Source organism: Hemiscyllium ocellatum, chromosome 2, assembly GCF_020745735.1.
Source record: "Hemiscyllium ocellatum isolate sHemOce1 chromosome 2, sHemOce1.pat.X.cur, whole genome shotgun sequence".
Lineage (NCBI taxonomy): Eukaryota > Metazoa > Chordata > Chondrichthyes > Orectolobiformes > Hemiscylliidae > Hemiscyllium > Hemiscyllium ocellatum.
In genome coordinates, this window is record NC_083402.1 from 78083739 (window position 1) to 78197031 (window position 113293).

The 113293-nt window shown below is 41.6% G+C and overlaps 1 protein-coding gene across 1 annotated transcript; it reads left to right on the forward strand.

The window, feature by feature from the left end:
• Positions 1–40404: 40404 nt before the first annotated feature.
• Positions 40405–100712, forward strand: lmnb1 (lamin B1). Its single transcript, XM_060837815.1, has 11 exons — positions 40405–40993; positions 79784–79940; positions 81926–82051; positions 86141–86311; positions 90278–90403; positions 90496–90716; positions 92316–92541; positions 92650–92754; positions 94065–94184; positions 97966–98064; positions 100040–100712. The coding sequence occupies exons 1-11, from the start codon at positions 40635–40637 to the stop codon at positions 100079–100081; spliced, it is 1752 nt and encodes a 583-aa protein (XP_060693798.1). The 5' UTR covers positions 40405–40634; the 3' UTR covers positions 100082–100712.
• Positions 100713–113293: the final 12581 nt, after the last annotated feature.

Consider the following 113293-nt stretch of genomic DNA (forward strand, 5'->3'; position numbering starts at 1 on the left):
TTGACCGATTAAGGAAAAAAGATATTTTCAAGCCTTATAAAAGAGAGGGTCGATATAGCCTTGCTGCAAAAAACACATCTAACCAATAAGGAGCACTTGAAGTTATAGTAGGGAGGGTTCAGACAGGTGCTCTTCTCATCCTTTAATTTGAAAAGTAGAGGAGTTGCTATACTTATCCAGAAGAATCTCCCATTTCAACTGTTAGACCAAATTAAGGATGAACATGGGCAGTTTATGATTCTTAAAGCTTTAATATATGGAGAGGAGTATGGAATTTTAAATATATATTGCTTCCCGGCACAATGCTTCAAATTTTTAATGGATGCACTTTCCAGTTCGGGCCTTGGGGCGCATCATAGGGGGAGACTTTAATCGTCTTATTGACCCGAAGTGGACAGGATGCCTTGGGGTCTTGTGGCATGTCCCTGCAATCCAGGCAGCTGGTGGACCTGAATGGAGCTGGGGCTGGTGGATATGTGGAGATGTCTTCAACCTGAAGGTAGGGAGTTCACCTTTTTCCCTGACCCACATAAGTACGATACTAGGATTGACAAGTTTTTTTTGTCCCATCAACCTTTTTGAATTCAGTGCTGTCTTGTAGAATCCGGAATAGTCATTTCCGATCATGCGGCAGTGTACGTGGAGGCCAAAGCCAGAGGTATTGGGACAGGCTAGTGGCACTGGCACATCCATCCTTTCCTCCTAAAGGATAGTAAATTTATAGAGGATATTTCGAAGGAATTTAAAATCTTTTGGGACATTAATTTGGGTACGGACAAGAATCTGGGAGACTGCCAAGACCTGTACACAGGGTTTGCTTCTTTCTGACTCAGTGACCTGGAAGTGGCAGGGGGGAGAGCAGCAGCATTTGTCCGAGGCTCATCTGAAGGCAGCTGAGTTAGCATACTTTGACAGACTGTCTGTCTGTAACCAAATTGCAGTGGATTACAACCCTCGGGCCTACTTTGAATACAGCGCTCACCCAGACAGCAAAGAGGGAAATCTCTTTTGTGGAACAGGTTATTTGAGTGTGGTGATAAACTGGGTCGGTATCTATCGTACCTGGCCAGAATGACGCAGGTCCCCCCAATCTATCACATCCATTAGAGAGACTGCTGGTACTCTTACTTGTGATGCGAAAAAGATTAATGCAGCATTTAGGAAGTTCTACTCTGAGCTGTACTGGTTGGAGGGCTGTGAAGACAGATTGGAGAAGATGGAGTCCTTTTTAAAGACCCTGGACTTTCCAGGTTTAACTTCAGGGCAGGTGTCTTTTCTGACTGCCCCTCTGACAATCCAGGAAATACAGGAAGCAGTGAGGCAGCTCCAGAGTGGTAAAGCATCTGGCCCAGACTGATATCAAAGTGAGTTTTAGAAGGGGTTTATAGACATGCTGGCCAGGTCACTGTTGGATATCTACAATTACTTGTACAGTCAGGACTGCCTTCCATCCTCTCCGAGAGAAGCAAATATTTCTCTTACCTTCAAGAAAGGGAAAGCCCCAGAGGATTGCACTTCATACGGTCCCATATCATTATTGAATGTGGATTTTAAAATTCTGTCGAAAATGCTGGTATTGAGGTTGGAGAGAAGTTACTCAAGAAGAGAAGACAGGACCTTCGGTGCAGGGAGGATCTTCCAATAGTTTGGTTGTGTAGAATAGCGCTGGTCAAAATGCATGTTATTCTTCATTTATTATATCCCATGTGAATGCTCCTTTTGATGCTGCCTAGGCAAGCACTATGGAGGCTTGGATCTTTCATCTGGCATCAAAAGAGGCCTCATATTAAGCTGGATAAATTGCATATTCCACAGGAGGTGGGAGGTTTGGATTTTCTGGATTTTAAGAAATATCAATTGAGTTCCTTACTATTGTATGTGGCTGACTGGGCTTGCCAGGACCCGTAGTCAATTTGGTTGGACATAGAGGCTTCCCTGGCAAAATGGCCCCTCATCAATTTGTTGTTAATTGTCAAGATGAAGACTGTTATGGACCACTGCAGAAATCTAATTGTCCTTAACACGGTTAAAGCATGGAGAATGATGTGGCAAGGTGGGGGCAACTTACAAAAAATTTGCCTTTTCACTCCCGTAGTTGGTATGTCAGGATTCTGTCCGGGGTTGATGGACCCTGGCTTTAAGCTCTTGGAGTCTGGAGGAGTCCCTGTTTGGGAGATTTAATTGACGGGGAGATCGTGATGTCTTTCAAGCAGCTGAGTCAGAAATATGAGCTATCCAGGAGGGGCCTTTTTCATTACTTTCAGATGAGGGAGTTTACAGAAAAAGACTACATTGATGGTTAGTCCCTATAAGTCTGATAATGGAGAGGAGAGTGGTTTGGTCTATGGGTGCTCTCTTGGTCAGCACCCTCTATTACCTGCTTGGACGTAATGTTTTGAAGGACACTGAGCGACTATGCAGAATCTGGACTCAGGAATTGGGGGTGGAAATCTCATCAAAGGCATGGGAGGATATTTGGGAGAACGTAAGGAAGATTTTGATTTCCAACAGGATGCATACTATGAAACTGAAGATACTCCACAAGGCTCATTTAGCAATGGAACGGCTTGCAAAATTTAAGACAGGAACATTCCCAATGTGCCCCATATGTAAAACTGATGGCACTCTTACTCATTGCTTGTGGTCATGCCACAAGCTTCGTAGGTATTGGGGTGCCGTAGTGAGTGTTTTGGAAGGGGTCTTGGAAACTGAGGTTAAGGTGGATTTGGTGTCCCTTCTTTTGGGCTGGCCAAATCTCCCTCCTTTGAATGTGTATGGGAAGAAAGTATTTAATATTCTTTCATTCTGTGCATGGAAGAACATTCCAATGAGTTGGGTGTCGGAGAATACCCCAAGAATCCTGGGGCGGCGTAGATTAGTTATGGAGCACATCTCCCTAGCCTTCCTTAAGAGTATGGTGCACCAGAAAATGGAACTGTTTTATCGAGCATGGCAGCCCTTTCTGAATTATGTAGCTGCAGCCTTGTTGACTATATTGGTCATAGGCCTTTGTGTAGTCATGAGCGCTATGTCTGGGGGACCCCTGGGAGAAGGAATCCCAAACAAATATGTGTTTGCCAACTGATGCTCTTGCTGTAGGGAGCTTTGGTGGGATTTCGCTGAGTCTGGTAACTTAACTGAATGTAATTTAATTTACCTTGGTTTAATTTCGGTTTTTTTTTTAGTTACTTATTGAATTGTAATTTTTGTAGGTTTGTTCTTTTCCCTCCCCTCAGTTGTTTGTGAAGCAGAGTAATGGTTTGTTTACTGTTATTGTCGTTATATTATAAGGTTGTTATACTGTTTTGTAGTGATTTTGTAATTTTGTGAAAATTTTATCATTTTTTTCTCAATAAAATATTTACAAAAAAATTAAAGTCAGTGTCAGCACTGTTCTGTTATGACTCAGGCGACTGACTGTGTGGAGTTTGCACTTTCTCCCCGTGTCTGCGTGGGTTTCCTCCGGGTGCTCCGGTTTCCTCCCACAGTCACAAAGATGTGCGGGTCAGGTGAATTGGCCATGCTAAATTGCCCGTAGTGTTAGGTAAGGGGTAAATGTAAGGGTATGGGTGGGTTGCGCTTCGGCGGGTCGGTGTGGACTTGTTGGGCCGAAGGGCCTGTTTCCACACTGTAAGTCTAAGTCTAAGTCTAAGTCTAAGTCTAAGACCTGCAGGCAGTGTGATAGGAATACACAAAAGGTGACATGTCAGGTCAGACACTGAATTGTAGGTATGAGGCTTTGTTCAGAATCTGCCTGAGTTTTAATCTGGAATCAGGGTTGTTTTATTCTGAAAGCTGAATTTATAAGATGCCACATTGATTGTGACTACAAGTGGTGTTTTTTTGAATAAAATAGAATGTATCTGCAGATAAACACAATTCTATTGCAATTGAAACTGCTGTAAATGTGATACTTGAGTTAAAATTTTGGGCTGCTGAAGGGTTATAATTATACCAAAATAGGTAGCACATGCCTTGATAGTAAATTAAACCTTGCATTACATATAAAAGACGATGATACAATAGAGGTAAAAACAATGACTGCAGATGCTGGAAACCAGATTCTGGACTATCACTTTCATCCCCTCCCCCACTCACCTACTGTACTCTATGCTACTTTCTCCCACCCCCACCCTCTTCTAGCTTATCTCTCCACGCTTCAGGCTCTCTGCCTTTATTTCTGATGAAGGGCTTTTGCCCGAAACGTCATATCGATTTCGCTGCTCCTTAGATGCTGCATTGGGCCACAGGGCGGTGTGGTTGATTGGTGCGGGTGTCCTGGAGATGTTCCATAAAGCACTCTGCTAGGAGGTGCCCAGTCTCCCCAATGTAGAGGAGACCGCATTGGGAGCCCTGGTGCTCACCTTTCACCCTACCAACCTTCGCATAAACCAAATCATCTGACGACATTTCCGCCACCTCCAAAAAGACCCCACCACCAGGGATATATTTCCCTCCCCACCCCTTTCTGCCTTCCGCAAAGACCGTTCCCTCCATGACTACCTGGTCAGGTCCACAACCCCTACAACCAACCCTCCCATCCTGGCACCTTTCCCTGCCACCGCAGGAACTGTAAAACCTGTGCCCACACCTCCTCCCTCACCTCTATCCAAGGTCCTAAAGGAGCCTTCCACATCCATCAAAGTTTTACCTGCACATCCACTAATATCATTTCTTGTATCCGTTGCTCCTGATGTAGTCTTTTCTACATTGGGGAGACTGGGCGCCTCCTAGAAGAGCACTTTAGGGAACATCTCCGGGACACCCGCACCAATCAACCACACCACCCCGTGACCCAACATTTCAACTCCCCCTCCCACTCTGCCAAGGACATGGAGGTCCTGGGCCTCTTTCACCACCGCTCCCTCACCACCAGACGCCTGGAAGAAGAACGCCTCATCCTCCACCTCGAAACACTACAACCCCAGGGCATCAATGTGGACTTCAACAGTTTCCTCATTTCCCCTTCCCTCACCTCACCCTAGTTCCAAACTTCCAGCTCAGCACTGTCCCCATGACTTGTCCGGACTTGTCCTACCTGCCTATCTCCTTTTCCACTTATCCACTCCACCCTCTCCTCCCTGACCTATCACCTTCATCCCCTCCCCCACTCACCTATTGTACTCTATGTTACTTTCTCCCTACCCCCACTCTCCACACTTCAGGCTCTCTGCCTTTATTCCTGATGAAGGGCTTTTGCCCAAAACGTCACGTTGATTTCGCTGCTCCTTGGATGCTGCCTGCTCTTCCAGCACCACTAATCCAGAATATGATACAATAGATACAGATTAACTGGTACAGAATAAGAAGCTTTGTAATTCATAGTCATAGAGGTCTGCAGTACACAGAGGCCCTTCAGCGCATTGTCTGCACCAGTCAAAAATGACCACTTTTCACCACGTAGCCCATAGGCTTGTATGCCTTAACATTGGAGGCATCCATATACTACTGAAATGTTGAGAGTTTTTGCTTGTATCATCCTGGCAAGCAATGAGTTCCAGATTGCCCATTCTTGAGTAAAATAAGTTTAAAAAAAATCTCACAACACCAGGTTATAGTCCAACAGGTTTATTTTGAGCTTTTGGAGTGCTGTTCCTGCATCAGGTGGTTGTGGAGAATAAGATTGTAAGACACAGAATTTACCGCAAAAGTTTACAGTGTGATGTGACTGAAATTACATATTGAAAAGGACCAGGCTTGTTTGTTAAGTCTCTCATCTTTTAGAATATTAAAAATCACACAACACCAGGTTATAGTCCAACCGGTTTATTTAGAAGCACTAGCTTTCAGAGTGTTGCTCCTTCATCAGGTAGTTGTGGAGGGGAGCAGTGCTCTGAAAACTAGTGCTTCCAAATAAATCTGTTGGACTATAACCTGGTGTTGTGTGATTTTTAACTTTGTACACCCCAGTCCAACACCAGTGTCTCCAAATCTTTTAGAATGACTATTTTGGTTTCAGTTCTTTCATACATAAATCGCAAAACTTTTTTAAAAACTTACATTCTCAAGTGAACTTTAACAATTGGTGTCATGTCAGCCCAGATAATGTATTGAAGGTGTAAGCCTCCCTGTGAGGCTGTCTGTGCCACAATGTCTGAATCAGTCTGAATTACCCAAATCATGGGTAAAAGAAAAAAATCTTTCCTCACATCACTTTCAAATCTCCTGCCCCTTACCTTAAATCTACACCTACTTAATGATCCCCAACCACCAAGGGGAAATGTTTCTTCTTGTCTACCCTATGCTCATAATTTTATACATCTCAATTATGATCCTCTCCACCACTGCTCCAAAGAAAACATGAGATTATCCAATTCTCTCTGATAATATAGAATCTTCAATATTATCAACATCAGAAATACCTACTTGGAACTTTGTTTGGCCAAAATGATTATAAAAATGAAAATTAGTGACCATGGTTTTGTTTTACCATTTCTATCAGTGATAGTGCTGTTGAGGTACAGCTAAGTTTTTTTTTATGCCTAACAGCTGGCCAATACTTGTATAGTTGGGATAGAAGAGTTATCATTCCACTGATGCTTCTTGATTGGTCAAATTGTTCAGCACAACCTGTTTTCGTTATATTCAATTAGATTCCCGTGGCATATTGTGTGTCACAGTCAGATAAACTCAGCAGAAGTACAGGCTCAGTTGTACATAGTTTGATATAACTATGGGCAGTTCAACAGTGATACTAAACCCCACCTCATGACAAACATGGGCACAAATTTCTGTGAGATTACCACTCGCTGACCTCTCAGTTAATGATTCATTATTCCTCCATTCTCCATACCCATGGAGCAAGCACTGATTGTCATGTGGAACATTTTTTTTTAAAGATATTTTTATTAGAAATTTAATATTTTGACAGATTCACAAAAATAAACAGAACTTTCCTCACATCACTTTCAAATCTCCTGCCCCTTACCTTAAATCTACACCTACTTAATGATCCCCAACCACCAAGCACAAACATTAATATAAAAATAGATCTTAAATATATAATCATCAAAATTCAAAGGAATGATACTAAAGAAGAAAGAAAAACAATGAAACTCAGTTAACTACTAATCTAATCCACAATTATCCAGAGTGTATAGTTGAGTCACTTACATCCTTCAAACAAGAGAAAATGTTCTCTAATACACTCATAACAGTATAATAAAAAGGAAACTATTTCCAAACAATAAGAACAAAAAAAAATAAAACATGTTTGAATGGAGATCCTCCCCCTTGTTCTCAGGGGGCCTTACTTCCTTTCTAAAGGTCCACCATATCCTCTCCCAAACAGTGTCCCACCCTTGACCCGGGCGCTCCTTAATAGGATTTAGATATAATACTGAGCTAGAGTTAACAGTGAGCGCCCCACCCCCACCCCTCCCCACCCCTCCCCACCCATACCTGAGTATATCTGATAGCATCAATGCCATGTACAAACACACATAACTATAAAATTACAACTCCAACAAATTACAGTTAAGTATAATAACATAAAATAGCAAGGGAAAACAACCCTGCTCCCAGAAGCAAAAGTAAAGTAGAGTAAAGTATCCACTTCTCCCCACGGAGTGTGGAAGAGGCAAGCCAACATAAATTGTCTCTTACGATTTATTTAAACGAGTGTAAAAGTTCCTTAGCCTCTTCTGGTGATTTAAAATTATACTCGGATCCTTTGTGGGTAAAGCATAACGTCGCTGGGTAGCGTAAGGTGTATTGAATATTTAAGTCCCTTAGATATTTCTTCACCTCATCAAACGCCTTTCTTCTTCGTGCCAAAGCCAGGGAGAAGTCCTGAAATAACATAATCTTGGATCCTTCATGGATCATGGCTTTAGGATCCTTTCCAAGATTTCTGGAGGCATCCAGGAGTATCTGCCTCTCCCTATAACTCTGCAGCCGGAACAGGACCGGGTGTGGGCGCTGGTTTGGGCCAGGCCCGCGTGCTGCGACCCGGTAGGCCCACTCCACCCTTACCCGATCAGTTTCAGCCCCCAGGTTTAAAACCTGGGGCAGCCATCGCTCCAGAAATACTGCTAACTGTCCCTTCTCTTCTTGTTCAGGGAGGCCCAAAAGACGGATATTCTTTCTCCGATTTCTATTATCCAGGTCATCCATGTAGATTTCAAAGGCCCGGACTCTCTGCTCCAGAGCTCCCACCTGTTCTGCAGCTGTTTGTGCTGCAGCCTCGGAGGTCGTGGCCTTTAGCTCCGCCCCCTTCACTCGGCCCTGCAGTTCCTCAATAGCCTGGCTGTGCTTTTGTAACTTTTCTTCGAATGCATTCCATCTCTGTCTGGATTCTGCGATGAAATTGACGAGTGTCGTTTCCAGCCTGGCAATCATCTCTTCAAGGCCTGTTTTTACATCAGCTGCAGCCGGAGGAGGAGAGGAGGGTGGGGGAGGGGTCTTTGTTTTCTGAGAGCTGCGGGATCCCTTTGGTTTACTCATTATCCACTTAATATTAAACTGCTTAAATATAATAGTAAGCAGCTAATTAAGGTTAGAAAATTTTTTTGGGTGGTTTGGTAAGTGTGGTGGGGGTGAGTAACTCACTTTACCCAGGTTTTGGGAAGAGCACTGTAAACTCAGACTTGCTGAGTCGCCGCCATCTTGGATCTCGTCGTGTGGAACATAATGTAAAAGCATCATCACTATGTGTGAGGACCAACACTGATTGAATAGACAAAGGATATGTGACCTTGTTAACTCCATTAACAAACATATAAATTGGGACTCCATTTACCAACCTCTCAAAAACGGAACCAGAAATGATATCACCCACCAAAACAAACCAAGACACATAAATAGTGAGCAGAACAGAACACCAATGCTTCACGAGAAGCTCACTGATGATGTTACCTAGCATAGTGATGAAACCAGTTCAGCGAGCAAACCAGCAACCTAATCCACAACTTGAACTACAAATCTCCAAGATCTCAAGTGTGATCTAAATTTAGGAAACCAGAAGCAGTTTGGTTAGAAATGAGGAATGATAAAGACTAGAAGTCACTTGTAGGAGTTATTTATAGACCCCAAAAGTAGCTACATGATAGGACTGGGTATTATTGGATGAATTAATGGCAGCTTGTCAAAAGAATATAGTAACTGCAGGGAAATAGCAGGTTATGGCACCGACAAGAGAGTAGATTATATAATACTGGATTTGACCAATGAGATAGGATTGATCACTGATCAAAATACTGAGCCAAAAGTATGAAAGGATGGGAAAACTTTCCAAAGAATCCCGACAGTGTGGAAACAGGCGATTCAGCCCAATAAGTCCACACTGACCCTCCAAAGAATAATCCACCCAGACCCACTCCCGCCACCCCATTACTCTACATTTACCCCTGACTAATACACTTAACCTACACATCCCTGAGCACTATGGGCAATGTAGCTCAGCCATTTCACCATATCTGCACGTCTTTGGATTGTGGGAGATATTTTCCAAAGAAAAGGGAATAACGAGTATTAGATTAGATTCCCTACAGTGTGGAAACAGGCCCTTCGGCCCAAGTCCACACCGACCCTCCAAAGAGTAACCTACCCAAATCCATTTCTCTCTGACTAATGCACATAACACAATGGGCAATTTAAAATGGCCAATTCCACTGACCTGCACATCTTTGGACTGTGAGAGGAAACCGGAGCACCCAGAGGAAACCTACGCAGACACGGGGAGAGCGTGCAAACTCCACACAGATAGTTGCCTGAGGCCGGAATCGAACTTGGGTCTTTGGTGCTGTGAGGCAGCAGTGCTAGCCACTGAGCCACTGCACATTCTCCCCATGTCTGTGTCGCTTTCCTCCCACAGTCCAAAGATGTGCAGGTCAGGTGAACTGGCCATGCTAAATTGCCCATAGGGAAATTCATCTAGGTGGGTTACTCTTTGGAGGGTCGGTGTGGACTGGTTGGGCCGAAGGGCCTTTTTCCACACTGTAGGGAATCTAATCAAGTATTAATGCTTCAGAAAATGGATTTGAAGAATTAGTAATGAAGGATAAAGAAATGGCAGATGAATTGAAAGACATTTTGTGTGGAAGCAGGCCATTCGGCTCATCAGGTCCACGCCAACCCTCTAAAGAGTCCCTAACCTATCCCTATAACCATGATTCCCATGACTAATCCACCCAACCTGCACATCTCTGGACACTATAAATAATTTACTATGGCTAATCCATCTAACCTGCACATCTGTGGACTGTGGGAGGAAACCAGAGCACCTGGTGGAAATCCACACAGGCAGAGGGAGAATGTGCAAGCTCCACACAGTTATCCAAGGGTGGAATCAAACCTGGGTCCCTTGCACTGTGAGGGAGCAGTGCTAACCACTGAGCCACTGTGCTACCCATGCCCTGTTGCTCTTCAAGTAGCATCCCAGAAATAGAAGGAATTGAAACGGAGGGAGGAATGTAAGGAAATTACAATTATCAGTGAAGTAGTACTGAGTAAATTGTTGGAACTGCAAGATGACAAGTCCCCAGGTCCAGATGGATTTCATCCTATGGTCATCAAAAAAGTAGCCAGTGAAATAGGTGATGCATTGATTTTAATTTTCTAACATTTATTAGAGGGAATTATCAGGAAAGGTTTCTTTTGATTGGAGAATAGCTAATGTAACTCCTTTATTCAGAAAAGCAGAGAGGCAGAAAATAAGAAACTATAGGCCAGTTATCTTAACATTTGTCACAGGGAAAATGTTAGAAGCTTTTATTAAAGTCGTTATAACAAGGCACTTGGATAAGTTCAAGATAGTCAGGCAGAACCAACACTGTGTTGTCAAAGAGAAATCCATATTTAACTAATTTATTGGAGCTCTCTGAACTTGTGCTGTAAATAAAGGGGAGCCAGCAGATGTATTGTATTTAGATTTACGGAAGGCCTTTTGATAAGATGCTACGTGAAAGAGAATGGTGGGAAATATAAACATGTGGTATAGACAGAAGATTGGCTGGTTAACAGGAAGCACAGAGTAGAAATAAATGGGTCTTTTTTAGGTCATGAGTAATGTGCCACAGGGGCTGGTGCTAGGGCCTCAACTCTTTCAATTTATATAAATGATTTGCAAAAAGGGGTTGAAGGTATGGCACATAAATTTGCTGATGACATAAAAATAGGAAAGTGAGTTGTAAAGAGGGGATAAGAGCCTAAGAAGGGACATAGCTTGGTTAAGTGAGTTGTACAATGTGGTAAAGTGTGTAATTGTCCATTTTGGCAGAAAGAGTAAAAAAAAGAAGCATATTCTCCAAATGGTGAGAGGTTGCAAAGCTCTGAAATGCAAATGGTCTAGGTGTTTTCATGCATGAATCACAGAAGGTTAGTGTGCAGACGCATTAAGTAGCCAGGAAAGCTAATAGAATGTTGTGGTTTATTGTGAGGTGAATTTCATGCAAGAGTTGGCTGCTTGTGTTTCAGTTATACAGGGGATTGGTGAGACTGCATCTGGAATACTGTGTACAGCTCTGGCCTCTATATTTATGGAAGGATGTTAATGAGTTGAAGGCATTTCAGATTAAGTTTACTAGATTAATACCCGAATGAGTGGATTGCTTTATGAGGAAAGGCTAGACAGACTTTGTATCCTCTGAAGATTAGAAGAGTCAGAGGTGACTTAATAGATTCTGCAGGAACTTGATGATGTGGATGTTAAAGGATTTTTCCGGTTGTGGGAGAATCTAGAATTAGGGATGATAGTTTAAAAATAAAGGATGCCAATTTAAAACAGAGATATGGAAACTTTATTCTCTCAGAAGGCTGAGAGTCTTTATCATTCCTTTTTTCAAAAGGCAGTAAATGCAAAATATTTAAATATTTTTAAAGCAGAAGTTGATAATTCTTGATTATCAAGGGGATGAAAGATTACTATGCAGGAATGTAAAGTTGAGGTTAAAATCAGATTAGATCCAAATTTTGTTGGTCTGAATGTAGTCCGGAGTCCGTGCGGGATCAGTCGGTTCCGTAGGCAGGTGCTGAGGAAGGAGATGTGGCTGTGGTAGCGAATCAGGTTAGCCATGATTTTATTGAATGGTGGGGCAGGCTCGAAAAGCTGACTTGTCTACTTCTGTTCCTTTATGTTTAATGACTTTGCAGAAGTATATTTGGAGATAAATTAATCCTTACCTGTCTAAAAACCATGATCAGTGATCATTTGACTTTCTGGTAACCATTTTGGGGGAGAGTATGTTCATGATTGTTCCTTTTCTTTTTAAAAACACAGTAACTAGATTGAACTAACAAACTGCAAAGGACGAGAACTACACAATAGTATTGTTCATCCCCTCAGTAATCCGCAAATCACTTTCATTCTTAAATGTTCAATCAAACATGAAGCTCTCACAGATTTTCACTCTTGCCTTTTGTGATATTGGTCAAAGGTCAAATCTCAAACCACTCAATCAAGATGACAAATAAACTGAATCTTTGATAAAGTTTTTAAGTTTGTTTTTCAAATTCCCACACTATCTTTACATAATCAACAAACTGAATAAAACAGAGGTTTCATTTAAGATCATTTTAAAATGTACATATATTCTCAAATATTAAATGCATGACAGACAGAATCAATAGTTCAACAACATCCTGTGAGAACATACTAACTTAAAATATCTTCCAAACTGAGAGACCCAACAATGAATCTGTTTTTATGAAGAATTAGTATTGTCCTTAACATTGACACAATTTCTCTCCATAGATGCTGAATATTTTCAGCCTTTTCTGGTTTTATTCCAAAAATAATTGAAATGAATTTGAATTAATTTAGGGACTATGGGTAAACCAAATTGTGAGTTTCATCTTTTAAAGGATTTCCAATAATGTAATTATGTAGCTCAGGGTAACAAATACACAAAGGCCATTTGTCATAAGGCTTAAGTCAGTACTAAAATACCTTTACAATTTATATAGCCATAAAAATTAAGACACAATAAAATTAAATAGAATGCATAACATCTCAAATTAAATATAATTTGTCTCATGTGAGAGGAACGACTTCTGGCTTTACCTTGTTACTTCTAATTAAATATTGGGAACACTGAACCCTTTGTCATAAATCCCACCGACTCCATGACCCTTACGGCCAGAGAAACAGCTTGCAAACTTGCTGTCTGGACCTTTGATCTTACACTGCATTCAAGGCATCATATCCACTCTGTCACAGACACCCAATCTCCAAAACATTATGCATCTTCACACTACCTCAATCACTTTGCTGTTGAAACCCTGATACATATCCATATCACCTTCAGAGTTTACTCCAGTTTTCTTGCTTATTTTCCAATTTGCTCAATAAACATCAGCTCATCCTCTTGCTTACACCTATCCTGCACTGGGTTGTACATAGTCATAGCTCCTATTCTCATTCTGCATTTGTTCTGGACCTTCAAAAGTGCAAATTTAAATTTATGTCCTTGTCTTTACTGTGTGTTGTTCCCTTATCAGAGTAACTTTCTCCTGCCTTTCTAACTCTGTTGCTCTGACTCTGGCCTTCATGCAAAGATTTCCTTTGTATTTGCTGCTGATGGCCATGCTTTCATCTGCCTAGATCTCACACTCTAGCATTTTCCTTCAGTAATCCCAATAACGGAATAGATTGCATGTTTAATAGTTGACTCTATATATCTGGCAACATTGTTTATTAGGTGTTTAAAACAATTCAGGCTGTATCTACCAATATTATAGCTTAGGTGGCTCAGTGGGCTAATAAGTGATTCAAAATAATGGCAACAGTGAAGATTTGTGGCATGGTGGCTCAGTGATTAGCAATGTTGCCTCATAGCAGCAGGGACTGGGTTCAATTCCAGCCTTGGATGAAAGTAGGTGTAGAATTTGCTCATTCTCCCAGTGTCTGCATGGTTTTCCTCCCACAATCCAAAGATGTGCAGCTTAGGTGAATTGGCCATGCTAAATTGCTCATAGTGTCCTTCATAGCCATGGGAAATACAAGGTTACAGGCACAAGATGGACTGGATGGGATGCTCTTTGGAGGGTCTGTGTGGACTTACTGGCCGAATGGCTTGTTTGCACACTGTAGGGATTCTAGGATTTGATTCCCACTCCAGCTGAAGTAGATGCAGATCCTCCCTCCATGCTCTGCCACTGAAAGTGGAAAGCAATAGCAATCCACCACTTTTTTTAATCTGCTGAAAAGAAAGCCAAGGATCTGCCATTATGCTGAGCACACATCAAGGAAAGAATGAATAACTAAAGTCTGACATGGATATAGGTTATTCACAAGACATTTTTTTAAAGATTGGATTCCCTACAGCATAGAAACAGGCCCTTTGGCCCAACAAGTCCACATTGATCCTCCGAAGAGTAACCCACCCAGACCCATTCCCCTACCCTATATTTATCCCTGATTAATGCACCTAACACTATGGGCAATTTAGCATGGCCAATTCACCTGGCTTGCATATCTTTGGATTGTGGGATGAAACTGGAGCACCCAGAGGAAACCTACTCAGACACAGGGAGAATGTGCAAACTCCACACAGTCACCCGAGGCAGGAATTGAACCAGAGTCCCTGGTACTGTGAGGCAGCAGTGCTAACCACTGATACACCCAATATTTGACAATATATTTAGCTAAAATCACAGAAAAAGTAATTTACCAGAATTTATTTAAATACTCATGTTCGTCACAGCAACACAGTTCTTACTATTCATAGAATTGTTTGTTAGCTTCACAAGGAAACTACTGCTGTTAAGGTGTCAAGGTCAGGTTTTTATTCAAAGAGCAAAACATTCTCCAGCCTTTTTTTTCTCTAATCTCCACAGTCCTATCTACTTAGGACACTTGGATGACCTCCACTGGGTGCTTGAAATTATTGCAGAAGCAGCACCAGTGATATCTTCACAATATCCTTCAAATATGATGGCTAAAGAAGTGATCCAACAGCAGTGTCCTCTCCCATTTCAACATGCCTAACATTGAGGTGTTAATATCTTAAATTCAGCTCTGATGGGCAGCATACACCAGGATCCCAAAAGAACTACCGTACTTGAATGTCAGTTGTGGCAGGTCTCTTCCAGGAGGATGGCATAACTACTTTAGGAACATTCTCCAATCATCCCTGCTGACCCATGGAGTACCTGTGTTACCAACCAAAATAAGAAAGGCTCATTCAGGAAGTCAGCAAATACATCAAAAGAGTTGGTCAAGAATATTCATAGGTGAAGTCAAAACATTGAAGGAAGGGCATAAACCTCCAATACACCAAGTACCATTATCCCACATAGTATTATAGGATCGCTATAGTGAAGAAGGAGGTCATTCAGCCAATGGAGTCTGCTCTAACTGTCTGAAGAGCATCCTTGCAGATCCAACACCCACCACCCACCCCCTCCAAAATCCTTGTAATCCCACATTTAGCATGGCTAATCCACCCAACCTGCCCATCTTTGGACTGTGGGAGGAAACTGGAGCACTGGGTAGAAATCCACACATACACAGGGAGAACATGCAAACACCATATAAAGAATAAACCAACCCTGGCAACTCAGTGTGAATCACTGAACCACCATGCCACTGTTCCAGGTGAGGTTTCTCAAAGAGTTTGAAGCTCATATATTTGTACTCCATGGGAGCTTCGACCCAGTTTATTTCATCTGACCAGATTGTTATATATATATCTATTTTCCTCATATCATTATCCAACTTTCCCTTGAATGCACCAAGTTATTTGTCTCAACTATTCTATGTGAGAGGGTAAAGTGAGGACTGCAGGTGCTGGAGATCAGAGTCGAGTGTGGTGTGCTGGAAATGTACAGCTGGTCAGACAGCATCCAAGGAGCAGGAGAATCAATGTTTTAGGCACGTGATAGCAAGTCCCATATTTTCATTATTCTCTGAGTAAGATACTCCTTGTCAATTTTGTATTGGATTTATTATTGAATAAAGTCTACTTATGGCTTCTGGTTTTGGACTTCACCTCATCTCAACTGACAATGCTGTCTACACAGGATCACAAGTTTCTGCTATATGACTGAACAGGTCCATTTCAAAACTTTGGGCACATGAGCCAAGATATTCCAAGAGATACTGAGATGCAGACGACAGGATTTTCTTCTTACTCATTACTAAGTGTTGGGATTCGAAGAGTGATGCAGTTAGATGAACACGTTGACATTTTGAAGAACTGGTAAGAACTACTTCCCAGTCATTAGTATCAGTACTGTTGCACTTCAAGGAGAGCTTCAGAAACTGGTAAGGAGGGAAAAATTCACTATCACTGAAGAAATTGTACTGAGTAAATTGTTGGAACTGAGTAAATTTTTGGAGCTAACAAGTGCCTGCGTCCTGATGGGCTTCATGCTAGGGTCTTAAAAAGTGATTAGTGATGTAGTTAATGTATTGGTTTTCATTTTCCATAACTCCCTTGATTTGGGGCAGTTCCATTAGATTGGAAGACAGTGAATGTAATTTTTTTTATTCAAAAGGGGAAGAAGACATGAGAAAGTTGTAGCCTTACAGTTGACAAATTTGCTACACGCACGAGAACTAAACAGGATAGGCACCTGACTACAGCGGGTGTGTGTGTGTGTGTGGGGAGGGGGGGGTTGGGGGCGGCGGGGCGCTTTTGGTCAGAAGAATTAAAGATATCTGTTCGTAGTGAGAATAGATCAGTGTAAATAAGGTGCTAACATTTGTTCACTTGTGGAATATGTGGCAGTACTTCCTTTTGACCCAGAGGGCTGGAAGCTGCACACATATTTTACAGTTTGATGTTGGTTTATAGTGAAGACTCTTAACAAGACTCATACCCAATAGGAAAATAACTTGTAATTTAATAAGCTGAATGGAATATGCATGTAACAGAACAAACCTGATACATTTTCATGTGTACCATACTAAGCAGATTTGAAGTTATGAAGCTCAGCTCCCTAATCTTGACTGTTCTGGAATGTGAACGTCTCAGCCGTGCAAACTAGGAAAACACAAAGGCTGAAACTGAGTTAGTAAGAAAGTTGGAAGGTTTCCCTACATGAGACAGAGAGAGAAAATACATTCTTCTGTAACTTACATTCACTGACCTAAGGGTTCAAGGGACACTAGCTGTGAGAGAGAGGGGGAGAGACAGGATGGAAGCTGGTGAAAAGATTAACTCTTTGTGGTCTGACTTAAGTGTACACTCGCTTGCCATGGATTGAATGTTTGTATTTTGTTCCGAGGAACTCAAGATCTGGAGATGTTATGAATTCAATTTGTATTTTGGGAATCAAACATGATTTTTAAAAACTATTTTGTAGGACAATGGTATAGGGCAACATTAGCTGAGCGAGGTTAACTTATAACCTTTTCCACAAAGTTTCGACAAGTCTCTCCTTATGATGTACTGTGAAAAGGGAGCTTATCTAGCTAAAGCATTTGGTTATTTGGCCTGGCTTGATCAGGGTTTCCCACTTTGATGTGCATGTAGCTTAATTAGTCAAGCGTACTCAGCCCTGTCAATTAGTTTCTCTTCCTCTCCAAACTTTTGCTACTTTATTGCTGCTTATCTGATTAAGGACATATGGAGTTTTTGTAATCTCTGTACCAATAAAGACATCTTGTTTGCAGCAATAAGGGGAATAGCCGGAGAGAGCTCTTTGAGGTAAGAGCAGGAGCCATTACTGAGCTAATGTTTTAAAATCTTACCTCAAGCCTGACTTGTAGGTATCTATGTTATATTGTAACATTGATGCCATTGATAAATAAACTAAACTGTCTGTAAACGTTTTATATTCCAGACTACCACAGAGTACAATCTTCGGGATGAACCAAGAGAGGCTTCCAGGTCCAGTCCATTAAGGACTTCCTGAGCCGTCTCGTCCAGGTACTTTAACAGACATAAAGCAAAAAACTACAGGCCAGTTAGCTGAACATTATTTGTAGTGAAAATGTTAGAAGGTATTTTTAAAGAATTTTTAACATGGCACTTGAATAAATTAAAAGTAATCAGGCAAAGTTTTGATAAAAGTTTCATTAATGGAAAATGATGTTTGACCAATCTAATGCAGTTCACTGAGGGGGTAATGTGCTGTGGCCAAAGGGGAACCAGTGTATATTCTGCACTTAGACTTCCAGAAGGCATTTGACAAGGTGCCACATCATAGGTTATAGCAGAATATAGAAATTAATATGGAGGGGAGCATATTGATATGGATAGAAAATCAGCTGCCTAATAGGAAACAGAATTGATGTAAATAATCTTTTTCAGGTTGGCATGATGTAATGAGAGGTGTGCCATAGAAATTGGTGCTGGGATTCCAACTGTTCGTAATTTATATAAATGGCTTAGTTGAAGAAATGGAAGGTATGGTTGCCAAAGTTGCTGACAATGCAAAGATAGGTAGGAAAGTAGGTTATGAAGTAGATAAAAGATGGTTAAAAAAGGTATTGGTAGGTTAGGTGAGCGAACAATGTAGTGGCAAATAGAATATAATGTGGGAAAGCAAAGTGGTCCAGTTTGTTAGGAGGAATAAAAAAGCATATTATCTAAAGCATGAGAGATTGTAGAGCTGTAGAATAAGATCATATGAAATAGGAACAGGAGTAGGCCTTTTGGCCCCTCAAGCTTCTCCATCATTCAATAGGATCATGGCTGATCCGAAACTCTTCACATCCATTTTCTTGTCCTTTCTCCATAAAGTTTGATTTCCCTAAACTTACCCACAAGGGAAAGCATCCTCTCAACATTTACCCTATAAGCCCCTTATGTTTCAATGAGATCATTGCTCATTCTTCTAAATGCTAGTGAATAAAGTCCCAACCTATTCATTCTTTGCTCATAAGACAATCCCTCCATACCAAGGATCATCCTGGTGAACCTTCTCTGAACTGTCTCTAATGAAATATATCTTTCCTTAAATAAAGGGACCAAAACTGCTCACAGTATTCCAGATGTGGTCTCACCAGCACTTGGTATAGCAAGACTTCCCTACCCTTATACCCCAACCGCCTTGAAGAATTTGACTGCCTGTGTAAATGAGTTACAAATGATTATGCAGGTACAAGGAGAAAATGAGGACTGCAGATGCTGGAGATCAGAGTTGAGAGTGTAGTGCTGGAAAAGCACAGCAGGTCAGGCAGCATCCGAGGAGCAGGAGAATCAACGTTTCGGCATGAGCCCTTCATCAGGAACTATGTAGGTACAGCAAGTAATAGACAATAGACAATAGGTGCAGGAGTAGGCCATTCAGCCCTTCGAGCCTGCACCACCATTCAATGTGAGCATAGCTGATCATTCCTAATCAGTATCCGCTTCCTGCCTTATCTCCATAACCTTTGATTCCACTATCTTTGAGAGCTCTATCCAAATCTTTCTTAAATGAATCCAGAGAGTGGGCCTCCACTGCCCTCTGGGGCAGAGCATTCCATACAGCCACCACTCTCTGGGTGAAGAAGTTTCTCCTCATCTCTGTCCTAAATGGTCTACCCATATTTTTAAGCTGTAAAAAAAATTTGGATAGGTATTTGAATGTCATCATTTGAATGTCATCACTGATTACAAAAGTAGGGAGTTTAAAAAGAAAGAGGCAACTTTATTGAAACATATAAAATGCCAAAGGGTCTTGACAGGCAGATGTGGATAAAATGTTTCTTTTTATGTTTATGGACCAGGGGTCACTATTTAAAAATCACTCATTTAAACATTTTTTTCTCTCGATATGTCTTTGAAACTGTCTCATTAGGAAAGTGGTGGAAGCAAAATCCTTTCCTTTTATTTCTTTTAAGGCAGATAGATTCTTGTTAAACAACAGATTTAAAGGTTATTACGGATAGGCAGGAATCTGGATTTGTGACTATGCTGTGGCTTTAAGAGGTGTATTTTGACTTGTTTTTTGTTTGAACAGAGGTTTTAAGGCAGAAGTAATGAGCTGGCTACTGAGGCCAATAAGGTAAACAGCTTGGGAGGCTTTGGGTTTTTTTTTAAGTTAGAACAAAAGAAGCAGCCTGAGTGGGTGTGGTCCAGCTTTTAAAGATCAGGATTTCCAGGGGTTTTTTTATACAAGTTTAGCTTTAAGCAATTGCTGTTGGAGTCTCAACAGGGTTGGAAGCTGCAGTAAATGTCTCCTGGCTGCTACTCTAAGTTTTTGCTTGATATTCTTTTTCTCTCTCTGCTGCTAGACTGCATGTGCGAAAATCTGATTTCTGAACCTGCCTTTTTATCAATAGGTGTGTTTACAGAATGTTATTATATTGTAACAGTTAATTAGTTAGTAATAGTTACTGTATCTATTATTCTGTTAAGTTTTTCGATATGTTATTATAAGTTCTTGTTTCTTTTGTTGTCTTTGAATAAATAGTGTTTGAATAAATTACGTTTTGCTTAACACCGAGTAGTTTGACCAGCTGAGTTGCATCTGGAGCATAGCACTTTACACTCACCTTTAAAAGTAAGAAAAGTAGGATCTAGGTTATCTTCTTAAAGTGTTTTGAGGGGATCTGGCTTAGCCCATAACAGATAGGAGATTACGATCAGATCAGTCATAATTTTAACGAATGACAGAATGGGGTCATGGGGCTGAGTGGCATATGTTTGCTTCTGATTCATATGTTTGAATGTTTTCTTGAGGATTTTCATTGCCCTCCCATAGAAAGTTGGCCATTTAAAAGCTGAGAGAAGTGGACCTAGCAGGAGAGATCATTTTCAGCCATATAGACAGTGTCTAGACCATCAAGGTTGACTTCAAGAAGGCCACAAGTTTGTTTTCTGCAATAATTCCATGGAACCCCTTCATAATTTTTTGAACTCATCAATGAGGAGCTGGTGGGAGTACTCAGGGAAATATAAATGCAAGATCAATGGAAGAAATATTGAGCTTGTAGGACAGAATTGTGTTTGAAGTAAAAGTAAATGGTGTCGTTCAATAAGGACAGACGGCTTATAAATGGAACTAGCAGATTAATGACCTGGGTGACCTCGACAAAAAAAGAGAAAAAATAACGGTTCAATGTGGTAGCCATTGTGGAGATGTGGTTACCATGCTTGAGGATAACTATTTTGGGATACTTCACTTTTAGAAGGGATAGCTAAATTGGAGAAGAGAAGGTGTAGTCCTTATTATAATGAATAGAATAAATACAATAAACGGAAATTATTTTGGTTCAAAAGAATCCAACATATATACTCACATTCAATGAAGCTATGGAGAAACGAATGTCAATATGCACTGTTGGGATGACTTCAAAGGGATATACTTTTAAGTGTAATGTTGAACAGAGTATAAAACAGGAAAATAGAGGTGAATGTAACAAGAGTAACACAGCAATTTTGGAAGACTTAAATCTTCATTTGGACTAGATAAAACAAATTTGTCATGATAGTGTGGAGGAAAGGTTCCTGGAACACACTAAAGGTAATTTTCTAAATCAATATGTCATTCAAGGAGTATGGGATCAGTATATTTTAGGTCTAGTACTGTGCAAAGATTGAAGGTGAACAATAAGCTTTTTAGTAAAGGAGCCTTTAAAAATAACGTTCACAGTATGATAGCTTTTATATTGGCTTTCATGAGAATTTACTGAAGCATGGAATTTTATCAAAGTAAACCATTTTGGTGTGAAGGACAAGTTGGCTCATGTAGATTGTGAAACTGGATTAAAAAGAGATATTGGGCAGATAGGCAAAGTGGACATTTAGAGAATTAATTAATATACATTCCTCCAGGAATAAAACCCTGTTAGAAAGAGTTATTCAATTGTGGCTAAAAAAATAAACTAAAGATAACATTAGATTCAAATAAGATGGCTTAGACATTGTCAAAAAAACCTGAGGATTGGGATAATTTTAAAAGTTAGCAACGTACGACAAGGAAATGACATAAGAAACAATGAGAGGTATGTATTTGTTGTTACATATGTCTCGAAAGAATCAGTGGAAGGTGCTTTATTGCCACCATTTTGAGTTACATAAAGAATAACAAGAAAATACCTGAATAGAGTTCATCCTCCATACAAGGGGGTCTTCGAACACAGCTCCTTCTGCAAGGGCATGAGAGTAAACTAGCTAGGAATGTGAAAACAGATTATACTAAGAATCCTCCCTTAAAATTGTTGTAGCATTCCTATAAATCACAACTTTAACATAAGCACGATTTCCCACATGACTTAACGTTAGAGCCGGAGTTAGTTTCCAAAGGACATTCCCTGTCTGCAACTTCTTCTGAAATGCAAAGTGGTGGCATTTATTATATCACAAATTGTAAATCACAACCCAATAAATGCTACAAGGTCAATGAAAAACATTAGAGCTTCACCTCAACAATAAAAATGAAAGGGAAGAGTGTTAATGTGAAGAACATTGTAATGGCTGTCTGAATTGGTATTGCGCTGCCTTTGTCTCTTATTCTGGGCTCTTTTCTGCTCTACATCATAATATAGTTACTGGAAACCCAGGAGATGGGAAAAATGGGAAGTCTGATTTTCTCTAATGATAATTGCTTCACTCACAGCATCAGTGCCTGCATTGTGCAAAGGCACCAACAGTCACCTCCACTCCATTGGTTACTGTTATTGCCTTGTCTGTTTTTGCCTTGTCTTGGTCCTGCCACTGAACGGTGAGAATTTCCTCTTCCTCTTACCAAGCTCAACTTACGCTTCTCCTTGGGATCAGAACAAATGGACTGCATTAGGAATTACTTAAGCAAGCAAGTACAGTTCAGTCCCCTTGCAAACCAGCAGAACAAAATGTCAGGATAGCATGGATAGCGTAAATAGACAAGGCCCTTTCCCCAGAGTGGGGGAGTATAAAATTATAGGGCATTGGTTTAAGAGAAAGGGGTAACATTTGCAATGGACTTAAGGGGCAACTTTTTCATGCAGAGGATGGTGCGTGTATTGAATGAGTTGCCAGAGGAAATGGTGGAGACAGGTACAATCACAACATTTAAAAGGCATCTGGATGGGTATATGAATAGAAAGCATTTAGAGGGATATGGATCAAACGCTGGTAAATGGGACTAGGCTTATTTAGGATCTCTGGTCAGCATGGATGAGTTGGACCAAAGGGTCTGTTTCCATTCTGTACATCTCTATGACTCCATGATTCTATATGCTGATCTGTAATAATGATGCACGTATTGTGGGTAAATCACCAGAAGTTACCTTTAATTTGGCTACTTCTTAAGAAGTCTCATAAACAAGTACTGAAACAATGATTTAAACTTTATCGTATATAGCAACCAAAATAAAGACCCCTCAAATTAAACCTCAAAGCTCAATTTGGCTATCACTCAATTAATGATGGAAGTTAACTATGATTCCAACTAAGTGTCTGTCTCTGGATGTGTCCAGGGTTCAATCCTTATGCAGTATTGTTCTGCTGCTGAATTGTTTGGTGTTGGATTTTTGTCCCTCAGGTCCATAATGTGATATTGTTTACGATTCTTTAGATTTTTTCATCCAAATTACTGCAAATCTGCAACGTGCCTTCTTATCAGAAGTAAATTCTTTGTACCTTGTTACACTTGGCATTGACTGTATGAAAACACAGCTTTTCTGTGATTAACTCCTTGACTTCTTCTGCAGGGTAATCATTTGGCCATGTGACTTAATGCAGTCACTATCAAGCAGATGTCAAAAGAGTTTTATTCATGTAGGTTTGATTCCTTCTTTTCCCAGACATGGCTAATTGCTTTCAATTTCAGTATAAGTTTGTCTTTGTCTCTTAATAGTTCATTCCAGACAGAGTTATTGCTACTGCTTTCATGTGTAACAGTCTATCTTTGTTGATTCTTTCAATCCATGAACAGTTGTTCAAGTTCTGAAGTTTGTACTATCACACATGACATTGGTGCACAACTCCAGCATTAATGGGGAACACTTTCATGAATGGACTGGAGTTATTTTTCAATAATTAATCGTTTTGACTTGATAAATTAAGTGAGGAATTATATATTATATAATGGTCTATGGCTGGAGAACATATTTGATGAAAAAAAGCCATATGTCATTGTTTAAAAGTAAGATAATTGTTCATGGTTTTATTGTTGTTTGACAGCTCAGGCTAACATATACCATGCATGTTATTCTAAGTGTATGTTTAGAGGCAAAGGGCTTTTTCTCAAAGACAATGATGTTTTAAAGTAGCTAAGTCAGGTAACAAAGTGTGTAACATGCCTGTTGAGTATTTATGTTTGTGTGTGCAATTATGTATACATGTATAGTGCATGCATTAGTTTGGAATTAGTTTCTGTAGCGGGCTTTGTCATCTTGCAGTTGCTTTGATAAGACAGCGGTGGATGTTTATGGACTTCAGTAAGATAGTCGACAAGGTTCCTCATGGTAGACTGGTTAGCAAGTTAGGTCACATGGAATACAGGGACAACTAGCCATTTGGATACAAAACTGGTTCAAAAGGTAGAAGACTGAGGGTGGTGATAGAGGATGGTTTTTCAGACTGGAGGCTTGTGACCAGCAGTGTGCCACAAGGATCGGTCCATTGCTTTTCATCATTTATATAAATAATTTGGATGTGAACATAGGAGATATGGTTTCCAAGTTTGACATCAAAATTGGAGGTATAGTGGACAGCGAAGAAGGTTACTTCAGAGTACAATGGGATCTTGATCAAATGGGCCAATGGGCCAAAGAATGGCAGATAGATTTTAATTTAGATAAATGCGAGGTGCTGTTTTTTGGAAAGGCAAATCAACGCAGGACTTAAACTCTTAATGGCAAGGTCATGGGAAGTGTTGCTGAACAATGAGATCTTGAAGTGCAGGTTCATAGTTGCTTGAAAATGGAGTCACAGGTAGATAGGATAGTGAAGAAGTTGTTTGGTACGTTTGCTTTTATTGGTCAGTGCATTGAGTATAAGAGTTGGGAGGTGATGTTGCAGCTGTACAGGACATTGGTTATGCCGATTTTGGAATACTGTGTGCAATTCTGGTCTCCCTGCTATAGGAAGGATGTTATCAAATTTGAGAGGTTTGGGAAAACATTTACAAGGATGTTGTCAGGTTTGAAGGGTTTGAGCTATAGGGAGAAGCTGAACAGGCTGGGGCTGTTTTCCTGGAGCGTTTGAAGCTGAGGGGTGACTTTATAGAGGTTTAAAAAATCATGAGGGGCCTAGATAGGGTAAATAGACAAGATCTTTTCCCTGAGGTAGAGGAGTACAAAACTACAGGGTTTAAGGTGAGAGAGGTAAGATTTAAAAGGGATCTAAGGGGCAACTTCTTCATGCAGAGGGTGGTGCATGAATGGAATGAACTGCCAGAAAAAAAAGTGGTAGAGGCTGGTACAATTTCAACAATTAGAAGGCATCTGAATCGGTATATGAATCGGAAGGGTTTAGAGGGATGTGGGCCAATTGATGCCAAATGGGACTAGATTTATTTAGGATAACTGGTCGACATGGATGAGTTGGACTGAAGGGTCTGTTTCCATGGTGTACACCTCCATGACTCTATTTAGCTGTGCCATTTATTTCAATTAGAATGCTGGTTAATCACTAAGAGGTGATAAAATCTAAGCAGATGCATAAATTGTTCATTGATTCCAACATATCTTGGTAAAGATCTATGGAGCTTGTAAACTAAGAAGGACAAGCTGTATTAAAAGAAATTATCTTGCAAAATAATTGACGTGAAACAATGAATCATAGGACCGTAGTCATGATTTGGAGACACCGATGTTGGACTGGAGTGCACAAAGTTAAAAGTCATATAACATCAGGTTATAGTCCAACAGTGCTTCCAAATAAACCTGTTGGACGATAAGCTGGTGTTGTGTGATTTTGACCTTCATAGGACCATAAGAAGTGATACTAGTAAGTTGACCAAAGCTTTGAAATACATCAATCAGGAATAAGGCAGATACTACCTAGCTAATTCAACAGTGACCATGAGCAGTTCATGTAATAATAAGCCAATTAGAATTGAGAATGCCTCAGATCATGTATACGGCTAAGTGTGGAGCCAGGGTTAGGTCTGCATTTTAATTGTTCAATGTATAAAGAAGGTCAAATTCAGAAGAACTACTTCAGTTAACAGAACATAACGAGAGGCCTGTGCCCAATTACCAATATCACAAACGGACATTCTAAAGTGGGTCAAGTATAAACTCACTGCTTTTATTTATTATTGTCTCTTATGTGCTTGTTATAAGAAATTTAATAAGTTCTTTAAAACTTATGAAAACATATTTGTACTTGTAATAGAACTTGTAACTAATTAGTTCTTTCAAACTGAGTTTGAGAAAGTCAGTAAATTGTAATTGACTAAGATTTTACAATTTAAGTTAAAGTGCATCCCAAAGTCTTACAGCAACAGCACACACAAATGATCTCAAAATGAAAATGGCAATGCAGAACTAAAAAATGGCCAAATGAACAACATCAAAACAAAAAAGATGTTAAGCAGGATGACTTACACTGGGGACTTGATTTAGAAGCTTCTGTATGTAAAAAGTAAGAGGCCAAGAAAAGACAGATGGAATATTTTGTGACAAATGTGAAATAACTTACTTTGGCTGGAAAAATGGAGAAAGCAGACTTTAAAAAGTTGAGAAACTGTTGAATGCTAATAATATTCCGTGGGACCAGTATGTCCTTTTTCAAGTCACAGTAAGTTAACATGGAGGGACAATAAACTATTAGGAAAGCAAATGAAAAGATGACAATGCCTTTATTGTAAGGGATTGGAGTATAAAAGCAGAAAAGCCTTACTGCAATTGTATAGGACCTCAATGGGTCCACATGTGTATTAATGTGCAGTGTTGGTTTCCTTATTCAAGGAAGCACAGATTTGCCGTAGAGAGAGTGCAACATAGGTTAATTAGACTGATTCTGGTATGAGGAGATTGTCCTCAGTGTAATAAGACCATAAGACCATTTGGCCCATCAAGTCCACTCTGCCATTCAATCATGGCTGATGGGCATTTCAACGCCACTTATCCACACTCTCCCCAGATCCCTTAATTCCTTGCGAGATTAGGAATTTATCAATCTCTGCCTTGAAGACATTTAACATCCTGGCCTCCATTGCGCTCCATGGCAGTGAATTCCACAGGCCCACCACTCTCTGACTGAAGAAATGTCTCTTTCCATTTTAAATCGACCCCCTCTAATTCTAAGGCTGTGCCCACGAGTCCTGGTATTCCTGCTTGACGGAAAAAGTTTCCCAGAGTCCACCCTTTCTAAGCCATGCATTATCTTGTAAGTTTCTATTAGATCTTCCCTCAACGTTCAGAGCTCTAATGAATACAATCCCAGAATCCTCAGCCGTTCATCGTATGGTAGGCCTACCATTCCAGGGATTATCCATGCGAGCCTCCGCTGGATACGCTCCGGTGCCAGTATGTCCTTCTTGAGGTGAGGGGCCCAAAACTGAACACAGTATTCTAAATGGGGCCTAACCAGAGCTTTATAAAGTCTCAGTAGCACATTACTGCTTTTACATTCCAACCCACTTGAAATAAATGGCAACGTTACATTTGCTTTCTTAACCACAGACTCAACCTGCAAGTCAAGCTTTAGAGAATCCTGGACTAGCACTCCCAGATCCCTTTGTACTTTGGCTTTATGAATTTTCTCACAGTTTAGAAAATTGTCCATGCCTGTGCTTTTTTTTCCAAAGTGCAAGACCTCGCATTTGCTCACATTGAATTTCATCAGCCATTTCTTGGACCATTCTTCTAAACTGTCTATATCTTTCTGTAGCCTGCCCACCTCTTCAGAACTACCTGTCTGTCCACCTAACTTTGTATCATCGGAGAACTTCGCCAGAATGCCCCCAGTCTCTTCATCCAGATCATTTATATATAAAGTGAACAGCTGGGGCCCCAACACTGAACCCTGCAGGACACCACTTGTCACCAGCTGCCATTCCAAAAAGAACCTTTTATGCCAACTCTCTGCCTTCTGTCAGACAGCCAATCCCCAATCCATGCCAGTAGGTCACCTCGAATACCATGGGCCCTCACTTTACTCATTCTTAACTAACAGGGTAACCCCAACCCTTCTGCCCACCTCCCTTTTCGATAAGTTGTAAATCCTTGGGTATTTAATTGCCAGCCCTGAACCCCCTGCAACCACGTCTTTGTGATGCCTACCACATCATAATCATTTACGATGATTTATACTCTTAATTCATCTATTTTGTTTCGAATACTTCAAGCATTCAGGTAACGTATCTTAATGCTAATTTTCTTATCCTCATGATTTTCATCACCTCTACCTAAGTTATCCTTCCTTTTTGCGTCATGCCAAATCTGTCTTGAACTTAAACCCTGCCTACATGCTGACCTGCTGTTTATCTTTCTACTTGACTCCATACTCCCTGTGTTCCCTTTCCCTTCCCCCCGACTCACAAGTTTATCTTTTTTGCCAGAACACTAGATCCAGATCAGTTCATGTGGAGTCCGTCCCATCGGTACAGATCTCCCTGGTTTCAAAGCTGATGCCAATGTCCCATGTAATGGAATCCCTCCTTCCCACGCTAATCTCTTAGCCATGTGTTTACTTCCCTAATTTTCTTATCCCTATGCCAATTAGCATGTGGCTCGGGCAGTAGTCCAGAGATTATGACCCTTGAGGACCTGTTCTTCAATTTCCTTGCTTGATAATCTCCAAACAGGTCCTCCTTCCTAGTCTTGCCTATGTTGTTACAACAACTGGATCCTTTCCCTCCCGCTCCAATATACTTTCAAGCCATTCAGAGATGTCCTGCACCCTGGCACCGGGCAAGCATCACACCATGCGGGACTCCTGATCCAGCTCGCAAAGGATACTATCTGTCCCCCTAATTACAGAATCCCCTATAACAACTACTTGTCTTTTTGCTCCCCCCTCTTGAATGGCCTACTGCACCATAATTGCAAATGTGTTGCTGGTCAAAGCACAGCGGGTCAGGCAGCATCTCAGGAATAGAGAATTCGACGTTTCGAGCATAAGCCCTTCATTTTTACTGCACCATAATGCCATGGTCAGCTGGCTCATCCTGTCCACAACTTTTTCCCTTATTCATACAGGAAGCAAGGATCTCATACCTGTTGGACAAGGTCAAGGACTGAGGGTCCTCCACTCCTGAGCTCAGAATCCCCCCACCTGCCTTACATACAGTCACATCCTGTTGTCCCTGCTCACTAACTGAATTTAAATTACTTAATCTATCGGGTGTGACTGCCTCCTGAAACAAAGCGTCCAGGTAATTCTTCCCTCTCCTGGATATGCCACAGTGTTTGTAGCTCAGATTCCAGATCCTCAATTCTGATCCGGAGTTCTTCCAGCAACCAACACTTGCTGCAGATGTGATCACTGCCGTTTACAATGTGGTCAGCCAGGTCCCACATCGTACAACTACAGCACATCACCTGCCCAGCCATCTCTACTTATTTAATTAATTTGTACAAATTTATGAGTTAAACAATTGTTAGTACTCTCTATGGTCTTATTCAACTCACCAACTAATTGTAAACTTTTAATCAATCACACGAAACACAAGAAATATCAATTGAAATGCCTTACCTTTGCAAAACATGAGAATCCTTTTGTTTGGTTCGAGAAGGAGGGTGGGTGTGAGACACTACATGTGTGGTGTCTTGGGATTTGGCTGCTGCCAAAAATGTACCTGAAACTCCCGAGGTCAGTTTTTATATTTAAAAATTACCTTCCCCTTGTGCCACTGGTCCATGCAGTCGCTCCTCCTACGCCGACTGTCACTGAAACAATGTTAAAGGGTTAAACTGCACTATCTTTCTCCAGAAGCTGAACATTTTGGAAATGGGTGGGGATGACATTCAAGCAGGAATGTGGATGACTCCCATTTCATTTGGGCAGCCATTTATTACTACTCTCCTGCTTTCAAAGAAAAAATAGCAGGGCTTCCCAAAATAAAATAACCCATGCTGCATCATGGGTTCACGAAGAACAAGTCATGCTTCACAAACCTTTTGGAATTCTATGAAGGCATTTCAAGCAAGGTGGACAACAGGGACCCAGTGAATGTGATGTACCTAGATTTCCAAAAGTCCTTTGACAAGGTGCTGTACATGAGGTTGCTGCATAAGATAAGGATGCATGGTGTTAGGGTTCGAGTATTAGCATGGATGGAGGATTGGCTGACTGACAGGAAGCAAAGAGTGAGGATAAGTGAGTGCTATTCTGGCTGGCAATCAGTGACTAGCGGTGTGCATCAGGGATCAGTGCTGGAGCCACAATTATTTACAATTGATATAGATGATTTGGAGTTGGGGACCACGTGTACGGTGTCAAAATCTGCCGATGACACGAAGATGAGTAGCAGAGCAAAGTGTGCAGAGGACTGTGAAACTTTGCAGAGGAACATAGATACATTGAGTGAGTGGGCAAAGATCTGCCAGATGGAATACAATGTTAGTAAATGTGAGGTCATACATTTTGGTAGGAGTAACAGCAAAATACATTATTATTTCAATTTATACCAAATGTTTACAGTGTGATGTAACTGAAATTATATAATGAAACAAACCTGGATTTTTTGTTAAGTCTCTCTTCTTTTAGAATGAACATGTTGGTTTGACTTCTTGTGTGGCATGGTGGCACTGTGGTTAGCACTGCTGCCTCACACCGCCAGAGACCTGGGTTCAATTCCCACGCCTGTGTGGAGTCTGCGTGGGTTTCCTCCGGGTGCTCCGGTTTCCTCCCACAATCCAAAAATGTGCAGGTTAGGTGAATTGGCCATGCTAAATTGTCCGTTGTGTTAGGTGAAGGGATAAATGTAGGAGTATGGGTCTGGGTGGTATGCGGGTCGGTGTGGACTTGTTGGGCCAAAGGACCTGTTTCCACACTGTAAGTAATCTAATCTAAATATGTTAATCACAGTACTTTTTTTAAAGTTAAACTTCACTCGAGAATGTAACAATTGGTGTCATGTCGGCTCAGATACTGCATTTAGGGTGTGAGGTGCCCTGTGTGAGACTGTCTGTGCCATAATGTTCAGACTGATTCTAATCTAAAAAATGAATTTATAGAATCTTACATGGATTCGTGCAGTTTTTGAGCAAAATAAAATGTAATTCTGCAAATACAGATTCACCCCACAAACTTATATATGTGTGTGTGTGTGTTGTGTGTTGGGGGAGGGGGGGAGGCGGGGAGGGGGGGTTATGAGTGTCTGTGAGAAAGTGTGTGAGTGAGTGTAAAGGGTATACGTCTGTGAGAGGATGCCTGTGAGTGTGGGAGTACATGTGTGAGGTAATGAAAGAGAGCTTGTGCATGAGAGAGGGTCTGCGAAAGTATATGGGTCTGTAGGAGTGTGTGTGTGACTGTAGGAGTGTGTATGTGGTGTGTCTCTATGTCTGTGTAGTGCAGTGGTGTCACCTGTAGTGTGACATGAACCCAAGGTCCTGGTTGAGGCCGAACTTGGCTATCAGCCTCTGCTCGGCCACTTTGCGTTGTTGCCTGACCCGAAGTCCGCCTTGGAGTACAGTCACTCGAAGGTCTGAGGTTGAATGTCCCAGACCGCTGAAGTATTCTCCAAATGGGAGGGAACTCTCCTGTCTGTTGATTGTTCTGCGGTGTCCATTCATCCGTTGCCATAGCCTCTGCTTGGTCTCCCTAATGTATCGTGCCTCAGGGCATCCTTGCCTGCAGCATATGATACAGACAACATTGGCGGAATCGCATGAGTACCTGCCCTGTACACGGTGGGAGGTGTAGCCACGAATAATGGTGGTATCCGTGTCGACACTCTGACACATCTTGCAGCTTCTATTGTGACAAGGTTGTATGGTGTTGTCCTGAAAGCTGGGCAGTTTGCTGTGAACAATGATCTTTTTGAGGTTTGGTGGTTGTTTAAAGGTGAGAAGTGAAGATGTGGGGAAGGTCTTGGCGAGGTGCTCATTCTCAGTGATAATGTGTTGCAGGCTGCGAAGATCATGGCATAGTTTTTTGGGTAAAAAATGAGACTTGCAGATGCTGGAGGTCAGAGCTGAAAAATGTGTTGCTGGTTAAAGCACAGCAGGTCAGGCAGCATCCAAGGTAAAGGAAATTCGACGTTTCGGGCCAGAGCCCTTCATCATTTTTGGGTCTTGGGAAGTACTGGACAATGAAGGGTACCATGTCTGTCTCCTAGAAGGTCATTATGGTTTCTCACTGTGGCAGATTGATGAGTTGAGCATCGTACCCTGTTCTTATGAGGGCATCCTTGAGTACTTCCAGGTGCCTGTCACTTTTCTCCTCATCTGAATAGATCCTGTGTATGCTTAGGGCTTGTCCATAGGGGATGGCTGTTTTAATATGTTTCGGGTAGAAGCTGGAGAAGTGTAGCATATTGAGGTTATCCGAGAGCTTGCAGTAGAGTGACGTACTGAGATGCCCATTCTTGATGGGAAATGCATGCCTGAAGAAGGGCTCATGCCCAAAATGTCAACTCTCCTGCTCCTTGGATGCTGCCTGACCTGCTGCGCATTTCCAGCAACACATTTTCAGCTCTGATCTCCAGCATCTGCAATCCTCACTCTCTCCCGGTAAATGCATGTGTCCAAGAATGAGACAGATAGTAAAGAGTAATCCATGGTGAGATGAAACTCATTGATGTCACTGTGTAGTTTTTCCAGTGGCTCCTTGCCATGGGTCCAGAGGAAGAAAATGTCATCAATGTAGCTGGTGTATAGTGTTGGTTGGAGGTCCTGTGTAGAGAAGAAGTCTTGTTTGAAACTATGCATGAAAATGTTGGCATATTGGGGTGCAAACTTTGACCCCATGGCTGTTCCGTGTGTCTGGATGAAGTACTGGTTGTCAAAGGTGAAAACGTGGTCAGGAATAAAGTGGATGAGTTGTCGGACGGTGCTCGGAGATTGGCAGTTGTTGGTGTTGAGTACTGTGGCTGTTTTCGCAATGCTGTCATTGCAGCTCATGCCTGTCTCCTGAGAAGGTCATTATGGTTTCACACTGTGGCGTCTGTCAGAACTGGTGATCAATGAGTCGAGTATCATACCCGATTCTTATGAGAGCATCCAATGTACTCCCACACTCAGCACCCACGGACCAATCGAACCGGGAACATTCCTCGTCACAATGTATGTTTCAGTACTCTATACCAGCATCCCCCAAAATGGCAGCATCGCAGCAACAGCCTCAGTACTCAACACCAACAAATGCCAATCTCCGAGCACCACCCTACAACTCATCTGCTTTATCCTCAACCACAACATTTTCACATTTGACAACCAGTTCTTCATCCAGACACACGGAACAGCCATGGGGACTAAATTTGCACCCCAATATGCCAACATTTTCATGCACAGGTTCGAACAAGACTTCTCTTTGCAGGACCTCCAATCAACACTATACACTGGGTACATTTTATGACATTTTCTTCCTCTGAACCCATGGCAGGGAATCACTGAAAAACACTACACAGTGATATCAACAAGTTTCATTCCACCATTAAACTCTCGACTAGCTGTCTCATTCTTCGACACATACATCTCCATCAAGGATGGGCACCTCAGCATCTCAGTCTACCATAAACCATCAGATTATCTCACAATGCTACACTTCTCCATCTTCCACCCGAAACATACTAAAACAGCCATCCCCTATGGACAAGCCCTAAGCAAACACAGGATCTATTCAGATGGGGAGGAACATGACAGGCAACTGGAAGTACTCTAGGATGCCATCATAAGAACAGGGTATGATGCTCGACTCATTGCCTGCCAGTTCTGACATGCCACGGTGTGAAACCATAATGACGTTCTCGGGAGACAGACACGAGCTGATTGAAGGGTATCCTTCATTATCCAGTACTGCCCAGGAGCTTAAAAACTCTGCCATGTTCTTTGCAGCCTGCAACACATTATCAATAAGGATGAGCACCTCGCCAAGACCTTCCCCACACCTCCACTTCTCACCTTTAAACAACCACCAAACCTCAAACAGACCATTGTTCGTATCAAACTGCCCAGCTTTTAGGACAACACCATACAACCTTGTCATAGTAAATGCTGCAAGATGTGTCAGAGTGTCGACACGGATACCACCATTACGCGTGGGTACACCTCCCACCGTGTACGGGGCAGGTACTCATGCGATTCAGCCAATGTTGTCTGTATCATATGCTGCAGGCAAGGATGCCCTGAGGCATGGTACATTGGCTAGACCGAGCAGAGGCTACGGCAACAAATGAATGGACACTGCAGAACAATCAATAGAGTGGAGAGGTCCCTCTCATTCAGAGAATACTGCAGTGGTCCGGGACATTCAACCTCGGATCTTCATGTGACCGTCCTTCAAGGCGGACTTCAGGACAGACAACAGCACAAAGTGGCTGAGTAGAGGCTGGTAGCCAAGTTCGGTACCCATTGGGATGGCCTCAAACGTGATCTTAGGTTCATGTCACACTACAGGTGACCCCACTGCAGTACGTACACACACACACACACACACACACACACGTACATACACCCACATATAAGTTTGTGGGTGAATTTGTATTTGCAGAATTACATTTTATTTTGCTCAAAAACTGCATGAATCCATCCAAGATTCTGTAAATCCGTTTGTTAGTTTAGAATCAGTCTGAACATTACGGCACAGACAGTATCACACAGGGCACCTCACATCTTCAACGCATTATCTGGGCTGACATGACACCAATTGTTAAAGTTCACTTGAGAATGTTAATTTAAAAACGTTCTGCGATTTCCATATGAAAGAACTGAAACCAGCATGTTCATTCTAACAGATGATAGACTAACAAATAATCCAGATCTTTTTCAATATATAACTTCATTTGCATCATGCTGTAAACTTTTGCTATAAATTCTGTCTTATGATCTTATACTCCACAACCACCTGATGAAGAGCAGCGCTCCAAAAGTCAGCGCTTCCAAATAAACCTGTTGGACCATAGCTTGCTGTTGTGAGATTTTTAACTTACTTAAGAAAAGATGCACTGGCACTGGAGGAGGTGCAGAGGAGGTTCAGTGGGTTGATTCCAAAGTTGATGGGCTTGGTCTATGAGGAGAGGCTGAGTAGACTTGGATTATGTTCGTTGGAATTCAGAAGAATGAGGGGTGATCTTATTGAAACATATAAAATTATGAAGGGAATTGATAAAATGGAAATAGATAAGACGTTTCCACTGGCAGGTGAAACTAGGACAAGAGGGCATGGCCTCAAGGTCAGAGGAAGCAGATTTAGAACTGAACTGAGAAAGAACTTCTTCATCCAGAGGGCTGTTAATCTATGGAATTCCTTGCCCAGGGAAGTAATTGATACTACTTCAATAATCACTCTTAAAGCTAAAATGTGAAAAATAAAACGTGAAAACGCGGTAAGTGGAGGTAAGTCCACGAAAAGATTAGCCATGATCTTATTGAATGGCGGAGCAAACGTAAAGGGATGGTGGTCTACTCCTATTCCCAGTTCTTATCAAATTGAACTCTCATTCAGTCCCTTCCATTCAGAAATGCTTTCATAGCCACCTCTGTTACTGAAGCTTATCGCACCTTCATTGTCTTGGGGAAGCACTGAGACAGGAAGTCATTTGCATAATGATTCCTCTGGATTTACATTTACATTATCTCTGAGGATGACCTCATCCTACAATTGTACCTGGGATAACATGTGGTTATGGGAGGGGGAGTGACCAGAATACCTGTGAGCATTAGCAACTGACCTATATAAAGGGGATGTGTTTCCTTTGTTCGGGGCCTCATTTGACTTGACTTTGCACGCCTGCGAGGAGGATGAAGGGGGTCACCTAGGTTGTGCAGGCTTTAATAAACTTTAACTGTTTGCACAAGTTGGTGTATGCAAGCTGCATCTTGTGTGTGAAACCTCTGGAAAAGAACCCAATATATGTGGCAGCAATGATATTCCAACATACATGGAGCTTCCAGAGGGACTGAATAAGCAATCATCTGAGTGTTTGTTGCGTGAGATGGATGGGCACAGAACATAAGATTCACCTTGATCTCTCTCCCTCTCTAAACTTAACACTCAGTCGACCCCTCGTCTCTTGGGACTTGGTGGTGATGGACTCTTTGAAGTAACTCGCACACCAACGAGTCGCTTTACACAAAAAAGGGTTTTGATTGGGGTTAGAGTCTCCAGACTCTATATAGAATAAGAAAAGGGTGAGAGGTAAAGTGAGAAAGGGGTTAGAGTCCTCTCGGTAAAAGGGGGTTAAAGTCCCCTGGAAAAAGGAGTTTAAAGTCCTATAGACATGAGGTTTGAGGTTCCAGAGCAGGAAAAACGTTAGAATTTGGTATTTCTTAAAGTTATCGCCTTTATCCTTCACATCTCCCCCTTAGAAATACTTTTAGAACAACATGACGTCACCGGGAAAAGGGGGGGAAAGTGGAGCCGGTCTGCTCGGTTCCCAACAGTGAAGTGCATTGACTGCAGGGAAAGGTTTGCCTGGGTTTTATTGTGGAATCTCAGTTTCTGGGCTACGGACCAGACTCAGTGAGTGTTTCGACGGGGGAAGAGTGTGGCTTGGACTGTGGTGCCATGTAGTCCCCTGCGAGGGCTTTGTCTTTTTATAAGAGTAATTTCAGGGAGAGGATATGGAAAAAAAAATGCTGAAAATAAGGTTGTACTAATACTTGGGTCGGAAAAGGCAGTTTCAATGTAAGTTGTGGATTAGTGGTGCTGGAAGAGCATGGCAGTTCAGGCAGCATCAACCTTAAAACATATTGATTGAGCACTCTGAGCCCCTGAATTTCATTGTTTGAAATTCTACAATGCCTGTTTAAAAAAAAATTGTGTCAGTGGTCATACTTTAGCCAGATGATGATATTGTATTATAATATCTTTGTTACTATGCTTTTAACACAGAGTGTTCACAAAAAGAAGAGTGCATTTTAATTTTGATGTTTTGTCAAGATTTTAGAGAATATTAGAACTTGAAGCTGAGCCTTTTAAGTTCTGTCAACTATTGTTAAGACTTCATTGACCCCGTTCATATTGCAAAGTCAAAGAAGGTTGAAATAGGCAGACATAATTTAGTGTCGTTAAACATGTGACTGTCTTCATATTGATAACCACCTTGGCAAGGAAGGATTGAGAGGAAATGCAGAGATACTTTCAGCAGCTAACATTGTCTCTAGAATTCACAGGTAAAGCATGCTTTGCACAACCTGATCCAACAGATTCAATCAGCTCCCCAGTCATGAGAACAAAAAGTGAAGAAGCTAACAACAGTGAAGTGGAAGTTGGTAGGTTTTTTGTCAATGGTCTTCCTATGGATGTGAAACCATGTGAGCTTGATCCTTCTCTTTTGGTCATTTAAGGAAGATTCACTAGTGAAGCTAACATCAAAACAGCCAATTGGTTTTGTTACATTTGACAGCAGAGCAGGAGCATCAGCAGCACAGAATGCTGCGTTCACCTAGCCTGCTGCTGCAGCTGCAGTTGCTGCACTTCACACTCAGATATGCTGGTATCCTATATCTGAAGCATCTCCACAAGAAAGGTAGTCTCATCAGTTTTGTTAGGTATATAATTGCTGTTATCCAAGAATTCAGATTACTCTATGGAGTGATGCAAAAGGCCAGATTGGATTTTGTTTTCAGGTTGGACTTTACTGAACAAGATTTTGAATAACAGGCTTGTTTCCACTCAACTTGGAGAAGGTGGACTGGTCACTAAGGACTGTAGATTTAAGAACTTTACTGGTGAACTGTTTTTCCACGTGGGAGGATTCTGCAAATTCTTTTTATTGCATGGACTAGTAATTTTTGTTGTTATAATTATTGCATGTTGCGTATCATTAACTTGTTTAAATACTGGTTGTCAGACTCTTATGAAAGCTGGTAGTCTCAACTAGGTGGTTATCATGGAATGATAAAAGGGTGGAATGTAATGCTAAAAGATTAAATTGTACTATCTCTCTGGACATTAATGTAATTTCAAAGGGTTAAACTGTACTGTCTTTCTCCAGAAGCTGAACATTCTGGAAGTGAGTGGGGGTGGGGGGACATTCATGCAGGAATGAGGATGACTCCCATTTCATTTGAGCAGCCATTTACTACTACTACTCCTGCAATATCAAATTAAACTCCCATCCAGTCCCTTCCATTCAGAAATGCTTTCATAATAATCCCCCGATACTGAAGCATATCACACCTACATTGTATTGGGAAATCACTGTGTCAGGAAATTATTTACACAATGATTCTCCAAGATTAGGACACTTACATTTGCATTATCTCTGAGGATGACCTCATCCTACCATTGTAACTGGGGTAACATGTGGTTATGAGAGGGGGAGTGGCCAGAGTACCTGTGAGCATTATCAACTGACCTGGATTAAGCGGATGCATTTCCTTTGTTTGGGGTCTCTTTTGACTCCACTTTGCACGCTTACGAGGAATGTCAAAGAGGGTCACTTAGTTTTGTACAGGCTTTAATAAACTTTAACTCTTTCCAGAAATTGGTGTATGCAAATTACATCTCGTGTGTGAAACCTTGGAAAAAGAATCTGACGCTCAGAAAGATTGAATACATGACATCTATGTAGATTCATTGAGTAGTAGAGATATACGGCATGGAAACAGACCCTTCAGTCCAACTCGTCCATGCCAATCAGATATTGTTGTGGTTCTGTTCGCCGAGCTGGAAGTTTTTGCTGCAAACATTTCATTCCCTGGCTAGGGAACATCATCAGTGCTATTGGAGCCTCCTGTGAAGCGCTGCTTTGATGTTTCTTCCAGTATTAATCAGATATCCAATCAGATATTCTAAATAAATCTAGTCCCATTTGTCAGCATTTCTCCCATATCCCTCTAACCCCATCCAACTCATAAACCCATCCAGATGCCTTTAAATGTTGTAATTGTATACCCATGACTTCTAACATTCAACATTTATCACATTTAACATTATGAATGGTTCCAAGGTACTTACAGAAGAATACAGTCACTTAAGGAGATATATGAGAGCAGATGACTGAAAGCTTGGCTTTAATAAGCATCTTAAAGGATGAAAGTGAGGTAGAGGAGTGGAGAAATGTAAGTAGGGAGAGCTTAGAGCTAAGACAACTGTAGGCACTAGTGGTCGGGCAATAGGGAATGCTTAAGATACCTACAATCTTGCTAAAATGAAAACTAGTCAGACAATAGCTGAGATACTGCGAACAGTTTTAGTCCCCTTATTTAAGGGATGGTACAGTGGCATTGGAGGCAATCTAGACAAGGCTGCAGAGGGACTGAGGAGAGGTTGAGTAGGTTGGGCCAGTACTCATTGAAGTTTAAAAGAATGAGAAGTGAACTTACTGAAACATTCAAGACTTATAGGGACTTGATACTAAAGGTTGTGCTTTTTGTGGGAGAGTTCAAGACGGACGGTCATCACTTCAAAATAAGGGGTGCTCTTTTAAAATAGGGGTGAGGAGGGATTCTTCCCTCAAAGAGTAGTGAGTCTGTAGAATTATTTACCAGAAAGGGCTGTAGGGGTTGGATTGTTGAGTACATTGAAGGCTGAGAGATTTTTAATCAGTCATCGAATGCTAAAGAAAAAAAGGCAGTGAAATGGAGTTGAGGATTAGCACATCAGCCATGATTTCATTGAATGGCAGAGGGGACTCACTGGGCTGAAAGACCAATTACTGCTTCTATAGTCTTATGATCGTCTTATAATTTATCTCCAATACTCAAGCAGTACAATGAACCTCATTAAAAGTAAAAAGAGTTTAGGCTAAAAAAAACTTCACTGCTTCCCCGTTTCTCCCTAGACCCGTTGAGCATTTCCAGATCTTTCCTGTTTTTAAATTACTCGTGTTCGGGCTTTTTGCCCGAGATGTCGATTTCGCTGCTCCTTGGATGCTGCCTGAACTGCTGTGCTCTTCCGGCACCACTAATCCAGAATCTGGTTTCCAGCATCTGCAGTCATTGTTTTTACCATCTGGTGAAAATAAACAATTGCTCACTAATACTCTGTATCATTTACCTGCTTATTATCGATGCTGTACGCTTTCATCATATGATGAAATCCCTGTTCACGAATGAGACTGTTATGTACTTAACAATCTAACAACAATTTACGTCAGCACCATAAATATAAACGAGAAACTTGGTCAAAATAAAATTAGAGATATGGAACCTTAAGTCATGTTGAATAAAGCAATTCGTCTAATCCGCTCAATTTTCATACTTCCAGTCAACCTGTTATCTTATTTCCCGAATACAGAGAGCACTTCAGTACAAAGTGATGCAGGGCCCATTTCACTCACATAAAGCATCTTCACATCTACAACAGTCGCAGCACCGCCGATTCTGAGAAACAAAACCCCTCAACGATCAAATAGCGTTTCACAAGTGTAATCCCTGGTTAACTGATTCAGAAGGGATGCATTCCGTCTTATTTTAGTAATGATGGAAGAAAATATTGCAGTTACAGGGTGATATACCGTGGAAAATTGATACTCCGCAAACTTTACAGCCGGCGGTGTTCGAGGACCGGTGTAGTCTCGCGGTACAATTGGTCTGCAGATGGTCACGTTGTGCATTTCCAACACTAAAACCAGGAGCCATTTTAACAGCGGGAGCAAGTGATTGTGGAAGAGAAGCGCGGGCACACAACAAGAGGAAGGAAAATCAGGTGATCGCGCTTCTCTCATTGCTTTGGTTGTTTTGTTTCAGAGGGGAAAAATTGCCCCTTCACCTCATTGTGCATTTGTTTTACCAAAATAAAATTTAAAAAAAACTCCACTGACTGGAAGTTATGGCGATGGCTACTCCAAAGAGCCAGCCCCGTCCGAGCGGCCGGAGTGCAGCGAGCTCCCCGCTCAGTCCGACCCGCATCTCCCGGCTGCAGGAGAAAGAGGAGTTGAAGAACCTCAACGACAGGCTCGCCGTATATATCGAAAAGGTACGCTCGCTGGAGTTCGAGAACAGTATCCTGCAGTTGCAAATCACCGAGAGGGAAGAAGTGACGACCCGGGAGTTGACCGGCATCAAGAACCTGTACGAGAATGAGCTGGCGGACGCTCGCCAATCTCTGGACGAGACCGCGAAAGAGAGAGCGCGGCTGCAGATAGAGCTGGGGAAGCTCCGCGGGGACTATGACAATGTGCTGCAAAAGTAAGGCTGGCTGAAATTTGGGGTACGCGTCTCTTCGATGATAAAATGCAATTATTTTTTTAAGCGGATAAATATTTACTCACGGAGTTCATGTTAGCAAAGTGCACCCCTCCTATTTGCGTACAAAATGTGTATATAAGCTCTATTTAAATTTTCATATCGAACTAGTATCGATAGGGAAAATATTTTACGAGATGAGTATTTTGGAAGAATCGCCCTGAATTGTGATTTATTTGTTACGGTCAGTTTTTTTTAATGACTGTTTGCTTATTGACTAGTAATTTTGAGAGATTTTTCCTATTTTAAGTAGACTAGCCTCTCCTTGAGAGGCAGTAAGCTCATTGTGTTTATATAATTTTACCATTTGTTCATAAAGGAGTGATTGGGTACTCGGGACGAATATCCGCGGCAAATTCCTAGCGAATTCCTGGATGTAGAGTTTGTACCGAACAGCTGTTTTAAATAATGCACAGACTCTCGCCTTTTTCTAATAAACTAGTGGGCAGATTTTTTTTAGCCTTCTACATTTCAAAAAGTAATTTGTGTTGATCTGAAGTGTTATCTTAGCCGGTGAAATCCGAGTCGTTAAAGCCAACGTCCATGGCTTTATATTGGAATTATTTTTTTGTTATCTCTAAATACATACCAGTTGTAATTGGCGCTGGTTGAATGGACAAGTCTGTCAAGTTATTACACAAGCTGCCCTTTTATGGACTGAAGGCTGTGGCGCTTTCCTGCATCTTTTCTTTTTGGTGAGGGGGGGGGGGAAGGGCCTCCTAAAATCTCAGTTCTTTGAATATCACACCATGGATTGGATTTGTTTTTGTAAAACTGTTTTAAAACGGCGAAGTGGTGCGAGTTCCGTAGTAAATGTTTATTTTTGTTCACTGGGGGTGTGTTTTGAGGGGGGAGTGGTGACTGAGTGTTGGACAACAGCCATCTGTCGTGTGGAAGCGTTGCTGTGCAGACAAAGAAGCTGTTCCATTCAGCCGGAGGCTGGGTCCCTACGAGACACATTGAATGAGAACTTTCCATAAATATCCCCAATAAGAACAGTGTCGCACGCAAGGTTACTCTAACGTTACTATTTACTGTGCTGTGTAGGTTCGAAAGGTAGCTGCCGAGGCGGGCTGAGCGATTTAGTTTGTTTAGTAACAAAGAGGCAGCTTCTGGTGAGGATGAGATGGTGAAGGCAGAGGGGGCTGCAGGGGTAACCCCATCTACCAGTTTTTTAAAAAATGTTAAATGCATTATTCACAATTTCCGCCGCATTCACTACTTTTTTTTCAATCAGTAGCTAGATTTTCGAAAAATCTCCAGGGGCTGTTGTTTGTTTCCCCTGTTGACTTGCGTCAATCATAGATCAAGTGCTTCCCCCACGCCAACGTAAGTGTGTGCGGTGTTTCATTGTTTGTAAACAATTTCTGATCGGTAGTTGCAACTAAGGGCGACTGTTGGATACATGGTAGCTTCGTTATTGCTACCAATTGTTTCATAAACGGTTCAGTGTTGGTATACGCGCTAGTGCACTTGTCTGTTTACATTTTGTGATCGCGATATGAAGGTAACCATCACTCTTCAATTAAGTGTTCTGTATGGAATCGCTTTTTTGATATTCAATTTTGAGGTTTGTGATTAATTAGAGTTAAAAAGGGAGTCGCATGAAGTCTGCCTGGAAACCTTGCGAGGTGCTCTAATTGCTGGAGGTTAAAACAACCCAGATGGTGTTGCTTTGAAACTGAGAAAATGTGCAAGGTGATGATGATAGCAACCTGTTTACCAACCATGGATAGTCTGAGCGTTTCCGAAGTCCCTGAAATTTTAAACTGTATCTTTCCAAGCTGGAAGAATTGGGCTCTCAGTAAGATCATGTATAACAGAATGGCCAACTTCAGCTCCTGTGAAATCTGGGCTGTACTGATCACCATCTTTAACACGATTTTCCTGCCATTTCCTTCACACACACACACACACACACCCCTCCCTCTCAATTCCCTGACTGATTCTGAAGTCTGTTCATCTCGTGCAGTGATCCTGGGCAATATCCATGCTTGGGCTGAAAAGTGGCAACTAGCATTTGTGGTGCACAAATGCCAGGCAATAACTGTCTCTAGTAAGAAAAAAAAATCCATCACCAGCCCTGAATGTCTCTATCTCTGTCAACATCCTGGGTCAGTGGGGGGAGGGAATGGCATGGGATGGGTTAACACTGAACAGAAAATGAACTGGACGAGCCATGTAAATCAGAACTACAAGAACAGGCCAGAGGCAATGAAAATTGCAGCGACTAACTCACTTCCTCAGTGCCCAAAGCCTGTCCACTCAGCATAAGTCAGGGTTGTGATGGAATACTCCCCTCTTTAGCAGCTCTGACAACAGTCAAGAAGTTTGACATCATTCAGGACAAAACAGCCTCTTCAATTGGCACCACATCCACAAATGAAGTAAAATATTGCTGATGTTGTAAACCTGAAATGGAAAGGGGCACTGCTGGAAGCCTTTCAGTTTTGTATCATGTCTAAAGATGACCAGCTGCAAATGTGTTGCTGGTCAAAGCACAGCAGGTTAGGCAGCATCTCAGGAATAGAGAATTCGACGTTTCGAGCATAAGCCCTTCATCAGGAATGACAGCTAATGTTGCAGATTGGCCCGTAACTGCTGAAAAGGGCATAACCTGAAGCATTCTCTTTCGACAGAGGGAAACACATTTGATGGTGATATTTGCACAAGTTTGTTTTGAAGTTTTAATTTTGAAAAAAAAGTTACTTGTTTTTCCTCTCCTAATCTTAGTAAGATTTTTGTTTAGTACGTGATGTGCATAGTTAACTTTTCATGTTATTCCAAACTTGATGCATGACAAGAAATCAATCCTGCTGCACCTGGCCTTAGTTTTAGGACAGTACAAAGTATTTTGTATCCCTGTGCACAGACTTTGAAATGCTTGGCAAGATTTTGGATCAAAGCTTGAAATCCCTGCAGTTACAAATACCCTAACAGTCACTTATTTGTGGCAGTTCTTCTCCAAGATATTTGTTTGCTGACCTCCAAACATCCAAAAGTGCAAGTCATTCAGAATTTCTAAACTATATTTTAACTGCATTCACTTTCTTGCTAATCCTTTGTGGGCTTCCCATCTTTACAAAAATACTAATTAAGATTCTCTCTATGCTGCTTATTTTTTTGAAAGAGATAAGTAGTTTTATATCCCTCAATGGGCTCTAGTTCTTGTGCATCTCTTCATTCTGTGTTTGTTACTTCCTAAGAAATAGGAGCAGACATAAGACATTCATCCCCTGAAGCTTGGCCTGCCATTCCATAAAATCATGAGTGATCTGTTATGGGCCTGATTCTGCCAGCTTTTCATAGCTCTGTTTTTCAATTCGTATAATAATCTACCTATCTACTCATTTAAATACTTTGATTTAGCTCCCTGAGCACTCTGGGGCAAGGAATTCCAAACATTCACTACCCTCTGGGAAAAGAAGTTGCATTATATTTCAGTTTTAAACGAATGACCCTTATTTTGTAACATCTTCTCAACATCTACCCTGTGAAACCACCTCCGAATTTTGTATGCTCCAATGGGATCTCCTCTTCTTACCCCTTAATTCCAGGAATCTGTGGAGTGAATCTGTTTTCAACCAGCTCCAAAGTTAGTATTTTTTATTTAATAATTTTTATTTTGTATAATTTTAAAATTTTGTACACAGTACTCCGGATGTGTCCACACTCGCACACTGTCTTCCATTTGTAAATTTCAACTTCCTAGTAATAGGGCAAAATTGCATCTGTTGCCTAAATCACTTGCAGCACCTGCATGCTAACCAATTTTTGTGTTTCATACACTAGAACACACCGATGTTGTTCAGTACTTTTTGGACCCTCTCTCCATTTAAATCATAGTTTGTGTTTTGATTCTTCCTATTGAGATACATGTCCTCTCGCTTGCCGACATTTATACTTTGGGGTAAAAACAATGACTGCAGATGCTGGAAACCAGATTCTGGATCAGTGGTGCTGGAAGAGCACATCAGTTCTGGCAGCATCCAAGGAGCAGCGAAATCGACGTTTCGGGCAAAATCCATTCATCAGGAATAAAGGCAGTGAGTCGGAAGCATGGAGAGATAAGCTAGGGGAGGGTGGGGATGGGGAGTGAGTAGCATAGAGTGCAATGGGTTAGTGGGGGAGGAGATGAAGGTGATAGGTCAGGGAGGAGAGGGTGGAGTGGATAGGTGGAAAAGGAGCTAGGCAGGTCGGACAAGTCATGGGGACGGTGCTGAGCTGGAAGTTTGAAACTAGGATGAGGTGGGTGAATGGGAAATGAGGAAGCTGTTGAAGTCCACGCTGATGCCTTGGGATTGAAGTGTTCCGAGGCGGAAGATGAGGCGTTCTTCCTCCAGGTGTCTGGTGGTGAGGGAGCGGCGGTGAAGGAGGCCCAGGACCTCCATGTCCTCGGCTGAGTGGGAGGGGGAGTTGAAATGTTGGGCCACGGGACAGTGTGGTTGATTGTCGCGGGTGTCTCAGAGATGTTCCCTAAAGCGCTCTGCTAGGAGGCACTCAGTCTCCCCAATGTAGAGGAGACCGCATCGGGAACAACGGATAAAATAAATGATATTAGTGGATGTGCAGGTAAAACTTTGATGGATGTGGAAGGCTCCTAGAGGTGAGGGAGGAGGTGTGGGCACAGGTTTTACAATTCCTGCAGTGGCAGGGGAAGGTGCCAGGACGGGAAGGTGGGCCGTAGGGGGGCATGGACCTGACCAGGTAGTCACGGAGGGAATGGTCTTTGCGGAAGGCGGAAAGGGGTGGGGAGGGAAATATATCCCTGGTGGTAGGGTCTTTTTGGAGGTGGCAGAAATGTCGGCGGATGATTTGGTTTATGCGAAGGTTTGTAGGGTGGAAGGTGAGCACCAGGGGCGTTCTGTCCTTGTTACGGTTGGAGGGGTGTGGTCTGAGGGCAGAGGTGCGGGATGTGGACGAGATGTGTTGGAGGGTATCTTTAACCACGTGTGAAGGGAAATTGCGGTCTCTAAAGAAGGAGGCTATCTGGTGTGTTCTGTGGTGGAACTGGTCCTCCTGGGAGCAGAGAGGCGGAGGAATTGGGAATACGGGATGGCATTTTTGCAAGAGATAGGGTGGGAAGAGGTGTAATCCAGGTAGCTGTGGGAGTCGGGTTTGTAAAAAATGTCAGTGTCAAGTCGGTCGTCATTAATGGAGATGGAGAGGGCCAGGAAGGGGAGGGAGGTGTCCGAGATGATCCTGGTAAATTTAAGGACCGGGTGGAATGTGTTGGTGAAGTTGATGAATTGCTCAACCTCCTTGCGGGAGCACGAGGTGGCGCCAATGCAGTCATCAATGTAGTGGAGGAAGAGGTGGGGAGTGGTGCCGGTGTAATTACGGAAGATCAACTGTTCTACGTAGCCAACAAAGAGACAGGCATAGCTGGGGCCCATACATGTGCCCATGGCTACCCCTTTGGTCTGGAGGAAGTGGGAGGATTCAAAGGAGAAATTGTTAAGGGTGAGGAGCAGTTCGGCAAACGAATGAGAATGTTGGTGGAAGGGTATTGTTGGAGACGTCGGGAGAGGGGAAAAACGGAGGGCTTGGAGGCCGTGATCATGGCGGATGGAGGTGTAGAGGGATTGGATATCCATGGTGAAGGTGAGGCGTTGGGGGCCGGGGAAACGGAAGTCTTGGAGGAGGTGGAGGGCGTGGTTGGTGTCTCAAACGTATGTGGGGAGTTCCTGGACTAGGGGGGATAGGACAGTGTCGAGGTAGGTAGAGATGAGTTCAGTGGGGCAAGAGCATGCTGAGACAATGGGTCGGCCAGGGTGGTCAGGCTTGTGGTTCTTGGGAAGGAGGTAGAACCGGGCAGTGCGGGGTTACCTACCAAGTTTCTGCCCACTCACTCATCCAAGCTATATTACTTCACAGATTTCTTGTACTTTCTCACCTATTTTATTTCAGTAAATTTTGGTACGTTCCATTCTACCTCTTTCTCCAAGTTATTAATGTAGATGGTAAATTGAGGCACTGGGACGAATGCTTTTGCCACTCCACTAGTTTTGTCTTTCCAAACTGAATAAGATCCATTAATCCTGACCTTGTCCTTTGTGTCCACCAATCCTCAATCTATCCTCATGCGTTACCCTCAAGTCAGAGTTTCTCTCTTGTACAATAACCTTTCATATGGCACCTTTTACAGAATGTCTTGTGGAAATCTCAGCAACCATTCACTTTCACTGTTATTTCTTTGGCATTGTGCCACCTTTTTCCCTGCACTTTTTCTCCCTCTCTTGTTCCAGTACAAAACAAAGATTTCCAGCATCTGGATTATTTGAAATAAAAGAAAAACTGGAAATGACCAGCATCTGTGGAGAGGGAAAAAAAGTTGACCCTTAAATGTCTTGGTCTTAGAGGGACAGAATGTAGTCTGGTGTTGATTACGACTGCTCTAGTTCTGTGTCTTGAATGGTAACCCTCTGCCAACTTTGACTGTAATGTAGGATATTGCAGCTGATGTGGATTGCTCCAGGATGGCTATTGTGAAAGCAGCTTTCAAACAAGTCATTCAGAAGAGAAAGTTGTTTGCCCAGTGCCATTAGTTGAGAAGTGAAAAATAATTTGTAGCTTTGAAAGGAGATCAGAAAATACATGTCTGACAAAGTGAAGCTGAAGCACTGAAATTCTTTTGAAATGTAATCACTGTAGTAATGCAGAAAATGTGACAGTAACATGATAAAGTAATTTATGAAATGTTTATATGCAGAAACCTTTCAAATTGCCCTCATTGGGTGAAAGCAAGAACACCAAATTTCAAGTAGTTGCAATTCATACTACAGTAAAAAAAAGTGCCGATTGGTTGCAAGATTACCCTGATCAAGTCATTGCTATGGCAAAAGTAACAGGTGATTACAGATTTCCCAACTTCCAGATAGTTTAGAAAAGAATATGACTTGAACATATTTCTTTTGCTTGTGGGGAGCAGGCCCTGTATATGACATGAAATGCTTCACTTCCAACAAGCTCAAATGTGGCTTATGAGCTCAATGGATCATCTTCATTTGGTAGTTGCTATTACTGTAGTACACTTAGGACTGTTCATTAACTGCTGCCTGCTCACAGAATCAAATCTAACAGTAGGGATTTTGTGCTGAGTTTTGCAAGAACGAGCTGATTGAATATGGCCTTTACCCTTTTGATTACGAATGAATAAGGGAGCATGTTGTTTTGAATCTGCTGTGTCATTATAACTATATATATCTGGCATCTCACAGCATGACTTCATACTGCTTCCCACTCAACCATGTGGTGGGTAGAACACTGTTTTTGGACTGACTGAGGAATTTTGTTAGTAGAATTGATGATGAAATAGAGTGCATCAAAGATATCCTGCAGAACAATATCTCCCTTAATTGGATTATTGTTCACTGTGTATCACGCAAACTCAAATACATTCAAGACTGCTGCTTTTGGATTGGAGTGTGTCCAATATATTAAACAAGCTTTCTCATGGCTATGCAAGTAGTATTTTCTACTAGTAAGATGCTGCTTCTAGCTTAAAATGCAACTTTCCAACCAAATCAACATTCTTTTCTCCTATAACGTATAAATTGTGATCCTCTGAAATGTATTGCATTTGTCCTCTGGAGTGAAAAATACAACACTTCAGCATGAGGTGTCTCATACAGCAAAGCATATCGAGTCATGTGCTGAAATACTGGGATCAAAATTTGTCCATTTCTGAAGCTCTAGGATTGAAGCTGAGTTTTAAGAGACAAGGGGGCCAGGGATTGCAGGGTCTTCACTTAAAGTAATATGCTAGCCATTAGAACCCTGAATGGTTTTAACTTTTATCTAATCATTTGCTCCTGATGTCAGGAAGGTTGAGTGGCTAAACTGGTTGTGACCCCAATCCAGTTTGGACCTCAGCAGACACCACTGCCAAGAACTCCTTGGGCAACAGGTTAAAATTGTAGGGGTTGACAGAGCTACCTGTGCCATGTTTTAAAATGCCATTTAAATAGGATAACGAAGCCATGATGTGGGTTAATGTAGTGAGAATATAAAATATGCATGGTAATGACTAGTCAAGTACATTTAACACATGCAGAATAATCGCATTAAAATGACAACTGAGAAACATAGAGCTTAGCATTAGTTGGGAAGGTTCTTACTTCAACAACAGCTGTAAAATGAAAATAATTAGAATGTGCTCTAAACTTGAATATCTATATATTCAAAATGTCTACCAGAGCTTTTTATAACTTATACCCCTTTTAATATTCCAGATCATTGGTGTCTTAACCATTTATTGTGCTATGAAGTAATAAATGGTGTTACTCCAATGGAGATAATTTGCTGCTTCTGCTTCACAAACAGGTCTTTGAAATTCTCAAAGCACTTAATCTGTTTTGGCTCACCCATTGAACATGTTGAATACTTCCCTCTTTGCTCACCAATGTAAAAAGGTGAGGCATGTCTTTAGGAGTCTGGGATTAGTCAATTAATCTATTCCAGTGAAAATGCATTTCTCTCTTTTTTTAAATAAACCTAGAACTGCTCTGCTCATGTGAACCTGACAATTTCTATTGTCATTTTGGGGCAATTCAGTGGTCCCTGATTGGATGCTCATCTATAGCTCACCACCTTCCTAGATATGACAGTTCAAATCCTCTTTGGTCCCTTGCAGATGAGGCTGACTCTCATCACTTTGTGTGTCTGTAGGTGGCTGTACAGACCCTGGAACCGAGCCTGTGGTACCTACATTTTGGGCAAGTGCTGATCACGGAGAGGGGTGGGTGGGGCATTGGTGTGACAGTGCACTTTTATTTTGTTGTTGTTTGTGCCTGGCGTCCCATTTTTTGTCTGATGGCAAGTCTCGAGGTGCTCAGTGCCTTCCCGGATGCTTCTCCTCCACTTTGTACAGTGTTGGGCCAATGATTCCCATGAGTCAGTGGGAGTGCTGCACTTTGCCAGTGAGGTCTTGAGGGTGTCATTGAAGTGCATCCTTTGTTCACCTGGAGCTCACCTGATGTTTTAAGTTGAGCACCTCATTGGAGATTCTTGTGTCAGTCGTGCAGACGACGTGCCTAGCCCATTGTAGCTGATCAAGGGCCATCAGTGCCTCGATGCTTGGGGATGTTGTCTGGGTCAAGAATGCTGGTGTTGACGAGTCTTGTTTACAAGTGAATTTGCAGGATCTTGTGCAGGGAGCATTGGTACTGTTCCAGTGCCTTGAGGTGTCTACTTTAGACTGTCCATGTCTCCAAGCCATAGAGGAGGATTGGACCTACTACAGCTCTGTAAACCATGATCTTAGTGTCAAATCTGATTATTGTTGTTCTCAAACACTCTTTTCTTCAGATGGTGCACTCCCACACTATTGGATCTCATCATCAGTAGCTGCTTTTGTCAACTGAATACATCTGATTGGAAGTGGTCAGCATTCTCTAAGGCCTCTGTGTGGACCTTGATCGGACATTTCTTCCACAAAGCTAGACTAGGTTGATGGAGGACCTTTTTTGTCTTGGAGATGTTCTCATATATGCCTCTAAAGGTGCTGATGATGGTCTGGACTACATCCTCTGAGTTTGCACATGCCCAAGCATCATTTGCGTGCTGCAGCTTAACAACACTGGTTGGAGTGATTTTGTTCTTGGATTGAAGGCAGCGGTAGTTGAAAAATTCCCCATCTGTTTTGTAAGTTTTGTTCTGCTCCAGTGGGAGTTCGGTGGTGAGGTGAAGTATTGCAACAAGGTAGATTGACAACGGTAGCAGGAAATCCATGCAGATGATGTAAGCTCTGAAGAGTCATCTAGACTTTACGTTAGCTTGCTCTGTCTCTACCAATGCTGACTGAACTGCTGTGATCTCCAGCATCTGTTGTTCTCTGCTTGAGAACTGTGTTGGGGCAATGACTGAGCCCTGCTTGACAATGGTTTGAATGGGGAAATGGGTTGGTGGTAGAGTCATTTGTTATTTCCATGACTTCCATGTTGTCATGGAGAAGGATGATGACAAACTAATGGTGGAGCAGGCCGTTCCATGATACTTCCCGATTGAATGGTGTCAAAGGCCTCCCCTCACCTCGCCCTTACCTTCTCGTGCCTCAGTTGACCTCTCCTGGTCTCACATCTGCGAGGACTGAGACTTAAGCGTCACCACTCCTGTTTCCTGACTGCCTTCAAACTGAATCTTCTGGTGCTTGGAATGGGGCGTACCAGCGGCTGCATGGCCTACAAACTGTTAAGCCAGCGATCCTGTCGCTGCTATAACTGCAGCGAGATTTTAGAAACACTCCACCCAGTGTTTATATCACTGCAATAATTTTTGTAACTACCTCCTAAGTGTTTTAATCTTAACCCCAATCATTTTCTAACGACCACCCCCTGGCCCAATGATAATTTAAATATAACTGATAACCTCCGTGAACTCCAGTTCCTCAAGCTGTACCTTTTTGGATTCTATCTCACATTAGACCCACTTGCCCATTATCCAAGTCCTTAACTGAAATAAGTTGCCACTTAACCCAAATTTCTCACTTATTGATCTGGCATTGACTGTAATACTGCCATTAGTAATAAATATGATAACTATATCTATTCCTACTCAAAAGATGGATGCACAGCCCTATGCGGTTTAGGGGATATACTTTCCTAGCCACACTTAATTAAATGTTGCAATCCATACTGGTGCACAAGCTGAATGAATGTTGTTCGCTTGAAGTTAACAGTTATCATGGCCATTCACAGCTTTTGCCTGTGGTCATTGCACAAAATATGACAAATTGTGGAATATTCATGTGCAGATTACTGTCCAAATCAAGTAGCTACTGCCAATGATACTTTAACATGCTACCCAGATCTCTCAAAAGTGAACAGTTATGAATACTGCTGCCTTTTTTTTTAAAAAGGACTATCGTGTTAAGTAAGGTGTAATTTTTCCTGACATAGTATTCATCATTACTATTGAATGCCTTCAGTTGCCCTGAGAAACGCACTTTGTGTTTGTGGAATAGTTTGAGGAAGATATCCATATTTTAATGTAGAAATGTGAAAACAAAACTTCAGATTTGGAAATAAATCAATTAAAATTGAGAAGTGAGAAATATTAAGTGCCTTTAACTTTGTGTGTGAATGTTTTGATCTGATTTGGCTGTTTATTGACCATAACTGCTGCTTCCTGCCATATGTTGCCTTGACTTGGCACTCAATTTTAAACTATCCTCAGGAAAGGGGTAAAAATCTTAGCACAAACCTCAAAGTTTTTGTGGGCTGTTTTCTTTGGAAATCTGTATTGCTCTTTGTTTGACTGCTGGAACTAAGCCAGTAATTTTGGGATATGGAGAAAATTGAATTCAAACTGGCTGTGAGCATGCAAAATTGAAGTTTTGATTTCTGTAAAATTCTTAGAACAATCAATAAAACAAAGCCTCTAATATATTCTAGTGATTTCACCTCCCCTCTTCAACTATCTTGAAAATGTTTTAAGTGGTCATGGTAATGGCAGTAGAGTTGATTCAGCAATCTCCATTCTTTGCTCTTAAAATTTGATTCATCTGGAAACTTTTTATTGAGATGGAGGCTTCAAGGATTTCAAGTGTAGAAGAAATGCCCAGCAGAATGTTCAGTTTTTTGGACAATTCTTCCAGGATTGATGTGGATTCCACACTGTCCCCATGTGCAACTCTTGTCGATGCTGAAGTCATGACTGTCTAGCTATGGAAGCATCTGAGTCAACTAGATTCCTATGGGGATCTGATTCTTTCGTATTGCTGATGTACAGTGATGGACATTGGTATTGATGGTCCCTAGTAATTTTAAATGAAGAAATAGATCAAACCAAAGAAATTCTTATTTCTTCTTTTACAGTGAACTTCATGTAAAAGTAGTGTCGGCCTGAATGCATCTTTTGTGTAAACCTTTGGGAAATTCTATGTAATATGAAGTTTGTTTGGGCTGTCCTGTAGAACAAGTTGACAGGGGCTGATAGATATTTAAAACCCTGCATGAAGCAAAGAAACTTATGCAAGACAGGTGGATGTTTGTGAGTCAAATTTATAATTTCAGCTGTTTTTGGTGATTTTGCAAAGCAACCCTTTTTAGTATAGCAAAAAATTAGGCACTGTTTTAATTCCAACTAGTCTAACATCTGCAACTTTAAAAACAAACTTAAAATAAAAGCATTTCTTTGTCGCCTATGTTGATGAGAAAAGCAGCTGCAAGTAGCAGAACCAACTGCCTTATTTGACAAGTGTTTTAATAATGCCTCCCCTTATCCACTGAAGTCTACTGATTAAAGCAGTTGTGTTCAAAAACTATGCTGCTAACCTTCTGTGAAACTGGCTTTTTAATAACCTCTTAACAAAAGTATTTCCAATGTTGATTGATGTATATGTATTTTATAAACTCTGAATTAACATAGACAACTATTGCATTTTAAATTGATTAAGGTAAAGTATTTGTTCCTCCTTTTCTCATCAGCCCAGACAGTTATTACATGTACAGGGTATAACCTGCATGGCATGGTAATCAATCGATCATCAGCAGGCGTGCTCTGTTTTATCTCGTGTATTTAATTGTTCACAATACAAAATCTCAATGGGTGAAATTATCAACCAGTTTAATGCTTTAGTTTTGTTGCAGGTCATCGCAAGCAGCTTAGCTAGACAGAGATTTTTATTTTTATGTCTGCAGAATTAAGTTTTCAGCTGTTGAGAAGGAGGGGCAGAGTGAGGGGAACAGATAAGTGTCCAGAGCAAAAGACAAAAGGGAGTGCTAATGGTGCTAAAAGAAGTAGAAAGATGTAAAGTAGGTGTAAATAATAGATGTGAGAAGGAGAAATGGGGCTCAAGTTTGTGGAAAGGTACAATGTGCTTTAATAAGCCAAGAGCCTGAGGATTTGGGGGTATACCTTGGCATGGTTCGAGGATTGGCTAACTAAACCAAGGGTTTGGGTAAGAGGGTATTTTCACCCTTCACCCTGGAGGCTGCCTGCCTCATTCCTGATGAAGGGCTTTTGCCCGAAATGCCTCTCTTTCCTGCTGCTCAAATGCTGCCTGACGTGCTGAGCTTTGTCTATTTACACTATCCATGCCCCTCATGATTTTATAAACCTCTAAGGTTACCCCTTGGTCTCTGCTCCAGGGACAACACTCCCAGCCTATTCAACCTCTCCCGATAGCTCAAATCCTCCAACCCGAGACCAGAATTGCACGCGATATTCCAACAGTGACCTAACCAATGCCCTGTACAGCCACAACATGACCTCCCAACTCCTGTACTCTATACTCTGACCAATAAGGAAAGCTTACCAAACGCCACCTTCACTATCCTATCTACCTGCGACTCTACTTTCAAGAAACTATGAACCTGCATTCCAAGGTCTCTTTGTTCAGCAACACTCCAAAGGATCTTACCATTCAGTGGGAAAGCACTGCTAAGACTTGCTTTCCCAAAGTCCAGCACCTCACATTTGTCTAAATTAAACTTCATCTGCCATTTCTCAGCCCATTGGCCCATCTAATCAAGATCCCGTTGTGATCTGAGGTAACCTTCTTCGCTGTCCACTACACCACCAACATGTTCACAGTACTGTATTGGGTCTCCTTATTTCAGGAAGAATGTAAATGGATTAGAAGCAGATCAGAGAAAGTTTACTTTCATTTAGTCACAGGATGTGGGCACAGCAGTGTTGGCATTCTACAACAAATCCGAAGCCTCCAGCAACAGACCTCCCTCCGGATCCTCTGCTCCACCCTTGCAGCCATGCGTCACTACCTACGTTCCCTGCAATCAGCCCTACCCCAGCTCAGGGCAACACTCTCACAGACCTGCAAAGGACCCCTGCTGTTCTTCATCTGCAGAAGAATCCACACACTAAACAAACAGTTCTTCCTAGCCATATCAGAAATTAAAGACAGTAAGTACCGAAAACTTTCATGTACTTACCCCCACACTCGTGGTTCCTCAACTGTTCCAGAATCTTCTATCGGCCTGTCAGACGCCATTACACATGTGGCTGCTACAGCGCCCGCGGCACCAACGGCTGCTGCCAATCGTGACGTCACTTCCGACCTCGGAGCCTCCGCGATCGCCGCCCAACCAACTGCCCCGGCGATCACCGCACAGACAACCGCTTCCACGATCGCCGACGGACTCGCGACCCCCGCGACTACCGGGAATGACTACGGTTCTTCCGTCGCCACAACCATTTCCGCCCCTTCGGTTGCCGTCGCCGCAGCCACTTCTGCCCCCACTGACATCACTAACCTGCAGGACCACCACGCCTCAGGTTTCTCCGCCCCCACGCCGTCTTTCGTCACTACACGTAACCCCGCCCTCACGCAAACCTTCGTCACCACGCATAATCCTGCCCCACGCCGACTTTCGCCACCACACGTAAACACGCCCCCACGCTTATTTCTGTCATGATGCATGACCCCGCCCCCACGCTTGACCCCACCCCCACACCCAGCAACGTCACCACGTCTAACTCCGCCCCTACATTAATGTCTGTCCCCGCCCCTAACCCCACCCCCACCCCCAGCTCCAGTCCCACACCAGGTCCTAGCTCCCAGCCTTGCCGGATCTTCACCATCCCTCCAGACCTCCCCCTCTCTGAGGATGGAAGATCAGTCCTCAGCAGAGGCCTCACCTTCATTCCCCTACGCCCTCGAATCGATGAGTTCAACACGCGGCGAGATATTGAACAATTCTTCCGCCGCCTTCGCCTCCGTGCCTACTTTCACAACCAAGACTCCCGCCCACCCTCTGACGACCCCTTCTCCCGCCTCCAACACACCCCATCCACCTGGACACCCCGTGCTGGCCTCTTACCCGCCCTCGATCTATTTACAGCCAACTGCCGCCGCGACATTAACCGACTCAACCTGTCCACCCCTCTTACCCACTCCAACCTCTCACCGTGCAGCCCTCCACTCCCTCCGCTCCAATCCCAACCTCACCATCAAACCGGCAGACAAGGGAGGCGCAGTAGTAGTTTGGCGCACCGACCTTTATACCGCTGAGGCCAAACGCCAACTCGCGGACACCTCCTCTTATCGCCCCCTCGACCACGACCCCACCTCCCACCACCAAACCATCATCTCCCAGACCATCCATAACCTCGTCACCTCAGGGGATCTCCCATCCACCGCCTCCAACCTCATAGTCCCACAACCCCGCACCGCCCGTTCTTACCTCCTGCCCAAAATCCACAAACCTGACTGCCCCGGCCGACCCATTGTCTCAGCCTGCTCCTGCCCCACCGAACTCCTCTCCGCATACCTTGACACGGTTCTGTCCCCTTTAGTCCAAGAACTCCCCACCTACGTTCGGGACACCACCCACACTCTCCACCTCCTCCAGGATTTTCGCTTCCCCGGTCCCCAACGCCTTATTTTCACGATGGACATCCAGTCCCTGTACACCTCCATCCCCCATCACGAAGGACTCAAAGCCCTCTGCTTCTTCCTTTCCCGCCGCACCAACCAGTACCCTTCCACTGACACCCTCCTTCGACTGACTGAACTGGTCCTCACCCTGAATAACTTCTCTTTTCAATCCTCCCACTTCTTCCAAACTAAAGGAGTTGCCATGGGCACCCGCATGGGCCCCAGCTATGCCTGTCTCTTCGTAGAATATGTGGAACAGTCCATCTTCCGCAACTACACTGGCACCACCCCTCACCTTTTCTCCGCTACATCAATGACTGTATCGGCGCTGCCTCGTGCTCCCACGCGGAGGTTCAACAGTTCATCAACTTTACCAACACCTTCCATCCCGACCTGAAATTCACCTAGACTGTCGCAGACTCCTCCCTCCCCTTCCTAGACCTTTCCATTTCTATCTCGGGCGACCGACTCAACACAGACATCTACTATAAACCGACTGACTCCCACAGCTACCTAGACTACACCTCCTCCCACTCTGCCCCCTGTAAAAACTCCATCCCATATTCCCAATTCCTTCGTCTCCGCCGCATCTGCTCCCAGGAGGACCAGTTCCAACACCGCACAGCCCAGATGGCCTCCTTCAAGGACCGCAGATTCCCCCTAAACGTGATCGACGATGCCCTCCACCGCATCTCCTCCACTTCTCGCTCCTCCGCCCTTGAGCCCCGCTCCTCCAACCGCCACCAAGACAGAACCCCACTGGTTCTCACCTACCACCCCACCAACCTCCATATACAATGTATCATCCGCTGTCATTTCCGCCACCTCCAAACGGACCCCACCACCAGGGATATATTTCCCTCCCCTCCCCTATCAGCGTTCTGCAAAGACCACTCCCTTCGTGACTCCCTCGTCAGGTCCACACCCCCCACCAACCCAACGTCCACTCCCGGCACCTTCCCCTGCAACCGCAGGAAATGTAAAACTTGCGCCCACACCTCCTCCCTCACTTCCCTCCAAGGCCCCAAGGGATCCTTCCATATCCGCCACAAGTTCACCTGTACCTCCACACACATCATCTATTGCATCCGCTGCACCCGATGTGGCCTCCTCTACATTGGGGAGATGGGCCGCTTACTTGCGGAACGCTTCAGAGAACACCTCAGGGACGCCCGGACCAACCAACCCAACCACCCCGTGGCTCAACACTTTAACTCTCCCTCCCACTCCACCGAGGACATGCAGGTCCTTGGACTCCTCCACCGGCAGAACATAACAACACGACGGCTGGAGGAGGAGCGCCTCATCTTCCGCCTGGGAACCCTCCAACCACAAGGGATGAACTCGGCTTTCTGCAGTTTCCTGATTTCCCCTTCCTCCACCTTGTCTCAGTCGGTTCCCTCAACTCAGCACCGCCCTCCCAACCTGCAATCTTCTTCCTAACCTCTCCGCCCCCACCCCACTCCGGCCTATCACCCTCACCTTGACCTCCTTCCACCTATCACATCTCCATCGCCCCTCCCCCAAGTCCCTCCTTCCTACCTTTTATCTTAGCCTGCCTGACACCCTCTCCTCATTCCTGATGAAGGGCTTATGCCCGAAACGTCGAATTTCCTATTCCTTGGATGCTGCCTGACCTGCTGTGCTTTAACCAGCAACACATTTTCAACTGTGATCTCCAGCATCTGCAGACCTCATTTTTTTACCCTTGGCATTTAAGGCCCTTTCCTAGTTGTGCTTGAAGGTAGCGAGGTTCTGCCTTGAACTACAATTGGTTAACCCACTGTATTGTTAGGAAGGGAATTCTAGGATTTTGATCCAGAGCCAGTGAAGGAATGACCATAATATTTTCTAGTCAGATGGTGAGCTGCTCACTTAAGAACATAGAACTAGGAGCAGGACGAGGCCATCTGGCCCCCTCGAGCCTGCTCTGCCATTCAATAAGATCATGGCTGATCTTTTCATGGCCTCTGCTCCACTTACCCGCCCACTCACCATAACTCTTAATTCCTTGACTGATTTTAAAAAAAAATCAACTACCTATGTTAGTTTTAAAAACTTTTACTGAGGAAACCTCATCCACTTCACTGGACAGGGAATTCCATAGATTCACAACCCTCTGGGTGAAGAAGGTCCTTCTCCGTTCATCTTAAATTGCTCTCCCTAATTTTGAGGCAATGCCCTCTTGTCGTAGTTTGATTTCAGTGGAAACATCCTGGGAAAAAGTGAGGACTGCAGATGCTGGAGATCAGAGTCGAGAGTCTGGTGCTGGAAAAGCACAGCAGGCCATGCAGCATCCGAGGAGCAGGGGCATCGACATTTCGAGCATAAGCCTTCATCAGGAAGCATCCTCTCTACTTCTATCTTGTAAAAACATATAAAATTACAAAGGGAATAGATAAGATTCTTACCCCCACCCTCCCATTCTTCTAAATTATAAAAAATATAATCCCCAGTCTAGTCGGTCTCTCCTTGTAAGTCAACCCCCTTAACTCAGGAATCAACCTCGTGAACCTCCTCTGCACCCCTTCACCTGCCAGAAAAGAGATCAAAATTGCATACAGTACTCCAGGCCTGGCCTCACCAACACCCTGTACAGTTGCAACATAACCTCCTTTCTTTTAAACTCCAGCCCTTTAGCAATGAAGGACAAAATTATGGTTGCCTTCCTAATTACTTGTACCTGCAGACCTGTGATTCATGCACAAGCACACCTAGGTCCCTCTGTGCAGCAGTGTGCTGCAATTTCTTACCATTCAAGTAAGAAATTTATTCCTTTATTCCTACTGAAATGGATGACTTCACGTTTATTAACATATTCCATCTGCCAGACCATTACCCACTCACTTAAAGTATGTTCCTCTGGAAAGTTTGTCCTCTGCACACTTTGCTGGACCACTCATCTTTAGTATCATCTGCAAACTTTGACACACTACATGTGGTCCCCAACTCCAAATCATCTGTGTAACTTGTGAATAATTGTGGTCCCAACACTGATCCCTCAGGCATACTACTAATCACTGCCAACTGAGAGAGCACTCATTTATACCTTTTTTCTTTTTGCTTCTTGCTTAACCATTCCTCTATATCCAGGAGAAAATGAGGACTGCAGATGCTGGAGATTAGAGCTGAAAATGTGTTGCTGGAAAAACGCCGCAGGTCAGGCAGCATCCAAACAGCAGGAGAATCGACGTTTCGGGCATGAGCCCTTCTTCAGGAAGGATGCTGCCTGACCTGCAGCGCTTTTCCTGAATACCCAAAGCCTGTCCACCGTTTACAAAGGCTCAAGTGGAGTGTGATGGAATATGCCCCACTTGCCTGGAGAGTAACAGCTCCAGCAACTTTCAAGAAGCCCAATACCATCCAAAACAAAGCAGGCCGCTTGATAGGACCACAGCAAACATTCACTCCCTCCTCAACACTGTACAGTGGCAGAGTGTACCATCTATTCATTATTCCTGTCTCATTATATGCAACCAGATCTAGGATGGCTTGCTTCCATGTCAGTTCCATTAAATACTGTTCAAGAAAACTATTGCAGATACATTCAATGAACTCCTCAAGGCTACCCTGACCAACCCGGTGCAACAAGTTGACATGTAGATTCAAATCCCCCATGATAATTGCTGTACCGTTTTACATGCATTAGTTATTTCTTTGTTTATTGTCTACCCCAATGTGATATTATTTGGTGGCCGATAGAACTGCTCTTACCAGTGATGTTTTCTTCTTAGAATTTCTCATTTCCACCCAAATGAATTCAATCTTTATTCTCCATAGAACCTAGTTCATCTCTTACCACTGCCCTGATGTTGTCCTTAAATATCAGAGCTACACCACTTTTCTTACCTATCTGTCTGTCCTTCTGAATAGTCTGATGCTCCTGATATTTAACACCCAGTCGTGGCTATCCTGCAACCATGTCTTTGCAATGGTGACTACATTTTTTTCATTTGAGATGATTTGGGGCCATTAACTCCTCTACCCTGTTATGAATGCTATGAGCATTCCGGTAAATTGCCCTCAAGCTAGTTTTTGTACCCTCTTTTTATAAATTCCAATATCCCCTGTGTTATCCTTCCTTTTTTACTTCTTTCATAGTCTGTCATTAAACTGTCCTGCACACATGCTAACCTGCTGCTTTCCTTTTTATTCACCACCATACTTACTATCTAGATTAAAGTCCTAGTGATCACCCTATTTATCCTTTTTGATAGAACACTGGTTCCAGATTGGTTTAGGTGGAGACCTTCTCATTGGTATAGACCCCTCTTGTTCCAAAACTGATGCCAATGCCCCTTGAAATGGAACCCCTCTTTCCCATACCATTTCTTTTGCCATGTGTTTACTTCCCTAATTTTCTTATCCATAAGCCAATTTGCATGTGACTCAGGGGTAGTAATCTGGATATTATAACTGTTGAGGACCTGTTTCTAGTGCTTAATAGTCCCCAAACAGGCCCTTCTTCCTAGCCTTGCCTATGTTGTTTGTCCCAACGTGGACCACAACAACTGAATCCTCCACCTCCTACTCCAGTATCCTTTCAGGCCGGTCAGAGTTGTCCTGCACCCAGGCACCGGGCAGGGCTTGGAAGGGAATTTGCAGGTGGTGGTGTTCCCATATATCTGCTGCAATTGCCTTTCTAGCTGGAAGTGATTGTGGGTTTGGAGGTACTGTCTAAGGATCTTTGGCAAATTTCTGTGGAGCATCTTGTACATAGCATACAGACTCCACCTACTGAACATTAATGGTGGAGGGGGTGGTTGTTTGTGGATAGGGTACAAATCAATCTTCTTGAGTGTTGGAGCTGAACTCTGTTGAGACAAGTATTAAAATATACTGTTGGTTTGTGCCTTGTAGATGTTGGACAAGCTTTTGGGAGTTGAGTTACATCAGTATTCCCACTCTTGTAGCCACTGCATTTAAATTGCAAGTCCAGTTGGGTTTCCTGTCAATGGTAACACCACTGAATTTCAAAGAGGGGCATTTAGATCATCTCTCAGTGGAGTTGGTGATTGCCTGGCATTTGTGTGGCATGAATGTTACTTGCCACTTCTCAGCCCAAGCCTGGATGTTATTCAGATGTTGTTACGTTTGAACATTGACCTGTTCAGTTCCTGAGGAGCTGTGAATGGTGCTTAACATAGTGCAATTGTCTATGAATGACCCCATGTCTGACCTTCTGATGGAGGGAAGGTCATTGAAGCAGTTAACAAGGGTTGGGCCGAGCACACAACACTGAACTGCTGTAGGAATGCCCTTGAGCTGAGTGACTGACCTTTTAACAAATGTAATCATTTTCTTATGTGCCAGTTTTGACTTGAACCACCGGAAAGTTATTCCCTGATTCCCATTGGTTACTGATTTGCTAGGCTCCTTGATGCCACTTTTGGTCAGATGTGATCTTGGTGTCAAAAGCTGTCATTCTCAGTTCACCACTTCAGCTGTTCTTCTGTATTTGAGCACCTGAAACTTCAATTTCCCTATCTCATGATGCTGCCTGGCTTGCTGTGTTCTTCCTGCCTGTCTACATTAGCAAAATCCAAACTGGGTGTTAGTAAGTGGATTGTTGCTTAGCAGGTGCTGCTTGATAACACTGATGACCCCTTCCATTGTATACACTATACTTATACCTCCTCCATCAGAACAGTGGGATGTGCTAGGTTTGCAACTGTGTGGGATTTGGAACAGTTAGAAGTGACTTCATTGGAACACCAGGTCATGAGCAGTCTTAATGGGATTAATGTGAAAAGGATGTTTCTTCTTGAGAGAATCTCTGTCCCTGTTTTAAGAATAAGGCATTACCCATTTGAAACAGACAAGAATTTTATTTTCCTCCATAAGGTCAAGAGTCTTTGGAGCTGTCTTCCTTGAAAGGCAGTGAAAGCAGAGCCTTTGAATGTCTTAGGGCAGAATTATCTACATTTGAGTAGTGGTGTGAAAAGTTATCTAGAGCGACCAAAATGTGGAGTAATCAGATCGGTGATGGACCAAGCTCTCAAGTCGAATGACCACTTCAGCTAATTTGTACGTTCATGAGCAATACCTAATGGCTCCAAGATTGGCGACTGAGTTACTTGTGAATTCACCTTACCTGAACATCTTTGGAGGTGAATTGGCCGTGCTAAATTGCCCACAGTGTTCAGGGATGCGTAGACTAGGTGCATCATTCAGGGGCAATGTAGAGTAATAGGGTAAGAGAATGGGTCTGGGTGGGATACTGTTCAGAGGTCCAGTGTGGACTTGTTAGGCCAAATGGCCTGTTACCACACTGTAGGGATTCTGATTCTGTGAAGCTTGGTAGATGTTTTGAGGGACTGGCAACCGATTCCATCGGAGTTTTTCCCTTCAGTTCCCTGAATCACCATTTACCAATTATTTCATGTTGCTGCTGCAAAATGGCTGCTGTCATCACCTGCACGATTTCATTGTTTTACTTGCTGAGCATAGCAAATTCTTTCTTTTTATATGGTTAATGATGTAAATGCTGGCAGCAATGTGTGAAAATACAATCTTCTAAGCCCAGCTCAACTGTTTTGATTACCTTGGGTTTCTTGCTCTGTGAATCTTTTCATGGTGTGGAATTTTGCAACTGCCAATGAAGATTGCTGGTGCTTCATAAATGCACCATTTTCCACATATATGAACATGGATTGTTTAATTTCAGAATTACAATGCCCTGTTGGTTTTGACTTATTTCTTAAAATGTGTATGTTCCTAGACTATGATGACAGCATGTTTGAATACGCATTGGCATGCATGGAATGTTGATGGTGGTGAGCAGTCAGATTACACTTGGAGGCCTATTTAAAACCAGTTAACATAAAGTTCGGTGAATATTCTTATAGGGTATAGCTCTCCTTATTTTGTATACAGACTATCCAAACAAGATGTCAAGGTCCCATTAAAAACATTATCCGTTATCTGAACAAAACACTCCCTGTCCATCTCGTTTGGATAATTAGAGGTTGTCCTATATACTGAAATCTGAATATATTGGATACACACATTGGATAGTTATTAACTTCATTTTTGCTCTCCATGAGTTCAGATGTTTGAATAAAGTATGCTGATACATAGTACAGTAAACTATTTTAACTGGCACCTTAAAAACCTGCAGTCTTTGATAAACTGGCAAGATTTATTTACTTCCTACTGCATAACTTACTGTATTATTCTGTTCAACTATTATAGTTTTTAAAATGTATTTACCTCTGTAAATATCCTTGTTCAGCTGAATGGCCACATAAAATTGAATCAATTGTTGCTATTTCAAGTCAATTTCTTATCAATACTCCGATAACCAAGTCTGAGAAAGATGTGTGAAAGCTGTCTGTCAGTAAGTTTTTTTTTAAAAAATTTAAGGCAAAGTTGGATTGTTATTGAAGTGATTTATGCTGTAAATAAAGTATAACAGTATATTAGGTTTCTGTCACTTGGTGTATGTTTTTACATTGATTATGTAGACCTCTTGATTGATCAAATATTCCAGATCAGCACACTCCTGGTTTCATAGGTGTCAGTTTTACTGCAATTGATCTTTTGAGTATGTGAACAAAATCTATATTTTGATTTTCAATGCTCATCTTGTTTGAAAACCAGATATTTGTATGTTGTTTTAATTAAGCCTGCACTTACCCGTAGTAACAATCGGGGCTGATTTTGCACAGCAATATAAACCGGCAGTGCCGCCTTGGAACTAGAGGCCTGGTACTAATCCATGGATAGAACATTAGGCATTCTATCTGGATGCCCTACTCCTCACTTGCTCATCTCATTCCAAGCAGCATTTGTGATTTTAATTTGTAACCTCTGTTCTGGAGCAGAATTGAAAATTCTGGATTGCCATTCCATTTAGGTAAAATGGCGTATGTGAAATAGTGTAGGTTAGATGGGCTTCAGATTGGTACGACAGGTTGGCGCAACATCGAGGGCTGAAAGGCCTGTACTATGCTATTATGTTCTGTAAAAGATATATTCTGCTGGTTTAATCAACTGTTTCTGCTTGCTTTGGATTTCTTGTATCTGTAGGAAAGTAATTTTGTTATTGTGTAATTTACTGTCACTCTTCCAGAAATTCTCGTTGGTACAACTATTGGTCTGAATTTGAGTGTCTCATGTCTTCATTTCATTTGTTCTGTTTTCTTTCTTGTGTTTGATCATGCACAGTCCCATTTCTTCACTTGTTCCACCTAAATGAAAATCTACCCAAGATCACTAATATTGGTCTCCATAATATTTGTATCGTTCAAAACTCTGCCCTTGTCTTTTTTTTTTGAGTGTGGACCACAAATGCACTGCCAAATACAGATCATTTTAACCTGTCTTTAGACTGACTTGCTGTCTTTAAATAGTGCCAGTCTGTGTAGTTCTATTTCAATCTTTGCATCCTTTTCATCCTTTTTTCTTTTGGATCATTGGAATCTCTCCTGGCATAGAAGTGACCTGTCTAAGAAGGATGGATTAAACCTGAATTGGAAGGGGGCTATTATGCTGGATGGGAGATTTGCTAGAGCTGCTCAGGATTTAAACTAGTAAAAGGGTGTGGTGGGGTTTGGGGAAGTTGGAAAATAGTGAAGAAAGATCAGGTTGGTGCAGTTGGGAAAAGGAGCAAGTCAGTAGTGACGATACGCAAGAACAAAGTAGAACTGAGAAATTAAACTTGCATTGAAATAAATGTAGAGGCCTAATAGGTAAGGTAGATGAACTATGGGCATGGTTGGGCACATATGATAGGGATATCATAGGCATGACTCGGATGGACAGGACTGGCAGTTTAATGTTCCAGAGTATGGATCCTATTAGAAAGGAGAGGAGGGGATGTGTTTTTTTTTTGCTGAGAGCTAACAATATGGCTGTATTTAAGGAGGATTTTCTTGGGAATCTATCCAGGGGTGTTTGGGTGGAACTGAGAAATAAGAAAGGGATAATCACCTTATTGGTATTGTGCTACAGGCTACCAATAGTCAGCGGGAAACTGAAAAACCAATTTGTGAGGAGATCTCCGTTATCTGTAAGAATAATAAGGTGGTCATGGTAGGAGATTTTAATGTTTCAAACATACACTGGTACTGCTATTGTGTGTACAAAAAGAATTTTGATTTAATATGTGGATGTACCTACAAGAGAAGGACCTTTATTCTTGGGGAAATAAGGCAGGGCAGGTGACTGAGTTGTTGGGGTCAGGGGGGAGCACTCTGGGGCCAGTGACCATAATTGTATTAGTCTTAAAATAGTGATGGAAAAGGATAGACCGGATCTAAAAGTTGAAGTTGTAAATTGGAGAAAGGCCAATTTTGACAGTATTAGGCAAGAACTTTCAAAAATTTATTGGGGGCAGATATTCTCAGGTAAAGGGAAAAATGCAAAGCCTTCAAAAATGAGATAGCAAACGTCCAGAGATATTATGTTCATGTTAGGGTGAAGGGCAAGGCTGGTAGGTATAGGGAATTCTGGATGACAGAGAAATGTGAGGTTTTGGTCATTGGTGAGGGAAGAAAAAGAAGCATATATCTGGTATAGACAGCAGAAACAGAGAGAGTGAATCCTTAGAATACAAAGACCAGTAGGAGTATATGTAAGAGGGAAATCAAGGGAGCAAAGAGGATATAGGAGATGGCTGAGGCAAGTAAGGTTAAGGAGAATCCAGAGGGATTTTATAAATACGTTTAAGGGCAGAAAAGTAACTAGTGAGAGAAAAGGCCCGCATGAAGATCAGCAAGGTGGCCTACGCATGGAACTGCGAGATGGGAGTGATACTGCATGATGACTTTTGCATCAGTGTTTACTGCAGAGAAAGATATGGAAGGGAGATAAATCGCAGCATCTTAATAAATGCCCATATTTAGAGGAGTTTGTGCTGGATGGCTGAAAACTCAAAGGTGGATAACTCCCCAGGACCTGATTTAGAGATGCACTAGAACTCTGAGAAGCTAGGCACGTGGTTGCTGGGCCCCTTGCTGAGATATTTGTATCATCGATAGTCATAGGTGAGGTGTCAGAAGACTGTAGGTTGGCTAACGTGATGTCACTGTTTAAGAAGGGTGGTAAGGGCAAGCCAGGGAACTATAGACCAGTGAGCGTGACGTCTGTGGTGGGCAAGTTGTTGGAGGAAATCCTGAGGGACAGGGTGTACATGTGTTTAGAAAAGTAAGGACTGATTAGGGAGAGTTAACATAGTTTTCTACACACAAAGCCATGTCTCAAACTTGAGTTTTTTGAAGTAGGATTTAATAAGGGCAGTACAGTAGACGTGATCTATAAGGCGTTTGACAAGATTGCTCATGGTAGACTGGTTAGCAAGGTTAGATCTCATGGAATAACATGCAGTGTGCTTGAATGGGGAGTGAACTTCGCGGAAAACTCCGAGCCCCTGAGGAATTCGATTTAACCGAATAATCAATTAACCGAACAAAATAGTGCCCACCCATCTCGTTCGGATAATCACGGTTCCTCTATATTTGGATACAGAACTACTTCAAAAGTAGAAGACTGGGGTTGTGGTGGAGGGTTGCTTTTCAGACTGGAGCCACTGACCAATGGTGTACTCCAAGAGTTGGTGCTGCATCCACTGCTTTTTTTTGTCTTTAAGATAAATTACTTTGTGAACATAGGTGTACCAAGTAAGTCTGCAAATTGGAGGTGTATTGGACAGTGAAGAAGGTTACCTCACGGTACAATGGGTCAAAGGACTGAGTGGCAGATTGAGTTTAATTTAGATAAATGTGAAGTGCTGCATTTGGAAAGGCAAATCAGGGCAGGGCTTTTACACCTCATAAGGTCCTGGGAGTGTTGCTGAATAAAGTGACCTTGGAATGCAGGTTTATAGTTCCTTGCGATTTCACTTTCAGGTTGATAAGATAGTGAAGAAAGCTTTATTAGTCAGTGCATGGAGTATAGGTATTGGGAGGTCATGTTGCAGCGGTACAGGACATTGATTAGGCCACTTTTTTCGAGTACTGAATTCTGGTCTCTCCGCTATACGAAGAATGTTGTGAAATTTGCAAGGGTTCAGAGAATTAAAGGATGTTGCCAGTTGTTTTTTTGGGGCGAGAGGGTTGAGCTGTAGAGAAAAGCTGAATGGATTGGGGTTATTTGCCCTGGAGTATCGGAGGCCGTGGGATGACCTTGGAGACTTATAAAATCACTAGGGGCGTGGATAAGATAAATAGACAAGTCTTTTCAAAGTTTGTGAGAAGATTTGTAGTTCACGTGCTCATTGTTATGTAGAGGTATATGGGCTAAATGCTGGCAATGCAGCTAGATTTATCTAGGATATCTGGTTGGCATGGATGAGTTGGACCAGAGGATCTGTTTGTCTGTTGTACATCTCTGTGATTCTATCTGGCACTCTTCAGGAGTTTTGTTAATTTTATTAATGGGATGAGGCAGCATTTGTGCCCCTGGAGAAGGTGGTGATAAACTGTAAGTAGACCCACAATGCTATTAGGGAGGAAGTTCCAGGATTTTGAGCTTGAATGGGAAGTTGTAGGTATGGTGTTCCCACAAACCTGCTGAAATTGTCCTTCTAGATTGTAACGGTCATGGCTTTGATAAATGCTTTCCAAGGAAGCTTGGTGAAATTTTCTGATAAATCGTGTAGATGGTACACTCTGCCACTGTACAGTGTTGAGGAGGGAGTGAATGTTTGCTGTGGTCCTATCAAGTGACCTGCTTTGTTTTGGATGGTATTGGGCTTCTTGAAAGTTGCTGGAGCTGTTACTCTTCCAGGCAAGTGGGGCATATTCCATCACACTCCACTTGAGCCTTTGTAAATGGTGGATAGGCTTTGGGCATTCAGAAAAAGCGCAGCAGGTCAGGCAGCATCCAAGGAGTAGGAGAATCGACGTTTCGGGCATGAGCCCTTCTCCAGGAATCCTCCCTGGAGAAGGACTCATGCCCGAAACGTCGATTCTCCTACTCTTTGGATGCTGCCTGACCTGCTGCACTTTTCCAGCAACACATTTTCAGCTCAGATCTCCAGCATCTGCAGTCCTCACTTACTACTCTGGGCATTCAGGAGGTGAGTTACTTGATACAAGATTCCTAGCCTCTGACCTATTCTTGTAGCCACAGTGTTTATATGGCTAGTCAAGTACAGTTTCTGGTCAGTGGTAACCTCTAACATATTGATGCTGAGGGATTCACTGATGGTAATGTCATTGAATGTTCAGGGGTGATGGTAGAATTCTCTAAGTGGGTGTTTTGTAAAGCAGACCTTTTTTTAATCAAGTGAATGTTGACCACTAATTCTGACAATACTGTCTATCTCTCCCTGGATGAAAACCTAATCACTGAACATTAATTTCTTTGTAATATTGAACATATTGCATTTTGATTTCATGCCTATCTTCAAAATAAAATAGTTCCTGAGGCACTGATATGACAGTGAACTACTTTGTCCTTTTTTTTGTGTGTTTTTTTTGTTGTTGTACTAGACTCTTCCCATACCCTATAAGTTCCTTCTCAATACAGCTACTGGTGTGTAGTTGAAAGTGGGAGTTCCCTAACATTTTGTCTCTGAATTCCATTGAGGCTCACCCTTTTCTTATCAGGGCCAACCTGTGTGAATGACTACTTTCTGTGCTCCTTTTAATAAATGAATTATGCTCTTTGATATTGAACTCTATTTTGCATTGAGGGTAATGAGGGCAGAACAATGCACTTAGATGACCAACTTCTAGTGTCCATCACAAAAGTTACACTCGCCATGACGACAGCTGTCCCAACCGTGATAATGACTGCTTGGTGGCAAGGGCACAAGCAAGTTAGAGATCTGCCCCACCTACACCCATAATGGTGAGAGTGACCATTGCACAAACCCTGTCTACTTTAGATTTAAAAGTAATTAACTTGCAATATTGACTGTTCAACGTTCCATTGCTCTGGATTTGTGTTTTTCTAGCTTTAGTATGTTAAGCTGGTTTTACTGGTTGCATTTATTTGGTGGTGCAGAAATTGATCTCCCGTGAGTAATAGCACAACTGCATTTTTGAGAGAGTGGGCGCACTATCTGACAGATCTTCTAAACTAGCTCTAAAGCATGCATGAAGGAAACTGGTTTGCAAATTTTTTTTAAGTACCAAGTTAAACAGTTTGAAAAGCTGGATGTAGGTTTGCTTGCTGCTTTTCATGCTTTCTATATATTTCTATTTCTAAATAGAAAGCAGGAATTATCAGCAGTGCTTCACTGAGGCCCACTGAAGATGTTACCTAGTAAGGTGACGAAACATCTGGAAATAAACCTTCCAGCTCCATGAGCAAACCTACATCCAAAACCACCTATGTGAACTACAAATCTTCTCGAAACTCGCTCAGTTTGAAAAGCTCTAAAGGTGGTGAATGACTTGTCACTTAAATGATTACTCCATACGATTATTATAGGAAATACGAGGAATGCTTCCAATTATTGCTAACAGTTGGGGAAAGATAGAATATCTGTTAAAATTCTGAAGCATTAAAGTTTGTATTGTGTAAAGGTTGCAATGCAAGTGCAAACCTCCTTTTGATGTGGTTTAACTTTTGAAGGCATTTTATCCTAGTTGACTTGAAACCATTTCAGAGGGCAACCATGTTGCTATGGGACCAAGGTCACATGTATATCTGACTGATTTAATGGCAGGTTTCTTCCCTGACCAGCATTAGTGAACCAGATGGGGTACAAGCAAATTTGAAGTAGCACTGCATAGTAGTGTTCCAAAGTAAGACCTGGATAAGAGAACACAATTGTTTTCTTTAGCTCATACTTCACATTTAAGAGGAAATTGACTGGTGACATCAACTGAAGATTCAAACTTGGCAATTCCAATTAATATTGGATCAAAATGACCAGACCAAATGGGGAGGACTATTGGATTCTTGTTTTTGTGTTCAACTTTCTCTGTGACCTCCCTCTTCTCTACCTCTTAACTTGCCTTTGCTGTTCTTGTTCATGCCTGATGATTGAAAAAAACATGAAAGCACGGTTAATGTTGAATTAAACTGCATGATCCCAAGTTATGGACTCCTCTCCCAAACTTTTGGCTGTCCCACTCTCCTCCTAAGATATTCCTTTGTATATTGGTCTACTAGCATAACATTTATGCAAAACTATCAAATTACATAAGCTGCCTTGGACCCTATTTTTAAAACTCATGTTCTATAGATGCATATGTTTAACTTCAAATCCTAGGAGTGGGCAGTAAAGTTTGCTTAGCGCTGGGGTTTTGCAAGGCTGTTATGGGGAAACATGATACATAGACTATTGAGCAACATTCGGTGACTGGGTTCAATGGTACAGTTTGTTCAAATTGCTCAAGAATATAACAAAACAAAAAAGTCAGCTTGTATACATTGTTTTTTTGTTTCTAAAAACAGGCCTTTGAGAAATCAACTATTGAAATATTCTTGAATCTGGATCACATAGAACAATGCATTTCACAATCCAAATTTCACTTTAATTGCACATCTATCTTAAAAGGGAAGTACTGTTTTTATTTTTAGATTTTTGATATGAAAAATTGTGGGCTGCAGCTCATCAGTCTGGTTGGAACTGGGCTAAGAATACTCAAATGTTATATTTTATACCAATTCTTATGAGTGGAGACTTCAGCCCACTCATTCCTGTATTAGAATGCCAAAAGTTAAAGGTGGGTGTACTAATCTACTCCCATTCTGCCATCTAGTTTCTCCCTTTCTGTCCAATTCCTTAAATTCCTAAAATGACTTGAGGAAATCATTCCTCTGTTATTTTGTGTGTCTTCTTCAGCAGCATGTATTCATAAATGTTGACCAAGATTGGGTATTGAATATTCCTGAGAAGGTGTTCAGAAAATATAGTAAAGGAAGGCAAGGAAGAAGGATGGCAGTTTTGGTGTAAAGTGAGTATTGCTGCAGAAAGCAAGGATTCCAAGGATGGGAAATTTATGCTTTGACTAATGTGCTGGAGCTTTTGGAAGACCTAATGGTTCTGAAGGAACAGATTTTGAGGGTAATGCTGTTATTTGATGTATATTAACTAGTAGAAGATGCTTGGTATGGACTTGAAGTTTACAGTTCATGCAATAAAAGCAACAATCCATTGTGCGGACACAATTTCCTATGTGATAGGAAATGGAGTAGTGGTCAATGGATATTTTTCAGGCTGGTGGAATCTTTTGTAGTGGTATTCCGTGAAACCAGCATTGGGATCTGTTGCTTTTCCTGTTTTATTTTTTAAAAATATATGCGAATTGACCTAGATCTTTGTGAGCAGGGGGCACTTTCAAAGTTTATCGGTGTTTTGAAAAATTGGAAGGATTGCAAACTGTGAAGAGGACAGTGTAAAACTCCAAAACAACACAAGTTGATGGATTGATGGTAGATGTGGTTCAATGTGAGGAGGTCTGAGGTGATGTATTTTGGTAGAATGTTGAAAGACTATATGAACCAAGAAGTAGAATATTTTTAGCAGTAATAGGAGCGAAAGAATTTGGGTGTATGCATACACAGATCATTGAAGGTGGCAGGAGGGGTGGAGATTGTAATTAATCGTGCAGCATCTTCAGCTTTATTAATAGGGACATAGAATACGAGAGCAAGAAGGTGATGTTAAAGTTATGAGACACTTGTTAGACCTTAGCTGGAGTATTTCTTTTAACAGTTTTGAGTACCACTTTTACAGGAAATAGATTCACTTTGGAGAGAACACAAGAAATGTGCAAGAATAGTTCCTGGGATATGAGACTTATTCTGAGGAAACATTGGAGAGAAGGTGGCTAGATGTTGGTCTGATAGGGGTTTTCAAAATCCTAAGCGGCTGAATAGAGTGAGTAGGGAGAATCTGATCATGCTTGTACAAGGGCCAAGAGTGTGAGCTTATGGATTTAAAGTGATTTGTAAACGGCGCAAATGTGCTAAGTGGGCAAAATAAAAAGTTTTCTCACCATAAGTAATTTAAAAATTGACAGCCTGGAAGTGTGGGAGAGGCAGGCGCAATTAAGGCTTTCAAGAGGGCATTGGACCATTATTTGGATAGAAATTGTGTTCAAGAATGTCGGGAGAAAGGCAGGGGAGTGCAGTGGGTAATGCTCATTTGAAGAGCTCATGTGGGCACAGCAGACAGAATGGACTCCTCCTGTGCTATAACATTTTTGTCACTCTGTATAATTCAAATAAAATAATTACTCTGAACAATTGTGGTTAATTCTGAATTTTCTATTAAGATGATTTTAAAATGCTTTATTTTCCTGTTCGCTAAATATATCTCAATGCTATTTTTAAAAAACCACATCTATTATGATCACAGGTTCCTTGTCAATTCATTTGTTTTCAGTCTGTTGCAGGGGTGGGGGAAAACTCCCTTCCGCTTGCAGATCACAGAACCTGTTTGGTCAGTCTCTACACTCCTTATGGATAAATGTTATTCATTTGCATTGGCACTGCAGTTGCATTGTAAAATCTTTCCTAATAGACTACAATTGTTTTTAACTTCAAGGAACGTTGACTGAAACTCAACATAAATACAATGGCTACAAGACTATCAGAGGATAGGAATCTCGCAGTTAGTAACAGTCCTCCTGACTTCCCAAAGCCTGTCCACTATGTACAAGGCACAAGTCAGAAATGTGATGGAAGATGCCCACTTGCATGGATGGGTGCATCTCCAACAGCACTGTGGAAGCTTGTCACCACCCAGAACAAAGCAGCCCACCTGACTGGCACCATATCCACTCCCTCTTTCCTCTGATGCTCAGTAGCAGCAGTGTGTGCTATCTACAAGATACACTGCAGAATTTCACCCAAGATCCTTAGATAGCACATTCCAAAACCATGACAGCTTCCATTGCAAAAGGCAAGGGCAACCAATTACATGGGAACATTACCACATTCAGGTGCCCCTCCAAGTCACTCACCATCCTGATTTGGAAATGTATTGCTGTTCATTCACTGTGGCTAGTCAAATTACTGGAACTTCATCCCTAATGGCATTGTGAATACAGCAGTCCCCATAGGGGTGATACGTTCCAAGACCTACTGGGGAAGCCTGAAACCACGGATATTAGCAAACCCATTCATTTAAATGGGAAACTTACCTCCCCAGGCAGCCCCTTGGTCCCTGGTTCTGGAATGTTTCATGTAATGTGTTCAGGCCGCAGCAAACCGCGGGTAACTGAAACTGTAAAAACCGGACCTGTGGATACAGCGGTCACCCTGTCTGCTCCAAGGACATGGACTGCAGCAGTTCAAGAAGGCAACTTGCTACCATCTTCTCAAGGGCAGCAATAACGAGCAATAAGTGCTGACCAGCCACTGATCTCTATATCCCCTGTGGGAATAGAGGGAAAAAAAAATCAAATTGTATGCAGTTTTGGCTTGCTTAATTTAAGGAAATTAAGTGCGTTCGATGTGAGTCAGGGAAGTTCAGTCCATTGATACCTGGACTGAACAGATACTCCTGAAGAGAAGTTAGACAGTTTGGACTGTTTCCTTTGGCATTTCAGAGAATGCAGGGTGGTTGTGACTGCAATAACAAGATTCTGAATGGCCTTGACAAGGTGGACTCCATTTCATAGCTCCTGGAGGGGGCAAGCGTGGGCCAGTTGTGAAAATATATGGTGAGCTTGAAAGAAAAGTTTCTTGGTGCCAAAGAAAATTGTTCAAAAACTTAATGCAGAACTGGACAATGAGGCAAGAATCTCATGAGTGAACAGTGTGCAATTACTCCTAACTTCATTGAGCAGCCTCCTAGTCTCCCATAAACTGATAATTTTCAACATGAAAATCTGAGCTGGTACCAGACAATTCCATCTCACTGTTTTGCTTCTCTGGATGCCCATTTTGTTGCATTCCATGCTTGTACACCCTGTCCAAGGAGGTTGGCATCAGACACTGACCATCCTTGCCATATTGTGACACCTTTCAACCTCAAACTCACTTAGAATACTTAAGAGTGCACTCGCACTTTTTTTTGTGTGTGGGGGCAAAAGGTGATGGTGTTCTGAGCTGGTGAGTAGGTAATGCAGAGTTGCTAGTGTGGTGAGTTTAAGGTGCATTAGATGAATGGTGAAAAATGTTGCATGGTATAGTAAGAATGTTAGACCATGAGCCTGGTGGAATATGTGTGCAGTTGCAAAGCTCAAGTGATGTATGAGGTAACTGAGGTGAAGAATGCTGAAACTTGCTTTCAGAGATAGAACATCATTAAGCTTTCTGCCTGCATTGCAAGGCATTCCTCCAGACTGCTGTGGGCACCATAAGGAGCCAGGGAACAACTATGGACCAGGTTGGCAGTCTGGCACTATGGTCTCTTCTGGTAGTCCTGAGGAATAAGAGTGATACTCCTATGCATCATCCCATCCACCAGGTCCCTGTCCGCAAAGCAAAATTTCCTTTCTCCACCATCCATTGGGCAGTTTGTCACACTCGAAGTGTGAAGGGCAGCTGCATTTTTAAGATGGTGCTGGCTTCAGAAATCAATGGAGAGCTTGACAGTGATGAATACTTCCACTGTATGGGAGAAAGTGAGGTTTGCAGATGCTGGAGATAGTCAAGAATGTGTTGCTGGAAAAGTGCAGCAAGTCAGGCAGCATCGGAGGAGCAGGAGAATCAACATTTTTCAGGCCAGAAGCCTTCATCATACTTTCACTTACAGTAACAGTGGAAGTGGGTGCCATAGAAATACAGTGCATAACACAAATGTGGCAAGCTGCAGGGAATAGAGAGGGAACTTGTTGCAGCTGACCAAGGAAATCCTTCATGAAACTCCTTGGATTGACACTTTGCCAATTTTTATGGTAAATTTTCAGTCTACAGGGTAAATCCAGCTTTAGGGCCTACTGTTTAAAAGTTAGTGTTTGCCCTTCCTTTTAAGGATAGGACGAAGCAAAATGTTTGAACATTGCATTTAGAGTTAAAGTTGAACAATGGAGGCTGGGTGATTGGATGTTTTTAAGGCAGAGGTGGGTAGCTTTGTGTTAGGCCAGGAAATTGAAGGTCGGAATGTGAAATTTGAAACAGATCAATCCTACTGAAGGGCAGAGCAGGCTCAAGGGGCCTCATAATCTACTCCATTTGTATGTTCATATGTCTACTGTACTCTATGGGCCCAGCACATAGCTTCAGTCTTGTGTTTTGCACTATGACAGCTACTACTGTACACTTATAGCAAGTTCCCAAGTCCCCCTCAACAGAACCATCCATATTCCTGATTGGGGGGAGCCGGTGCTGGGCTAGGATGGACTAGGTTTAAAAATCATGCCAATCAGGTTATAGTCCAACAGGTTTATTTAGAGGCACTAGCTTTCAAAGCATTGCTGAAGTGCATACAAGTGGATGACCAAGAAATCCAATGGAGAATGGAAAAAATAGAGAATTATTTTTAGTGAAGGAGTGTAAGAAATGGGCAGTTGTTGAAGCAGCGCATTGAAAGCTAGTGCCTCTAAATTAACCTGTTGGACTAATAAAGTTTGTAAGTTGTCCCTGTGTCTGCATGGGTTTCCACTGGGTGCTCCAGTTTCCTCCCACCATCCAAAGATGTGTGGGTTAGGTAAATTAGCCATACTAACTTGCCTACAGTGTTAAGTGGATTAGTCAATGGTAAATGTAGGGGAATGGGTCTGGGTGGACTTGTTGGGTCGTAGAGATTGTTTCCATACTATAGGGAATCTAATCTAATCTAATAACTTGGCGTTGTGTGATTTTTAACTTTTTCCATATTCTTGACCTTACCACCTAGAAGGTGGTTATACACAGATCATTACCTGCAAGTGCACAATACTCCACAATTGGTGTGGTCTAACCAAGCTCCTGTACAGTTAGAGGGCTTCACTCCTCCCATATTCAATGACTCTTGCAATAAAACCCAATGTTCCATTAGCCTTCCTAAATACCTCGAATATTTGCTTCAGTGACTTATTGATGAACATCTGATTCCCTTTTTTGTACATCTATTCTTCCCAAACTTCTGTCATTTGAGTAGCACTCTGGGCTTCCTCTATTTCCATAATCTCCTTTTTAAAATGTGATTTGAAGACTTCTCAGAATGAATATGGGGGAATGTCCCTAAAGTCCATTAATACAAGTGGGTCACCAAGAAATCCGATAGAGAATGGAAAGAAGAGAGAATAATATTTTTTAAGCCAAGAAGTGTAAGAAATGGGAAGTTGCTACTACAGGGAGTGGCTGAAGTGAACAGGATGGATATATTTCAGGAGAAGCTGTACAAGCGGAAGACTGGAGCTTGGCAAATGTGGTGCCACTGTTTAAGAAGGGTGGAAAAGACAAGTCAGGGAACTATAGACCGGTGAGCCTGACCTCGGTTGTTGGAGGGAATCCTGAGGGACAGGACATACATGTATTTGGAAAGGCAAGAGCTGATTTGGGATAGTCAACATGGCTTTGTGTGTGAGAAATCATGTCTCACACACTTGATTGCATTTTTTGAAGAAGTAACAAAGAGGATTGATGAGGGCAGAGCAGTAGATGTGATCTATATGGACTTTAGTAAGGCATTCAACAAGGTCCCCATGGAAGACTGATTAGCAAGGATAGATCTCGTGGAATACAGGGAGAACTAGCCATTTGGATACAGAACTGGCTCAAAGGTAGAAGACAGAGGGTGGGGGTGGAGGGTTGTTTTTCAGGCTGGAGGCCTGTGACCAGTGGAGTATAACAAGGATCAGTGCTGGGTCCTCTACTTTTTGTCACTTACATAAATGATTTGGATGCGAGCATAAGAGGTATAGTTAGTAAGTTTGCAGATGACACCTAAATTGGAGGTGTAGTCGACAGTGAAGAGGGTTACCTCCGATTACAACAGGATCTTGACCAGATGGGCCAATGGGCTGAGAAGTGGCAGATGGAGTTTAATTCAGATAAATGCGAGGTGCTACATTTTGGGAAAGCAAATCTTTGCAGGACATATACACTTAATGGTATGGTCCTAGGGATGTTGCTGAACAAAGAGACCTTGGAGTGCAGGTTCATAGCTCCTTGAAAGTGGAGTCACAGGTAATAGGATAGTGAAAAAGGCATTTGGCATGCTTTCTTTTGTTGGTCAGAGTATTGAGTACAAGAGTTGGGAGGTCATGTTGCAGCTGTACAAGGCATTGGTTAGGCCACTGTTGGAATATTGCATGAATTCTGGTCTCCTTCCTATCGGAAAGATGTTGTGAAACTTGAAAGTGTTCAGAAAAGATTTACAAGGATGTTGCCAGGGTTGGAGAATCTGAGCTACAGAGAGAGGCTGAACAGGCTGGGGCTGTTTTCCCTGGAGCATCGGAGGCTGAAGGGTGACCTTATAGAGGTTTACAGAATTATGAGGGACATGGATAGGATGAATAGGCAAAGTCTTTTCCCTGGGGTTGGGCTGTCCAGAACTAGAGGGCATAGGTTTAGGGTGAGAGGGGAAAGATATAAAAGAGACCTAAGGGGCAAATTTTTCAGGCAGCAGGTGATAAGTGTATGGAATGAGCTGCCAGAGGAAGTGTGGAGGCTGGTACAATTGCAACATTGAAGAGGCATTTGAATGGCTATATAAATAGGAAGGGTTTGGAGGGATATGGGCCGGGTGCTGACAGGTGGGTCTAGATTGAGTTGGGATGTCTGGTTGGCGGACGGGTTGGACCAAAGGGTCTGGTTCTTTGCTGTACATCTCTCTGACTCTGATTCTAAGTAATTTACGGAGTTATGAGGGGATTTATTTAAGGGCAAAAATGGGAGAAAGCGGAAATATACTTGTGGATTGAATGATGTATTTCTGTGCGATATATTATAGTTTTAATACAGAAGAATTCTGTATTAAAGCATCTATTAGCTAACAAAGACAAAGATGCCAGGGCTGTCCAAAATACTCTGAAGTAAATTTTGAGAGGTGTCATGATGTAGCAAGGATGGTCAGTGTCTGATGCCAACCTGCTTGGGCAGGGTGTGTAAGCAGTCACTGTCCATAGCGTGTGTACCAAAATAGCCATCTAAAGAGGAAAGCAGTGAGATGGAACTGTCAGCCACCAGCTCTGAATTTCATAGCAAGAATTATTGTTGTCGAGTTTCTGACCAGTGCATGGGAGACTAGGTGGCTGTTCAATGAAGTGAAATTAAGTGCTAATTGCACATTATTCACTCATGAGATTCTTACCTCATTATTCAAAACTTTTTAATGCAGAATCAGATATATTTTCTCAATTGACTCTTAGCCACATCCTCCAGGGCATAGGAAAATGGAATCCTCCTTGTCAAGACTGTTCAGGATTTTTATTATTGCAATCGTATCACCCATTGTTCTCTGAAACCCCAGAGGAAACCCGTCTAATATGTCCAACCTTTCCTCCATGAGCATACTTGGCCTAAAGAATTAATGCACAAAATGTATAATGGATTTTATTTGCTAAGTTAGTGCAGGTCACAATCCTTATTCGAAACCCTTGGGGCCAGCTGATTTTTGGAATTTTGAATTTTTCAGATTTCCAAATAAGTGGCAGCTTAATGGTGAAATTTTTAAAAAATCTTACCAAACAGCAGATGTATCTGAGTACTATGGGCCCTGTGACAGAATTGATACTTGCCAGTGCTGGGCCACGCCTCCAGCATGATGTGGGTTGAGTCGGTGTGGAGTTGGGTTAACTGCACGCCAAACAACCTTGTTAATGAGTAAAAAAAACTTCACGAAAAAGACTCCGGAGTTTGGAGCTTTATGCATTTCAGGATTTCTGATCAAGGATTGTCTACACGTACTTAGTAGTGAACTAAAAAGGATGTGATATTCATGTTCAAGTTACTTTTAATTTGTATTTTGTTATAATGTACTTCCTTTCTTGATTTTTGTTTTTCTTCCATTCTCCTGTTTGGAAATGTCCAATTGAGTCAAACCATTTTGATATGATATTCCTTTTTAGTGAAATTTTCTAATGTGAAATTTTAAAACTCTTATGAAGTAGAAGGTAATTTCAGATATGTGACATACTGGATATATTAGTGCATAGAATGAAGTAGTCTAGGCACAAATGTTCTTGAATTGTTTAAATATCTTGATTTTAACTCTCCCTTTTTACGATGGTGAAAATAAGAAACGTTGGAGATCACAGTGGGTCAGACAGCATCCACTGAGAGAGAGCAAGCTGAAGTTTTGAGCTTGGATGACGTCACTTCAGCTCTGAAGAGTCATCTAGACTCAACGTTATCTTGCTGTCTGTCCACAGATGCTGTCTGACCTGCTGTGATCGCCATTTGCTGTTTACAGTATAGATTCCAGTATCTGCAGTAGTTTGTTCCTGCGTCTTAATATGGTACCATTTTTGTTTTTTCGCAATTTAACTTGATAGTTCATTGAAATTATGTTGTAATCAATGCCCAAAGTTTCTCAAAATAATTGGGCATAATGTACTTTTAGTTATTGAGACAGAAAATTTTAATTTTTTTTTCTTCTGGTCTTCCAACAGTTACACCAAGAAAGAATCTGATCTTCGTGGTGCCCAACTTCACATCAAAGATCTAGAAACTGCGCTTCATTCCAAGGAGGCCAGCCTTGCCACTGCACTGGGAGGAAAGAATGCCCTTGAAGAAGAAGTTGAGGATTTGCAAGCTCGTCTCTCAAAGGTAGCATTGTGACTGGTAACTGGAAAATTCTTTTGGAATTTTGAAGGACTGCAATTTTAATTTTCATCAATTCATGATTGGGGAATTGCCATTACCTTTCCTTCTCGAGCATTGCTGTTATTTCATAAGTTACATGTATGTATTTATTCCTCTCCAGTGTGCAGTTCAGCAAGTCCTCACTTAGAATTCATCCTGATGATAATAATGATAAAACACAACATTCAAAGTAATGACTGCATGTCTACTTCATGTGGCTTTCACTGTACTATCATTTGCCATAGTTTTCCTTACTTGTAGATTGCATCCCTCCACCCCTCAAAATTACCTCCTCCTCTAAGAAATTATGAATGTTCTTTCTCCTCACAATCTGCCATGTTATGATTGATATTTTCAATGCCTCTTTCATTTTGTTATTTTATTTTCTGGAATCTGCAGATTATTTTTTCATTCAAGTCTCAGATCTAACCTTCTCCCCTAGGTGCTTTTATGCATTTGTACTGAAGTTTTATGGTTTTCATTGCTTTGGCCAAAATTTCTAAGTGCACAATCCTTGCTGTCCACCTTCCTTCCAACTGATCCAGTCCATCCTACTTTCGACTTACCGTTATCATGCCACCCCACCTCCACAACCTGCATTTGCCTAATGCCTTCCCAGCTGCCTTGCCCACACCCATCCTCGTATATTATTCTCTCAGTCCCCTTCTGGCTGCTAGTACAATACTTTTTGACATTATGTCACTGCACTTGTATTTTGCTTATCATGTTATTTCTGTACACCGCATGGTCCATCACATCAGATGCAATACTTGCGTTAACAGTATAAGGTAGTTTCAGATTTTCTGTAAGTGGATTGGTTAAAGCTCCGGTATCAAGTAGTTGCTTCTCAATCTGATTTTACTATTTTAATGACAACCTTGAACTAGTTGCTTCCTCCTCTTGCCCTCACCCCCCGAAATGATTCGATGCTATTGTGGAATATATAAATGTTCAGTAAAAGCCCAGTGCCATTGTTGATTATTCCACAAGCTTAATTAGAAAATTACTTCTGAATTTTAAAAATAATCTTCACAATTGATATGTCTGATCAATCATCTTTAGTGTATAGTTACAATATAAATGCTTAGGATTTCATCAGATGGTTATGGACTTGGTTTGTGCAAACTGATCAATAGTAGAAATCTTTAGTATCCTTGAGCTGATGGATGCTTTAACATGAAATTCTTCAATCTTAAAAATATCTACATAATATACTACATAGAAACAAATCATTCAGGCCGCTACTGTGTTTGTTTCATTTGAGTCTTCTCCCATTTTTCTCCCATTTTTCCCTTAAATCCTATCATTGTAACTCCTTTTTAAATACTTGTGCATATTCTCCTTAAATGTATCCATCCTATTCAGTTTAACCACTTCTTTGATAGCAAGTTTCCATTTTTTTATATTCCTTGGCTAAACTTTTCTTCTGCATTCTTTGCATTCTCTAATGGATTTCTTGATGACTGACTTGCATTAATGGGACATTCTCCCGGTATCCATTCTCGCAAAGTCATAAAATTAAATTTTAAAAGGAAATTATGGAAGCCAAGAAAGCCCATTATAGAAACTTCTTCCAAAGAAAGCAGTCAATGTTACAACCTACCTTTCCATGTTTTTAACTAGTGCAGTCCAAAAGTAATCTAGTTTACCGTGCTGTCTCCCATATCCTTGTCATTTTCCAATTTTCCCATTTTTAAAAAAAAATGGTAGCCTCAGACTCCTAAAAGATCATCATTCCATACCATTTACAGATTTCTATATAAGGAAGTTTCTGCTGACTCCTGTCAGTTTAAAGATGTTTCCACAAAAAGCTGCCTGTAGTCAAGGCCCCTACAAATGTTTAAAATAATTAATGTTTTTTTTGTTGGATAAATTAGCTGTGTAGTATATTTTTATATTTTTGGTTTCTTGAATTCTTGAAAATGATGAAGTGACCTCCTTTCCTGAAGCTGGAAGTTTCCTTGGCTGCGGTGAAGAAGCAACTTGAGGAAGAGACCCTCTTGAGAGTAGATCTTGAGAATCGATGTCAGAGCCTAACGGAGGAATTGGAGTTCAGAAAGAATGTATATGAGGAGGTAAGAATTCATGCTGTTAAGTGTAATGCAATACTTATGGACCTATGTTTACAGTCTGCTGTAAAGCTGCAATTGTCACTGATCTCCAGTGGACCAAATGGTCTGTGCTGATTTATTATTTGAGGGATTCCCAGCACTCAGCTGGAAGTTGATAGCATCAACCTATCTAGGCATCCAATCATTACATTTCTTTTCATGGACATTGGTGAAAGCTGTGTAGAATTGTAGAATCCCTACAGTGTGTAAACGGGCCATTCAGTCCAACACATCCTCACTGACTCTCCAAAGAGCATCTATTCCCTATCCCTGTAACCCTGCATTTCCCATGGCTAATCCACCTCACCTACACCTGCCAGGACAATATGGGCAATTTAGCATGGTCAATCCAGCAAACGGGCACACCTTTAGATTTGTGGGAGGAAATAGGAACACCTGAAGGAAATCCATGCAGATACTGGGAGAATGTCTGTCTGTGTGGAATTTGCAGTCACCAAGGCTGGAATTGAACCTGGGTCCTTGCTGCTGTGAGGCAGCAGTGCTAACCACTGCACCACTGTGCTGCCCAAAATAGATTATTTTTTACAAGTTGTCCTGTTTTACAAATTGAGGCAGATCAACGAAGTTACAGCTGTGATTGTTCTCCTTATTTTAGAAAGATTAGCAACCTGTTGTGGAGCCATGACCTCAACCCAGCATTGCTCAGAAAGCAGATCTCTGGTGTTAATAGAAAGACACTTATACTGCTGTGTTTGACAGAATGAACACCTGAGGCCAAAACTTTGTTTCAGTTCAGCAAGATTTTTTTTTCTCTGTTCAGTTCAGAGAGCATGAGAAATTCCAAAGCAAGTTTTACAGTTTGTAGTTCAAGGAAGCCGTTAACTCAACAGAATTGAGGGCTCTGAAGGGAGGTCAACTCAAAACATTAATTCTCTGCTTCCTCAGTCCTGCTGAGTTTCTGCAGCAATTTCTGTTTTTTGTTTGATTCCCAGCATCCTCCATTCTTATTTTTATTTTGGTGTTTAACTCAACAGAAGTGTCCTGTTTGTGAAGCTTCTAGTTGGGGAGTTTGGATAGAATTCTGCCAGTTATCGTAACTCAAAGTTTAGGCTGTCTCTGGTTTGCGTTCATGAGAGTGGACTCTGAGAGAAATAATCAAATTGTCTCCACAATCTGGGAGAAAAACCAGAAGGGAGGAGTCCATTAAGTAGAAACACAGAATTGAGATAGGTGTGTAATTTCTCTTGACTTTTTTTTCTCTAACACTCCTGAGAAGCAGGTAGAAATCTAGTAATGTCTGTTAAGATTTCCAAATAATATTTGTCTATTGTTTTCTTTGTATTAATAAACTGCCATTCCATTGTTAATGAATATATGTGCAATGTCATGTGGATATATGGTTGTTAGTCACCAAAATATTAATTATCAAAAGAAATTAATAAAATCTGTCAATCTAGCCTTCATTTTAGTAGTTGATTGTCTGGTAGTGTCACCAGTACTGGACAGGCAGGAGGCTGGAAGAAAACAGCAAGCCAGGCAACATCAAGAGGTGGAAAATTCAATATTTCGGGTGTAACCCTTCAGGATTGGGGGTTGGTGTTGGGGGGAGCTGCAGATAAAGGGGGTGGCAGGAGCAGGGTGATGAAAAGGGGATAGGTGAAGACAGGTAGAGGGTACAACCTGGTTGGTCAGTGGGAGGAATGAACCTAGTAGGTGGCTGGGGAGGAGTGGAAGGGACTGGAGGGATGGGAAAGGCAGGTTATTTGACACTGGAGAACTGAATATTGAGTCTTCCGGGCTGTAGGTTGTCCAGGCTAAAGATGAGGTGGTGTTCCTCTGATTTACGGTTCGGTTCGTTGTGACCATGGAGGAGGCCAAGGATGGTCATGTCAGAAAGGGAGTGGGAAAGGGAATTCAAATGAGTCGTGACTGCAAGGTCTGTGCTGGCCCAGCTGAGATGCTCAGCGAGCTGTTCCCTAAGTTTGTTTGGTGTCTCCGATTTATAGAGGCTGTTGTGTGCTCTGCTTCATGGAGACTTGCCTCACCGCTGCCATTCCCAACTTTGCCCTACAAGCTAACAGCTTCTCCATACACTGCATGGAACACGTGGCATCCTCTGGCAAGGCAAAGAGTGATAGGGTATGCTTCCCTATCAACACCAGTCAACACCATCTGGTGCTCGGATGTAGCCACCCTGACAAGCCGTTGCACCCCCTGGACCTAGAATACCTTACAGTAAAATACTGTCCCTGTTGCTACATTTTAGAATTCACCTCTGCCATCCTGACAGAAGTCTGCAGGGGATCCTCTATCCGAACGAGATGGGCAGGCACTATTTTGTTCGGTTAATCGTTTATTTAGATTATTCGGTGTGGCGGCAGGGATTGGGGGGTGTGGTTGTGGGTGGAGTTGGGGGGGGGTGGGGGGGGGTGGTGGTGGTGGAAGAGGCGGGACGTGTCAGCAATGCTGCAGGGCCCTTACGCATGTGTGTCTGCTCAGAAACAAATCCCGAGACAGGGAGCAAGGCAGAGTGAGGAAAAAGGAAACTTCAGGAAACGCTGAGCCCCAGAGAAGAGACATTGAATCAATTAACCGAACGAAATAGGGCCCAGCCTTCTTGTTCAGATAATCAAGATTCCTCTGTAATTGAATTTAGCTTAAACAGGAAAGCCATAATGATCTAATACTGTGCTGTACAAGAGATTTCATTACCATTATATTTTAATGAGTCTGCCATTTAAGCAAACTAATCTTTTGTAGTCTGCAATTTACAGGTTAAAATGAGAACATCATGCAAATGTGTAAAGGTATACCAGAGAGAAAGAAGCATTCCGAAGAGGATAGATGATGTGGTTAGGTACATGGGTGAAAGAAGTGGGAAGGCTGGGAATCAGTGCAGGCATACAATAGTTTGATGGTTTTTTCCTCACTATCCCATGACAATACCTGGTAAAATCTGGGAATACAGCATTTGTCCACATAAATGTTGACTTACGGAGCAGGTTAACTTTCTGTGATTTGTCCTCTTTCCATTTTAGTTTGCAAGTTATCTCTGCTGAGTCACTGCTTAAGTCTCTTAAGATTGTCTTGATCTGGTATCTCTCTGTCATCCAGATAGCCATCTACTGCACCACCTACTTTCCCCATTCCACTGCTCTAAAGCCCACCCCCCAAACACAATAAAGACAGAGTCCCCCTTGTTCTTACATATCACTGCACCAATCTCCACATCCAACGTACCATTCTCCAACTCCAACTCGACCCCCACCACCAAGAACATCTTCCCCATCCCACCCCCCTCTGCCTTCTGCAAGAACTGGTTTGCGACACTGAGCTTTTTCAGCAATTTCTGTAATTCACATATGATGGTCCTTGTGTATTCTTAGCATAAGAATTGCATGAGCAATTGAAAATTAATTAGTTGGGCTTGTAGGGTGGCTCACTTTTATTTGTGTTTGAATCTACCCACTTTCACATGCAGGGGCTTGTCCTTTGCAAACAGAATGTCCAGCAATAGTACCCTTTTTCAATTAAACGAAAGTTAGAGAGGGACAGCATTCACTATTAGAATGCCTTGTGAAATGCATGTTTTTATTTCAGGATGAGCCTAATAAGATCTTTAATAAGCAGAATGGTGGTGCAGCTTGACGTGCTAGATAAACTCCCTCTACTGTTCCTAATTTGTTCGCTGTCAGAATTTAGCCTCCGTAATGTACCTCCAGGCAAAATCATTAGATCCAAAAATGGAAAGCTTATGAAACTGAAGCAATTTCAATCGATCTTTCTTAGAGTCATAGAGATGTGCAGCATGGAAACAGACCCTTTGGTCCAACCCATCCATGCCGACAGCTATCCCTTACAGATACTTCAGATTTCTTTGTAATTCCAATGGATGCTCAGTTTACTCAGCTAGTTTTGATGCTGTAGCTTTCCATGCAAGTACTTTTCCCAAAGCAAGTCTGCTCTAGTGAATTCATATTCTGGACAACATCCTTTCAGATTCTATCTGCTATTTTCTTACTGAGATGTGAGCATTGGTATTTGTTTGGTGTCACTATGCCGTATGAATTTGTCTCTTTTCTTTGACTCCAGGAAATCAAAGAAACCAGAAAGAGACACGAGACTCGCCTGGTGGAAGTGGATACCGGTCGTTTGGTTGAATATGAGCACAAGCTGGCTAAAGCTCTCCAGGAATTGAGAGAACAACATGATCAACAAGTGAAAATCTATAAAGAAGAACTAGAAAAAAACTTCCACAATAAGGTACCAACCTTATTTATCCAATTTCTGTGATGGAGTGGACAGGGAAGAGTGATCCACTGTATCAAAATAAAGGAAAATTTACTGTGTAGGTTGGGATAATTTTGTGCTGTTTTTTTTAAGTCATCAGATATTTCAATTCAGCCAACTTTTTTTTTAAGTGATGAAATAAATATATCCTTCCCTTCAGCCCTGGTCAATATTTATTGTGCTGTATGCTGCTACAATCTTTATGCCCACATCTACCTGCAGAATACTCAGATGTGTGTGTCAACTCAGTTTTTATGTATCAAACTGCAAAATGATTTGCTCTTTTCTTAGTCTTTTTAACCTGCATTTTCAATCTGTCATTTTCTATAATATCTATATTCATTGGTTGCTCTTGAGATTTCATTATTTGCAATAAATTTCCTTCAGTTTATTTTTCAGTTATACTCCATCTATTTTAACTACATTTGCTATGCTTCCAAAATTAGAGAATAGTCCTGATTTTGCCTTCAAAAACACACACATCCGAGCAAAAACCAATTTTGAACTTTTGCTCCATAGCAACCAATAACTTTGAGAGCGGTTTACTGAACATGGAGTGTTCACCTGTATGTGGTAACCAACATGTAGATGGTGCTGGTTCTTAACAATTACATTCCAGCAAATGGTTACATCTATAATTTCAAATTCACTGAGATGTGAACAAAATCTTTTCTTCTGACATTGGAAATATTTGACTCTTTCTTTCAGTTTTGTTTTTGGTCTTGCTCTAGTTTTTAGAAGATTTAGTTTTATTCTTCATGGAAAGTAGGCATTTTTGGCAAGACTAGCATTTGTTGCCACTCCCTATTTGTCATTTGAGTAGGCTTGCTAGGCCATTGCATAGGAAGTTAAGTATCAACCACATCAGTCTGGAGCAATGCATCAGGCTGATATGACCTATTTCCTTCCCTAAAAAGGCATTTGGATGAGTTTTTACAACAATTAATAAAGGTTATCATGATCATTGTTATGAGACTAACATGATGCTCCATATTTATCAATGGAATTTACTAGTGCCGTGGTGGAATTCTAACCTATATCCCCTCAGGGTATTAGTTCAATGACATTATCACTAAGCTGCCATTTTCCCTGAGAGTGACTTTTTAAAAAAAAAAATAAGAAATTACTTTGTGTTTAGTTTTGTAGCTAAGTGGTGTACAGGTTCAGTTGTGTGACTATTGTAGTTACTGTGGTCTCACTTTAACAATGCATTATAACTGCAGTAATTAAAGACTAGGCTGTTGTGGTGCAGTGGTAGTGTTCCTAGCTCTGAGCCAAAAGACCTGGTTTCAAGTTCCACCTGCTTCAAAGATGTGTAAATAACATCACTAAACAGATTGAATTGGAAATGTTAAAGACTGTCTACTTTCATCTTGGTAGTGTCATTCATCACAACCCCTGTTGCATTTAACTGCCATAAAGAATAGTCGTCATGCCTTTCTTTACTTGCTAGACTCTTTTTCATTGCAGTGCTGTCCTGGTTGGCCTCCAATTTGTATCCTCGGTAAAAGGGAGGTTATCCAGAACATTTTTCAACATACTCAAATCTGCACTAAATCCCATTCAGCTGTTACCAATGCTACCATGCCTGGTCTAGTGATGCCTGCTAACATTCTCACTGTTGATTGTTACATCCTTCCATGGAGTTGTATCTGGAAATCTCAGTCTTCTGCAATCTATTCAAATCCCTACATAGCTTCCAATTTAGACCGCTTTGTATCCACCATTCAGTGTTAGCTTTAACTGCAGAGAGACTCTTCTCCTACCTCACTGTCCTTCATTTGGGTGTTCCTCAGCCTCTATAACCAAGTTTCTGACACCTATCCTAATTTTGCTAGATTTCTAATTTTGCTAGATTTCTAATTTTGCTAGATAACTTGCCTATCATCATCTTGATGTTTTGGTCCATCTTAAAATTGGGAGGACTTTTTAAATGAAAACACTACACTTATTAGTTTCCCCCTTTTATCTGTCCTATTAGTCACAAACCCTGATTGTCAATGACTAGATTAGATTACTTGGTGTGGAAACAGGTCCTTCAGCCAACAAGTCCACACCGACCGTCTAAAGAGCAAGGCCCATTCCCCTACATTTACTCCCTTCGCCTAACACTATGGGCAATTTAGCATGGCCAATTCACCTAACCTGAACATCTTTGGACTGTGGGAGGAAACCGGAGCACCCTGAGGAAACCCACGTAGACACTGGGAGAATGTGCAAACTCCACTCAAAGTTGTCTGAGTTGGGAATTGAACCTGGGTCTCTGGTGCTGTGAGGCAGCAATGCTAACCACTGTGACACCGTGCTACCCCACTACTTGTTTTTGATTTAGTCAGTGATTCTGCTTTATTCTAATGTGGTGTTGCCACTTTCCTAATAATAGATTCTCGTATCTTCTATACAATAATGTAAGGAACTGAGCAATACTGTTTTCTTTGTGTGCCATTAACTACTTAACTGGTAATGAGAAGCAATATATGATTGGATTCACAGCACTTGTCATTGACCGTAATGAGAGTATAATCTAATAGAATAATTAAGCAATGCTCTGATGAAGAGTTGCTGGATTCGAAACATTGACTCTGCTTTCTCTGCACAGATGCTGCCAAACCTGAGTTTCTTTAGCAATTTCTGTTTTCGATTCAATCAGAATGATGCTTTGCATTTGAAGGAATTTTGAAGAACACCAAAGTAAAATAAAGCAGATGGATACATGGCTCAAGTGCTGGTGCAGGAAAGAGGGTGTTAGATTCTTGAATCACTGGAACTGTTTCTGGTGAAGATGGGTCTTCTACAAGTGGGGCACTCGGCACCTGAACCAGAATGGGACGAGAGTCCATCTGGGAGGTTTTGCTAATGCTGTTTGGAGGAGTTTAAACTAATTCATCAGAGGCAGGGGAGACTAAGTCAGCGCAGCTGAAACTAACAAAAGCCCAAGTGAATTCAGTGATGTTTTCTTTCAACGGAGTGAAGATGAAGATTAATAGCTTTTACTTCAAAGCCATTATGGTAAGACAGATGAGTTAAGGATATAGCTTGACCTGTGGAAATGTAATGGGGAAGACCAGACTGGTAACTCAACATTCTGGAGTGTAGGGTCTTCAGGCAAGATCTAGAGAGTGCAAATTTATGGCAGTGTTGCATGATTTATTAGAATCAGTTACTGTAGGAAGGAGGGATGATATCTTGGAAGGGTTGTCAATTGAGACTTTGGGAGAAGACATTGGGAGTAAAAGAGGCAGTTGCACCTTAAGTGTATTTTCGGCTCTGCAACAGTCGGTGTGCAATTGGGGGGCAGTTATGTAGACAAGTCACTGAGGTGTGTTATTTTGATAAGTTAACTATTTTTTTACATTAGGGGATTTCCTGTCCTCCAATATTAATGGGGATAATCATTGTAAAAAGAGTTGAGGGGATAAATTTCTTGAATATCATACAGGAGAGCTTTTTTATATCAACACGTAGATGGTCATACAAACGGCAACACATGGATCTAATTTTAGGGAATTAAACCAGACAGGTGTTTGAGGTGACAGTGGGGAACATTTTTATGATAGCAACCACAGCACACTGTTTTAATTGCCTTGTGAAAAAGGGCCAAAGGGCCTCTTCAGTAATGAGATTCTGTGAACTACAAGTACTAGTCCCCGGTTGTTTTTAATGGAAGTGAATGTTAGCTGTTGCCTCATTGCTAAATCTCTACTTTTAAAATGTACAAGTCATGTTCTTCAATTAATTCTCATCAATTTAATATCCTTATTGCCCTTCAGATTGATAGTGACTGTTTTCTAAAACTCTTTAACATCAAAAATTGCACTTCTGTGTCATTAGTTGTGATATTAAAATTGAAAGGAAATTGACGGCATAGTTAAATGACTCAATGATGAAGCATTTTTTGAGGAAGTACAGATTATGAAATTTCCTGAATGTGTTTTTCAGCTTGAGAATGCAAGGCTTGCCTCAGAGATGAACACTAGGTCAGCCAAGGCAGCTGAAGAGGAGCTGAAAGAAAATGTAATGAGGATAGAGAGCCTCAGCACTCAGTTGTTCAACATGCAAAAAGATGTAAGCAAGTTTTTATTTATTCAATTTAAAATACAATTGGTAAGTATCAGTACTTTTAATTATTCTAATCTCATCCCGCTTCCTTTCCATAGGCTAGAGCTTGGCAGGAAAGAGTTCAGGAGTTAGAAGATGCTCTGGAAAAAGAGAGAGATGGAAATCGCAGGATGCTGACTGAAAAGGAGAAAGAAATGGCTGAGATGAGAGCGCAGATGCAGCAACAGCTAAATGAATATGAAGATCTTTTGGATGTTAAGCTGGCATTGGATATGGAAATCAATGCATACAGGAAACTGTTAGAGGGTGAAGAGGAGAGGTAATTCTAGAACGGATGAACTTTATAGCACCATACGTTGAAGTTTAACTTTTATGGAAGCTCTGATTGAATCATTTTTAACACTTTATGTACAATTTTTGTTTCTGCTAAACCTGACTCCTCCAATGTCCAACATATTTGAGATTGACGTCAGAACACCAATTTCCGCGAACAAAATTTTAGTTTCTCTGCATTTAAATAATATTGTTTGGTTCTTCCCCCTTTCTTGAATGGATGTATTATCTTTATTTGGTAAAGGCTTTTTATTCCTGATGAAGGGCTTTTGCCCGAAACGTCGATTTTACTGTGCCTCAGATGCTGCCTGAACTGCTGTGCTCTTCCAGCACCACTAATTCAGAATATTATCTTTATTTGACAACTGCTGGCACCTTTAGTGAATTCAGGAAGGTCACAACCAATGTATTTCCTATCTCTCCTACCATTTCACTTTGAGATTCTGGGATGAATGTCATCGGGTCCGTGGGACAGGGGACTTATCAGCTTTTGGTCCACTAGTTTTCCCAGCACTCCTTCTCCCCAGTTGACTGTGCGTTTTATGTTCCTCCCTTTTTAGCTTTGGAATTTCCAGTGTTCTTGGAATTTTTTTTGTCTGCTACCTTGAGGCTAAGCATAGAAAACCCAATTGGTGCTTCCACCATTTCCATGTTTCTTATTTGCCAGCCTTGCCCTTTTTAAGGGATCAACACTTAGTTAAGTTTCCTTTGTAAATACTTGCAGAAACTAGCTTTCTCTTTTTTTACTTAATTTAATTGTCTTTGCATTTATTCTTTAACAATTCTTGACATACCACGAGCATGTTTTTACTTAAAATGTTATATTAGCTCAGCAAGTGATGTGTCCTTCTCATGAAAACTTTTTCTCCTTGGCACGTGTCTTTGCAGAATATTATGAAGCATCCTTCCTTCTCTCTCCTGTGCTCCCCACCATTACAAACACTGCATTTCTACTGTTCAACTTTTTATTACCTATTTTCAAAGTTCACTTTGAACAAATCTGTCATCGTATCCTGTAAATGCCATTTATTTAATTGTAAAATGCTAGTTTTAGATCCACAATTCTCACCCTCGGACTGAATATAAAATTCATCATGATTTCAACATCACTGGCTAAAACTTCCTTTTACTATGAGATCATGAACTAAACTTGTCTCACTGCGCATTTACCGGGTTTAAATAGCCTGCTTTCTATTTGGTACTGCAAAGTACTGCACGAATTGTCCTAAATATGCTCTTCAGCACCCTATTCAGACTATCATTACCAATCTGATTCATCCAATCTGTACAAAGAATAAAGTCCCCATGATTACTGTATCTCCTTTACTCTACAACACCCATAAATTTTCTTTTGTTTACTGTTTAATTCCAGTGAAGAGCCTGTAAACTACTTTCACTTTGTTTAAACCTTTTTCTGTTTCTACATAGCATTCTTCTGAAAAAGGTAATTTCTCTCTCCTGTACTAATATCATCCTTAATTAAAAGTGCCACCCGACCACTTTTTCCTTTGCATCCTGTAGAAACTTGTCCTTTTTTGTTTATTGTAGTACTTGACACTTTTTTGGTTTCCTTAATCTTTTTCAGATTGAAGTTGTCACCAAGTCCATCTTCCCGTGTGACTGTTTCTCGTGCAACATCTAGTCGCAGTGTCCGCACAGCTCGCGGAAAGAGAAAGCGTGTCGATGTTGAGGAATCTGAGGCCAGTAGTAGCCTCAGTATCTCTCATCTTGCTTCTGCCACAGGGAATGTTGCCATTGAGGAAGTGGATGTAGATGGTAAATTTATCCGACTAAAGAATAATTCAGAACAGGTAGGAATGGAGGAAGAAATTAAATATAGGATGCATCAAATGATCCAAGATTTATATATGCTGATTATATATATATTTTTTCCCCTATTTCCTCAAACATTTGAACAGGATCAACCTATGGGTGGCTGGGAGTTGACAAGAAAGATTGGTGATGCATCTGTCTCTTACAAATTTACTCCAAAGTATGTGTTGAAAGCTGGGCAGACTACAACTGTAAGTTCAAAAACTGTTCTTATTTAATGAGATACTGCTTCATAAAGACTAGGAAAATGCAAAGTTTAGCATCAGTTCTGAAAGCTAACTCAATATTATCGGTGGCTTTGGTGGGGAGGGAAGAATGGCATTGTTGGTCAGCTTTAGTTTATTTCAGCTAGAAAAATCAGTCTGGATCATTGATCCTGATATTTATTTTCCTGTCACCCTTGCTCAAATGGTTGGTCTGCTTTTTGCTCCTGGAGTACCTGTTGTCTGTGCGAGTTGAACTCTGATATTTGTTTTGCAGTGTTAGCTTAGGAAAGAAGTCTGTGTGTGTCCTCTGCAATATAAAATTGGATTTTCAGTTCTTAAACTGAGTTTCTGTAAATAGGAGGTTGGATATTAACTGGTATCAAAGTTCCTAATGCAAAAATGTCTCCAGTGTTGCTCTAAATTTCCCCTTTTGTCAAATACATGGTGATAAGCGATTTTCTTTTGTCTAAAGTGTACTGTTTTTTTTCCCCCAAGAGATATGCTTTCATGAAATTGAGAGTAATGAGCGTATGAGCAAATGTGAGCCCCCCCACCCCACCCCCAGCCACTCCTTCCAAATTGATGAATTTTACTACTTCATCTTGCCTTATATTACATTAGTTTAGTTGTATGTAGCCAAGTGTGAATCACCTTCGTTTCCTTTCAAATATCTGCATCAGTTGTTGATTACGGCGTCTGCCACAATAGTTGCTTTCTTTTCACCTTGTAAGCAGGGTCTCTTGTAAATAGCTTGACCCAAGAGATTCTTGCCCCTCCACCCCCCAATACTCATTTGAGGGAAATCGGTGATAAGTTTGGTAAGTTACCAATAAGTAAGTATTGCTAGGTTGACTAGTGTAAAGTTTCTTAGAAGGGACACAATAAACCATTCATGATTAACTTCACATTGTACCCAAAAGGTTATTGCCCATTATGATTAGGAACTTGAGCAGCAGCTTCACTCCCTACACACCAAGTGTCGACATAAGTGTCAAGCCTGAGATATGAAGATTTGAATGCATATTTGTGCTTTTAGCTTCAGTAACATGCAGCAGCTGAATTTGAAGTCTAAAATTTCTACACTCTGTGCCTGTCACAGACTATACAGTAAATAGTTCACCAAAATATATCAGTTGATTTATGGAATTGCATAAATTCAATTTATCATATAAAGACTTCACTATAGATGTGTCTGCCTTGACGTTGTCCTATTTTTAAGGCTTATGTAAAGTTTAGTAACTGCAATATATTATGCTGATGTAAATATTTCTTGTTCAATAATCTTGTTACTGCAGATCTGGGCTGCTGATGCTGGTGTGATATCAGCTCCTCCTGCCAACCTCATCTGGAAGAACCAGAATGCTTGGGGCACTGGAGCAGATGTGAAAGTGGTCCTCAAGAATTCTCAGGGAGAGGTAATGCTTCTTTTAACTGATGGGAAACTGTTTGTTACATCCAGTCAGTAATATTAGTTTTGGTTGGGTGTGACTCCCAACCAGCCAAGTTTTCTGTGATTCTCATTGACGTTTGCTGTCAAATGTTCTGTAGAAGGAGTTGGTGAGGTGCTGCCTTGAACTACTGCAGTGTTTGGGTGGTAAGTACACTCTTTTTCAGTGCTCTTAGGAAAGGAGTTCGAAGATTTTTGTCTCTAGAGCACTGATATGGTAGAAGCTGCAGCTTTGAAGATGCTATCTGTGGAGCCTTGATAGCTGCTGCTTGGTGTATACTGCTGCCATTGTCAGTGGTGAAAGGAATAAACGTAGGTATTGGATGGAGTGTCAATAAAGTAGGCTGCTTTATTCCAGATGGTATTGAACTTTTTGATTGCTGAGATTTACCAGTGTAGGTAAGTGGTCGATATTCTTTCATGTTCCTGACTTGTAGAAATGGTGAACCAGTTTCCGAGAGATGAGTTACTGCAAAATTCCTATTCTTTGGCCTACACTTGTACCTACAGTATTTCTGTGGTTCGTCCAATTCCATTTCTGGTCGCGAAAGAAGGAAGATAGTAAGATATTCAACAATGGCAGTGCCCTTGAACATTAGTATGGATATTGCCTGGCACTGGCAAATGTTACTTGCCACTTAATCACCTCAAGCCTGAGGTTTTGTCTAGGTTTTGCTGCATTTGGAAATGCACTGCTTCAGTATCTGAAAAGTCATGAATGGTGCTAAACCTTGTACGATCACCAGTGAACATCCCTGTTCCCTACCATATGAGGAAGGAAGTCATTGAAGCAGCTTGAAGATGTTGGGGCTAGAATGTCACCCTGAAGAACTGAAGAGAAAGGATGCCTTGGAATGGAGATGACTGACCTCAAACAACTCATCGGTTTTGTATGACTTCAATCAGCAGGGGAGTTTTTCTCCACTTTTTTCCATTCACTCAAAAGTTTGCTCGGGCTCCTTGATGCCATACGCTGTCAAATGTTGCGTTGATGCCAAGGGCAGTCACTCACCTCAGCTCTGGTGTTAAGCTGTTTCATTCATGTTTGGCTGTAATGAATCAGGAGCTGATTGGCCTTAAACAAAACTGTGTGCTTTTGTGAGCAAGCTCCTCTTGACTATTGTTAACAAGTCCATCCAGCAGTTGGATGGATTGCATCTGTCCTGCTTTTTTTCATTGTGGACTGCAGCTACTCAAGAAGGTAGCTGACCACCACCTTGTTAAGGGCAACTAGGGACAGACAAATGTTTGGTCTTGCCAGTGATGCTCATGTCCTGTGAACAAACTCCTTTTTTTCAAAAGGACAGATGTTGGAAGCTTTCCATGTTGTGAAATAATGCTGGTGTTGTAGCTGTACTAGAATAGATTGGTTAGGGAAGTGTCTAGTTCTGGAGTCAAGACTTGAGTACTACGAAAGGAATATAGTTAGCCTTTACAAGATCCAGTACCTTCAGCCATTTCTTGATTTTATCATGTGTAATGAGTCATATTGATTGAAGATTGGCTTTTGTGATGCTGGGAAGAGGTTGAGATGTATGATCCACTCAGTACATTTAGCTGAAGATGAATATGAATGCTCCAGCTTTATTTTCTGTAATGATGGGAGACCCCCCCCCACCATGTCAATAAGGATGGGGATGTGTGGACCCGCCTCCCGTGGGTGTTTGGTTGTCCTTCACTGTACATGAATGCTTGTGGCAGAGCTTGCATCTGATCTGTTCATTGTGGAATCCCTTAGCTCTATCTGTTGCTTACTGTTTCTGTTGTCTGGCATGCAGGTCGTCTTGTGACATCGAGGTTAGCACCTCATTTTTAGGCATGCCTGGCATGCTATCCTGTATTGATTGAACCAGTGCTGAAAATGTGTTGCTGGTTAAAACGCAGCAGGTCAGGCAGCATCCAAGGAACAGGAAATTCGACGTTTCGCGCATAAGCCCTTCATCAGGAATGAGGGAAAGCCTTGTTCCTGATGAAGGGCTTATGCCCGAAACGTCGAATTTCCTGTTCCTTGGATGCTGCCTGACCTGCTGCGCTTTAACCAGCAACACATTTTCAGCTCTGATCTCCAGCATCTGCAAACCTCACTTTTTACTTGATTGAACCTGTGGTGAGCTACAGGCCTTGTGGCAGTGGCAGAGTGGGATATGCTAGCCCATGAGGTTATAAGTTTTGGTTTAATTCTGCTGTGCCTCATGGATGTCAGTATTGAGTTGCTCCATCAGTCTCCTTTTAATGGCTTGGGTAGTGCTGCGCATGTTAGTGGGTGCCCTACATGTGAAGATGGGACTTTGTTTCCGCTATTTACTGACTCTTCCTGGCTGTAATAGATAGGAGTGACCACCATGCAGTCCTCTGTGATGGCTATCATGCTGGGGATGAGCTCATACTTGTTTCCTTTCTGATTCCCTCTTCACCTGACCCAGTCTAGTAACTATGTCCTTTTAGAGCTTGGTCTGTAATTGTGCAGTAAGCAACTTGGGATAGACATTTGAAGTCCCTCCACCCAGAGTGCATTCTTTACCATTGCTTCCCACAAGTTGGGTTGAATATGAAAGTCCAATAATTGATGGGCATGTGGTAGGTAGCAATCATCAGGTGGCTTTCCTCCTCACCTTTTTTAACCTGATGCCATGATATTTTGGGGGTTCCCGAGCAACTTCCAACTTTGTATCATTGTGCCACCTGTGGTGAGTCTGCCTTCCTGGTGCTACAGAACATATTTAGGGATGGTGGTGGTGGGTCTGTAAGATATGATTCCGAGAGTGGGACTATGTTAAGTTGTTGCACGACTATTTTTGTATAGCTCTTATAATTTTGTCACAAACCCTCAGATAATAAGGTGTACTTTACAGACTGGTATGGCTGCGATGGTGTTCGTGGTGTGTTGCTTGATGCTGGATATTCTGTCTGGTTTCATACTTTTTGTTTTGATTTTGGAGGTTTGATACAACAAAGTAGCTTGCTTTTGATTTTAATTGAAATGGCTATCATGTTGCTGTAGGTTTTAGAGTCACGCACCAGGAATAGCCAAATGTTACTGAACCAGATGACTTTTCTTTTATGACAATAATTACATTAGACTAGCTTTAAATTCCAGACTTATTGAATTTATATTTCACCAGCTGCCCTGATGAGATTCAAACCCAAGTCCTCCGAATATTAGCCTGGGTTACTTTGCCATCACCTCCCCTGATCTCTCTCTCTCTTTACTAGCTCCATGTGATCAAAGCTAATGCTATCGCAGTTTGCAAATGACAATATTGCATGCGTTTAAATGTACGTTTCAAGATTGGTGGGGGAGTAATGTTTCTTCTCAGCCCCTATCCCTCCCCCAGTCATAATGAAAGGTTCTGTCCTGAAACATTGACGACTCCTCTTCTCTGCTGCTTAACCTGCTGTGTTTTTTCTCGCATCTACAGTCCTCATGTCTCTGAATAATGTTTACAGCTTGTTTTGAGAAGTGCTGGTGCACATTTACATGACTAGAGAGGCTGAAGTAACTATACTTTTGTGAAGATTTCCTTCTAATTATGTGCTGACTAAACCCTAGTATTATAAGTAACAGCTGGAAATATTAAGGAATAGGAGATGAATGTTCTGGGCTATTTTATTTGAAATTCTCAGGTAGTTAAGATTAAAATGGACTTTGGGGAAGGGGGAACAATAAGAAACTCCATCTAGAATTGTGTTTTTAGTGCAATTCACTAGTTTGAGGTCTCGCTACTTAAGTGATTTCTCACCCTTTGTAGGAGGTGGCTGATAGAAGTACCATCTTCACAACCACTGTACCAGAGGAAGAGGAGGAGGAGGAAGTTGAGATTAGAGATGAAGATCTCTTCCACCAGCAGGTACATTTCTGTCTAACAGTAAAATGTTGCATAGCACACAGTGAAACACACTGGGAGATTTGATTGTGGGCTGGTGTTCGTGGGAACTTTGTGTGCTTTCACTTCTCACATAGTTTGCATTTCAAGATTAAAATAAGAGGCAAACAGGGATTCTGCAAGTGGAGTAAAATGTCAGCTTTTCTCTTCATTTTGAATTTTCTAAAACCTTTTTTATTTTGGTCAGTTGATGCTTGCAAAAGAGAAGTAGTTAATATAATATTTCAGTTCTGCTGTAGATCGTGAATATAATATAAATGTTGGTCACTTTTTTTACTTGAATAATAATTCTGGAATATGTGTATTCATGGCAAAACACAACAAAGAAAACTCTCTACATCAGCTACTGGAATATTTTATGTATGTTATACATGCAATCTATTTGTACTTTTTTTAAAAGTTTCACACTTGGTTTATAAATCAGCAAGTGCTTTAATTTATAACATTATAGAATAGTGTAAAACAGAAGAAGACATCCACTTGAGCTGCTTTCAAAGAAAAATCCAATCAGTCCCACCAGTCCGAGTCTCTTGCCATATTCCTGTACTTTTTTCCACAAGTATTTATCTAATTTCCTTTTGAATGCTACAACTGAATTGGTTTGTGTTAAATTAGGTCTTGGATTCCAGATTTGGAATGCACCGTTTATTTTCTTTTAGGTTGATTCTGATTCTTTAATCAGGCAGCACAGATTTAAACCCCTCATCTGTTCCCACTCTATCTAACCAAACTGTAGTCTGTAATTTCTGGAGTCATTCTTTAAATTAATAAGAAATAGGAGTATGAACGTGCAGTATGGCTCCTGAAATATGCTGCATCATTCAACAGGATTGTGGCTGATCCAACATTTCTCGCATTCACTTTCCTACTTTTTCCCCATAACCTTCGATTTCCCCTACTGATCAAGAATTGTATCTGTTTCAGCCTTCAGTGTATACAAGGACTCTGCCCCCACAGTGCCCTGTGGCAAGGAATTCCAAAGAAATTCAACCCTGAGTGAAGGAATCCCTCCTCATCTGAGTTAAATTGGCATCCTTTTATTCTTTGCCCTCTGGTCTTAGGCTCTACTATGAGGGTAAATGTCCTCTGAGTTTGCCATGTCAAGCTCCTTGGCTATCTCGTATGTTTCAATGGCGATCACTCCTTATTCTACTAAAGTGCAATGAGTATTCTCAACCTGTTTAATCTATCTTCATAAGAAAATCCCTCCATGCTTGGGATCAGACTTGAACCAACCACCTTGATCAAGCTTTTGGTTCAGGAACTCAAGGAGGTTTTAATACTGCTCTGATTATGCTCTCATGAAGAATTGTAAAGGCACTATATTAATGCAAAGCATTGTACTGATATTTGAGGACACGAAATGGTTCTTTATTCAAAACACAGAATTAAATTGCCATATATACTCATGTATGTGTCAAATTTTGAAGACTTTTTTTAAAATTTGAAATTAGGGGGTCGACTTACACACTGGGTATTGTTTTCGAGAGGATGAATGTTTATCCATAAAATGGGAAATTTACCTTCCCGGCAGCCCACAGTCCCTGGTTCTGGAACGTTGCCTGTAACATGTTCAGGCTGTGGGTAACTGAAACTGACTCAGCACCTACGGTGGTCGCACTGTACTGTCATATTCTTCCAGTAGTTCTGAAAACATGGAGCGGAGCATAGCAGAAGACCCAGAATGGAGCGGTACGGCCAGCAGACTGGAAAGCTGGAGCAGAGTGCAATGGGCAGGCACACTGACATTAAAAGGTCGATCTGTAACTGAAGAACTAGAGTTGACTTATACATGAAATATATGGAAAATATAAGGTATTTTTGGCCCAAAGTTAGGGATCGAATTGTACATGAGATCGACCTATACGCAAGTGTAAATGGTACTGTTTGACTTTATTGATCATGAGCAAATTGACCTTATAGTGGGTTTCTTTTTCAGGGAGATCCAAGATCAGCTGACAGAAGCTGTGCAGTAATGTGATCATCCTGCAAGATAACATCTTCAAAAACTCATTGCTGCCTATGTTGAACTTCATATCTAGAAATTCAAACTATTTTTGTATTTCAGTAATTTGTATTTTAGATATTTTGTGAATTTCTTTTTGTACACATGACATCAGTTCAGGGCTTTTTTTATACTATTGTTTTTTTTGAACATTACAAGGTCTAGAGCTTAAAGTGTAAATCTGAAACCAATGTGAATCATAGGTTTTTTTTGAACCTATGAAAGATGCCCTTTTCTGAAGATTACAGATAAAACCAGTGAAAAATGATTGTGTAGTTGAGAAACTACAGTTATTTTGGGGCAGCTTACCTTTATGATTGAATTTAAGTTAATATGTGCAGCAGGGAAATGGGGGTGTTAAAACATTTTGGTAGCAACATTTTTTGTAAATTTATAAATAGAACAGCACTGAACTTACTCTTTTTAATGATTTTTTAATTGTTTATACCCAGTTGGTAAAAATATACTACAGAAAATGGGGATGAAGTAAGTTTCTGTTTTATGGCTTTTGAGCCTTTATTTAGATAGTGTTTGGGGCCTGGTATGACTAAATGCAAATGTTTTAATAAGTTTTAATGTAGCAGTGGTCCACTGGGGTTTTCTTGTCAAATGTGAATAAAATAAACATTGTGTAATAAAGAATTGTTGCGCCTTTCTTCTGAAAGCAAATCTGTATCAACAAACAATGATTTGGGGTAGTGCAAAATAAATGGCGATGGAAATGGGCCTTTTACTGCCTTAAGAAGCCATTTTGTTCCTAGCTTTTAAGAATACCGCAATGGTAAATCTTTGGAACATTTGTAGGTGAATTGTAGGGAGCAGATTTAATCATTTTGCTTTTAGACTGGCTGGTTGTAATAACTAGTCCAAAATGTTTAGGGAAAGGGATGTGCACGATTTTGTCCACAAAGACCATGAAAAATATTCCTTTTTATACAGGGATGTGCAACATCAGCCAATTTGACCTAACCTCTGATCGGAGATCACAAGTAACCATTTTCTTTAACAATCCTTGGATACAAGGGAAAGCATTTGAGATAAATTCTAGTTTGTGATAAAGTTAAGGTGATTGGTCATCTTGTTCAGATACTTGTTGGTACTGGCTAGCTTCATCTTTTTTATTCCCAAAAGTATTTGCTAATGCTCTCTTTGCATGCAATGATTTTTAAGGATTATTGTTATGACATTTTCATTTTCATCTGCCTGAAAAATTAGGTTGAGACCACACTCAACTTGCCAATGTATAATCTGTCTGGGTTAGATTAAAATACTACAAATATTACTTTAGATTTTAGAACAAGCTTTTTTGTAGTCATATATAAAACAATGCAGATGTGTTATTTTGAGAAGATGTTGAAGTCCTCTATTTCATTTAAGAACATGAAATAGATCCTGTGGGCTTTTAGCCTGCAGTGGTGTTCAATAACATAATGGCTGATCGTCTGTCTTCACTCTAATGCCTACTCCATTCCCTTCAATTCCTTAATGGACCAAAACTTGTTGATTTTCGCCTTAAATATATTTAACAATGGAGTACTCAAATAGTGAATTTCAAAGATGTGCAACACCCTTGAGATTGCTCCCACGTGTTCCAGACACCATTATTAGGGGGTGGCTACCTTACCAAGTAATAGGTCCAAGTTAGCCAGCCTCTCATCATGGAACAACACTCTTAATTTGTGGAACAAATCTAGAGGGCCTTTTGCATCGAAAGGAAACATGGACCTACCATAAATGAACACAGCAAAGATTGAAACTGCACATTGTGCTTCAGATGTGATCTCACCAAAGCTTTATACAATTGTAGCAAGAATTATCTACAATGGGATTGAACTGCAAGGTGTAGACCAAAGTACCATTTCTCTTCCTAATTGCTTGCTGAGTACCTGTCTGAGCATACTAGATCTGTCTGAACTGTAGCAAGCAGTCACACTGTACCAAGTTAAGTCCAAACAGGCTTATTTGAAATTACAAACTTTCAGAGCACTGCTCCTTCGTCAGGTGAAGTGAAGAGACACTGTCCTGTTTTGACACCATCACCTTGATGACCTGTAGAGAGATCACAAGTTATCTGGTATAGCACGTTTCATTAACACAAATTGCCTATAACAGGATTGAATTGTGGAAGCTGTTTGGATAAAGCAAACTTTCTATTGAAGGGCTATAGCAATGTTCTAAAGCGATCTTGTACAGTGTGATTTTCTATAGCTGTTTTCCGTAGCACGATTTTCTACAGTGCAAAGTTGCAGAGGAAAGCAACTGTTGTGTTATAGCAAAATGGCTTGTACTTTAATTTGTACAGTTTTGGATTACTGGTTACTTTGGTTTGACCTGCGACATGCAACTTTTATTTGTATCCTGTTATTCCCACCATTTGGTTTATCTCTAGCATCATTTTAAATTTGTGTAAGTATCTCTGCCTCAATTAATCAGATTTGTAGGTAATTCCTTCACTTGTTACTCAGCTTGGCGACACTCCACACTCACCATTTATATGATCTTTTGATCTTTGCCTATAAATTGTGTCTGTGTGCTTTTCGTCACCTTCACCTGACGAAGGAGCAGCACTCCAAAAGGTTGTGATTTAAAATAAACCTGGTGCAGTATTTCTAAGCAACACCGGCACCTCCACACTACAAACTGAAGCAGTTTAGAAACTTCATAAGACAATAACATGCAGGAACAGAAGTAGACCATTCAGTCCATTGAATTTGCTCTGCCATTTGATGAGATCTTATAGTCAACTCAACTTTCCTACCTTCTCCATAACTATTGATTCCATTACTGTTTTGTTTTTAAATCAGTCTATCTCTGCCATGAATATAATAAGCCAGCCTCTACAGTGCTCTGTGACACCATACTCATTTTATTTTTTTAAAAATCTGTTCAGCTGTTCTTTTTAATAAAGTGAATAACCTGTCAAATGCACATGACTCCATCTGCTCACTTGGCCTATCTACTTCATTGCAATCTTGTCTACCTCACCTGCTTTGAGTATCTCTTGACAACTAATGTCAGGACTGTAGTTCCCACTTTTCCCATCTCTCTTTTTAAAAGTGATAGCACAATTGCTAACTTTAAATCTGCTTGAACAATTCTAGAATGAAGTCATTTTAAAAAATCATAACCAGTACATCTACAATTTCTACTGCTTGTCTCTACCCGGACTCTCGGAATCCTGAGGCTTGTTGACTTTTTTCCCTTTATTGATATTAAGTACTTGAGGTTTTTTATATATAGTTCCTTTTACATACACTTTCAGGTATGTAACTTGTATTTTCTATATAGCAATTGTTTCGGACTGTTCTATTTGTCTCACTCAGTGTTGTTCCCACATCTGAAGAGTCACTGGACTTGAAGCACTAACTCTGCTTTTGTTTGATTTCCAGCATTTATGTTTTGGATTTTTCACTCGGCATTGTGCTTTAGGAAACTACCTTATTAAAAAGTTGCTACTAGTTTCACTGTCTGAATTGTAACCACTTTCTGCCTGAGTAACAACATAGATGGATAATTCTGAAGTTCAGTGATGGAGAATCTTTGATAGTGAAGTGCAGGAGCGTACAGATATTTTGAAAACATTAGCCATTCACTGGGCATTGCTTTGTGGAAGAGGTGCAGTGACTGTTTGAAACAACTGTTTGTAATTAATACAAAAACACAGATTGTTGGAAAATTTCAGCAGGTCTGGCAGTAGCAGTGGAGAGAAAGCAAAGTTAATATTTTGGGCCCAATGGACACTTGCTCTGTCACTCTTTGAAATTAATGACCTGTTATGAGATATCCTGGAGGCATGTTTGTCTGCTTATCAAGGGAATCAATCTACATCTGCCTTTAAAAATAATGAAAAGCTCCAGATAAGGCAAAGGCTGTGGGTCCTGACAACGTTCCAACAATAATATTGAAGATCTGCTCCAGAATTAGCTGTAGCCCAAGCCAAGCCGTACCTGTACTGCTACAACAGTGGCATGTATCAATGTGGAGCAATTGCCCAGCTATGTCCTATACATTCATAGCAAGACAAATTCAACTCTGTTAGTGACTGCACTGTTAATCTGCTTCCCATCATCCAGAAATGTGATGGAAATCGCATCAATAGTGCAATCAATTTGGACTTGATCAGTGATAACCTGCTCACCAACACCAAATTTAGTTCTGCCAGGGCCATTCAGCTTCTGCCTTCTGTACAGCCTTGGTTCAAATATGGACAAAGGATCTGAATTCCAGAGGTGACATGAGACTGACTGATCTTTGCATCGAGGCTGCGTTTGACCAGTGTGGGACAAAGGAGCCCTAACAAAATTAGAGCCAATGAGAATTGGGGTAAAGCTCTCTGCTGATTGAAGTTCTATCAGACACATAGTAAGATGGTTATGGTCAGAGTATTGGGGGTGGGGAGGTGGTTGGAGAAGTGTGTGCTCACTTACATGGGAAATCAAAAAATCAATATTCAAAGGAGATAATAGGATTGCAGGTTAGTGCTGGGTTGATTGTTAGCAAAAAAGAAAAGGGAGGGACAAATTGTGTAAATGTCTTATTGGACCAGAACAGTGTAGCGAAAATCAATAATAGAACAAGCTTGAAGGCTGTGTATCTTAACAAATGAAACATTTTGGCATAAGATAGGTGAACTGACAGTGCAACTTGAGGTAAAAAGAATATAGTCTTGTAGCCATTATGGAAATAGGGTTACAGGAGATACAAACAGGGAGGTTAACGTTCAGTGACATTTGATCTTTTGGACAAACAAAGGAAAGCAAAAGTGGTGGGGTAGCACTGTTATGAAATGAGGATTGTTGTCAGAGACAGTTGAGACCCAAATTATGTAGAGTCCATTTGGGCAGAGGTAAAGAAAATGAGCAAGGGATGATGATGTTGGTAGGAATAGTGTGCAGACCCTCTAACAGTAGTCGCACTGCGAGAAAGGCGAAAAGTCAAAATGTAATGGGGATATGTGAAATGAATAGAGCAATAATAATGGGTGACTTTAATCTTCATGTTGATTTAGGTTAGGCAAATTAGAAAGGGTAGCTACAGCAACAAATTCATATTGCATTAGGGATATAACATGCAGCCAAACAGGGAACCGACTTTCATGGATCTGGTAATGGATAATGAGGCAGGTTTAATACATAACCTTAGAGAAAAAGATCCCTTTGGAAATGGTGATCATAACATGATTGAATTTAATATTCTGTTTGTGAGTGAGAAACGTGGGTCAGAAACAAGTGTTTAACTTAAAGGGAATTATAGTAAATTGAGAATAGAGTTAACTATTGTGAACTAGGCAGACAGATTAGCAGGAATGACTGAGCAAGCAATGGTAGACGTTTAAGGAGGTAATTTGTGACTCAGCAAAAATACAACCCAACGAGGAGGAAAGATTCCTAGGAAGAGATAAACCAACTGTGGCTAATCAAGGAAGCTAAGGAAAGTATTAAAATAACAACCATATAAGGAGGCCAAAGTCAGTGATAGCCCCAAAGACTAGGATGAATTCAGAATCCAGTAAAGGACGACTCCGAGAAAATGAAGATAGAGAAAATAAACAACAAAGGCAAATTAGTGAGAAATACAAAAATTGAAAGTAGCAGCTAATTTAATTTTTTATGAAAGGGAAGAGAGCAGTAAAAGTAAATGTTGGCCCCTTAGAAAATGAATCTGGGAAGAGTTAGAGTCATAAAGTTGTATAGCAAGGAAACAGACCTTATAGTCCAACTTGTCCATACTAACCAGATATCCTGAATTAATGTCGTCCTATTTCCAGCATTTGGCCCATCCATCTCCCTCTAATATAGGATAGTGAAGAAGATGTTTGCTATCTTTTCCTTTATTGGTCAGACCATTCAGTATAGGAGTTGGAAGGTCATATTTTGACTATACACGACATTGGTTAGGCACCTTGGAATATTGTGTGCAATTCCGGTCTCCTTCAGAAAAGATTGACCAGGATGATGCCAGGTTTGTAGAGTGTGAGCTATAGGGAGAGGCTAAATAAACGGGGGCTTTCTTTTCTGGAACGAGCGCCTCCACTTCCTCTGACTGCTCATTCCATACATGCACCACCCTCTGTGTGGAAAAACGTTGCCCCTTGGGTCCCTTTTTAAATCTTTCCTCTCTCACCTCTAACCCTATGCCCTCTAGTTTTGGACTCCCCTACCCTAGGGAAAAGACCTTGGCAGTTTACTGTATCCATGTCCCTTATGATTTAATAAACTTCTATAAGGTTTCCCCTCACTCTCTGATGCTTCAAGGCAAATAGTCCCAGCCTATTCAGCCTCTCTCAATAGCTCAAAGCCGCCAACCCTGGCAATCTCCTTTTCTGAACTCTTGTCAAGTTTCACAACATCCTTCGAGTCATAGAGACGTACAGCATGGAAACAGACCCTTCGGTCCAACTCGTCCATGCCGACCAGATATCCCAACCCAATCTAGTCCCACCTGCCAGCACCCGGCCCATATCCCTCCAAACCCTTACTATTTATATACCCATCCAAATGCCTCTTAAATGCTGCAATTGTACCAGCCTCCACCACTTCCTCCGGCAGCTTATTCCATACACTTACCATTCTGTGTGAAAAAGTTGCCTCATAGGTTTTTTTGATATCGTTCCCCTCTCCCCCTCAACCTATGCCATCTAGTTCTGGACTCCCGACCCCAGGAAAAAGACTTTGCCTATTTACCCTTTTCATGCCCCTCATGGACGGCACAGTGGTTAGCACTGCTGCATCACAGTGCCAGAGACCTGGGTTCAATTCCTGCCTCAGGCAATTGTCTGTGTGGAGTTTGCACATTCTCCCGGTGTCTATGTGGGTTTCCTCCTACAGTCCAAAAATGTGCAGATTAGGTGAATTAGCCATGCTAAATTGTCCGTAGTGTTAGGGGTAAATGTAGGGTAATGGGTCTGGGTGGGTTTCTCTTCAGAGAGTCGGCGTGGACTTTTTGGGTCGAAGGGCCTGTTTTCATACTATGTATGTAAGTAATCTAATCTAAAAAAAATAATTTTGTAAACCTCTATAAGGTCACCCCTCGACCTCCAACGCTCCAGGGAAAACAGCCCCAGCCTGTTCAGCTTCTCCCTATAGCTCAAATCCTCCAACCCTGGCAATATCCTTTAAATCTTTTCTGAACCCTTTCAAGTTTCACAACATCTTTCCGATAGGAAGGAAACCAGAATTGCACGCAATATTCCACCAGTGGCCTAACCAACGTCCTGTACAGCTGCAACATGACCTCCGAACTCCTGTGCTCAATACTCTGACCAATAAAGGAAAGCATAGCAAACGCCTTCTTCACTATCCTATCTATCTGCGACTCCACTTTCCAAAAGCTATGAATCTGCACTCCAAGGTCTCATTATTTAGCAACACTCCTTAGGAGCTTATACCCTCAATGGTAAGTCCATTAAGATTTGTTTTCCCAAAAATGTAGCACCTCTCATTTATCTGAATTAAACTCCATCTGCCACCTCTCAGCCCATTGACCCATCTGGTCAAGATCCTGTTGTAATCTGAGGTAATCTTCTTCATTGTCCACTATACCTCCAATTTTGGTGTCATCTGCAAACTTATTGTACCTCTTTATGCTCGCACCCAAATCATTTATGTAAATGACAAATGATAGAGAGGACCCACCACCGATCCTTGTGGTACTCTACTGGTCACAGGCCTCCAGTCTGAAAAACAACCCTCCATCACCACCCTCTGTCTTCTGCCTTTGAGCCAGTTCTTAAACAGTGGCACCACGTTAGCCAACCTCCAGTCTTTTGGCACCTCACCTGCGACTATCGATGATAAACTATCTCAGCAAGAGACCCAACAATCACTTATCTATTCTTCCCACAGAGTGCTTGGGTACACCTGATCAGGTCCTGGGGATTTATCCAACTTTACCTGTTTCAAGACATCCAGCACTTCCTCCTCTGTAATATGGCCATTTTGCAAGATGTCACAATCTATTTCCCTACAGTCTATATCAGAGGTGGGGAACCTTTTCATGTTGGAAGGCCGCATTATGTTAGTTGTAATCTAATAAGGCCGCATCCAAGAAACTTCAATTATATATTCTTCAAAATTCACGTTATTTTGTAAAAATCTAACTACTATGTACTAACTTTTAAAAAAAAGAAAAAAGAATGTTAATTCTAAAGTTAACTCTCTGGTATTTTAAATACATTCATTTTAATATTTAATATTAAAAATAATAAAGCACAAAAAAAATTAATAAAAAATAAAAGATTTGTTCTGCAAAATTTGAATTCAATCAAAAGGCCACACACAATGGCCTAGAAGGCCGCAGGTTCTCCACCCCTGGTCTATATGGTCTATATCTTCCATATCCTTTTGCACAGTAAACACTGATGCAACATACTCATTTAGTATCTCCCCCATTTTCTGTGGCTCCACACAAAGACCGCCTTGTTGATCTTTGAGGGGCTCCATTCTCTCCCTAGTTACCTCTTTTGTCCTTAATTAAATCACTAGGTGGCGAACAGCCACAGACATGAATAAATACTGAGCATTATCTGAGGGCGGCACGGTGGCACAGTGGTTAGCACTGCTGCCTCACAGCGCCAGGGACCTGGGTTCAATTCCCGCCTCAGGTGACTGTGTGGAGTTTGCACGTTCTCCCCGTGTCTGCGTGGGTTTCCTCCCACAGTCCAAAGATGTGCGGACCAGGTGAATTGGCCATGCTAAATTACCCGTAGTGTTAGGTAAGGGGTTTATGTAGGGGTATGGGTGGGTTGCGCTTTGGCGGGTCGGTGTGGACTTGTTGGGCCGAAGGGCCTGTTTCCTTTGGCTCTTACAGTACTTACTACTGTAAGTAATCTAATCTAAGACACTAACAGCATTCCAAAATCACTAAATAATCAAGGGGACAAAGGAAGAGTGGAAATAAATACAAGTCATCACTAGAGAAAAAATAAAGACCTGAAAGAACTGTGGATCCTGGAAGTCAGAAAGAAAAACAGAAATTGCTGGAAAAGATCAGAAGGTTTTCCATATAGCTGGGAGACCAGAATTGAAAGCAGTGTTCCAAAAGTGGTGTTTTGCAGAACAAGAAAAAGACAGAAGTTAGAGATATTTTACATCAGACTTTATAGTGGAAAATACTTTGAACATTCCATTAAAGCTAAAGAATATGTTGGTGGAATTAAGTTCCATCACCATCATTAGAGAAATTGTATTAGACAACCCAATGTGTCTCTGATGGCGTACAGCCTAGGATCATAAAAGAGGTAACAACAGAGATAGTTGATGTGTTGCTTGTAATTTTCCAAAAGTTGTTGCATTCTGAAGAAGCATCAATAGATTGGAAAACTGCTAAAGAGATAGCATTGTCATTTAAAAGGGAGGCAAAAAGTGAAGCTAATTAGCCCAACGTCAATTGTTGGAAAAATATTGGAATCAATCATTAAGGAAGTAATTGCAGAACATTTGGAAAATCAAAGTGTAAACAGAGTCACCATGGGGAAAGAAAATATGTAAATTTATTAGAGTTTTTCGAGCAAGTGTCAATCAGAATGGATAGAGGGGAGATATGTTGTATTTGGACATCCAGAAGGCATTCAACATTGTACCCTAACAGCCCATTGTGCTGGAGGTGTATATTAGCATGGAAAAAGAATTGGCTATCAGAAGGAAATAGCAAGTGGGGATAAAGGGTTCTTCCTCAGGTTGCTAACTAATAGGGTTCTAGAGGGATTGGTCTGGGAGTGCAACTGTTCACAATATATATTAATGACTTGGAGGAAGGAAATGAATGTACTGTCGCCAAATTTGCAAGATGACAGTAAAATAGGTGGAAAGGCAGATTGTGAGAGGGGTACAAGCAGTTCACAGAGAGATATTGATTGTTCAACTTTCACATTTTCCCCACATTTAACTTCATTTGCCAAGTTTTCTCCCACTTACTTAAACAATTACATTTAATTGGAGAAAAAAAATGCATTAAGCTGCAAACAAAGGGGCTTGGGGATATTTGCACATTAAACACAGGTGCAGCAGGTAATCAGATTGATGGCACTTATTTCAAGGGGGTTGAAGTATATGAGGAGGGAAGTCTTACTGTAGAAGGTGCTAGTGAGCCCATATCTGGAGCACTGAGTTTGGTTTTGCTCCCCTTATTTAAGGAAATATATAATTTTATTGAAGGCAGTTCAGAGAATGTTCACTAGGTGGGATTATTTTATGACCAAAGATTAAGCAGTTTGGGATTCTGCTCACTGGAGTTTAGAGGAATGAGCGGTGATCTCTTTGAAATATATAGAAACATAAGGGCTTGATGGGAGAAATGCTGAGAGGATATTTCTCCTCTTAGGAGAGTGTAGGACCAGAATGCATCGTCTCAGAATTGAGGAATGCCAATTTAAGGTCGGGATGAGGAATTACTTCTGTGGGTTGAGAGTTCTTGGAACCGCTTGCCACAGAGAACTGTGAGGGTAGAGTCCTTGTGTATATTTAAGGCTGAGATAGACATATTCTTTATCAGCTAGGAAATTAAGGGTTACAGGGAAAGAGAAGGAAAATGGATGTGAGGAATGTCATATCAGCCATGATCCTTTTGAATGGTGGGACAAGCTTGGGCTGAATTGCCTAACCCTGTTTCTATTTCTTGTGGTGTTAAGACCGATGAACTTCATTTTTCTCTACTATTTCTCAGCACCCAACTGATTCTATATTCAGATCTCCTCAACTAACTTTATCTCTGAACCTGTTATGCTGAATATCCAGAACTCAATCCCTGTCATCCTGCAGCCATGTTTCTGTGATGGCTGTTAGAATATATTTATTCACCTCAATATTTGCGAGGTGCATTCGGACAAAAATCTTTTGTTCTTTTCTTTCTTGAAAATGGTCTCAGCTGCTGGTATATTCATGTTTTGTTTGTATCTGTCCCTTCCTACCATTCTCTGAACTTAATTTTCCACATTTGTCTTTTGCAGTCCTGCCTGGTCTCTATCCCTTGTTTTGTTGCATGTACCCAAGCTTAACTTTCACCTCCTTTGGTTAGTTTATCTAAGTGGTGCTACATTGCAAATCTCTGTAATGTAAAGGGATCTGGATTCTAGCACATGAATCAGAAAAAGTTAGTATGTAATAGGAATTTAACACAACTTCAGATGTTATTCTTCAGTGATACACTGCATTGATGGGACCACAACTGGAATATTTGTGTACAATATTGGTCTCTTTACTAAAGTAAGGCCATAAATGCATTTGGATGCAGTTCAAAGAAAGTTCAAAGAATGATACCTGGAATAGGCAGGTTATGTTATGAAGAAACATGGACAGACTAAATTAGGCATGACTGTGCTGGTGTTTGGAAGAACAAGAAACAATTTGATTATAACATATAAGATCCTGAGAGATCTTGACAGTGTGGTTGTGAAAAAAGATGTTCATTCTTGTAAGTTAATCTAGAACTAGGGTTCAAGTTTGAAAAAAGAGCAAGATCCATTGAAGTCAGAGTTAAGAAGAGATTTTCATTGATGATTGGATTCTTTGGAACACTCACATTCCAATGGAAGCAACTTCTTTAAATATTTCGACAATAGAGGTAGCTTGATTCTTGTTGAGCAAGGGAGTGAAAGGTTATCAAAGGTAGGTGGGAATGTGGAGGCCTACTTCTGCAACCAGGATTCTCGCCCACCCTCTGACGACCCCTTCTCCCGCCTCCAACACACCCCAGCCACCTGGACACCCGGTGCTGGCCTCTTACCCACCCTCAATCTCTTCATAGCCAACTACCGCCATGACATTAACCGACTCGACCTGTCCGCCCCTCTTACCCACTCCAACCTCTCACCCTCGCAACGTACAGCCCTCCACTCCATCCGCTCTGACCCCAACCTCACTATCAAACCGGCAGATAAAGGAGGCAGGTGGTAGTTTGGTGCACCAATCTTTACATTGCTGAGGCTAAACGCCAGCTTGCGGACACCTCCTCCTACTGCCCCCTTGACCATGACCCGATCTCCCACCACCAAACCATCATGTCCCAGACCATCCATAACCTCATCACCTCAGGGGATCTCCCATCCACCGCCTCCACCCTCATAGTCCCACAACCCCGTACTGCCTGTTTCTACCTCCTGCCCAAAATCTACAAAACTTGGCTGCCCCGACTGACCCATTGTCTCAGCCTGCTCCTGCCTCACCAAACTCATCTCTGCATACCTCGACACGGTCCTGTCCCCCTTAGTCTAAGAACTCCCCACCTACGTTCGGGACACCACCCACACCCTCCACCTCCTCCATGATTTTCGCTTCCCTGGTCCCCAACGCCTTATCTTCACCATGGACATCCAGTCCCTATACACCTCCACCCCCCATCATGAAGGCCTCAAAGCCCTCCACTTCTTCCTTGCCCTTCCACTGACACTCTTCTTCGACTGATTGAACTGGTCCTCACTCTGAACAACTTCTCTTTCCAATCCTCCCACTTCCTTCAAACCAAAGGAGTAGCCATGGGCACCCGCATAGGCCCCAGCTATGCCTGTCTCTTCATCGGATATGTGGATCAGTTCATCTTCCATAGTTACACTGACACCACCCCCGACCTTTTCCTCCGCTACATCGATGACTGTATTGGCGCTACCTCGTGCTCCCACGAGGAGGTTGAACAGTTCATCCACTTTACTAACACTTCCACCCCAACCTCAAATTTACCTGGACTGTCTCAGACTCCTCCCTCCCCTTCCTAGACCTCTCCATTTCTATCTTGGGCGACCGACTCAACACAGACATTTACTATAAACCGACCGACTCCCACAGCTACCTAGATTACATCTCCTCCCACCCTGCCCCCTGTAAAAATGCCATCCCATATTCCCAGTTCCTTCGCCTCCGCCGCATCTGCTCCCAGGAAGACCAATTCCAATATCGAACAACCCAGATGGCCCCCTTCTTCAAAGACCGCAATTTTCCCTCAGATGTGGTTGACGATGCTATCCACCACATTTACTCCACTTCCCGCTCCTCTGCCCTTGAACCCCGCTCCTCCAATCACCACTAGGACGGAACCCCACTGGTCCTCACCTAAAACCCCACCAAACTCCAGATACATCGTATCATCCTTCGACATTTCTGCCACCTCCAAACAGACCCCACCACCGGGGATATATTTCCCTCCCCTCACCTATCAGTGTTCCGGAAAGACCACTCCCTCTGCGACTCCCTCGTCAGG

Bases quoted from the DNA above. Each gene is read 5' to 3' on its own strand.
- lmnb1 (XM_060837815.1), top strand. From the start codon at position 40,635: ATGGCGATGGCTACTCCAAAGAGCCAGCCCCGTCCGAGCGGCCGGAGT. The intron at 92,542-92,649 runs GTAGGAATGGAG...ACATTTGAACAG, and splicing joins TAAAGAATAATTCAGAACAG to GATCAACCTATGGGTGGCTG. The intron at 92,755-94,064 runs GTAAGTTCAAAA...TTGTTACTGCAG, and splicing joins AAGCTGGGCAGACTACAACT to ATCTGGGCTGCTGATGCTGG.